Raw genomic sequence first — 123,690 nt, 5'->3', positions numbered from 1 at the left:
GATGCAGCTTCACTTCCCCTGTCTGAAAAATGTGTGGCGCCACCCAACATGTGGCAGACATGAAGCGTGTTCAAAGATAAAATAACGGGACTGGCATTTATTTATAACGCTTTTCAGATTTATGTTTATACAGTAAAAAAGTAAATTTAGTCAGCCACCACCAGTGGAAGCCCACTTAAAAAGATGAGCGAGGCCTGCAATTTACATCATAGGTACATGTCAACTATGACAGACAATTGAGGAAAAAATCCAAAAATAACATTGTAGGATTTTTAATGACCTATTTTGCAAATTAGTGGTGGAAATAAGTATTTGGTCACCTACAAACAAGCACGATTTCTGGCTCACAGACCTGTAACTTCTTTTCTTTAAGAGGCTCTCTGTCCTCCACTCGTCACCTGTATTAATGGCACTCTGTTTGAACTTGTTATCAGCATAAAAGAACACCTGTCCACAACCTCAAACAGTCACACTCCAAACTCCACTATGGCTAAGACTAAAGAGCTGTCAAAGGACACCATAAACACACCAAAAGACCTGCACCAGGCTGGGAAAGACTGAATCTGCAATAGGTAAAGCAGCTTGGTTTGGAAGAAATCAACTGTGGGAGCAATTAATAGGAAATGGAAGACATACAAGACCACTGATAATCTCCCCCGATCTGGGGCTCCACGAAGATCTCACCCTGTGGTCAAAATGATCACAAGAACGGAGCAAAAATCCCAGAACCACACGGGGACCTAGTGAATGACCTGCAGAGAGCTGGGACCAAAGTAACAAAGCCTACCATCAGTAACACACTACGCCAGCCAGGGACCCAAATCCTACAGTGCCAGACGTGTCCCCTGCCTAAGCTTGGGCACATGTCCAGGCCCGTCTGAAGTTTGCTAGAGTGCATTTGGATGATCCAGAAGAGGATTGGGAGAATGTCATATGGCCAGATGAAACCAAAATATAACTTTTTGGTAAAACTTAAACTCGTCAGGTGTTTGGAGGACAAAGAATGCTGAGTTGCATCCAAAGAACACCATACCTACTGTGAAACATGGGGGTGGAAACATCATGCTTTGGGGCTGTTTTTTCTGCAAAGTGAACCAGGACGACTGATCCGCAGGTAAAGGAAAGAATGATAGGGGGCCAGTGTATCGTGAGATTTTGAGTGAAAACCTCCTTCCATCAGCAAGGGCATTGAAGATGCAAATCGTGGCTGGGTCTTTCAGCATGACAATGATCCCAAACACACCACCCGGGCAACGAAGGATGTTGTAATAGCGCATTTTCTAAAGGTCCTGGAGTGGCTCTAGCTAGGCTCTCCAGGATCTCTAACCCCATAGAACATCTTTGGAGGGGAGTTGGAAAGTCCGTGTTGCTCAGCGATGCCCCAGATCACTGCTCTAGAGGAGATCTGCATGGAGTGAATGGTGCTCAAAGGACAGCAACAGTGTGAGAAACCTTGTGAAGACTTTTACAGAAAACGTTTGACCTTGTGTCATTGCTAACAAAGGGTATATAACAAAGTATTGAGAAACTTTGTTATTGACCAAATACTTATTTTCCACCATACTTTGCTAATAACTTCATAAAAATACTACAATGTGGATTTTCTGAAATTTTTTTTCATTTTGTCTGTTGGTAGCTGACGAGTACCTATGATGAAAATTACAGGCCTCTTCATCTTTTAATGGGAGAATCCTGCACACCAGGCTGACTAAATACTTTTTTTTCCTACTGTATGTTTTTATGTTGATGTGCTATTGTTTTTAATTGTTTTTATTTTTTGTTTGTATATTTAACCCATTCTGGACTTGTGGTTCTTGCATCTTGTTTGGGGAACAGGATTTCTTATTGTTTTTATCTACATTTCTGCCTGAGAAAATGACACCCTCTGATATATTCTGTGATTTGTAAATAAAGTTCTGTTACATCACTGAGGCATTGTGTGTTTGTGTGTTCTTTTTCTTTAGAATTTTCAAATAAACTTCTGACGTGTTTTATGATTAATAGTGATGTTGTGCTTGTACTATTTTGGACACACTGTCCTCAGGCTCCAGCTTTTATGTTTGTATGTTGATCATTAAACAAAGAAAACAATCTGAAGTTGTTGTTTTTAAGTTATATATACTATGATTTTTCCGGTCCGGCCCACTTGGGAATAACAGATTTTCCTCATGTGGCTCCTGAGCTAAAAATGGAGTTTGACACCTGGAGTCTAGAGGGTATGAGTGGGCGCAGGAGCTGATGTAGGGCTGGAAAGTCAAGGTGCCCCCTCAGGCTTCAGTGGTCTAGGGCCCTAGCTCTGACCCCAAGCTGTGCCCCTGCGTTCCCCAGCTGGCTAGCTGCCCCCAAGCTGTGCTCCCAAGCTCTGCCCTAAGCTGTTCCCGCTGTGCCAGGCCCTATGTTTGTTTTAGTGAGTGGGTGTTTCCCTCACTCCACCAAGAGAAAGCTTCTCCTCTCCCTCCTCTTCCTATTTCCCTATTTTTTTAAATGGAGCAGAAGTACACCCTATTATCTTCCAACCCACAAACAGGGGTTTTCTTTCTTCAGGCCGAGGTCACACTGTTTGACACCGCCATTTAAAGATGAAAAGCTGTTGTTTATTTTGGTGGCAGTTCAAAACTATTGTATTTGGGTAATTATCATGACATTTCATCCCGGCCGGAGCTTGAGTCCTTAAAATTCTAAATTCCTACGCCGCTCTAGTCACCGGGAGGCATCCCCAAGCCACACTGAAGCCAAATACCTATGGTTAGGCCTAACAATCATACCCTGTGCCTTCCTTTCTTCAGTTCACCATGGGAAAATGTAAGCCTTCACATCTTTTTGTTTCAAGGCCAATTAGTCATGGGGACACCAATTAAAAATGTTGATTTGATTTTATCTCACTCATGTTCAAAAACAATAGGCTACTGAAAATATAATACACAGTTACATTTAGAAAATACATTAAATTCAATTCACAAATCCTAGCTTACGAGAAAATTACGTCGCATACTGTGGCCCGGAGGAGAGGAAGCTCACCTCATCACCAGGCCAGAGGGACTGGAGGTTATTTATACACCCACATCCCTCTCTTCTCTTTATACACCCACATCCCTCTCTTTATACACCCACATCCCTCTCTTCTCTTTATACACCCACATCCCTCTCTTCTCTTTATACACCCACATCCCTCTCTTCTCTTTATACACCCACATCCCTCTCTTCTCTTTATACACCCACATCCCTTCTTTATACATCCACATCCTCTCTTCTCTTTATACACCCACATCTTCTCTTCTCTTTATACACCCACATCCCTCTCACTTCTCTTTATACACCCACATCCTCTCTTTCTTTTTATACACCCACATCCCTCTCTTCTCTTTATACACCACATCCCTCTCTTCTCTTTATACACCCACATCCCTCTCTTCTCTTTATACACCCACATCCCTCTCTTCTCTTTACTACACGTCCCACATCCCTCTCTCTCTCTTTATACACCCACATCCCTCTCTTCTCTTTATACACCCACATCCCTCTCTTCTCTTTATACACCCACATCACTCTCTTTATACACCCACATCCCTCTCTTCTCTTTATACACCCACATCCCTCTCTTCTCTTTATACACCCACATCCCTCTCTTTATACACCCACATCCCTCTCTTCTCTTTATACACCCACATCCCTCTTCTCTTTATACACCCACATCCCTCTTTATACACCCACATCCCTCTCTTCTCTTTCTTTTAACACCCACATCCCTCTCTTCTCTTTATACACCCACATCCCTCTCTCTCTCTTTATACACACCATCCCTCTCTTTTCTCTTTATACACCCACATCCCTCTTCTCTTTATACACCCACATGCCCTCTCCTCTTTTATACACCCACATCCCTCTCTTCTTTTTAAACACCCACATCCCTCTCTTCTCTTTATACACCCACATCCCTCTCTCTTCTCTTTATACACCCACATCCCTCTCTTCTCTCTTTATACACCCACATCCCTCTCTTTTTATACACCCACATGCCTCTCTTTCTCTTTATACACCCACATCCTCTCTTCTCTTTAAACACCCACATCCCCTCTCTTCCTTTTATACACCCACATCCCTCTTCTCTTTATACACCCACATCCCTCTCTTTCTCTTTATACACCCACATCCTCTCTTCTCTTTATACACCCACATCCCTCTCTTTTCTTTATACACCCACATCCCTCTCTTCTCTTTATACACCCACATGCCCTTCTTCTCTTTATACACCCACATCCCTCTCTTTATACACCCACATCCCCTCTTCTCTTTATACACCCACATCCCTCTCTTTCTTTATACACCCACATCCCTCTTCTCTTTAAACACCCACATCCTCTCTCTTTATACACCCACATCCTCTCTTCTCTTTATACACCCTTATATCCCTCTCTTCTCTTTATACACCCACATCTCTCTTCTCTCTTTATACACCCACATCACTCTCTTCTCTTTATACACCCACATCCTCTTCTCTCTTTATACACCACATCCCTCTTCTTCTTTATACACCCACATCCCTCTCTCTTTCTCTTTATACACCCACATCCCTCTCTTCTTTATACACCCACATCCCTCTCTTTCTTTATACACCCACATCCCCTCTCTTTATACCCATCCCTCTCTTCTCTTTATACACCCACATCCCTCTCTTCTCTTTATACACCCACATCCCCTCTTCTCTTTATACACCCACATCCCTCTCTTTATACACCCACTCCCTCTCTTCTCTTTATATACCCACATGCCTCTCTTCTCTTTATACACCCACATCCCTCTCTCTTCTTCTTTTATACACCCACATCCTTCTCTTTTCTCTTTATACACCCCACATCCCTCTCTTTCTCTTTATACACCCACATCCTCTCTCTTCTCTTTTTTATACACCAACATCCCTCTCTTTATACACCACATCTCTCTTCTCTTTATACACCCACATCCCTCTCTTCTCTTTATACACCCACATCCCTCTCTTTTCACTTTATACACCCACATCCTCTCTTTTATACACCCACATCCCTCTCTTTCTCTTTATACACCCACATCCCTCTCTTCTCTTTATACACCCACATCCCTCTCTTATCTTTATACACCCACATCCCTTTCTCTTTAGTCACCCACATCCCTCTCTTCTCTTTATACACCCACATCCCTCTCTTCTCTTTATACACCCACATCCCCTCTCTTCTCTTTATACACCCACATCACTCTTCTCTTCTCTTTTATACACCCACATCCCTCTCTTTCTCTTTATACACCCACATCCTCTTCTCTTTATACACCCACATCCCTGCTCTTTCTCTTTATACACCACACATCCTCTCTCTCTCTCTTTATACACCCACATCACTCTCTTCTCTTTATACACCCACATCCCTCTCTTCTCTTTATGCACCCACATCCCTCTCTTCTCTTTATACACCCACATCTCCTCTCTTCTCTTTATACACATCCTTCTTTATACACCACATCCCTCTCTTCTCTTTATACACCCACATCCCCTCTCTCTTTATATACCCACATCCCTCTCATTCTCTTTATACACCCACATCCCATCTCTCTCTCTCTTTCTTCACCCACATCCTCTCTCTTTATACACCCACATCCCTTCTTCTCTTTATACACCCACATCCCTCTCTCTTCTCTTTATACACCCACATCCTCTCTTTTTCTTTATACACCCACATCCCTCTCTTCTTTTTCTCCTTCTTTACACACACCACATCCCTCTCTTCTCTTTATACACCCACATCCCTCTCAGTCTTTATACACCCACATCCCTCTCTTCTCTTTATACACCCCACACCTCTCTTCTTCTTCTTTATACACCCACATCCCTCTCTTCTCTTTATACACCCACATCACTCTCTTCTCTTTATACACCCACATCCCTCTCTTCTCTTTATACACCCGCATCCCTCTTCTCTTTATACACCCACATCCCTCTCTTCTCTTTATACACCCACATCCCTCTCTTCTCTTTATACACCCACATCACTCTCTTCTCTTTATACACCCACATCCCTCTCTTCTCTTTATACACCCACATCCCTCTCTTCTCTTTATACACCCACATCCCTCTCTTCTCTTTATACACACACATCCTCTCTCTCTCTTTATACACCCACATCCCTCTCTTCTCTTTATTCACCCACATCCCTCTCTTCTCTTTATACACCCACATCCCTCTCTCTCTTTATACACCCACATCCCTCTCTTCTCTTTATACACCCACATCACTACCTCTTCTCTTTATACACCCACATCCCTCTCTTCTCTTTATACACCCACATCCCTCTCTTCTCTTTATACACCCACATCCCTCTCTCTTTATATACCCACATCCCTCTCTTCTCTTTATACACCCACACCCTCTCTCTCTTTATACACCCACATCCTCTCTCTTTATACACCACATCCCTCTCTTCTCTTTATACACCCACATCCCTTCTTTATACACCCCACATCCCTCTCTTCTCTTTATACACCCACATCCTCTCTTCTCTTTATACACCCACATCCTCTCTCTTTTCTCTTTATACATCCCACATCCCTCTCTTTGTATACACCCACATCCTTTCATCTCTCTTCTTTATACACCCACATCCCTCTCTTCTCTTTATACACCCACATCCCTATCTTCTCTTTATACACCCACATCCTCTTCATGTTTCTCTTTATACACCCACATCACTCTCCTCTCTTCTCTTTATACACCCACATCCCTTCTCTTCTCTTTATACACCCACATCCCTCTTCTCATTTATACACCCACATGCCTCTCTTCTCTTTATACACCCACATCCCTCTCTTCTCTTTATACACCCACATCCCTCTCTTCTCTGTATACACCCACATCCCTCTCTTCTCTTTATACACCCACATCCTCACTTCTCTTTATACACCCACATCCCTCTCTTTCTCTTTATACACCCACATCCTCCTCTTCTCTTTATACACCCACATCCCTCCTTCTCTTTATACACCCACATCCCTCTCTCTTCTCTTTATACACCCACATCCCTTCTTCTCTTTATACACCCACATCCCTCTCTTTCTCTTTATACACCCACATTCCTCTCAATATACACCCACATCCTCTTTCTCTTCCAAATACAACAGGTGTAGTCTTTACCGTGAAAGGCTTACTTACGAGCCCTTTCCCAACAATGCAGAGTTAAAAAGTAAGAACAAATATTTGCTAAATAAAAAAGGAAATAGTAACACAATAAAATAACAATATTAAGGCTATACTGTATATACTGAACAAAAATATAAACATGCAACAATTTCAAAGAAATTAAATCAGTCAATTGAAATGAATTCATTAGACCCTAATCTATGGATTTCACATGACTGGGAGTACAGATATGCATCTATTGGTCACAGATACCTTTTAAAAAAGGAAGGGGCGTAGATCAGAGAACCAGTCGTATCTGGTGTGACCACCATTTGCCTCATGCAGCGACACATCTCCTTCGCATAGAGTTGATCAGGCTGTTGATTGTGGCCTGTGGAATGTTGTCCCACTCCTCTTCAATGGCTGTGCGAAGTTGCTAGATATTGGCGGGAACTGGAACATGCTGTCCTACACGTCGATCCAGAGCATCCCAAACATGCTCAATTGGTGACATGTCTGGTGATTATGCAGGCCATGGAACAACTGGGACATTTTCAGCTTCCAGGAATTGTGTACAGATCCTTGCGACATGGGGCTGTGCATTATCATGCTGAAACATGAGGTGATGCCAGCGGATGAATGGCACGACATTGGGCCTCGTCACGGTATCTCTGTGCATTCAAATTACCATCGATATAATTAAATTGTGTTCGTTGTCCGTAGCTTATGCCTCCCCATACCATAACCCCACCACCATGGGGCACTCTGTTCACAACATTGACATCAGCAAACCGCTCGCCCACACAACGCCATACACGTGGTCTGTGGTTGTGAGGTCGGTTGGACGTACTTCTAAATTCTCTAAAACTATGTTATGGTGGAGAAATGTAGAGAAAGATAGAGAAAGATTAAAATTCTCTGGCAACAGCTCTGGTGGACATTCTTGCAGTCAGCATGCCAATTGCACGCTCCCTCAAAACTTGAGACATCTGTGGCATTGTGTTGTGTGACAAAACTGCACATTTTAGAGTGCCTTTTATTGTCCCCAGCACAAGGTGCACCTGTGTAATGATCATGCTGTTTAATCATCTTATTGATATGCCATACCTGTCAGGTGGATGGATTATCTTGGCAAAGTAGAAATGCTCACTAACAGGGATGTAAACAAATTTCTGCATAAAAGTTTTGAGAAATACGCTTTTTGTGCTTATGGAACATTTCCTGAGATCTTTTATTTCAGCTCATGAAACATGGGACCTACACTTTACATGTTACATTTATATTTTTGTTCAGTATAATAAGGAGTACCAGTACTGAGTCAATGTGCAGGGGTACGAGGTACTTGAGGTAATTGAGGCAGGGGTAAAAGTGACCAGGCAATCAGGATAGATAATAAAGAGAGTAGCAGCAGCGTATGTGAAGAGTGTCTGTGTGAGTGGGTGAGTGTGTGTGGCGTTAATATGCATTCTTTTTTTTTTTACAATAATAAATAATCCAGGGTCTTTAAAAAAGAGGTCTGTCTGTAAGGGTTGCCAGGGTCCGAACTGTAAAGATGATGGATGAGATATGTGTACAAACAGGACTCAGTCACAAATAATTATTAATTACCAGATAATTTAATTGCACATTCCATAGAGTGTCTTCCCATTAGAAGCCTAATGCAGCACTGTGATTGGTCAGTGTGTTTTTGTCCCCTTATGCCATTTGATCACCATAACAAATAATAAGGTGACCGACTGTCTTCTGGGGTGTGTGTGTGTGTGTGTGTGTGTGTGTGTGTGTGTGTGTGTGTGTGTGTGTGTGTGTGTGTGTGTGTGTGTGTGTGTGTGTGTGTGTGTGTGTGTATGTCTTTTTTCTCAGTTCGTGTTGGGATTTGCTGGTCGGTGACATGCCTCCCTCCGCCTGGCTCCTTCTAGTGCCGGTCCGGGGAAGTGGGAATTCTAGCCCGAGTGGTACGGACATCGCCGACAGAGACCGCAAACACGGAGCACTCAATTAAACACAGTCTTATGACTGAGAACCCGCTCAATCAGCTGGCTACCCAAGGCGCAGACACTACAAACACCGGGACAGGACGTGAGAGGGACATACATGCAAACAAACTCTCCAGTGACAGTGATAGGATATCTGGAGATAACTGTCAGGAATTGGGACGGATAACCAACATAATTGTAACCTTCCTATGTACCTGTCTTCCAGGTAAGTTTCTGGCAGGTGCATTTGCCATGTTTAGGGCCATGCGCAATTATACCAGACCTATAACTGTGATGAGTTTTAACTTTTAAATTATTTCTGATCATTTAAGTTCCCTATTTGTTGGCTTCTATGGTTTCCATTAGCTTTAGCTCTTTAAAATATGTATGGAATGTATAGCATTTATAAAAGTTATGTCCACTGGGGAAGGAACATTTGCTTAGACTAATACAGTATGTCAGTCATGATAATTATAGGCATAGGCTACATGTATTTGCAACCTGGAATCATGGGTAGACATAACATATATATATATAGTAAATGTAAATACGTGACACTCCAAAGATATGCTACATTTTGTATGGTATGTATTCATTTGTGGATGTCCACGAATTGCAATTCGTACAATATGTTATTAATAGCAATTCGTACAATATGTTACGAATTTGCGAAACGCATGATACGTTATAAATTCCAATTTGTTGTGGTTAACGTTAGCTACGTGGCTAACGCTAATGTTAGCTAGGTGGATAACATTAGCTAGCCTAGGGGTTAGGGGTTAAGGTTGGGTTAAGGTTAGGGGAAGGGTTAGCTAACACGCTAAGTAGATGCAAAGTAGATAAAAAGTAGTAAGTAGTTGCAAAGATGCTAATTTGCTAAAATGCTAAATCTGTCAGTGATGAGATTTGAACACGCAACCTTTGGGTTGCTAGACGTTTGCATTATATGCCTACCAATCTACCTACTTGTTTTTGCCTTAAAGGGATACTTCAAGATTATGTCAATGAAGCCCTTTATCTACTTCCCAGAGTCAGATGAACTCTAGGATACAATTTGTATGTGCAGTTTGAAGGAAGTTGGTAACTAATGTTAGCGCAATTGCTAACTAGCAGTAGCACAATGACTGGAAGTCTATGGTAACTGCAAGCATCCCGAAGTATCCCTTTAAGTAACCTTCTGTCTTATGTAACCAAACCAAACGTAACATATCATACTATCTAATTTTACATTTATATTTACAATTTAGTCATTTAGCAGACGCTCTTATCCAGAGCGACTTACAGTTAGTGAATACATATTTTTTTTATACTGGCCCCCCGTGGGAATCGAACCCACAACCCTGGCGTTGCAAACGCCATGCTCTATCAACTGAGCTACATCCCTGTAGTGTCCCTGATTCACGTTTACTATGCTACGTGTTTTCTATGAGACCAGGCTGGTTTTTGTAGATTTATAGCTAACAAACATAAATGTATTATGATTTTGTGTCTTTAACTAAATTATATGTGTTGCCCTTAAGAAGAAATTTGCAGTTACAGTGTAGTATAGCTGCAGTATGCTGCAAATACTGTGTCCAAAATAACACCGTTTTTTTTTTTTACTGCAGTAATTTTGCAGTGTAAATGGAGTAACAGTGCAGTATAACTGCAGTTAAAGTGCAGTATAAATACAGTTCAACTGCAGTACACTGGAGTTATTCTGCAATTACTGAGTCCAAAATACCACAGTCGACTGCAGTTACTGTACTTTTACTGCAGTTTCAAAACTGCAATTATTTTTTTGTAAGGATTTGTTTGCAATTTCCAGATTTCACATGAACTCTGAATGTGGTGTAATTTCTTGGCTAGAAAAATGAGACTGATTCGTTCTTGTTTCAAGAGGCTTATATTTGCTACAACTCGACATTGCTCTATACAGTGGGGGGAAAAAAGTATTTAGTCAGCCACCAATTGTGCAAGTTCTCCCACTTAAAAAGATGAGAGAGGCCCGTAATTTTCATCATAGGTACACGTCAACTATGACAGACAAGTTGAGAATTTTTTTTCCAGAAAATCACATTGTAGGATTTTTAATGAATTTATTTGCAAATTATGGTGGAAAATAAGTATTTGGTCACCTACAAACAAGCAAGATTTCTGGCTCTCACAGACCTGTAACTTCTTCTTTAAGAGGCTCCTCTGTCCTCCACTCGTTACCTGTATTAATGGCACCTGTTTGAACTTGTTATCAGTATAAAAGACACCTGTCCACAACCTCAAACAGTCACACTCCAAACTCCACTATGGCCAAGACCAAAGAGCTGTCAAAGGACACCAGAAACAAAATTGTAGACCTGCACCAGGCTGGGAAGACTGAATCTGCAATAGGTAAGCAGCTTGGTTTGAAGAAATCAACTGTGGGAGCAATTATTAGGAAATGGAAGACATACAAGACCACTGATAATCTCCCTCGATCTGGGGCTCCACGCAAGATCTTACCCCGTGGGGTCAAAATGATCACAAGAACGGTGAGCAAAAATCCCAGAACCACACGGGGGGACCTAGTGAATGACCTGCAGTGAGCTGGGACCAAAGTAACAAAGCCTACCATCAGTAACACACTACGCCGCTAGGGACTCAAATCCTGCAGTGCCAGACGTGTCCCCCTGCTTAAGCCAGTACATGTCCAGGCCCGTCTGAAGTTTGCTAGAGTGCATTTGGATGATCCAGAAGAGGATTGGGAGAATCTCATATGGTCAGATGAAACCAAAATAGAACTTTTTGGTAAAAACTCAACTCGTCGTGTTTGGAGGACAAAGAATGCTGAGTTGCATCCAAAGAACACCATACCTACTGTGAAGCATGGGGGTGGAAACATCATGCTTTGGGGCTGTTTTTCTGCAAAGGGACCAGGACAATTGATCCGTGTAAAGGAAAGAATGAATGGGGCCATGTATCGTGAGATTTTGAGTGAAAACCTCCTTCCATCAGCAAGGGCATTGAAGATGAAACGTGGCTGGGTCTCTCAGCATGACAATGATCCCAAACACACCGCCCGGCCAACGAAGGAGTGGCTTCGTAAGAAGCATTTCAAGGTCCTGGAGTGGCCTAGCCAGTCTCCAGATCTCAACCCCATAGAAAATCTTTGGAGGGAGTTGAAAGTCCGTGTTGCCCAGCGACAGCCCCAAAACATCACTGCTCTAGAGGAGATCTGCATGGAGGAATGGGCCAAAATACCAGCAACAGTGTGTGAAAACCTTGTGAAGACTTACAGAAAACGTTTGACCTGTGTCATTGCCAACAAAGGGTATATAACAAAGTATTGAGAAACTTTTGTTATTGACCAAATACTTATTTTCCACCATAATTTGCAAATAAATTCATAAAAAATCCTACAATGTGATTTTCTGGATTTTTTTTCTCAATTTGTCTGTCATAGTTGACGTGTACCTATGATGAAAATTACAGGCCTCTCTCATATTTTTAAGTGGGAGAACTTGCACAATTGGTGGCTGACTAAATACTTTTTTTCCCCACTGTACTTGATTTAATTTAAGGGGATGAAAGTGCACCACAATTGCACTTGGTCGTCTATATGGAAAGAGCAATGTGGTTGGGGTTAGGATAAAGCCTGTCGTATGCTTCCCAGTCAAAACAGTTTGCATTATGACAACATTTTGTGACGTTTTTGTTCGTTTTGGTGTTCGGCAGGAGTTTTTCGGCTGTTCCCGCACACAACCATTTTTCTTGAGGCAAGTCGAAGTTTACACCCCTTCATTTGTGATTGGTCAACAGTACTACTCCTAGTAGGAGTGGGAACTATGGACGGGATTCTTCAATGAAGTGTTTGGGCGCATTCGAGCGGATCACTTGTGTCAAGTAGTTGACCATCGCTGGTCACCACCTTTCAAAGTGTGTTGCATTATGGGGATAAAAGTGTCCGACTTGCGCCTACATGACGACTGCATGAACTTGACAAAAAAACATGTGCTCAAACGTCATGAAGTTTTGACTGCAGTCGACTGCAAGTTTCTGCAGTTTATCTTCATCAACTTCATGCTGCAGCCATCCACTGCATTGTGGGAGGCTCTATTGTCAACCAATCATTTTAGTGTTTTTGTTTGACACGCGAACGTGACCAAAGACGCGATTGAAACAGGAACCAACTTTTCCTGTGATCCATGTATAGAGTGGATATGTACAAATGAATGTGATATTTGAGGCTCTCTCACCAATTTATAGTACAATGTGCACACATATATATTTACAGTTTGTGAGTGTGTGATATGCGGGGTTGGAGATGTTAATATTCAACATTACAAAGAAAAACGTGTACAAACAATGGCAACAGCATGTTGCACTGAGCCTTGCTGTTGGAAAACCACATCAGTGTCCAACTTTCACCTGTCGCAGATGCACCTCCCCCGACTTCAGTCCTCGACTTTCGTCTGCAGCCGGATGATTCAGCTTTAGTGCTCAACTGAGCCCTTTGTTGTGTCATTCAAAGAGAGACAAGTAGTTTCCATGCACATTTTTTTCACTTGACTGCACTAAACATCTTAGTTAGATGTCAAATTCATGCAAATTTTTTCACTTGACTGCACCAAACATCATAGTTAGACGTACGATTGCGCGACTAAGACCTCCTCTGCAAAAAAAAACGTCCAAATGAATTACAGATTTCTTGATTTATCTTAGAATAATTCAGACTATTTTAAGGAAGTGTTACTGGCTATATTTTTATTGCTACGGTGACACAATCCACCACATCTACGGTGGAAGGTGGCCGAGCTACAGCGGTGTTTGTCAGACTATGAGACATCACGTCTGTATCATGATACAGTTGAAGTCAGAGGTTTACATACACCTTAGCCAAATACATTTAAACTCAGTTTTTTCACAATTCCTGACATTTAATCCTAGTAAAAATTCCCTGTCTTAGGTCAGTTAGGATCACCACTTTATTTTAAGAATGTGAAATGTCAGAATAATAGTAGAGAGAATTATTTATTTAAGCTTTTATTTCTTTCGTCACATTCCCAGTGGGTCAGAAGTTTACATACACTCAATTAGTATTTGGTAGCATTGCCTTTAAATTGTTTAACTTGGGTCAAACGTTTCAGGTAGCCTTCCACAAGCTTCCCACAATAAGTTGGGTGAATTTTGGCCCATTCCTCCTGACAGAGCTGGTGTAACTGAGTCAGGTTTGTAGGCCTCCTTGCTCGCACACGCTTTTTCAGTTCTGCCCACAAATGTTCTATAGGATTGAGGTCAGGGCTTTGTGATGGCCACTCCAATACCTTGACTTTGTTGTCCTTAAGCCATTTTGCCACAACTTTGGAAGTATGCTTGGGGTCATTGTATATTATTATTATTATTATTGTCCATTTGGAAGACCCATTTGAGACCAAGCTTTAACTTCCTGACTGATGTCTTGAGATGTTGCTTCAATATATCCACCTAATTTTCCTTCCTCATGATGCCATCTATTTTGTGAAGTGCACCAGTCCCTCCTGCAGCAAAGCACCCCCACAGCATGATGCTGCCACCCCCGTGCTTCACGGTTGTGACGGTGTTCTCCGGCTTGCAAGCATTCCCCTTTTTCCTCCAAACATAACGATGGTCATTATGGCCAAACAGTTCTATTTTTGTTTCATCAGACCAGAGGACATTTCTCAAAAAAGTACAATCTTTGTCCCCATGTGCAGTTGCAAACCGTAGTCTGGCTTTTTGATGGCGGTTTTGGAGCAGTGGCTTCTTCCTTGCTGAGCGGCCTTTCAGGTTATGTCAATATAGGACTCGTTTTACTGTGGATATAGATACTTTTGTACCTGTTTCCTCCAGCATCTTCACAAGGTCCTTTGCTGTTGTTCTGGGATTGATTTGCACTTTTCGCACCAAAGTACGTTCATCTCTAGGTGACAGAACGCGTCTACTTCCTGCGTGGTCCCATGGTGTTTATACTTGCGTACTATTGTTTGTACAGATGAACGTGGTACCTTCAGGCGTTTGGAAATTGCTCCCAACGATGAACCAGACTTGTGGAGGTCTACAATTTTTTTTCTGAGGTCTTGGCTGATTTATTTTGTCAAGCAAAGAGGCACTGAGTTTGAAGGTTGGCCTTGAAATACATCCACAGGTACACCTCCAATTGACTCAAATGAGTTCAATTAGCCTATCAGAAGCTTCTAAAGCATGACATAATTTTCTGGAATTTTCCTATCTGTTTAAAGGCACAGTCAACTTAGTGTATGTAAACTTCTGACCCACTGGAATTGTGATACAGTGAATTATAAGTGAAATAATCTGTCTGTAAACAATTGTTGGAAAATGACTTGTGTCATGCACAAAGTAGATGTCCTAACCAACTTGCCAAAACTATAGTTTGTTAACAAGACATTTGTGGAGTGGCTGAAAAACTAGTTTTAATGACTCCAACCTAAGTGTATGTAAACTTCCGACTTCAACTGTGTCTCTAGTTTAAACTGACGGATTTGACAGGGATTTTTTATTATGTTACTTTGATTGACACACGGGTTATCTAGTGATCTCATGATCACTACATAACAAAAGCTGTTTTGTCGAGATCACAAGATAATCAAAAGTACCACGCATCATCCATTCATTTGTTCAGATAACCACCTCATCAAGGAGCCCTCTGGCTGCGTTGATCTCAATTCGGTCGTAAGGGCATTTAAGCCCTGAACAATGCCTGACAGGCAGCCCTGTCTCCCAGGTTGTGTGCCGCCCCCAAGACCACAGTCAATCGCATGCAAGGTACAATGCAGCTAATTTGGCTAGTTAAGCTAGGTAGTGTTGTTAGCTAGCTAGCTAGCTAGCAAACTAGCAGGTTATCTATGCTGGTTGTTAGCTTGCATTACTGATGTGTATAATTATAAGGGACCCTTCATGTTTTGTGGATAATATTACAATTTAAAGTGGGTGAGCTCCATTCCCGACAGGCTGATCAGATTCAATTTCAGTCTCAGAGGCTGATAATCAAGATGCTGCCTTGTAGGCTGTTTTATAGGTAAGGCTCCTTGCAAACAACCTTCAAGGCAGCGTCCTGACTTATCAGCCTCTGAGTCTGCTGTTGAATCTGATCAGCCTGTCAGGAATGGAGCTCACCCACTCTGTAAATTGTAATATTATCCATAAAACATTGTGTTCCTTACAATTATACACATATCAGTTGTGCAAGGTAACAACCAGCATAGATAACAAGCCAGCTAGCTAGCTATCTATCTAGCTAACAAGAATACCTAGGTAACTAGCTCACAAAACTAGCCAAGTTAGCTGCGTTGTTGCTTGCATGCGATTGGCTGTGGTCTTGGGGGTGGCACACAACCTGGGAGACAGGGCTGCCTGTCAGGCATTGTTCAGGGCTTAAATGCCCCACGAGGGCTTAGCTCCCCGACAAGCTCTTAGCTCAAGGTAAGGGACATTTAGCGTGCTAACATTCTAACTTATAAACTGATAATGAGCTCCAAACACAAATAATGCTATGACGTTAGCATGAACTGTACCGTCCCTTAGTGTAGCAAGCAATAAAAACATATGCGCTGGTCCACCGTGGCTCTGCCGCCTCAGCCATACTGGCAATCTACCATCAAATACGTCCACTCATATTTATACAGTTTATCTCGTGATCTTGACAAAACAACTTTTCATATGTCGTGATCATGAGAAAATGATCTTGTGCTCTCAACAAAACAACTTTTCTTATGTCGTGATCATGAGATAAATAAGTTGTGATCTTGACATAACGATGGAATTATGTTTTATTCATATGTCCTCTCTGGGCTTCCGTATGTAACAAAGTCTGGTGTTACAATGAAAAGCTATTCCATCAAGACCTATTCATGAATGTATCTAAGGCAACACTTGATATCATCAGGGATCACAATGGAAATAAGTCATTGACTTTGTGTTTTCCTTGTCAAGTTTTACAGTGCATTTGGAAAGTATTCAGACCCCTTGACTTTTTCCACATTTTGTTACCTTACAGCCTTGTTCTAAAATGGATTAAATTGTTGTTTTTCCTCATCAATCTACACACAATACCACATATTGACGAAGCAAAAACAGGTTTTGAGAAAATGTTGCAAATGTATAAAAAAAAAAAGAACTGAAATATCACATTTACATAAGTATTCAGACCCTTTACTCTGTACTTTGTTGAAGCACCTTTGGCAGCGATTACAGCCTCGAGTCTTCTTGGGTATGACGCTACAAGCTTGGCAAACCTGTATTTGGGGAGTTTCTCCCATTCTTCTCTGGAGATCCACTCAAGCTCTGTCAGGTTGGATGGGGAGCGTCGATGCACAGCTATTTTCAGGTCTCTCCAGAGATGTCCGATCGGGTTCAAGTCCTGCCTCTGGCTGGGCCCCTCAAGGACATTCAGAGACTTGTCCCGAAGCCACTCCTGCATTGTCTTGGCTGTTTGCTTAGGGTTTTTGTCCTGTTGGAAGGTGAACCTTCGCCCCAGTCTGAAGTCCTGAGCGCTCTGGAGCAGGTTTTCATCAAGGATCTCTGTACTTTTCTCCGTTCATCCTTCCCTCGATCCTGACTAGTCTCCAAGTCCCTGCCACTGAAAAGGTCCCCACAGCATGATGCTGCCCCTACCATGCTTCACCGTAGGGATGGTGCCAGGTTTCCTCCAGATGTGACGCTTGGCATTCAGGCCAATTAGTTAAATCTTGGTTTCATCTGACCAGAGAATCTTGTTTCTCATGGTCTGAGAGTCCTTTATGTGCCTTTTGACAAACTCCAAGTGGGCTGTCATGAGCCTTTTACTGAGGAGTGGCTTCCGTCTGGCCACTCCACCATAAAGGCCTGATTGGTGGAGTGCTGCAGAGATGATTGTCCTTCTGGAAGGTTCTCCCATCTCCACAGAGGAACTCTGGAGCTCATTCAGAGTGACCATCGGGTTCTTGGTCACCTCCCTGACCAAGGCCCTTCTCCCCGATTGCTCAGTTTGGCCGGGCGGCCAGCTCTAGGAAGAGTCTTGGTGGTTCCAAACTTCTTCCATTTAAGAATGATGGAGGCCACTGTGTTCTTGGGGACCTTCAATGCTGCATACATTTTTTGGTACCCTTCCTCAGACCTGTGCCTCGACACAATCCTGTCTCGAAGCTCTACGGACAATTCATTCGACCTCATGGCTTGGTTTCTGCTCTGACATGCACTGTCAACTGTGGGACCTTATATAGACATATATGTGCCTTTCCAAATCATGTCCAATCAATAGAATTTACCACAGGTGGACTCCAATCCAGTTGTAGAAACATCTCAAGGATGATCAATGGAAACAGGATGCACCTGAGCTCAATTTCTAGTCTCATAGCAAAGGGTCTGAATACTTATGTAAATAAGGTATTTCCGTTTTAAAAATGTTATACATTTGCAAGAATTTCTAAAAGCCTGTTTTTCGCTTCATCATTATGGGGTATTGTGTGTAGATTGATGAGGATTTTTCTGTATTTAATCCATTTTAGAATAAGGCTGTAATGTAACAAAATGTGGAAAAAGTCAAGGGCTTTGAATACTTTCCGAATGCACTGTATGTATATGTTTGTTTTCTTAAACTGGCAAATAAAATCAATCAATGACACACACAATAAGCCTATGTCTTATAAAGACATTATAACCAACCCTCCTGTTCTTTGCAGTGACCCCATCTCTGTGGGCCCCATCTGACATCAACATCTTCATTTGACCTTTGACCCTTCACCTCCAAGGCCATGTGTCGCCTGTTGATGACCTCGCTATTCGTCTACTTCTGGTTGGTGGAGAGGGGTCAGTGTGACGCCTTCAGCCTTCAGGACACCATGGAAGAGCTGCACACAGAGTTCGCCATCAGCCTCTACCAAACGCTCACCAAGACAGAGAACAACTCCAACCTGATCGTGTCGCCAGCGAGCGTCTCGCTGTCCTTGGGTCTTCTGCAGCTGGGTGCCCGCGGCAACACGCTGGCGCAACTGGTGGGGGCACTGGGATATGACATCAATGGTAAGAATCCACCACCAAGCAGAGCCCCATGGGCTAAGGGATCCTGTGGGTCGGTTGGCATGGGGTCCTGTGGGCCAGTTGGTATGGGGTCCTGTGGGCCAGTTGGTACAGGGTCCTGTGGGCCAGTTGGTATGGGGTGCTGTGGGCCGGTTGGCATGGGGTCCTGTGGGCCAGTTGGTATGGGGTCCTGTGGGCCAGTTGGTATGGGGTCCTGTGGGCCAGTTGGTACAGGGTCCTGTGGGCCAGTTGGTATGGGGTCCTGTGGGCCAGTTGGTATGGGGTCCTGTGGGCCAGTTGGTATGGGGTCCTGTGGGCCAGTTGGTATGGGGTGCTGTGGGCCAGTTGGTACAGGGTCCTGTGGGCCAGTTGGTACATGGTCCTGTGGGCCAGTTATAACGGGGTCCTGTGGGCCAGTTGGTACATGGTCCTGTGGGCCAGTTGGTACATGGTCCTGTGGGCCAGTTGGTATGGGGTCCTGTGGGCCAGGTGATACAGGGTCCTGTGGGCCGGTTGGTACGGGGTCCTGTGGGCCAGGTGATACGGGGTCCTGTGGGCCGGTTGGTACGGGGTCCTGTGGGCCGGTTGGCCAGGCAGGGCAGGGCAGGGTAGAGTGGTGTCTGGATCCCTAATACCTGCCCCTGCTCTATAATCTGATTATTCAGAGGGTAATACTTAGACTCTGGGGTCGAAAGGCCACTGTGTTACACTGCATGGTGAAAGCAGACACTAAACCAGTAGAGTTCAAAAGGTACTCAAGACCTGTAGAGAAGGACTTACTTCAGGCAGAGAGAAAAGGAACATATTTTCTTGATTTGGTGCCAAAGTGAAGAAAACATTTTTGACTCTAAGCCAAGGGTCGCTGTGTATACGTTTGGTATGGACCTGGGCCCGACGTCACATGCCTTTCCCCAAACACCACGCAGAGAGAACGGTCGCTAAGTGCATCGTTGAGGCATGTGTCGATACTGATAGGATTGAAAGAAAGTCAGCGCTGCTCTCGGATCAGCTTTCTCCATTCCAAATCTTACCTTTTACAATAGTCCACAACACTGATGACGGATCAGCTCCTAGAGAGATATGGTCGCCTATGACTGCAAATATTGAGGCTTATTCTAATGCCCCTTTAATAACGCAGTAAATCACAGATGTGGCACATTATTGTGCACATGTTGTTACAAAGCTCATCTAGTGGGAACCTAGCCACTGATCCCACTTCCGGTCTCTCCAGATATGCAGGTGCAGGACTTCCTGTTGCGGTCACAGGGGGACGTGGGTAACTCCAGTCACGGGGTGCGGCTCCGGCAGGCCTGCGCCCTATTCGTCCAGAGCGGCGTCCAGCTACTTCCTGTTTTTACCCAGCATGCAGCAGCCTTGGGCAACAACAGTCTGGTGCGAGCCAACTTCAGCCAGCCCAACCACAGCCGAAGACAGCTGCAACAGTGGGGACGAAACCATGGCACCGGCGAGCCGCTCCAATCCGGTGGCAGCGGGGAGCTGTTTGGGTCTGGCGAGGCCCAGGAAGAGACCTCGGGGTGGGGCCAGCGGCTGCAGATGGCCCTGGTCAACACTGTGAACTTCCAGGGAGTGTGGCAGAAGCAGTTCCTTTTCACGGACACCCAGAACCTTCCCTTCACCCTGTCGGACGGCAGCACCATCAAGGTGCCCATGATGTACCAGGCCACAGAGGTCAACTTTGGTAAGTGAGAAGAGACAACGGCAATATTTTTCTGTCTGTCTCTCCTTTTGGCCGTGGTTGAACTTCTCGGTTCATCACTCACAGGCAAACCATCAAGGCACCACACCACATTTAGCCTAATGTTACAGTTGGAGTTTTGATTCGTACTTATAGTAATCTAGATCATTTTACAAGACATTGTAAAGTATACGTGTTTAGTGCCTCTGCATCGCTTGCTCTCTGGGGGGGTTCTAGGCTGGGTATCTGTAAAACACTTGTGTTACACCTGCTGATGTTAAAAGGGTGATTGATTATTTAAGCCGTCCCTCCCTCTGTTCCCCTTCTATGTGCAGGTCAGTTCCGCACCGTGTCAGACCAGCGCTACACGGTCTTGGAGCTGCCATACCTGGGCCGCTCCCTCAGTCTTCTGGTGGCTCTGCCCAGTGACAGGAAGACACCTCTGTCCTCGCTGGAAACCCAGCTAACCCCCCGCGCTGTGGCCACCTGGGACACTGGCCTACGCAGAACCAAGATGGATGTTTTTCTCCCCAGGTAGCCTACACATCTCAATGTGTATTTATTTTAAACATTTATTATACCAGGTTAGTCTGACTGACCTATAACGTTTCCTAGCCCAAAGTGGCTTCCTTTCCCTGTATCCTAACGGTTTCTGCTAAGAGGGATGCTTGGGACGACCCAACTCTGACATCACCCCATTGAAGTTTACATTTAAAATGGTTAGGGTTAGGTAAGTGTTATGGTTTAGGGTAGGGTCATCCCAAGGATCCCAAAAGCATTTACCGTGTCCTAATCTCCATGACGACTGATCTAGCATGGCCAAACAGGTGAATTGGTAATGCACTTGCACTCATTTACATGGCTTTTACTAACAGGTTTAAAATGCAGAACAGGTTCAACCTGAGGTTGGTTCTGCCGTCAATGGGGGTCAGTGACGCCTTCAACCCAATGGCAGCAGACTTCACTGGCATCTCAGGTAAAGAACACTCACTCAACTGCTATATCCAGGTTTAATATGAGATCAGGGTTGGGGTCAATTCCATTTCAATTCCAGTCAAGTACACTGAAATCCCAATTCTATTCAATGAGGAACATTTGGAATTTGGTTTACTTTCTGAATTTACCCCAAACCCTGTATGAGATCCATGTCATCCTCAGTACTCTGCATACGACTGTCCAGTACTCAAGCATTGCGTTGTTCTCTCTCCACAGCGGAGGAGGGCCTGTACGTGTCCGATGCCTTTCATGAGGCCAGGATAGAGGTAACAGAGGATGGGACCAAGGCCGCTGCGGCCACAGCTATGGTGCTACTCAAACGCTCCCGCGCTCCCGTCTTCAAAGCAGACCGACCTTTCTTCTTCCTCTTGAGACAAGTCAGCACAGGTAGGCCTACAATGCAAACATTAACAGATGGCTTACATATGCAGTAAGGCACGAGGGGGTGTGGTATATTGGCCATATACCACAAACCCCCGAGGTGCCTTATCACTATTATAAACTGGTTACCAACGTAATTAAAAAACAGTAAAAAAAATAATAATGTTGGTCATACCTGTGGTATACGGTCTGATATTCCACAGCTTTCAGCCAATCGGCATTCAGGACTCAAAACAACCCAGTTTAACACACTGTGGCTGCGTTTACACAGGCAGCCCAATTCTGATCTTTTGCCACCAATTTTTTGTTGTTGTCGTTGACCAAATCAGATCAGCGGCAGAAGATCAGAATTGGGCTGCCCGTGTAAACGCAGCCTCAGTTGGTGCGTTGTATTGCCGGTACAGCATCACCTTGTTAGTTTGGGCTTCTATTCATCATTCTATTCGTCATCCCTCTCTCTCTCTCTCTCAGGATCTGTTCTATTCATGGGGCGTGTGGTGAATCCAGCTGAACAGGCACCCTAGGACCCACACCCCTTACCCTTACCCCAGCTCATATTCAACCCCAACGCATTACCCATATTTATTGGGGACCAACAGGAGGGTCCAGACATCAGGAAGAGGGACAATATCTGTTGTACATATCTGTAAATAAAATGTAAATACATCTGTGTTTTGCACCCAAAGTGTTTTGGTCATTTACATCTGTAGCGTAGGACCACTACTTCCTAGTCGCAGAGAGGGATGCAGAAACTCTCACATCCACCAAATTATTCAAACTTATGTGAACACGCGGTCATTTCCCCATAGGTGGTGTGACACAACAAATAAAATAAAATAAATCACCCTCTGGAACTTTTCACCCTCCTCAATATCAAAGCCTCAAATTCTCTTGAAAGGAAGTGACGTACAACAATAACGATTGTGTTTTGTTGACTTTATTTACATAGCCAGTCACAGGTTAAAATAGAAACTTTATTCATGGAAATACAAAAAGGCCTTCCTCTGAACATTCTCTTTAAATAATTCTCTAAAGTTATTTACATCTATACAGCGTATTCAAAATACTCTCTTTTGGTAGCGTCCTCTTTTTAAACAAAGACAAGTTTGGCAACTGTTTGGTCCCTGTATGGGAGGGGGTATTGGAAAAGAGTCAGGAGAGATAAAGGGGGGGATAGGCGGGGAGGATTGCAAATGTTTTGCAGTAAACGGCACACGACAGCCAGCCAGACATCTAGGGCCTCAATCCTACCTCGAACGTCCAACAACACTTCAGGGGATCACTTAACGGTTACACGACAGAGAGATTTAGTTTAGGATCGCAGTAAGGTAACCAAAGTGGATGTATTATTTTAAAAACGGGGCCTCCTGTAGCTCAGTTGGTAGAGCATGGCGCTCGCAACGCCAGGGTTGTGGGTTCGATTCCCACGGGGGGGTATGAAAAATGTATGCACTCACTAAAACTGTAAGTCTCTCTGGATAAGAGCGTCTGCTAAATGACTAAAATGTATTACTGGTATTGCTAACCATTGTGTTATTTCCTGAGGCCTGTCTACTACCCATCATAGACGGTTCTTGTCTTTGTAACAGTATTCAGAGAGTCCACTACTACTACTATTATTATTGGAGTTTGGTTTATCCTTCTAGCTAAAATCCAGTACTGCTAAAATGACTTGACTTGTGACTTTCCTCCTGCCTCTTCAGGCCAACATACAAATCTAGAACAGTTTTTTTTTTTTTTTTTTTCAAACTGGCAACTAAAACTGTGAAGCAAAAGCATAAAAACTATTGCCTACAAATATGGAGTCGCATCAGAGTGAAATGTGGACTTCAGTTTGGTTACAGCCTAGTTTAGACGAACCTTTCCATGGCAAGATTAGGAAGTCATGAGGGAGGGAGGGAGGTGGCCAACCCTTTCTATTGGTGAATACAGTAAAGGAGTGTTTCTATTGGTGGAGTGGAGTGCCTATCAGGATTAAGTGCATAACCAAACAAGGACAATCCCACAACAAAAATACCTCAAAGAAAGAGAGATGACTAGAAAGAGAGAGATAACTAGAAAGAGAAAGAGATAACTAGAAAGAGAGAGAGATAACTAGAAAGAGAAAGAGATAACTAGAAAGAGAGAGAGATAACTAGAAAGAGAGAGATAACTAGAGAGAGTGATAACTAGAAAGAGAGAGAGATAACTAGAAAGAGAGATAACTAGAAAGAGAAAATTGAAAAAAACATGAAGCCACCTAAAGATTAAAATGAGACCCAAAACATCACAGTTCCTCTTTTGGCCCCGAGGATGTTGGAAACTTCTTACAATCTAATTTGAAGCCCCTCCCTTAGCGATATCAGTTCACCATACCATCACTGATGAGACGAGACACGCATCATACAGCATACACTGACACAGAGACAGACAGGCCAACAGCACTCACTTCATTAATACACTGTATATCCCCCTTCTCTATAGGAATCTTTCAGCCTTGGTAAGGGCTGCAGGTTGAGGGCTGAGGGGGTAAAGGGGTGAGGGCTGAGGGGGTGGAGGTGAGGCTGAGGGGTGGAGGGGTGAGGGCTGAGGGGGTGGAGGGGTGAGGGCTGAGGTGTGAGGGCTGAGGGGGTAAAGGGGTGAGGGCTGAGGGGGTGGAGGGGTGAGGGCTGAGGGGGTGGAGGGGTGAGGGCTGAGGTGTGAGGGCTGAGGGGGGTGGAGGTGAGGGCTGAGGTGTGAGGGCTGAGGGGGGTGGAGGTGTGAGGGCTGAGGGGGGTGGAGGGGGGTGAAGGGTCGGGGGGTGAAGGGGTAGACGTGTCCATTAGAACCCGTCCAGGTGGTTCATATTGTTGGCCCTGTTGTGGATCTCTTCTAGAAAGTTCTCCAGCTGTTCTATCAGCACCCGCTTCTTAAACCTGTACAGAACAGAAAAGAAAACAGTCACTGATACAGAAATAGAACATGGTCACTGGTATATTTTCATTTACATTTCAGTCATTTTAGCAGACGCGACTTACAGGAGCAATTAGGGTTAAGTGCCTTGCTCAAGGGCACATCGACAGATTTTTCACCTAGTCGGCTTGGGGATTAGAACCAGCGACCTTTCGGTTACTGGCACAACGCTCTTAACCACTAAGCTACCTGTCGCCCCATCTAGACACAGAACAGAACATGGTCTCTGGTATAGACATAGAACACAGATATACAGAACGAAGCGTCTAGTTGAACATCAAGAGAGAGAAACTAAACAGAGCCTACAGAGGAGGTTTAAATAATGTAGTGGAGTTCAGGATATTTCAGCAAATGTGTCATTTAAAGTGAGACATCTAGCTAGGTAAAGTTTGTTGAATATTAAATACATGTAAAAAAATAAAAATAAATAATAATAATAATAATGTTTCCTGATCTTTCTTATCTCTCTCAGATATAGGAGAGACACTTCAGAACAAACTTCCTTTTGATATGGTTTTGGGAATATCTGTTGATCCATGTAGTGAATCTGTTATTCAATGCGTTTATATGGGCTAATAGCAGTAACGGCAAAAATGATTTTAATCAAATATTTACATTTACATTTTTACAAAAAAAAATCAAATACCCTTTAAATATATATTTTTGATACTTCAAGGGGTCTTAAAATTAAAAATAAAATAGCAAAATGATCATTGGTATGACCTTCGTAAAACAATTCCATATAGCTTAGTAGACGACCCCCCGGTTTAGACAGGGCTTAGACTGATGGGTTAAAAACAGCCAGACAGGAATACAAAGAGTTCCAAGCTGATCATGTTTCAGTTTGACTCAGTCTGTTTAGAAGCTGGTACTGGAGGGGGTTGTGTTCCTCACCTTTCAGCCTCTTTTATAAATGTTCTGGAGGAATATCAACCGTGTTCCTCACCTTTCAGCCTCTTTTATAAATGTTCTGGAGGAATATCAACCGTGTTCCTCACCTTTCAGCCTCTTTTATAAATGTTCTGGAGGAATATCAACCGTGTTCCTCACCTTTCAGCCTCTTTTATAAATGTTCTGGAGGAATATCAACCGTGTTCCTCACCTTGCAGCCTCTTTTATAAATGTTCTTATAAATGTCTGGAGGAATATCAACCGTGTTCCTCACCTTTCAGCCTCTTTTATAAATGTTCTGGAGGAATATCAACCGTGTTCCTCACCTTGCAGCCTCTTTTATAAATGTTCTGGAGGAATATCAACCGTGTTCCTCACCTTTCAGCCTCTTTTATAAATGTTCTGGAGGAATATAAACCGTGTTCCTCACCTTTCAGCCTCTTTTATAAATGTTCTGGAGGAATATCAACCGTGTTCCTCACCTTTCAGCCTCTTTTATAAATGTTCTGGAGGAATATCAACCGTGTTCCTCACCTTTCAGCCTCTTTTTATAAATGTTCTGGAGGAATATCAACCGTGTTCCTCACCTTTCAGCCTCTTTTATAAATGTTCTGGAGGAATATCAACCGTGTTCCTCACCTTTCAGCCTCTTTTATAAATGTTCTGGAGGAATATCAACCGTGTTCCTCACCTTGCAGCCTCTTTTATAAATGTTCTGGAGGAATATCAACCGTGTTCCTCACCTTTCAGCCTCTTTTATAAATGTTCTGGAGGAATATCAACCGTGTTCCTCACCTTGCAGCCTCTTTTATAAATGTTCTGGAGGAATATCAACCGTGTTCCTCACCTTTCAGCCTCTTTTATAAATGTTCTGGAGGAATATCAACCGTGTTCCTCACCTTGCAGCCTCTTTTATAAATGTTCTGGAGGAATATAAACCGTGTTCCTCACCTTGCAGCCTCTTTTATAAATGTTCTGGAGGAATATCAACCGTGTTCCTCACCTTGCAGCCTCTTTTATAAATGTTCTGGAGGAATATAAACCGTGTTCCTCACCTTGCAGCCTCTTTTATAATGTTCTGGAGGAATATCAACCGTGTTCCTCACCTTGCAGCCTCTTTTATAATGTTCTGGAGGAATATCAACCGTGTTCCTCACCTTGCAGCCTCTTTTATAATGTTCTGGAGGAATATCAACCGTGTTCCTCACCTTGCAGCCTCTTTTATAATGTTCTGGAGGAATATTTATAAATGTTCTGGAGGAATATAAACCGTGTTCCTCACCTTGCAGCCTCTTTTATAATGTTCTGGAGGAATATCAACCGTGTTCCTCACCTTGCAGCCTCTTTTATAATGTTCTGGAGGAATATCAACCGTGTGTCAAAGCTTCCTTGGATCTGCTTCAGGAAATGGAAGATTTTTTCATAGTCTATAAAAACAAGAGAGAAAAGGGAAGCGTGAAGCAGAGTGAGAGCTGCTGATGAAACTAGACAACTTTCCATTCGGGAATTTCAGACGAGACATCAACAGTAGGCTATGAGACTAGGTCTAAGGAGAAAGTTAGTGAAGTGAATGACTACGATCAAACAGCCAGTCTCTATACATACAGGCCACAGATTAATGACTACTATCACACAGTCTTCTAGAGCAGTGTTGGGGGTACTGAGGTCCAGGGTTGGGGGGTACTGGAGGACCAGGGTTGGGGGGTACTGAGGTCCAGGGTTGGGGGTACTGGAGGACCAGGGTTGGGGGGTACTGGAGGACCAGGGTTGGGGGGTACTGAGGTCCAGGGTTGGGGGTACTGGAGGACCAGGGTTGGGGGGTACTGGAGGACCAGGGTTGGGGGTACTGAGGACCAGGGTTGGGGGGTACTGGAGGACCAGGGTTGGGGGTACTGGAGGACCAGGGTTGGGGGTACTGGAGGACCAGGGTTGGGGGGTACTGGAGGACCAGGGTTGGGGGTACTGGAGGACCAGGGTTGGGGGTACTGGAGGACCAGGGTTGGGGGTACTGGAGGACCAGGGTTGGGGGGTACTGAGGACCAGGGTTGGGGGGTACTGGAGGACCAGGGTTGGGGGGTACTGGAGGACCAGGGTTGGGGGTACTGGAGGACCAGGGTTGGGGGTACTGGAGGACCAGGGTTGGGGGGTACTGGAGGACCAGGGTTGGGGGGTACTGGAGGACCAGGGTTGGGGGTACTGGAGGACCAGGGTTGGGGGTACTGGAGGACCAGGGTTAGGAAGCACTGCTCTAGACATACAGGCCACAGATTACACAGCCAGTCTCTATAAATATCTGGATCTAGACCAGTACAAACAGTTTCACCATAAAATAACAATTCAATTTAAGTTATAAGAGCGTCTGCTAAATGACTCAAATGTAAATGTAAGTTAGGCGACTTTCTCTGGTTGCCGTGGCAGAGTGTGGGCGTGGCGGCCCCTGGTTACGTACGTCTCCCTGGTTTCCGTATCTCCTTGGTGATGAGGGCTCGTAGTTCGGTGTTGACCTCCAGACTCTCGCTGTTCATCACCTTCTTCAGTTCCCCGGGGGAGGGGTACCGGGGCAGACGCTCCTCCTCCACACCCCCAGTCTCTCCTCCGTCCTCACTGCCCTCGGAGAGCTCCACCTCTCTGGGAAGCCCGTTCTCCTCCTCAGTGTCCCCATCACCATCATCCTCCATGTGGTTCCCTGGTCCGGGGCCGTCTAGAAGGGGTCCAGAGAGGATCTCTCCTGGTCCTGGTTGGGCTGCTGTCCCGGTCTCGCACCCCTCAGGGCTGTAGAGGTTCCCAAACACAGCCTCTGAGTCTGACTCAGTGTGGTCGCTCTCTGTGAGGGGGTCAGGGACAGTCATTCATAACTAACATCTATGGAACTAAAATACTGTCACTTTCTTTTACAGGCTCAGCGCTTCACACATTTGTGTTAACACACAGGTGCACTGACAACAATGTGTGTGTCTCACCAGTGAGGGGGGATCTGGAGGGGCTGGCTGCAGGGCTGACAGGGGGTGTATAGGTCCTGCCGGGGCGCAGTAGGGGGGACATGCACCTCCGTCTCTTAGGGCCCCCGCCTCCGACCCCGTGCATGTTGGTGTCACTCCCCGGGCGCTTGCCCTTGTTCTGGGGACCCGTCACAAACTCATCCGCCTCGTCAATCATCATCCCCTAGAGAAAAACAGCAAGAGAAGACAGGATGAACAAACGCACTATGCAACTTTACTGTCCATTGTCACAGCGAACAACTGACATTTGTCCAGAAATGTGTCGATTCATAACATGGTGCAACCAATTACGTCTGTTATCAAAACAAATAGGACTTTGTGAGGTTTCTGACCGGCTGATTTCAGACACTAACACTCCTACGTGGAGGAGAATTGGTAGTGAGAGGTACACGGGGAGAGGCAGGTCCTACCTTCTTGTCCAGTTTGAAGGGGTTTCCGAAGGTGTGCAGGCGTTTGGGTTGCTCAGGGTCTGCGTCTCTGAGGGGTTGGGGAAGGGCCTTGAGGAAGTCCTGGTAGTTGCCCATCTGGGCGATGGGCACGCTGTGGAGCTGGTCTGGACAGACGGGGGTAGAGAGGAAGGCTTGGGCTCAAATTCAGTCTTAGTCTCTTCCTTAACAAAACTGGTAGCGAGACTAATTCAATGCAAATTACAGTTCATTCAGGAACTAAATCGCACACACACACACACCTGTGTCCTGTCCTCGGAGCAGACAGCTGGTGCTGAGCAGGTTCCTCCTCATGCGGCTCAGCTGATCCAGCAGATGCATTCTGGGTATGTCGTAGGCGTTCCTGAAACCCTGAGGTTTCAGACTCTACACAGGGAACAGCGAGGGAGAGCTAGTATTGTCACAGCAGATCAGTAAGGCAACACATTGGGGTAGTATCATATGAAACGGTATTTACGGTTTTCTAAAATGTTGGTATCATAACGTTTTGGTACTGCCGTATTACCTTGGTACCGGTATACTGTGCAACATTATTACACACATATACATATAAATATATAATAGTAATGTATACATCTGATCCACTTTATACTACAAGACAGAGAATCATGGCTGTTCTCTATGTGAACATCTCTAGAGATAACATGACGTCTTCATCCTCAAGCATTACAGGCAAGGGCTGTTGATCAGTGCTGCTGACCTTGTTGAGCGGCGCCAGCTGAAAGCCAGAGAACTCTTTAGGGTTGAGCTCCAGGGGAAGGGCGGGCGTCTCTCCTGTGATGCTGGCCAGAAGCTGAGTGAAGTCTCTGCGCTGGGCCAGGGAGATGTCCCCACCTCGGGCACGCACCTTGATGCCACCCTCCGCTACCACCTTCTTAGCTACAGACGCTATCAGCCGCTCGTATTCGATCTTGGTCTGAGGAGAAAATACATGATGGTTATGGAAGGAGTGAAAGGAAACCAAGAGAGTATGCACTCACCAACCATAAAACACACACACACACACACACACAACCATAGACAGACAGTGTACCTGCTGGCTGAGCTTCTTGAGGTAGGACACTACACTGTAACTCAGACCATACTCCATGTTGTCAGCCAGGAGGTTGGGAGCTCCCATGATCCTTAGCGCCTTCCGGAGGGACTGCAGAAGAGGAGAGAAGGCATCATCAAGACCACACATTGCAACCAAAATACATAACGATGTCACCTAACTCCACGGCAGCCATGTTAGTACCTAACGGTGGATATGACTCCACGGCAGCCATGTTAGTACCTAACGGTGGATATGACTCCACGGCAGCCATGTTAGTACCTAACGGTGGATATGACTCCACCGGCAGCCATGTTAGTACCTAACGGTGGATATGACTCCACGGCAGCCATGTTAGTACCTAACGGTGGATATGACTCCACGGCAGCCATGTTAGTACCTAACGGTGGATATGACTCCACGGCAGCCATGTTAGTACCTAACGGTGGATATGACTCCACGGCAGCCATGTTAGTACCTAACGGTGGATATGACTCCACGGCAGCCATGTTAGTACCTAACGGTGGATATGACTCCACGGCAGCCATGTTAGTACCTAACGGTGGATATGACTCCACGGCAGCCATGTTAGTACCTAACGGTGGATATGACTCCACGGCAGCCATGTTAGTACCTAACGGTGGATATGACTCCACGGCAGCCATGTTAGTACCTAACGGTGGATATGACTCCACGGCAGCCATGTTAGTACCTAACGGTGGATATGACTCCACGGCAGCCATGTTAGTACCTAACGGTGGATATGACTCCACAGCAGCCATGTTAGTACCTAACGGTGGATATGACTCCACGGCAGCCATGTTGTGTTGCTACCATGCTGTGTTGTCATGTGTTGTTTACATTTACATTTTAGTCATTTAGCAGACGCTCTTATCCAGAGCGACTTACAGTTAGTGAGCGCATACATAATTTTTTTATTTTTCATACTGGCCCCCCGTGGGAATCGAACCCACAACCCTGGCGTTGCAAACGCCATGCTCTATCAACTGAGCTACATCCCTGCCGGCCATTCCCTCCCCTTCCCTGGACGACGCTGGGCCAATTGTGCGCCGCCCATGAGTCTCCCGGTCGCGGCCGGCTGCGACAGAGCCTGGATTCGAACCAGGATCTCTAGTGGCACAGTTAGCACTGCGATGCAGTGCCTTAGACCACTGCGCCACTCAGGAGTTGTGCTGAGCCTTTCACCAAATTGAATTCTTGAGGTGGAGTAACTCTGCCAGATCAAGGTCGAACCAGGGGCTGAACCTGTTTTTAATTATAATTTTCTTTATGGGGGCGTTTGTTAACAATACCACTAAAAATATCAAAAAAAGAAGGTCCAAGTGTCTTCGACAGAGGGGATCAAGCTGATTCTATACCAATTTACAGAGGCCAGGTCATGAAGGAAGGCCTGCTCATTCAAGTTTTTTAGCAAGCGTCTTTGACAAATCAGGACAGGTCGTTTCACTGAGCAGCCATTACGAACACAGGCTGTAAAACAGTGATCACTAAGGTCATTACAGAAAACACCAGACTGATACCCATCAGGATTATGTGTGAGGATAACATCAAGGATAGTAGCCTTTTCTGGGTGTTTGGAGTCATACCTTGTGGGACTGGTAATAATCTGAGAAAGATTTAGGGAGTCCCATTGCTTTAGGACTTGGTAAGGTGGTTTAAGCATGTCCCAGTTTAGGTCACCTAGCAGGACAAATTCAGACTTAGTGTAAGGGGCCAGGAGAAGGCTTAGGGCATTTAGGGTACAGGCCCGGTGCTGATGGTGGACGATAACACCCAGCAACAGTCAACAAAGAGCTATTTGAAAGTTTTATGCTTAAAAACAGCAAATCAGATTGTTTGGGGACAGACTTGGTGGAGATAACCGAGCACTGAAGGTGTTCCTTCGTAAAGATTGCCACTCCACCACCTTTGGAATATCTGTCTTCCCGTGATCAGTGTTCAAAACACTCTTTCTTAACCACGTCTCAGTAATGACCAACACATCTGGATTAGAGCTGTGAACCCACACTTTCAATTGATCAATTTGAGGTAATAAGCTTCTAGTGTTAACGTGCAGAAAACCCAGGCTTTTACGAGAGCAGAAATCAGTGAAGCAGATATCAGAGCACAAGTCAGAAATGGGGCTAGAAACAGTAGATGGGCCAGGGTGTACATACACATTTCCAGATATCATCAGCAGTAATACAAATCAGGGCAGAGGACAGGGAGAGCTCTGCAGTGTTGATTTTTTATGACATTTGAATGTGCATCAAATGGCAACAAGATCATATTGTACAGCAAATTCATCAGGTAACATGAATACAAAGCCAGCGAGAGGTGGTTAGAATAGGATGGGAGGCCAAGAGTCTGTAACTAATAGAGAGTCAGAGTCCCAAGTGTGGGAACAAACAGTCTGTCCCACGGTCAAGGTAAACAAGCAAGTTCATAGTCAACAAAGCACGCAGGAGTCATGAGGCTTCAAAGGCCTCTGCATTGATGGGCTCATGGGCTTTGACACCTCTCTGTTTTCAGGTTTCTTGTGCTTATTTTGTTGGACCTTGGAAATAAGAATATTTGGCTGTAGGAATCCTTCCAGGTAATTTTGTCCAACATCAGGTTGTAGGGACTAGTCTCCCAGTCCCTGCCACTGAAAAACATCCCCACAGCATGATGCTGCCACCACCATGATTCACCGTAAGGATGGTGCCTGGTTTCCTCCAGACGTGATGCTTGGCATTCAGGCCAAAGAGTTCAATCTTGGTTTCATCAGACCAGAGAATCTTGTTTCTCATGGTCCGACAGTCCTTTAGGTGCCTTTTGGCAAACTCCAAGCGGGCTGTCATGTGCCTTTTACTGAGGAGTGGCTTCCGTCTGGCCACTCCACCATAAAGGCCTGATTGGTGGAGTGCTGCAGAGATGGTTGTCCTTCTGGAAGGTTCTCCCATCTCCACAGAGGAACTCTGGAACTCTGTCAGAGTGACCATCGGGTTCTTGGTCACATCCCTGACCAAGGCCCTTCTCCCCCGATTGCTCAGTTTGGCCGGGCAGCCAGCTCTAGGAAGAGTCTTGGTGGTTCCAAACTTCTTCCATTTAAGAATGATGGAGGCCACTGTGCATTCAATGCTGCAGAAATGTTTTAGTACCTTTCCCCAGATCTGTGCCTCGACACAATCCTGTCTCGGAGCTCTACGGACAATTATTTCGACCTCATGGCTTGGTTTTTGCTCTGACATGCGCTATCAACTGTGTGACCTTATATAAACAGGTGTGTGCCTTTCCAAATCATGTCCAATCAATTGAATTTACCACAGGTGGACCCCAATCAAGTTCTAGAAACATCTTAAGGATGATCAATGGAAACAGGATGCACCTGAGCTCAATTTCGAGTCTCATAGCAAAGGGTCTGAATACTTATGTAAATAAGGTATCTTTTTTTTAAAAATTATTTTATATACATTTGCAAAAATGTCTAAAAACCTGTTTGTCATTCTGGGGTATTGTGTGTAGATTGATGAGAGAAAACATTAATTTAATAAATTTTAGAACAAGGCTGTAACGTAACAAAATGTGGAAAAAGTCAAGGGGTCTGAATACTTTCCAAATGTATATATATATATATATTTTTTCTTCAGGATTTTGGAAATTCTCCCATGACCCCATTTTCATATCAGGAGACCTTGTTTGGGAACCTCTGAATTAGCCCCTACACCATCCATAATTTTCACTCCCTCAGCTTTGGGAGACTTGTGCAAATGGCGCAGGCGAGCGTGAACACGTAACTGGAGGGCCAAAGGGGCTGATTTGGGATTGAGTGGTTTACTTACCCCAATGTAATACGGAGGCATGGTCTTCAGGTAGTTCTCAAAGGACTGACGCCATTTAATGGTGGGCTTGAACTTGTGCACCCGGATCAAGTCATCTGCAACAACAAACAGCAGGCTTTAGAGGGTTAGAGAGTGACCACCTGGGCCAGAGACAATAATTATACTTGCATTAATGATCATATTACCAGTGTTTTCCATATTGAGTGTATTATAATGTATTATTTTGGGGTATTTGTATGCCGGCGTCACAAAATGAATTTCCATGTAAATGTACAATAAAGTATATGGTATCATAACCACCACTGCCCTCTGCTGGCTTGGTGGGGCAACGTGGTGCACTACATTAGGGGACAGGGATGTATTTCTAGACCCTAGGACAGGGCCCAGTTTCCCTAAAGCATCTAAAGGCTTTCATCATTAGAACCTTAGTAGGAGCATCGTTAAATCTCCGAGCTGTTTCCCAAAACCATCGTTTTTTCTAAAGTTGCACTTGAAAACGCTCGTTATTTACTGATTGCCTCAGATCGTAGAACAGCCAAGTGCGTCGTTAGATGCTTTTTTTTGCCGCGTCACTTTATATAAATAAGATCTGCGCTAAACACACAAAGACGTTCATCGGTCTCTCTGTGACCAACGATAACTTCAGAACGAAGTTCAATACAAATACAAAGTTACGTTTTTGCAATTGTTACAAACAAGCGAACGATTAAAATATTATTATAATGAAAAGCGAGATGACTGCATGCAATAGAGCCAACATATATATTTAAATAACATTGAAATCAATTTCATGTGCATAACATTTAGTTTTATTTAGCCAATTGTAGACTGTCAGAAATGTTTGCCTCAATATATTTCATGATGTGTAACAACATGTGCACAATAATGTGCCACATCTGTGATTTACTGCGTTATTAATGGGCATTAGAATAAGCCTCAATATTTGCAGTCATAGGCGACCATATCTCTCTAGGAGCTAATCCGTCATCAGTGTTGTGGACTATTGTAAAAGGTAAGATTTGGAATGGAGAAAGCTGATCCGAGAGCAGCGCTGTCTTTCTTTCAATCCTATGAGTATCGACGCACGCCTCAACGATGCACTTAGCGACCGTTCTCTCTGCGTGGTGTTTGGGGAAACGCATGTTACGTCTTAAGACTGCTGTAGGAACGATGCATCGTTAAAAAAAACGGTCGTAACCCTTAGTTCCATCGCTATCGGGGAAACTGGGCCCCGGGCTCTCCAACCCTGTTGTAACTAACCTGATTCAGCCTATAAAAACAAGCAAATTATTACCCAGTAGAGGCAGTACAACAGGGTAGTTGTAGGGCATGACGAACAGGTTGACACAGTTGAGAGCCGTGCTGGCCTTCAGGTAGCCAAAGGGCTGGCCCAGATCACTGTACTTGGCACTGTTACTTACATACACCTAGAGGATGCAAGGGAGGGAGGGAGGGAGGGAGGGAGGGAGAGAGGGAGCGGGAGAGAGGGAGAGGGAGGGAGGGAGGAGGGAGAGAGGAGAGAGAGAGAGAGAGAGAGAGAGAGAGAGAGAGAGAGAGAGAGAGAGAGAGGGAGAGAGAGAGAGAGAGAGAGAGAGAGAGAGAGAGAGAGAGGGAGGGAGGAGGAGGGAGGGAGGGAGGAGGGAGAGAGGGAGGGAGGGAGGAGGGAGAGAGGGAAACGGAGGAGAGAGGGAGGGAGAGAGGGAGAGAGGGAGAGAGGGAGGGAGGGAGGGAGAGAGGAGGGAGGGGGGAGGGAGGGAGAGAGGAGGGAGGGGGAGGGAGGAGGAGGGAGGGAGGGGGAGAGAGGGAGGAGGGAGGAGGGAGGGAGAGAGGGAGAGAGGAAAAGTGAGAGAGGGAGGGAGGAGGGAGAGAGGGAGGGAGGGAGGGAGGGAGAGAGGGAGGAGGGAGAGAGGGAGAGAGGGAGAGAGGGAGAGAGGGAGGAGGGAGAGAGGGAGAGAGGGAGAGGGAGGGAGGGAGGGAGGGAGGGAGAGAGGGAGGGAGGGAGGGAGAGAGGGAGAGAGGGAGGGAGAGAGGAAACGGAGGGAGAGAGGAAACGGAGTGAGAGAGGGAGGGAGAGAGGGAGAGAGGGAGGGAGGGAGGGAGGGAGAGGGAGAGGAGGGAGGGAGGGAGGGAGAGAGGGAGGGAGGGAGGAGGGAGAGAGGGAGGGAGAGAGGGAGGGAGGGAGGAGGGAGAGAGGGAGGGAGGAGGGAGAGAGGAAACGGAGTGAGAGAGTAGACAAACAACTCCACCTTGTGTTGTGTGTCGTGTGTAGTACTGTGTGTAGTGTTGTGTGTAGTGTAGTGCTGTGTGTAGTGTTGTGTGTAGTACTGTGTGTAGTGCTGTGTGTAGTGTAGTGCTGTGTGTAGTGTTGTGTGTAGTGTCGTGTGTAGTACTGTGTGTAGTGCTGTGTGTAGTGTAGTGCTGTGTGTAGTGTAGTGCTGTGTGTAGTGTCGTGTGTAGTACTGTGTGTAGTGTTGTGTGTAGTGTAGTGTTGTGTGTAGTGTAGTGTGTAGTGTACAGTCGTGGTCAAAAGTTTTGGTCTCCACAAAGTTTGCTGCCTCAGTGTTGATGATGGCAATTTGCATATACTCCAGAATGTTATGAAGAGTGATCTGATGAATTGCAATTAATTGCAAAGTCCCTCTTTGCCATGAAAATGAACTTAATCCCAAATAAACAATTCGTCTGCATTTCAGCCCTGCCACAAAAGGACCAGCTGACATCATTTCAGTGATTGTCTCTTTAACACAGGTGAGAGTGTTGATGAGGACAAGGCTGGAGAGCACTCTGTCATGCTGATTGAGTTAGAATAACAGACTGGAAGCTTTAAAAGGAGGGTGGTGCTTGAAATCATGGGTTCCTCTGTTAACCATGGTTACCTGCAAGGAAACATGTGCCGTCATCATTGCTTTGCACAAAAAGGGCTTCACAGGCAAGGATATTGCACCTAAATCAACCATTTATCGGATCATCAAGAACTTCAAGGAGAGAGGTTCAATTGTTGTGAAGAAGGCTTTTGGGTCCATGGCCAGGAAACTCCCCAGACCTTAATCCCATTGGGAACTTGTGGTCAATCCTCAAGAGGCGGGTGGACAAACAAAAATCCACAAATTCTGACAAACTCCAAGCATTGATAATGCCAGAATGGGCTGCCATCAGTCAGGATGTGGCCCAGAAGTTAATTGACAGCATGCCGGGGCGGATTGCAGAGGTCTTGAAAAAGAAGGGTCAACACTGCAAATATTGACTCTCTGCATAAATGTAATGTAATTGTCAATAAAAGCCTTTGACACTTATGGAATGCTTGTAATTATACTTCAGTATACCATAGTAACATCTGACAAAAATATCTAAAAACACTGAAGCAGCAAACTTTGTGAAGACAAATACTTGTGTCATTCTCAAAACGTTTGACCACGACTGTAGTGCTGTGTGTAGCATAGTACTGTGTAGTATTGTGTGTAGTGTAGTACTGTGTGTAGTGTAGTATTGTGTGTAGTGTAGTACTGTATGTAGTACTGTACTGTGTGTAGTGTAGTACTGTGTGTAGTGTAGTGTGTAGTACTGTCTGTAGCGTAGTACTGTCTGTAGCGTAGTACTGTCTGTAGCGTAGTACTGTCTGTAGCGTAGTACTGTGTGTAGCGTAGTACTGTGTGTAGCGTAGTACTGTGTGTAGTGTAGTACTGTGTGTAGTGTAGTACTGTGTGTAGTACTGTGTGTAGTGCTGTGTGTAGTGTAGTACTGCGTGTAGTGTAGTACTGTCTGTAGCGTAGTACTGTGTGTAGTACTGTGTGTAGTGTAGTACTGTGTGTAGTGTAGTACTGTGTAGTACTGTGTGTAGTGTAGTACTGTGTGTAGTGTAGTACTGTGTGTAGTGTAGTACTGTGTGTAGTGTAGTACTGTGTGTAGTGTAGTATTGTGTGTAGTGTAGTACTGTGTGTAGCGTAGTACTGTGTGTAGTGTAGTACTGTGTGTAGTGTAGTACTGTCTGTAGCGTAGTACTGTGTGTAGTGTAGTACTGTGTGTAGTGTAGTACTGTCTGTAGCGTAGTACTGTGTGTAGTGTAGTACTGTGTGTAGTGTAGTACTGTCTGTAGCGTAGTACTGTGTGTAGTGTAGTACTGTGTGTAGTGTAGTACTGTGTGTAGTGTAGCACTGTGTAGTGTAGTACTGTGCTGTAGTGTAGTACTGTGTGTAGTACTGTCTGTAGCGTAGTACTGTGTGTAGTGTAGTACTGTGTGTAGTGTAGTACTGTGTAGTGTAGTACTGTCTGTAGCGTAGTACTGTGTGTAGTGTAGTACTGTGTGTAGTGTAGTACTGTCTGTAGCGTAGTACTGTGTGTAGTGTAGTACTGTGTGTAGTGTAGTACTGTGTGTAGTGTAGTACTGTCTGTAGCTGTAGTACTGTGTGTAGTGTAGTATTGTGTGGAGTGTAGTACTGTGTGTAGTGTAGTACTGTGTGTAGTGTAGTACTGTGTGTAGTGTAGTACTGTGTGTAGTGTAGTACGTGTAGTGTGTAGTGTAGTACTGTGTAGTACTGTGTGTAGTGTAGTACTGTGTAGTACTGTGTATGTAGTGTAGTACTGTGTGTAGTACTGTGTAGTTACTGTGTGTAGTGTAGTACTGTGTGTAGTACTGTGTGTAGTGTAGTACTGTGTGTAGTACTGTGTGTAGTGTAGTACTGCGTGGAGTGTAGTACTGTGTGTAGTACTGTGTGTAGTGTAGTACTGTTTGTAGTACTGTGTATTATTGTGTGTAGTGTAGTACTGTGTGTAGTGTAGTACTGTGTGTAGTACTGTGTAGTACTGTGTGTAGTGTAGTACTGTGTGTAGTGTAGTACTGTGTGTAGTGTAGTACTGTGTGTAGTGTAGTACTGTGTGTAGTGTAGTACTGTGTGTAGTGTAGTACTGTGTGTAGTACTGTGTGTAGTGTAGTACTGCGTGGAGTGTAGTACTGTGTGTAGTGTAGTACTGTGTGTAGTGTAGTACTGTGTGTAGTACTGTGTGTAGTGTAGTACTGCGTGGAGTGTAGTACTGTGTGTAGTGTAGTACTGTGTGTAGTGTAGTACTGCGTGGAGTGTAGTACTGCGTGTAGTGTAGTACTGCGTGTGTAGTGTAGTACTGTGTGTGTAGTACTGTGTGTAGTGTAGTCATGTGCAGTGTAGTACTGTGTGTAGTGTAGTACTGTGTGTAGTACTGTGTGTAGTGTAGTACTGTGTGTAGTGTAGTACTGTGTGTAGTGTAGTACTGTGTGTAGTGTAGTACTGTGTGTAGTGTAGTACTGTGTGTAGTGTAGTACTGCGTGTAGTGTAGTACTGTGTGTAGTGTAGTACTGTGTGTAGTGTAGTACTGTGTGTAGTGTAGTACTGTGTGTAGTGTAGTACTGTGTGTAGTGTAGTACTGTGTGTAGTATGTGTGTAGTGTAGTACTGTGTGTAGTACTGTGTGTAGTGTAGTACTGTGTGTAGTGTAGTACTGTGTGTAGTGTAGTACTGTGTGTATGTAGTAGTGTGCTGTGTAGTGTAGTACTGTGTGTAGTGTAGTACTGTGTATTATTGTGTGTAGTGTAGTACTGTGTGTAGTGTAGTACTGTGTGTAGTGTAGTACTGTGTGGAGTGTAGTACTGTGTGTAGTGTAGTACTGTGTGTAGTGTAGTACTGTGTGTAGTGTAGTACTGTGTGTAGTGTAGTACTGTGTGTAGTGTAGTACTGTGTGTAGTACTGTGTGTAGTGTAGTACTGTGTGTAGTGTGTCACGTTGTGTACCTGCCAGCAGGTGTGAGGGGACTTCCTCTCCAGGATGTATTGTGTGAGGGGTGAAGGCTCCAGCTCGTACTTGTCAAAGGGAACCTTGTCTATCACCATGGGCTCTGCATCCAGGCAGGAGAAACGCACGTGGGGGTGGGCTGAGCGGGGGGGCTGGGAGACGGGGACAGGAACAAGACATCAGAGAAAACAAAGAAACACACCAGCATGCACAGACATGAGCCACGAGTGAGACAGAGACACGAGCCACGAGTGAGACAGAGACACGAGCCACGAGTGAGACAGAGACACACACAAAGAAACAGTCTGGCTCTCTTACCAGTGTGGGGGAGTTAGTGTCGGGCCAGAAGGCTTCAGGAATGGGCCAGTGTCCGATGGGCACACCAGTCTTGGGGTTGGGTCGTACGTAGATCAGCTTGTGGCAGCAGTGCCAGGACTGGAGGCCGGGCTTCAGGATCTCATCTGGAAACAGATAGAAAGAGGGAAGACAAAAATAATGTGTGAAATAGAGGGAGGGGCTAGAGGCTAGGGGAAGGTTCATAGGGAGGGGCTAGAGGCTAGGGGAAGGTTCATAGGGAGGGGCTAGAGGCTAGGGGAAGGTTCATAGGGAGGGGCTAGAGGAAGGTTCATAGGGAGGGGCTAGAGGCTAGGGGAAGGTTCATAGGGAGGGGCTAGAGGCTAGGGGAAGGTTCATAGGGAGGGGCTAGAGGAAGGTTCATAGGGAGAGGCTAGGGGAAGGTTCATAGGGAGGGGCTAGACGATAGGGGGAGGTTCATAGGGAGGGGCTAGAGGCTAGGGGAAGGTTCATAGGGAGGGGCTAGAGGCTAGGGAAGGTTCATAGGGAGGGGCTAGAGGAAGGTTCATAGGGGAGGGGCTAGGGGAAGGTTCATGGAGGGGGCTAGACGCTAGGGGGAGGTTCATAGGGAGGGGCTAGAGGCTAGGGGAAGGTTCATAGGGAGGGGCTAGAGGAAGGTTCATAGGGAGGGGCTAATGGCTAGGGGAAGGTTCATAGGGAGGGGCTAATGGCTAGGGGAAGGTTCATAGGGAGGGGCTAATGGCTAGGGGAAGTTCATAGGGAGGGGCTAGAGGCTAGGGGGAGGTTCATAGGGAGGGGCTAGAGGCTAGGGGAAGGTTCATAGGGAGGGCTAGAGGCTAGGGGAAGGTTCATAGGGGAGGGGCTAGAGGCTAGGGGAAGGTTCATAGGAGGGGCTAGGGAAGGTTCATAGGGAGGGGCTAGAGGCTAGGGGAAGGTTCATAGGAGGGGCTAGAGGCTAGGGGGAGGTCTATAGGGAGGGGCTAGAGGCTAGGGGGAGGTTCATAGGGAGGGGCTAGAGGCTAGGGGAAGGTTCATAGGGAGGGGGCTAGAGGCTAGGGGAAAGTTCATAGGGAGGGGCTAGAGGCTAGGGGGAGGTTCATAGGGAGGGGCTAGAGGCTAGGGGAAGGTTCATAGGGAGGGGCTAGAGGCTAGGGGGAGGTTCATAGGGAGGGGCTAGAGGCTAGGGGAAGGTTCATAGGGAGGGGCTAGAGGCTAAGGGAAGGTTCATAGGGAGGGGCTAGAGGCTAGGGGGAGGTTCATAGGGAGGGGCTAGAGGAAGGTTCGTAGGGAGGGGCTAGAGGCTAGGGGAAGGTTCATAGGGAGGGGCTAGAGGCTAGGGGGAGGTTCATAGGGGAGGGCTAGAGGAAGGTTCGTAGGGGGGGGGCTAGAGGCTAGGGGAAGGTTCATAGGGAGGGGCTAGAGGCTAGGGGAAGGTTCGTAGGGAGGGGCTAGAGGCTAGGGGAAGGTTCATAGAGAGGGCTAGGGGAAGGTTCATAGGGGAGGGCTAGGGGAAGGTTCATAGGGAGGGAGGCTAGGGAAGGTTCATAGGGAGGGGCTAGGAGGCTAGGGAAGGTTCATAGGGAGGGCTAGAGGCTAGGGAAGGTTCATAGGGAGGGGCTAGAGGCTAGAGGAAGGTTCATAGGGAGGGGCTAGAGGCTAGGGGAAGGTTCATAGGGAGGGGCTAGAGGCTAGGGGGAAGGTTCATAGGGAGGGGCTAGAGGCTAGGGGGAGGTTCATAGGGAGGGGCTAGAGGCTAGGGAAGGTCCATAGGAGGGGCTAGAGGCTAGAGGGAGGTTCATAGGGAGGGGCTAGAGGCTAGGGGAGCTCCATAGGGGAGGGGCTAGAGGGAGGTTCATAGGGAGGGGCTAGAGGCTAGGGGGAGGTTCATAGGGAGGGGCTAGGGGAAGGTTCATAGGGAGGGGCTAGAGGCTAGGGGAAGGTTCATAGGGAGGGGCTAGGGGAAGGTTCATAGGGAGGGGCTAGAGGCTAGGGGAAGGTTCATAGGGAGGGGCTAGAGGCTAGGGGAAGGTTCATAGGGAGGGGCTAGAGGCTAGGGGGAGGTTCATAGGGAGGGGCTAGAGGCTAGGGGAGGTTCATAGGGAGGGGCTAGAGGCTAGGGGAAGGTTCATAGGGAGGGGCTAGAGGCTAGGGGGAGGTTCATAGGAAGGGGCTAGAGGCTAGGGGGAGGTTCATAGGAGGGGCTAGAGGCTAGGGGGGAGGTTCATAGGGAGGGCTAGGGGAAGGTTCATAGGGAGGGGCTAGAGGCTAAGGGAAGGTTCATAGGGAGGGGCTAGAGGCTAGGGGAAGGTTCATAGGAGGCTAGAGGCTAGGGATGAGGGGCTAGAGGCTAGGGGGAGGTTCATAGGGGAGGGGCTAGAGGCTAGGGGGAGGTTCATAGGGAGGGGCTAGAGGCTAGGGGGAGGTTCATAGGGAGGGGCTAGAGGCTAGGGGGAGGTTCATAGGGAGGGGCTAGGGGAAGGTTCATAGGGAGGGGCTAGAGGCTAGGGGAAGGTTCATAGGGAGGGGCTAGAGGCTAGGGGAAGGTTCATAGGGAGGGGGCTAGAGGCTAGGGGGAGGTTCATAGGGGAGGGGCTAGAGGCTAGGGGGAGGTTCATAGGGAGGGGCTAGAGGCTAGGGGAAGGTTCATAGGGAGGGGCTAGAGGCTAGGGGGAGGTTCATAGGGAGGGGCTAGAGGCTAGGGGGAGGTTCATAGGGAGGGGCTAGAGGCTAGGGGGAGGTTCATAGGGAGGGGCTAGGGGGATCATTAAAAGAGTGGGTGTCTCTCTCACCCTCTCCAGGAGGGGGGTCAGGGCCTGTCTTCTCAAAGTTGATGACCACTCCACTCTGGATCTTCTGCAGTAGAGACTCCAGACACTGGTTCAACATGCGCTGGGAGAACACACTGTAGGAGCGACCTGAGACAAAGACACACACACATTAGATCAATAGCCAATCTAATCAGCAGTAATGGGCAGTATGTAGAGTCCCCCAGTAGTAACAGTATGTAGAGTCCCCCAGTAGTAACAGTATGTAGAGTCCCCCAGTAGTAACAGTATGTAGAGTCCCAGTAGTAACAGTATGTAGAGTCCCAGTAGTAACAGTATGTAGAGTCCCCCAGTAGTAACAGTATGTAGAGTCCCCCAGTAGTAACAGTATGTAGAGTCCCCCAGTAGTAACAGTATGTAGAGTCCCAGTAGTAACAGTATGTAGAGTCCCCCAGTAGTAACAGTATGTAGAGTCCCCAGTAGTAACAGTATGTAGAGTCCCCGCAGTAGTAGAGCCAGCAGTAATGTAGGAGTCCCAGTAGTAACAGTATGTAGAGTCCCCAGTAGTAACAGTATGTAGAGTCCCCAGTAGTAACAGTATGTAGAGTCCCCAGTAGTAACAGTATGTAGAGTCCCAGTAGTAACAGTATGTAGAGTCCCCAGTAGTAACAGTATGTAGAGTCCCAGTAGTAACAGTATGTAGAGTCCCAGTAGTAACAGTATGTAGAGTCCCCAGTAGTAACAGTATGTAGAGTCCCCAGTAGTAACAGTATGTAGAGTCCCCAGTAGTAACAGTATGTAGAGTCCCCAGTAGTAACAGTATGTAGAGTCCCAGTAGTAACAGTATGTAGAGTCCCAGTAGTAACAGTATGTAGAGTCCCAGTAGTAACAGTATGTAGAGTCCCCCAGTAGTAACAGTATGTAGAGTCCCAGTAGTAACAGTATGTAGAGTCCCCCAGTAGTAACAGTATGTAGAGTCCCAGTAGTAACAGTATGTAGAGTCCCCAGTAGTAACAGTATGTAGAGTCCCCAGTAGTAACAGTATGTAGAGTCCCCAGTAGTAACAGTATGTAGAGTCCCCAGTAGTAACAGTATGTAGAGTCCCCCAGTAGTAACAGTATGTAGAGTCCCCAGTAGTAACAGTATGTAGAGTCCCCCAGTAGTAACAGTATGTAGAGTCCCCAGTAGTAACAGTATGTAGAGTCCCCAGTAGTAACAGTATGTAGAGTCCCCCAGTAGTAACAGTATGTAGAGTCCCCAGTAGTAACAGTATGTAGAGTCCCCAGTAGTAACAGTATGTAGAGTCCCCAGTAGTAACAGTATGTAGAGTCCCCCAGTAGTAACAGTATGTAGAGTCCCAGTAGTAACAGTATGTAGAGTCCCCAGTAGTAACAGTATGTAGAGTCCCCAGTAGTAACAGTATGTAGAGTCCCCAGTAGTAACAGTATGTAGAGTCCCCAGTAGTAACAGTATGTAGAGTCCCCAGTAGTAACAGTATGTAGAGTCCCCCAGTAGTAACAGTATGTAGAGTCCCCCAGTAGTAACAGTATGTAGAGTCCCCCAGTAGTAACAGTATGTAGAGTCCCCAGTAGTAACAGTATGTAGAGTCCCCAGTAGTAACAGTATGTAGAGTCCCCCAGTAGTAACAGTATGTAGAGTCCCCCAGTAGTAACAGTATGTAGAGTCCCAGTACTAACAGTATGTAGAGTCCCCAGTAGTAACAGTATGTAGAGTCCCCAGTAGTAACAGTATGTAGAGTCCCCAGTAGTAACAGTATGTAGAGTCCCCCAGTAGTAACAGTATGTAGAGTCCCCCAGTAGTAACAGTATGTAGAGTCCCCAGTAGTAACAGTATGTAGAGTCCCCAGTAGTAACAGTATGTAGAGTCCCCCAGTAGTAACAGTATGTAGAGTCCCCCAGTAGTAACAGTATGTAGAGTCCCCAGTAGTAACAGTATGTAGAGTCCCCCAGTAGTAACAGTATGTAGAGTCCCCCAGTAGTAACAGTATGTAGAGTCCCCAGTAGTAACAGTATGTAGAGTCCCCCAGTAGTAACAGTATGTAGAGTCCCAGTAGTAACAGTATGTAGAGTCCCCCAGTAGTAACAGTATGTAGAGTCCCCCAGTAGTAACAGTATGTAGAGTCCCCAGTAGTAACAGTATGTAGAGTCCCACCAGTAGCTAACAGTATGTAGAGTCCCCCAGTAGTAACAGTATGTAGAGTCCCCAGTAGTAACAGTATGTAGAGTCCCCAGTACTAACAGTATGTAGAGTCCCCAGTAGTAACAGTATGTAGAGTCCCCCAGTAGAACAGTATGTAGAGTCCCCCAGTAGTAACAGTATGTAGAGTCCCCCAGTAGTAACAGTATGTAGAGTCCCCCAGTAGTAACAGTATGTAGAGTCCCAGTAGTAACAGTATGTAGAGTCCCCCAGTAGTAACAGTATGTAGAGTCCCCCAGTAGTAACAGTATGTAGAGTCCCCCAGTAGTAACAGTATGTAGAGTCCCCCAGTAGTAACAGTATGTAGAGTCCCCCAGTAGTAACAGTATGTAGAGTCCCAGTAGTAACAGTATGTAGAGTCCCCCAGTAGTAACAGTATGTAGAGTCCCCCAGTAGTAACAGTATGTAGAGTCCCCCAGTAGTAACAGTATGTAGAGTCCCCAGTAGTAACAGTAATGTAGAGTCCCCCAGTAGTAACAGTATGTAGAGTCCCAGTAGTAACAGTATGTAGAGTCCCCCAGTAGTAACAGTATGTAGAGTCCCCCAGTAGTAACAGTATGTAGAGTCCCCCAGTAGTAACAGTATGTAGAGTCCCCCAGTAGTAACAGTATGTAGAGTCCCAGTAGTAACAGTATGTAGAGTCCCCCAGTAGTAACAGTATGTAGAGTCCCCCAGTAGTAACAGTATGTAGAGTCCCCCAGTAGTAACAGTATGTAGAGTCCCCCAGTAGTAACAGTATGTAGAGTCCCAGTAGTAACAGTATGTAGAGTCCCCCAGTAGTAACAGTATGTAGAGTCCCAGTAGTAACAGTATGTAGAGTCCCCCAGTAGTAACAGTATGTAGAGTCCCAGTAGTAACAGTATGTAGAGTCCCCAGTAGTAACAGTATGTAGAGTCCCCAGTAGTAACAGTATGTAGAGTCCCCAGTAGTAACAGTATGTAGAGTCCCCAGTAGTAACAGTATGTAGAGTCCCCAGTAGTAACAGTATGTAGAGTCCCCAGTAGTAACAGTATGTAGAGTCCCCAGTAGTAACAGTATGTAGAGTCCCAGTAGTAACAGTATGTAGAGTCCCCCAGTAGTAACAGTTGTAGAGATCCCCAGTAGTAACAGTATGTAGAGTCCCCCAGTAGTAACAGTATGTGAGTCCCCCAGTAGTAACAGTATGTAGAGTCCCCCAGTAGTAACAGTACGTAGAGTCCCCCCAGTAGTAACAGTATGTAGAGTCCCCAGTAGTAACAGTATGTAGAGTCCCAGTAGTAACAGTATGTAGAGTCCCAGTAGTAACAGTATGTAGAGTCCCCCAGTAGTAACAGTATGTAGAGTCCCAGTAGTAACAGTATGTAGAGTCCCAGTAGTAACAGTATGTAGAGTCCCAGTAGTAACAGTATGTAGAGTCCCAGTAGTAACAGTATGTAGAGTCCCAGTAGTAACAGTATGTAGAGTCCCCCAGTAGTAACAGTATGTAGAGTCCCCCAGTAGTAACAGTATGTAGAGTCCCCCAGTAGTAACAGTATGTAGAGTCCCAGTAGTAACAGTATGTAGAGTCCCAGTAGTAACAGTATGTAGAGTCCCCCAGTAGTAACAGTATGTAGAGTCCCCCAGTAGTAACAGTATGTAGAGTCCCCCAGTAGTAACAGTATGTAGAGTCCCCCAGTAGTAACAGTATGTAGAGTCCCCCAGTAGTAACAGTATGTAGAGTCCCAGTAGTAACAGTATGTAGAGTCCCAGTAGTAACAGTATGTAGAGTCCCAGTAGTAACAGTATGTAGAGTCCCCCAGTACTAACAGTATGTAGAGTCCCCCAGTAGTAACAGTATGTAGAGTCCCAGTAGTAACAGTATGTAGAGTCCCAGTAGTAACAGTATGTAGAGTCCCCCAGTAGTAACAGTATGTAGAGTCCCAGTAGTAACAGTATGTAGAATCCCAGTAGTAACAGTATGTAGAGTCCCCCAGTAGTAACAGTATGTAGAGTCCCCCAGTAGTAACAGTATGTAGAGTCCCCCAGTAGTAACAGTATGTAGAATCCCAGTAGTAACAGTATGTAGAGTCCCCCAGTAGTAACAGTAGCAGAAGCCATTGTACTCTGTAATCTTAACCTCCATCTGCACTATCACCAGGACTCACATGCCAACAGCACACCTTGGCTATTGGCCAATCACCGCTCCACTGTAGGTCAAAGTAGGCTTAGGCTAGGAGGTGCTGGCTCATTCTAGAAAATGAAGTCAGCTGGCTTAATTCTATTATTATGCTTAGGTTGAGGCTTAAACACATACTGTACGCTCATACTGTACGTGTGTGTTGTGTTGGACACATGCTGATGTTCTCTACTCCTGATGTTCTCTACTCAGCTCCTCCTGATGTTCTCTACTCCTGATGTTCTCTACTCAGCTCCTCCTGATGTTCTCTACTCAGCTCCTCCTGATGTTCTCTACTCAGCTCCTCCTGATGTTCTCTACTCAGCTCCTCCTGATGTTCTCTACTCTGCTCCTCCTGATGTTCTCTACTCAGCTCCTCCTGATGTTCTCTACTCAGCTCCTCCTGATGTTCTCTACTCAGCTCCTCCTGATGTTCTCTACTCTGCTACTCCTGATGTTCTCTACTCTGCTCCTCCTGATGTTCTCTACTCTGCTCCTCCTGATGTTCTCTACTCTGCTCCTCCTGATGTTCTCTACTCAGCTCCTCCTGATGTTCTCTACTCAGCTCCTCCTGATGTTCTCTACTCTGCTCCCCTGATGTTCTCACTCTCACTCCTGATGTTCTCTACTCTGCTCCTCCTGATGTTCTCTACTCTGCTACTCCTGATGTTCTCTACTCTGCTCCTCCTGATGTTCTCTACTCAGCTCCTCCTGATGTTCTCTACTCAGCTCCTCCTGATGTTCTCTACTCTGCTCCTCCTGATGTTCTCTACTCTGCTCCTCCTGATGCCCCTCCTCTGATGTTCTCTACTCAGCTCCTCCTGATGTTCCCTACCCAGCCCTCCTGATGTTCTCTACCCTGCTCCTCCTGATGTCCTCTACTCTGCTCCTCCGATGTTCTCTACTCTGCTCCTCCTGATGTTCTCACGCAGCCTCTGATGTTCTCACTCAGCTCCTCCTGATGTTCTCTACTCTGCTACTCCTGATGTTCTCTACTCAGCTCCTCCTGATGTTCTCTACTCAGCTCCTCCTGATGTTCTCTACTCAGCTCCTCCTGATGTTCTCTACTCAGCTCCTCCTGATGTTCTCTACTCTGCTACTCCTGATGTTCTCTACTCAGCTCCTCCTGATGTTCTCTACTCTGCTACTCCTGATGTTCTCTACTCAGCTACTCCTGATTGAACACTTATTGATGTATATTGACACTGCACTGTTGAGGAAAGAGCTTGCAAGTAAGCATTTCACTGTGCCATTTCCACCCGCTGGATCCTGTGCATGTGACAGATAAACGTTGATACTCTACCCTCATAAAGGCAGGTGGCTCATAGACACTGAGGCAGTAACACACACAAACACAGCGCCTCACCTCCGGTGACCTCACACATGGGGGTGATGGCCGAGTCGTCGGGGGGGACCCCCCCCAGTGGTTCAGGCTCTACAGTGGCGTGCCCAGGGATCCTCAGCACCAGGGAGAACAGACGCTGGTCCCAGCGGAACGGCTCCTTGGTCAGCTCACTGCCCGGCAGAGGAGTGGTCAGGGGAAGGTGGAGCTGGAGGGAGAAACCGTTTGAATTACATAAAAAGAGCATCAAGAGCGAGAGACGCTTACATGCCAACCTCACCGGACACGTTGCATGACAAATACATTTACACATGCCTGTACATGTTATTCAATCATGTCACCTAAAAACGCTCGCGAGCGTCTGCAAAGCCAAGCGCTAAAATCGAACTTGGTCCTATTTGACGTGCCTGACTTGCTGCAAGTCCAGCCTCTCCCATCTACTCATTGGTTTTCAGGAGCATACAACCCCACGTGGGTAGTTGAAAGATGAACGAGGGGATATTAATCATATATAACTAACTAACAACTCAGAGAGCATCATTTGAGGTCATATGAATTTAACGTTAATTACAATTTTCAAAGTCATGCCCCCCCATCCTTGACTTTTCCTAAATAAGTCTATTCAACACACTGTCGTTGTTAGAATTCCGATATCATAAACAGCGTGTGTTATAAGCAGTTTTAGGAGGACATGTCATTTCCCCCCCCTGCCCTTCCTTCACCAGTTGGCTGCCATCTGACAATGGCCCATAGAAACTAGCAATAGCCAGCTAGCGAAATGTCCATGATTTTAAATTTTACCTTTATTTAACTAGGCAAGTCAGTTAAGAACAAATTCTTATTTACAATGACGGCCTACACCGGCCAAACCCGGACTACGCTGGGCCAATTGTGCGCCGCCCTATGGGACTCCCAATCACGTCCGGTTGTGATACAGCCTGGAATCAAACCAGGGGGTCTGTAGTGACGCCTCAAGCACTGAGATGCAGTGCCTTAGACCGCTGCGCCACTCGGGAGCCCAAATGTTTCATGTGTGTTTGACATGCCCCCAATTTAATAGTTGGTTTTCATATTTTAACCTGCGTGTCATGATCGCATCTGGTGTGGATGGACAAAACCAACATGCGTGATGGCGGGGGGGTAGTCAGCATATTACACTACTTTTTGTCGCGCAACACACGTCAGCGAGGGTCCAACGCTGCCGCCGCGTCCATAGCCTCGAGTTTCCCTGTATTATGGTGGGAAACAGCTGTAGCCTATAGAGTCCCACCGTAATACCCATAAAACCTAGGGGTCAAACACGGAAATGTTTTTTCCACCATTCATTTTTCCCATCGTTTTTTTATATAGAAACACTTCAAATAAAGGGCTGTGTTTCGTGTAGGCTTACCCTGGTGTGACGTTTTGATAACCGTGTAAATCTCTCTCGGACAAGGTGACTTTTATCAATATATTGGCCTGTATTTACCCAGTAGTAGCAGTATTTACCTCCCCAGAGGAGTGGTCAGGGTCCAAAATGGAAATGTTAACTAGCTGCTAAAGTGGCTATCACACAGAACTAGAAATGCCTGTCTGAAGCTTCACGTCACTCACCAGGGCCATGATGATCTGGACGACACTGACGAAGAGGTAAAGGTAAGAATCTATGGATTAACTATCTAATGTTTGCTAAATTTAGTAATTAATAAAATTGGCTACATTTGTTTAAATTGACAATTCTGCTCGGGCAAGTTTTAAATGTATACGATAACTGTTAGCTAGCTAGCTAGCAACATTAGCCTGGCTAGATGGCTACATTAGCCGTCTATTTGTCTAGCCATTTAAATGCATGAGAAATTAGTAAAAACAAGTTTAGCTTTCTTTGGCTTTTATAAACCAACAGTTTAACTTGCTAGTTAACTAACTTAAGATGGTGAAGCTAGGTGTTCTTGATAATGTTTGTGTCTGTGGGTGAGCGGTGGGGGGGGTAGCCTACTTCAAGCACCCCCATTTTATGTTTATTCCATGGCCAACCACCCCTGTAGCAGTCTAGCTACCCCTTACGCCACACTGCCTTTTATGCCCCACGGTCCCTCAACTTCGGACACTTTGGAACTCTCCATCTTATCTCTATAAACCCACCCTACCGTCACCCATTTTCCTTACGCTGCTTCCTCCACATGTTCTTCTCTTGCAAGACTCAGTATCACATTTTAAAAGTGTTGTGGTGTACAACACGGACCTATTAAATTGACAAGAAGGGTGACGATCTAGATGCGTTTCGGCATGGCTTCCTTGTTTTGAGACTTAAGTGTGTCTCTCGTTCTACTGGAGTTGACCTAGTATATTATTTGAAACCTACTTGCTAACTGGTTGTCGTTATACCAGGTGCCGCATTCAACCAGTTAGCAAGTCGGGAATTTCTGTTTCTTAGTTCCGACTAGCACGTGAACTTGGTTTTACATTGTGTTATTTTTGCTGGTCTAATTCTTACAAATGGAAAAGCTCTCGGATAGTAATAATAGTTAATATGGTGCTCTTCGATGTCCCAGGTTTGTGGCATTGATTAATAGAACATGTCATCTTTACTTCAAGTCAGATGTTTATATGTTATGCATCGTTTAGTATTTTGATTTCTTTAAAACAATGTAATTGTTGGAGTTCAGGTGTTTGATGTGATTGATGGGTGACTAGGTGCATTCTTGTCAAATAAATATGCTTATTCCTTCATGATTATGGATACATTCTGCAATGAGTTAAATCGGTCTCTATGAATCTGCAACAGAACATGTCAACAAGTTAGTTCTGAATTGCTTTAATACAGCAGTGCATTCTGACACCGTGAATTGAAATAGATTTCACCTCGTTCATATAGTCGGCAGAAATAAGGGATTAAATATAGACCACCGGCTGAAGGAGAAGAGGATCTGGTAAAATAAGGGTATGTTGCTAATATCATCTAGGTAGGTAGCTAGCTAGCTAGCTAGCTAGCTATATAGCTTCTTTGCTAAAAACTAGCCTAGTATTCATTGCACATAGTAAATATCTGACTGCTTCTAGGATAGTATTCTGTACAAGACAAGAACAAATGCATAAATAAGACAAAATATTAGTTAAATAAAATATGGAACAGTAAAGGAAGATGTTCAATATATCTTTCACTTTGGATCAAGGTAGCTAGTAGCTAGCTAGCTGACCGCAAACGTGTCAGCTAGAGATGACGTGCATGAGCTTGCAGGGATTTGTAGTCTTGTCTACTTGGTGCTAATTAGCATTTTAGAATCTGAGAGTAAATATAACCTAATATATTGATTTAAAAAAAAAAAAGTCACCTTGTCAGAGGGATTTACACGGTTATCAAAACGTCACGCCAGGGAAAGCCAACATGAAACAGACCTTGTTTGAAGTGGTTCTAAAATCCCCTATGGGAAAAATGTATGGGGGATAAAATGATTGGAACCATTCCAGTGTTTGACAGCTAGGTTTTATGGGTATTATGTCCACTGTGGGGCTCGATTGCATGTTTGTGTTTATGAGGCAGTTATTAAAGAATGTGAAACAATGTGTATGTTTGCTGCTTTTCATTATATCATGTATGGTCCTCTGTAGCTCAGCTGGTAGAGCATGGCGCTTGTAACGCCAAGGTAGTGGGTTCGATCCCCGGGACCACCCATACACAAAAGAAAAAAAATGTATGCACGCATGACTGTAAGTCGCTTTGGATAAAAGCGTCTGCTAAATGGCATATTATTATATTGTATGGCTGTTTTTTTGGGGGGGCCTAAAATAAATGCATTCATATGGGCAGAAAATGGTATATACACAGAGCCTTCAGAAAGTATTCATACCCCTTGTCTTATACACATTGTTGTGTTACAGCCTGAATTCAAAATGGATTACATATATTAATTTTCTCAGCATCTACACACAATACCCCATAATGGAAAAGTGATTTTTTTTTTTAAAAATTTGGAAAATGAAATACAGAAATCTCATTTACATAAGTATTCACAGCCCTGAGTCAATACATGTTCGAATCACCTTTGGCAAGTTTTACAGCGATGAGTATTTCTTTATCACTCCTGGATTGTACAATACGTGATTGTTAAAAAAAATTATTCAAGCTGTCAATTTGGTTGTTGATCATTGCTAGACAACCATTTTCTGGTCTTGCCATAGATTTTCAAGCAGATTTAAATCAAAACTGTAACTCGGCCACTCAGGAATATTCACTGTCTTCTTGGTGAACAACTCCAGTGTAGATTTGGCCTTGTGTTTTAGGTTATTGTCCTGCTGAAAGGTGAATTCATCTCCCAGTGTCTGGTGGAAAGCAAATTGAACCAGGTTTTCCTCTAAGATTTTGCCTGTGCTTAGCTCAATTCCGTTAATTTTTTATCCTGAAAAACTCCCTAGTCCTTAATGATTACAAGCATAACATGACGCAGCCACCACTATGCTTGAAAATATGGAGAGTGGTACTCAGTAATGTGTTGTATTGGATTTGTCCCTAACATAACGCTTTGTATTCAGGACAAAAAATGTATTGCTTTGCCACATTTTTTGCAGTTTTACTTTAGTGCCTTGTTGCAAACAGGAAGCATGTTTTGGAATATTTGTATTCTCTACAGACTTCCTTCTTTTCACTCTGTCATTTAGGTTAGTATTGTGGAGTAACTACAATGTTGTTGATCCAACCTCAGCCATTAAACTCTGTTTTTTTTTAAGTCACCATTGGCCTCATGGTGAAATCCCTGAGCGGTTTCCTTCCTCTCTGGCAACTGAGTTAGGAAGGACGCCTGTATCTTTGTAGTGACTGGGTGTATTGATACACCATCCAAAGTGTAATTAATAACTTCACCATGCTCAAAGGGATATTCCACGTCAGTTATTTTTATTTTACCCATCTACCAATAGGTCCCGTTCTTTACGAGGCTTTGAAAAACCTCCCTGGTCTTTGTGGTTGAATCGGTTTGAAATTAACTGCTCGACTGAGGGACCTTACAGATAATTGTATGTGTTGGGTACAGAGATGAGGTAGTCATTCAAAAATCAAGTTAAACACTACTATTGCACACAGAGCGAGTCCATGCAAGTTATTCATGTGACTTGCTAAGCACATTTCTATTCCTGAACTTATTTTAGGCCTGCCATAACAAAGGCGTTGAATACTTATTGACTTAAGACATTTCAGATTAAAAAATAATAATAATAGTTAAATTTTTGTACATAATACCACTGATATCATGGGGTAGTGTGTAGACCAGTGACAAAACATCTCAATTGAATCCATTTTAAATTCAGGCTGTAACAATACTTTCTGAAGGCCTACAGAAATCTGATCAGTTATACTGTTCATGTGAAAACATTGTGATTTTAGAGACAAAGCATCTTATTAAAAGGGACTGCATGTCAAGCTATTACTCGGCTCCCACCAAGTCACACGCACAATTAATCAGCTTTCTTATTACTTCGATTATTATTAAATCAATTAATTATTATTGACATTTATTAATTGACATCAGTGCTGCGGGACAGTAACAATTCCAGCCAGAATAACCGTGTTTTACCAAACTCCAAGTCCTCTGATAACTCTGACGAGTCTTGTGGGCAATGACAGCGTTTTCCGAGACAGAGTTTGACAGGTGCTGCTCGCAGCTAGAGCAAGAAAACAAGACCTGATTTGATAAATTGAGGCTTAAAAACTCCCCCATATTTCATATGAATGGCCTACATTGAAAACTTTTTTGGGGAAATTGCAAGTTCACTTTCTCATCCCATAAATGCATTTCAAGTGCAAATGTGCTGTTCAGCAGCTCACGTCAGCCTTTTCATTAGGGCTCTCCACAGTGATTTCACAGTCTACACAAAGCTACGGTGTTCAGTAAAAAAAAAATCTGCTGAACAAAAGGTACACTAGTGTGTGGACACCCCTTCAAATTAGTGGATTCGGCTATTTCAGCCACACCCGTTGCTGACAGGTGTATAAAATCGAGCACACAGCCATGCAATCTCCATAGACAAACACTGGCAGTAGAATTGCACGTACTGAAGAGCTCAGTGACTTTCAACGTAGCACAGTCCTAGGATGCCACCTTTCCAACAAGTCAGTTCGTAAAATTTCTGCCCTGCTAGAGCTGCCCCGGTCAACTGTAAGTGCTGTTATTGTGAAGTGGAAACGTCTCGAGCAACAACAGCTCAGCCATTTTTTACATTTTTACATTTTAAGTCATTTAGCAGACGCTCTTATCCAGAGCGACTTACAGGAGCAATTAGGGTTAAGTGCCTTGCTCAAGGGCACATCGACAGATTTTTCACCTAGTCGGCTCGGGGATTAGAACCAGCGACCTTTCGGTTACTGGCACAATGCTCTTAACCACTAAGCCACCTGCCACCCCGCGAAGTGGTAGGCCACACAAGCTCACAGAACGGGACACCCGAGTGCTGAAGCGCGTAGCGTGTAAAAACCCATCCGTCCTCGGTTGCAACACTCACTACCGAGTTCCAAACTGCCTGTGGAAGCAAAGTCAGCACAATAACTGTTTGTCGGGAGCTTCATGAAATAAATGGGTTTCCATGGCCAAGCAGGTCAGTCACATTCAGTGTTCTTTTCATATCGAAAAAATGCTACTGGTAGCCTATTAATAAGCTATAGTCAGGCATCACATATTAGTGCCAATCTCTAGTAGCCTAATACTCCTCCAATCAATGGAGAGATTTACTGTGTTGCTGACAAGTAGGAGGGGATCGGCCAGAACAAGCCGCTGTGCAGAATCTCTAATATATAGTCTATTCCTATCCAACAAATGCTTTTTTGGAGTCTAATTTAAAATATATATCTTAGGCTTAGTTGTATTATTGATAATTACATTCTAAAGCAAATTCAAAGAAAATGAATTACCTGGTTAAAATAAAGGAACCGAAATAAGTTGTTACCTATAGGCTATTGACAATTTAAATGTATTAATAAAAACATTAGTAGGCTTACGGATCAGGCTAGTAAATGTTTCAAGTAATCCACCCAACCCTGTTTTATTCTGTCTTCTAGGAAGGCAACGAAAGCTTCCTGTGACTTGTTCAATCTCATGCAGCTCAGATCATTTTTTTATAGACAAAGATAGTATAGGGTGTTTTCAGACAGGTTTAACGAGCCAGCCGGGGTGCACCAGCCAGCCGTGTGTGAACCAGCCAGCCGGGGGCGCACCAGCCAGCAGGGGCGCACCAGCCAGCCGTGTGCGCACCAGCCAGCCGTGTGTGCACCAGCCAGCCGGGGCGCACCAGCCAGCCGTGTGTGAACCAGCCAGCCGGGGGCGCACCAGCCAGCCGTGTGTGAACCAGCCAGCCGGGGGCGCACCAGCCAGCCGTGTGTGAACCAGCCAGCCGGGGGCGCACCAGCCAGCCGGGTGTGCACCAGCCAGCCGGGGGCGCACCAGCCAGCCGTGTGTGAACCAGCCAGCCGGGGGCGCACCAGCCAGCCGTGTGTGAACCAGCCAGCCGGGGGCGCACCAGCCAGCAGGGGGCGCACCAGCCAGCAGGGGGCGCACCAGCCAGCCGTGTGTGAACCAGCCAGCCGGGGGCGCACCAGCCAGCCGTGTGTGAACCAGCCAGCAGGGGGCGCACCAGCCAGCCGTGTGTGAACCAGCCAGCCGTGGGCGCACCAGCCAGCCGGGTGTGCGCGTGCAGACTGAAGAGTCGTTTACGAAGGAGTTTGCTTCTTCTGCAGCATTCGCTGTAAAATATAACACTTTGCGGTGGTGCTTCACAGACAAACAGAGACACACAGAGAGAGAGAGAGAGAGAGAGTTGTCTGTTCAGCTGACCAACAGGAAGTACTCCTGATTGGCTGTGACCCCGGTCTCCATGGAAACCATGATGACTGACCTCATCCTGGACTCCGCCACTGCTGGTCAGCTTGTTGCCGTCGGTGATGGCCACTATGATGGACGGCTCCAGGAAAAAGGGATTCCTGCCCTGTGAAAGGAGAGCGAAAGGAAGAAGAGGTTAAAAATGACAGACAGTACAGATAGATGCAATTACATCCAACTCAAAGGAAACGTGAGCGTAGCCAAAATGTAAAGTTGAAATGAAGCTTTGTGAGCCGAGCGGTGATGAGGGGTACTTGAGGCCTGGCGCTGTAACACCAACAGGAGCAAATGGAGCACGGCCACATCTGAAATGGCACCCTGTTCCCTTTATAGTGTACTACTATTAACCAGAACCCTATGGCGCCCAGGTCAAAAGTAGTGCACTATATAGAAAATAGGGTGCTAATTCAGATGTAGCTTATCATTATAGTTAACCTAATGGAGATATGGGTTAGGAGGGTCAAGGAACAGAATGGGGGGTGAGTGAGAAAGACTGACAGAGAACAACATCTACTCCTTGGGGTAACAGTGGATAGGGGTGGGGGGGTAATGAGCATCAGGGGAGGGAGAGAACACAGTATGAAGACGGTCTGCAGGGACAGTGCAGCAGAGACTGCACCAACACTTGACAAAAACAAAAAGACTCATATCTGTGTCTGTACTCTCCAGTCAAACCTACACATTACATAAAACCACTCTACCTTGCACACACACATAACACTGACTTTGCAACATTGGTTGACGCATGTAGAGAATCCCTCTCCTTCATCGTAGCAAACTTCACAGGCATATAGCCTATAGCATAGGTACTGTATAATCATTCTGGCTCTAGAGATCAGAGGGAGACATCAGTTATATCCTCCCTCCTCTTAGTGAACATTACGGTAAACACTAGCCTGAGGACAACACAGCCGACTATCCTATAGCCAACTATCCTGTGGTAAAGATGGTCTACCAAGCTATAACAGCTCACTGCTGTCCTGACACTCTCGCTCTCTCTCAAAAGAGCTACATATGTCCAGGAATTTACCTCTCCTCAAGGTTTACAGTACTTTCCCCACTGGTGACCGTTCCTATCAACGGACACAGATCGGTTCCCTTCCAACTTTTCATTGTGACCAGAGTGGTTTTTGCTGAGTAATAAAATTGGGAGTTCCGTAAACAGAATAAAGAAAACGTACCCACATATACAGACTGACTAGGGTATCCATGACAACCTGGAGTTGTCTTTCAGAATGGTACTAATGATATCCTATTCTAGTCAACACCCACTTAGCATGCTAATCTTTCTCAATATGAACTACCAGCCAGAGAAAACCCTGCAGGGGGGACATAGGCTTATATCGATTAGAAACATTAGAAAACAACAAACATTAACAGAACGAGAATGATAGCGAAGCTACATATTTACTCAGATCCTCATTTGAGTCACTGTGTCATTATTGCTTTACACAACATAGAAACGGCTTCAGCGTGACACATCTACACTTCAGTATGACTAATCTGATCCACTGGCCTGAGAGGGCAGGTGTGGATGGTATAGTGTATCCCTGTGATCAGTAGGCTGGGAGTGAGTCTGTGGCACGTTGCCAAGTCTGCTAAAATATAGACAGACAAGAGGTAATTAGATCTCTATTAGCTGGGTTGCCATGTTGTGCGGTCGGCCGAACCAGTCAGTCAGTCAAACCAGCCCTATGGGCTCTGGTCAATGGTAGTGCACTAAATAGTGCATAGGGTGCCATTTGGGATTCAGCCAAAGTGTTCACACACCTAATTCAGCATCGTTAACTACTAGTGACTAACTGGCTACTAGTGACATTCCACCCGGCTCTATTATGGAGCACTATGAGGCATTACATAAAAACCTCACTGGCTAAAAGAGCTTTAAAAGACTTCAAGCTGCAGACATGTAGGTAACCTGGCAGATATGTTTTATTCTCCCTGCAGCAGGGCTCTCCAACCCTGTTCCTGGAGAGCTGCCGTCCTGAAGGTTAACTCCAACCCTGTTCCTGGAGAGCTGCCGTCCTGAAGGTTAACTCCAACCCTGTTCCTGGAGAGCTGCCGTCCTGAAGGTTAACTCCAACCCTGTTCCTGGAGAGCTGCCGTCCTGTAGGTTAACTCCAACCCTGTTCCTGGAGAGCTGCCGTCCTGTAGGTTAACTCCAACCCTGTTCCTGGAGAGCTACCCTCCTGTAGGTTTTCGCTCCAACCCTAATGTAGCGCACCAGATTCAAAAACTTTGCTGGTGGATATGCTGTGTCAGGTAATGCTGTGTTTATAACCAAATGGGAAGGTGGTAATTACCAGTTGTGAAGGCATGAATAGCAGTTGGATACATTCACATGCTTTGAACTCGTTGAGAAACGCCAGTTTGCTAATGGCCAACAAGCTGCTTTAAACAAACTAAAAGTACAACTATCATGATTGTAAACAAATGTGTTTAAAAACCATATTAATACATACATAAATAACATTGTTGTTACATTTAACTTCCAAAAATGCTGTTAGAGGTAATTTCCTTAGTAGATGATGTCAGAGGACAGCATGTGGGAGAAGTCGGAGCTAAGGGAATGATAGAGGAGTTTCCCACTAGTAATTACAAGTTTATTTTTCACAGTTGTATGTGATAAATAACACCTTCCCACTTGGTTATGAACACAGCATTAGTTACAATTGGGATTGGAGCAAAAACCTACAGGAGGGTAGCTCTACAGGAACAGGGTAGGAGTGAAAACCTACAGGAGGGTAGCTCTCCAGGAACAGGGTTAGAGTGAAAACCTACAGGAGGGTAGCTCTCCAGGAACAGGGTTGGAGTGAAAACCTACAGGAGGGTAGCTCTCCAGGAACAGGGTTGGAGTGAAAACCTACAGGAGGGTAGCTCTCCAGGAACAGGGTTGGAGTGAAAACCTACAGGAGGGTAGCTCTCCAGGAACAGGGTTGGAGTGAAAACCTACAGGAGGATAGCTCTCCAGGAACAGGGTTGGAGTGAAAACCTACAGGAGGGTAGCTCTCCAGGAACAGGGTTGGAGTGAAAACCTACAGGACGGTAGCTCTCCAGGAACAGGGTTGGAGTGAAAACCTACAGGAGGGTAGCTCTCCAGGAACAGGGTTCTTCCTCCAGGCAAAAAAAACAAAACATGAGGTCTTGGTTATAGCAGCCCATGTGGTCATACCAGATACCAGGGATGCATCTCAATAGTCTAAAACTGACATCCTCTCCTCTACCTCATTTACACTCATTTGAATTGACAGGATAGGTGAAAGCAATGTGGTGGATCCCTACCAGGAAAGTGATTTCACCAGTCCAGCTCTACTATATCAGTGCAGATGAAGGAAAGGAGATGAGCACGAGACCCAAACCAAGGTCTGAGGATTCTATCAAAGGCATGGGGAGAGGGCGGAGACCAAGCAGGGTGCGGCCACACCTAAACACTGGAACTAAAAGGTGTGGCTGTGACGCATTCTCAAATGGAACCCTACGTCAACTGATCAAGAGGAAAGATTGGATCACCAAAATAGGATTGCCCTCATGTGTTTGTATGTTTCTGTGTGCGTGTGTGTGGATGATGTGTGTGTGTGTGTGTGCGTGCATGTACAGGCTGTACCTACATTTGCCTGTCTGCTGGGGCGATAGAGGTCTTTGAACACAGAGAGAGCGTTCTACATGCATTATGTATGTAGTATGTATGCATTACTCTTGAAGGTACAGGCGGACGTCTTCCCTGTCTCAGGAGACGCTGGTTAAACATTTATACAGTCAATCAGCCTCCTGACAACTTACCTGAAGACCATTATCTCTTAACTGGCAAATAATGATCCTGATCCTGTACGCTATAGTATAGCACTGTAATATTAGGGAGATTATGTTTTTTTTTTTTTAAGTATACATTTGTTGACCATAGATACAGTATGTCACAATAGTCGACATTGCCCTACAATGTCATGTACGTGAAAGCAGAGACTATTGACTGCTGTTTACTATGCATATAGCAGGTAGACAGCCAGCGGAAATCACAGAGGACGAAACAAATAGTCCCACCCAGTAGGTGGGTATCCTCATCTCCATCACTAACAAGGTTATCAGAGAGAGGAAGAAAAGACGAGCGGCTAACATGGCAGAAACCGCTCTCTAGAGGCCGGATCAGGAGAGGACTACTGGACTATTTCCTCAGTGCTGTTCTGTTGAGCTGATCACTGATACTCGTCTAGGTCCAGGATGATAGTCTAGGGCAGGGTTCTTCAATTACGGTCCTGGAGGGCCGAAACACCTCTGTTTTTCATCCTCTCCTTCTAATCAGGGGCTAATTCAGACCTGGGACACCAGGTGAGTGCAATTAACTACCAGGTAGAAATAAAAAACAGAAGTGTTTCGGCCCTCCAGGACCGGAATTGAAGAACCCTGGTCTAGGGCCAGGATACTAGTCTAGGGCCAGAATACTAGTCTATGGCCTAGGGCCAGAATACTAGTCTAGGGCCAGAATACTAGTCTAGGGCCAGGATACAAGTCTAGGGCCAGAATACTAGTCTAGGGCCTAGGGCCAGAATACTAGTCTAGGGCCAGAATACTAGTCTAGGGCCTAGGGCCAGAATACTAGTTTAGGGCCTAGGGCCAGAATACTAGTCTAGGGCCAGAATACTAGTCTAGGGCCTAGGGCCAGAATACTAGTCTAGGGCCAGGATACAAGTCTAGGGCCTAGGGCCAGAATACTAGTCTAGGGCCTAGGGCCAGAATACTAGTCTAGGGCCAGAATACTAGTCTAGGGCCTAGGGCCAGGATACTAGTCTAGGGCCTAGGGCCAGAATACTAGTCTAGGGCCAGAATACTAGTCTAGGGCCTAGGGCCAGAATACTAGTCTAGGGCCAGGATACTAGTCTAGGGCCTAGGGCCAGAATACTAGTCTAGGGCCAGAATACTAGTCTAGGGCCTAGGGCCAGAATACTAGTCTAGGGCCAGGATACAAGTCTAGGGCCTAGGGCCAGAATACTAGTCTAGGGCCTAGGGCCAGAATACTAGTCTAGGGCCAGAATACTAGTCTAGGGCCTAGGGCCAGGATACTAGTCTAGGGCCTAGGGCCAGAATACTAGTCTAGGGCCAGGATACAAGTCTAGGGCCTAGGGCCAGAATACTAGTCTAGGGCCAGAATACTAGTCTAGGGCCTTGGGCCAGGATACTAGTCTAGGGCCAGGATACTAGTCTAGGGCCTAGGGCCAGAATACTAGTTTAGGGCCTAGGGCCAGAATACTAGTCTAGGGCCAGAATACTAGTCTAGGGCCTAGGGCCAGGATACTAGTCTAGGGCCAGGATACTAGTCTAGGGCCACATATATCAAAGTCTTACTCCATCTCCTCTGCCTGTATACTGCACCTGACGTATTCTAGATCCCTCAAATTCAAATATGGACCTCAAAGCCAGTTCCACTGCTCCCCCCTCCTCCTCTCATTCTTCCACTAATCAGGGTGATTTAAATCTGGGATAACATGTGGGTGCAATTAATCATCAGATAGAGAAGAAAACCAGCAGTAGTCCGGACCTCATAGGGTAGGATTTGAATACCCCTGTTCTAGATTCTCTCTCCTCCCCCCTCATGTTTCAGTTTAGAGAGAACCCATTTCTAATTAACACGCCAACTTTAAAAGGATTGCCTATCCATTTCTCTTTTATACAAACAGGAGAGATAAAGGAAGTTCATTGTGACGTGTTACTTTGGATGAAATGCCTTACCATTGGGTACAGGAGCAAAACAGCAGTCCCGTCAAAAAAAAAAAAAAAAACACGGTACATTAATACTAGTAAAAAAATAAGTTGTTGAAACTCCTACCACACTGTTGGTTCATCACTTGTCACTCAAGGGGAGTGTGTGGGGACAATGTACAGGAGTGTGATGCTTGTAAGACTGTGAGATTGGCGGGGTGGGGACAAAAGATGGGGGACCCTAGAGGGGTAAAAAAGTTAACCAATTCTCTCCTATCTCGGAGTACAACATACCTGTCCATAGTTGTCTATCCCAGACACTAATCTATTGAGATTGAGCAAATCAAAAGCGGTCCTCAAAGACTGGCCAATAGTTGTGAGTCCTGCTGCTTGAAGGTTCCTCAACTCCGTCATGAATGTGGCATGGCTCTCTTTCCATCCAGCCTTTTGAAATAGGGTAAGAGGTATACAAGTTGTCATCAACAACACGCATGGAACAATAATAATAATAATAAGCCATTTAGCAGACGCTTTTATCCAAAGTGACTTACAGTCATGTGTGCATACATTTTTACGTATGGGTGGTCCCGGGGATCGAACCCACTACCCTGGCGTTACAAGCACCATGCTCTACCAATTGAGCTACAAAGTGGGTTTATATTTTTGTCTGACAACGTCGATGATTTCTAAGATCAGATCAATTAATACACTTTTACAATGTAATTAACTTGATAAACATCTCAAAGTATGTGAATTCTTTTTTTTTTTTTTGCCTTTGAAATATTGTCAACAAATAAGACAGCTTATTCCCTACTACTGTATCAGCTGAACCACAAAACTATCCATAGAAACAAAAATGGTAAACTAATAACGATTTAAAGTAGAGACAAAAGTGACAGTTGGTCAAAGTGGTGAGTTAGCAACCCTGACACCACCTCCCCACTATCTAGTTGTGAAGCCTAAAAATCACCCAGAGTTCCATGTTGCCAGAGATCTGTATATAATGACGAGATGGTCATGTCTCCACCCTAACAATCGGAGTCGTTGTCCCAAAGGCGGGAACGCAAGCGACAAGTTTATGTCCAAAATAAGCCCATGTAAACGCATTGGGCTTATTTTGGACAGATTTTTTGGCGAGAGTGAAACCTCTCGCTTCGCCTATTCCTCTCTGATGCTGCTCCGTGCTCACATTGTAACAAAATGTCGGCCATGTTTTAAAGGGGGTATGAACGCTCCGTCTGAAGATTTTTCACACAATTGATATGGTGATCGAAATGTGAGAAGACAATCAGACTAGCTGCGTAATGTAAAGTAGGACATGACCGAAAACAAACTCTACCTTGATTCCGAGGGGAACGTCCTCAAAATTTATCAACATATACCGGTCCCCTCGGCTCGCCGGATCTCTGCCTCTAAGCTGTGGAAAGAATAAACGATAAACGGTTATCGAGCGATTATTTTTGTCAGGGTTAGTTAGCAACTTTAAACACACGATGATCAAAACGGCGATCCCGCGTGGGGGTCTTCCAGGGCTGCTCGTCTCGGGGTTACAGTACCTTCATGAAAGTCTCAACAGCGCCTTTTGCAATGTCCAGATAGGTAGTGCCCAGATGGGTGCGCTGGTTCATTGACGCGGACGTGTCTATCAGAAAAAGTAACACGGGCATTGTGTTGGTGATGACACGTTCTGCATGGACTTGGTGTCAGTGCAACCGGTCAAAACTGAAAAAATCTTTTGTTCTCCTCCTGCCGCCTTAGCTAGCTAGCTTGCTAACTAACTGCCTCACACATCTTTACAAAAGTGTCAGAATAGTGAGTGTAGATGCCCTTCAATAAACTGAAATAAATCTAAAAATCCTTGGGGCAGACTCTTAACTTAAGAGGGATTGTGAAGTTTCTTTATGTTATTTTGTAAATATTACTAAATTTCATAGAAACCAAGTTTCCTACTACATCTCGTCCCTGTTTCTCCCTACACTGAGAGCGCTGTGTCTTGCCCACTGGTTTTAAAGTCAGCTCCACACTTGACACCGCCTCCCAAGCGATCTTTGAGCATCACGTGCCAACATATTCGGTTACTGATAGGCTGTTTGAAGTTGCAAATTACCATATCCAAATAAGGTAATGGGAATAAGAGCCGTCTGCGCATGCTTGACAAGATAGGAACGCAAAGAAAAAGCAAGTCGGGAAGCGCATGCGGATCTCACTGAGAAGCATATTACAACATATAGATTTACGGTACTCAAAATAAATGTAATTGAGGTTTGGCACTGTAATTTTTTTTCTAAGAATTGAATATTGGTTGTAGCGTTGGCATTTTCAAGCAAAGGAGGAGGATGTATTTATTCAGGGACGCAATGTCGAGTTGTCCGCCCTACTGGTCGAGTTGTCCGCCCAACAGCCGGGAATCTAAGAAAAATATCCTCGCATTATGTAATAATTTTATTTCCACCGTGTGCATTTGCGTTAGTTCTCAATTTGTATGCTTTTTTCAAAACTATTTCGAGTAGACAACACTGGACATAGCCTTTATTTTGAGTAGTATGAACTGCAGTGTATAGGCCCACACTACACTAGACCTACAGTACACACAAAAGAAAAAGCATGTTCATGAAGGCAGGTTCTCTCTGGCAGCTTTGATAACTGTCTGATTTAGATCTAATCAATCCTAGTAAACTGCGTGTTATTCTCAATAGTATTAGCTATAGTCACTGTGTTATTCTCTCCCATTATCAGGAAGGCTACACAGCAACCGACAAACACAGATATTAACAAATATATACGCCTATAATGTAGGCCTAAATCAAATCAAGCATCAATTTCCTCGATTGCCCTACTTTCTTTGTCACAATAAGGCCTGCAGTTATTCTCGTTCACTAGACATGAATCACATGATTTGCCTTATTTGTCATTATCAGAATTATGACTGTACTTCCACATAAAAAGCAGACAAAATATTATAATTTTAGCTAGAGGGATAGATGGATCCAAGGCACAGCACAGTACAATACACGTTTATGTTGTTTATGGCATAAGTCCTGCTATTCATGTAGACCTGCCTATAGATTTTACAGTATCAGACTCCTTTTAAAGATGTCCCAACTTGTGTTAATAGTATACTGACATACCAATCAAGTAGTCAGCTGACGTCAGGGGAGAGAGCCAGAGAAGACTGGCCTATGTAAACTGTATTGAGTTACTATCAAACTTCCTGACTGTAATAATTTAACATACTATGTGTAATGCTCAATAGTGTCACAGAGAGACAAAAGCCTGTGCTCTGTGTAAACTGCATAGTCCTACAGTATAGGAGCTCCTCTCCTTAACATAAAGGTATACATTTGTTTGATTCTCATAATTTGCAAACGCTGTATTGTGTGTTGGATGTTATGCAATGAGCTGCAGCGGATGTAGCCTAATTGATGTAGAAATGTTGTATTCAAGCCAATAAATTCAGCATGTTTTGCAGAACTGCTTACATAAGTAAGATGCTGAATATCACATAACTGTGGTAATTTCCTCAGTATGTGCTAATTTCTATACATTTAGCATTTACAGAATCAATCAATCAATGTAGTGAAGTGTGGAAATCACAACAAAGTTGCTTATTTATCATAACTTCCGCAATAATTTTGCAACTTCCGACAGCCTCGCCATTCTAGTTTTTTTTCGGCGCTGACTAGCAGCACGCCACGTTTTTGCAGTAAGATATCATTACACTTTTTCAAAATGGCTAGCTTCTAGCTAATAAATCAATGTTGTTTTCCCCCTGCCTTCAATGAAACATTCCACCACATTTGCCTGAACACAGAAGCCATTACACAGCCTAGCGCGCCAGCTACGTGAATACTTGTGCCGAACTAACGCGCGATTTCCGACAGTATTTGAAAAGTTGAGGTGCATTTTCAACCTCGCCAGCGTCTCTAGCTACCTATCCCTTTTTGTTTCATTCGCGTGTTCCAAGGTTTGGTACAACCAGTGGTCATTAGGATGGAATTCCAAGGTGGGTAACTAGCTATCATTTTTCTTAGTCTCGCTAGCTAACTAAACAGAGACAATACTGCTAGTGCTAGCTAGCAATAAACTAGCTAGCTAACTAAGCCAACACATTGTCACACGAGTTAGCTTACTTAGCTAGTTAGTTTTATGTACTGCTAGCGGCTTGCTATGAAACTCGACTAGAAACCTCAATTAACCAGTGTTTTATTTTTTAGCTCCGTTTTGAGCTTCTTACAAGCTGCTTGTGAAGCGAACCAACAAACTAACTTAGCTAGTTACTGTAACGTTAGCTAGCAAGCTTGGCATTGTGGGTTCGTTTCCCACCGGGGGCCAGTATGAAAAAAATAAAATAATGTATGCACTCACTAACTGTAAGTCGCTCTGGATAAGAGCGTCCGCTAAATGACTAAAATGTAATTGTGACTGGTCAGTTAGCTAGCTAATTTAGTTATGTCAGTGTGTTGGAATGTTTATAGCTAACGTTAGCTACCTAGTTACTAGCCAGTTAGGAGTTGTGATGAGTAACTAAAAGCAGTTTTGAAATCAGCAACTAAGTAAGTTGTGGAGGAGGCTAGGCTATAGACTAACGTTAGCTAATAACATAGATCCAAAGCTAGGTATCTCTGTGTTAACAACTAACTATACTGAACGAAAATATAAACGCAACATGTAAAGTGTTGGTCCCATGTTTCATGAGCTGAAATAAAAGATCCCAGAAATTGTGGCATATCAAGGAGCTGATGAAACAGCATGAACATTACACATGTGCACCTTGACTGGGAACAATAAAAGGCCATTCTAAAATGTGCAATTTCTTCACAACACAATGCCACAGATGTCTTAAGTTTTGCAGGAGCATGCAATTGGCATGCTGACTGTAGGAATGTCCACCAGAGCTGTTGCCAGATAATTGAATATTAATTTCTCTACCATAAGCTGCCTCAACGTCATTTTAGAGAATTTGGTAGTATGTCCAACGGCCTCACAACTGCAGACCACGTGTAACCACACCAGCCCAGGACCTACACATTCGACTTCTTCACCTGCAGGATCGTCTGAGAGGAGCGAGCCAGACAGCTGATGAAACTGTGGGTTTGCACAACCAAATAATTCATGCCCAGGTGCATAGGAGTCAAAATAAGAATACTGGAAGAGATGGCGACCCTCACACTATCGAAAAAAAATAATAAATCCTAAACTGAGGCTTGAATGCAAAATAAAGATGTTTATTAAAACATCATGGTGCCCCAAAAATAATAGTGCAAGAAAGTGCATAAGTGAAAAGGTGTTTTGTTTCCACTTTTTTGGGGCACCATGATGTGCATACTCATCAGACATGTCACCCGTTGAACATGTTTGGGATGCTCTGGAACAACAGCACGTTTCAGTTCCCGCCAATATCCAGCAACTTCGCAAAGCCATTGAAGAAAAGGGGGATACCTAGTCAGTTGTACAACTGAATACATTCAACTGAAATGTGTCTTCCGCATTTAACCCAACCCCTCTGAATCAGAGAGGTGCGGGGGGGCTGCCTTAATCGACGTCCACGTCATCAGCGCCCGGGGGAACAGTGGGTTAACGGCCTTGCTCAGGAGCAGAACGACGCTGCTACCTGCCACGGGAAAACATTCCACAGGCCGCAATCAACAGCCTGATCAACTCTTATGAGAAAGAGATGTCGTGCTGCATGAGCCAAATGTTAGTCACACTCACACCAGATACTGACTGGTTTTCTGATCCACGCCCTACTTTTTTTTTTAAGGTATCTGTGACCAACAGATGCATATCTGTATTCCCTGTCATATGAAATCTGTAGATTAGGGCCTAATTTATTTATTTCAATTGACTGATTTCCTTATGAACTGTAACTCGAAATTGTTGCATCTTGCGTTTTTATTTTTGTTCAGCGTAGGTAGCTTACTTACTCATTAGCTTCGCTAACTAACGTTATCTGCCATGTGTGTCCCTAGGCACGGAACCTATGACTCTGGGTTCCCCAACATCGCCTAAACCCGGCCCGGGTGCCCAGTTTCTCCCCGGGTTTTTAATGGGGGATCTGCCGGCACCTGTCACACCCCAGCCTCGGTCATTTGGGGTCATGGAAATGAGGTCACCACTTCAAGCAGGTGAGGGAGAGTTTACTTTTTGGGGGTCATTGGTCATTCACCAGCTAAAACAAGTAGTTAGCTAGCTGACTTTCCAATCTGTCATATGTCATTATCTAACATCCCTTTTGTAGTCAAATTAGGCTAGCTAAATCCTACAGCGTGACTTTAAAACACCTCCTTATTTGTTACTATCAGATCTGTTACTTTCACTTTCAGTGTTGTGATATGACGAAGGCAGTCTTGTCATCTCTGCCGTATTTCCGATTGATCCCTGACTGTTTCTGTAACCCTCTCTCTGTTAGGTGGCTCTCCCCCCCAACCCGTGGTTCCTACACCCAAAGACAAGAGTGGGGCCCCTCCAGTCAGAAGTATCTACGATGACCTCTCCAGTCCTGCCGTAGGGATGTCCCCTATGGGCGCACATAAACAGGTACATCTTTAACAGAGTAGGGTCCATCCCTCTCCTGACCTGGGCGTGAACCCGGGACCTTTACGCGCTACAACACTTTGGACTCACAGAGCAGTGTTCTAATAGCCTGACTAACGCACAGACTTACGTGGTAGAACGGTGAGCAGGAACGCTGTGGACCCACTGGTCTGGTAACCCTACTTTCGGCTTTGAAGCGGGCGCAATTGATTGGTTCTGACTTATTTCCCTGGGGGATTTGAGACCTCTCGCTATTTGGATTTGAAAAACAAACCGTTGTAAAAGCAAAGGGGGTGGCGCTCAGGTGCTGTGTGTGTTTGGTGTTTTGAGCGACACGAGAACCAACAGTGTAAAAGCTCCCCTTTTTTATTATCGATGCATCATGCAGATAACATCAAAGAGCCCCCAGACTCTTCAGCCACTCTGGTATCTGTCTCTTTAGCCCGGGAAGTGTTCTAACCAATCCTTAATGATTCTACACCTGCTACATTAGCATCTCACCAGAAGCTTTTGATTTTGAGTAGTGTATCTGCATCAAGACGACGTGTAATCATTTTGATGTTGTTATCTTCTCTCAGCCCTTCTCAATGATGCACACCCCACTGTCTGGTTATATGGCGGTCACACCAGGAACCGGTGAGCTATTGAATAACATTTTTTAAAATTCTAATTCTAACTTGTTTGTTCCACCTTTTTACTAAGAGAGGGATTTCATAGGTATGTCCTAATTTTCTCTGACAGCGTCCAGTATATTTAGTCCTGCTACCACCGGACAGCAGGCGAAGTCAACAATGTCTCCAGCCCAAGTAGACCCTTTCTTCACTCAGGGAGATGCACTGTCTTCTGAAGACCGTCTAGATGATACTTGGATCACTGTGTTTGGGTACGTTCCTGGTATTGCACCCCCTAATATCTAACTTTAACTGTTTGAAATAGTGGGTACATTCTTTTTAGCTCACCTGGTTCCGCAGGTGTTCAGAGTTTTCACTCTAGGACCAATCAAATCATCTCAAGTGTGCAAACTCCGCTCACTTGGTGCCCAGGGAGACCTTAAACAGATGCACCGAATTTGTCTGATCTGTGGAACACAATGCAGTACCCCTAGAATGGGTTTGTTGAGGTGAAAAAATTAACTGCTTCCTGACTGAATAATACTATTTGTTAAACAGGTTCCCTCCAGCCTCTGCATCTTATATTCTGCTGCAGTTTGCCCAGTATGGAAACATAATGAAACACGTGGTAAGAATATTGACATCCTTTTGAAAATGAAGTGCAACTGCGTATTTCTGTGTCTGTCTGCGTTTCGTCCCGTTACGACATTATGTTCTCTTGTGCTAATAGATGTCCAACACTGGTAACTGGATGCACATTCAATATCAGTCTAAACTCCAAGCAAGAAAAGCACTAAGTAAAGATGGGAAGATTTTTGGCGAGGCTATAATGGTTGGTGTTAAACCATGCATCGATAAGGTAAGTCGCTCTGGGTAGATTTAATTAGGAACACTTTCATTAGTGATAATTTGATATTTTTTTTTTACGCTGTGAGAATAATTCAACTGAAAAGTCAACACATTTAGAAATGAGTGAGTGGATGTCTTTTATTACTTTGTGTACAACACATCTGATCATTTTAATTAATATGATTTCTTAATTGGTTTCGCTTTCTCTTGTTCTCTCTGTCTCTCAGAATGTGATGGAGAGCTCAGACCGAGGCGCTACCTCCTCCGGCTCAGTATTTACTCCTCCGGTCGGAAACGGAACCCCAGGCCACCATGTCTCTACACCTCGCTCCTCTATGAGGCCCCTCAGTGCAGCCTACAAGGCCTCCAGCAGTGATTACCAGGTAGGATCAGGGGGGGTTTCACCAAACCAACAGAAAGTTGTTAGCACATGAAAAAGATGAGGACCAAGGCCCTCTTTATATAATTACAATGTTTTTATTATCACGGCATGTTCAATGGCGCCAACATAAAAAAAAACTGACGCGTTTCAGCAGCGTTTGACTTACTGCCCATTTACACTATACAAGTGGCACTCGCCTAGCCGTGCTAGCTCCGCCCTCATGTGGGTGCTAGCAAGCTAGCTAGGTAGTGCTACGTATCAGCAGCCATTGTCAGCCAATCCAGTAGGGGTTGGAAGCCAGCGCTACACTTATCCTTATTTTTTTTACTTGTCTGAAAAATCAAGTCACTTGTCTCCCCCAAAACAAGTCGAACACCACGGGCCAAAAAGGTGACTGAACGTTGTGTTGTAAAAGGTGACTGAACGTTGTGTTGTAAAAGGTGACTGAACGTTGTGTTGTAAAAGGTGACTGAACGTTGTGTTGTAAAAGGTGACTGAACGTTGTGTTGTAAAAGGTGACTGAACGTTGTGTTGTAAAAGGTGACTGAACGTTGTGTTGTAAAAGGTGACTGAACGTTGTGTTGTAAAAGGTGACTGAACGTTGTGTTGTAAAAGGTGACTGAACGTTGTGTTGTATGATGCAAGGACCAACTTCACAAAATTACCTGAATTAATATCACTGGTGTTGACAATGGAAGGCTGCTGCTCTCTGATCCCATGTATTATACACTGTCTCCTGCCGTTGTGGCCTTGAGCAAGGCACTTAACCCCCCACCAAGTAAAATACTGCACTGATAGGCTACTGGGTAAACACCATGCTACTGTGTAAAACACACACCATTTTGATCCAACCCTGCTCAAACACACCAGAGTCAGCCTATCCAGGTCCTGTTGAGAAGCTGATTTTTTTTTAATTTTTTTTATACAATGTGGTGTGTTCAAGCAGGGCTGGAGTAAAAGCCTGCACACCCAGTAGTTATCCTGGACTCTCCTGGAGGATGGTTTGCCACCCTGCAACAACCGAATGCGTGTGTCTTTTAAAAAAATAATTCCCTCATTCAATGAACCAGGGATCAAATGGCTAATGAGAGTGAGGTAGCTAACTACGATGTTGATCTATTTGTAAGGTAAATATATTCTGTGTTCAGGGGAGATCTTGACAGCGTAGGAGTTACTTGTCAATTAGGCTATTCTAAGAATATATTTGAACTTTGTCAGAATTACATGTTCAGTATTGAATAGAGGAGAATCCTAGCCAATTTTGAGCACCTGAGAGACTATTTTACAACCGGGGTATGCGGCATTGGGTTTCAACTGTGCACCCTGTATCAACTGGGTGCCTGCCATTTGCGGTTCTACAGGAGTGCCGGTGGAAAGTTATTTTAGGACATCGGACATGACAGTGACATTTAATACATGCTAATAACCAGCCAAACTACACTGTTTTGAATTGGGCTATCTAGTTTCTCTGTTGTATATCATTATTATACCTGCTGCGTAATGTCTCTCTCTCCTCTGGCAACAGCCCACTGGCCCACGCAGGTGATGCACACACCATTACTTACAAATAACTCACTAGCTAGCAATGAATATCAAGAAATGTGCACATTTTGTATTTATTATGGATCCCCATTAGTTCCTGCCAAGGCAGCAGCTACTCTTCCTGGGGTCCGGCAAAATTAAGGCAGTTATACAATTTAAAAAAACATTACAATACATTCATAACAGATTTCACAACACACCAAGTGTGTGCCCTCAGGCCTCTACTCTACTACCACATATCTACAACTCAAAATCCATGTGTACGTGTGTGCATATAGTGCGTATGTTATCATGTGTTTGTATGCATGTGTCTATGTTTGTGTTGCTTCACAGTCCCCGCTGTTCCATTAGGTGTATTTTTATCAGTAAAAAAAATAATAATCTGATTCTACTGCTTGCATCGTTACCTGATGTGGAATAGAGTTCCATGTAGTCATGGCTCTATGTAGTACTGTGCACCTCCCATAGTCTGTTCTGGACTTGGGGACTGTGAAGAGACCTCTGGTGGCATGTCTTGTTGGGGATGCATGGGTGTCCGAGCTGTGTGCTAGTCGTTTAAACACAGCTCGGTGCATTCAGCTTGTCAACACTTTTTACAAAACAAGTAGTGATGAAGTCAATCTCTCCTCCACTTTGAGCCAGGAGAGATTGACATGCATATTATTAATGTTAGCTCTCTGTGTACATCCAAGGGCCAGCCGTGCTGCCCTGTTCTGAGCCAATTGCAATTTTCCTGAGTCCCTCTTTGTGGCACCTGACCACACGACTGAACAGTAGTCCAGGTGTGACAAAACTAGGGCCTGTAGGACCTGCCTTGTTGATAGTGCTGTTAAGAAGGCAGAGCAGCGCTTTATTATGGACAGACTTCTCCCCATCCTAGCTACTGTTGTATCAATATGTTTTGACCATGACAGTTTACAATCCAGGGTTACTCCAAGCAGTTTAGACTATCAATCATGACTGGATGATTGAAAGACTGCTTGTGCCTGTCAATGCATGCCTACAATAATTATACTCCGATGCGCTCTGCAGCGATTGGGAGGACATTGTGAAACACATTGCAATTCTGATCAGAGTTGGCCAATTGTTTGTTTGCATGATTATTTTTTAATTTTTTTTAAAAACCTGTCCATTCGGACAACTTAAATCTATATTGTTATTGTCTGAAGAGGACAAGCGTTAATGTTGAGCTCTGGGAACCTACGGTGAGCTTCGATTGGTCACTCGCAGAGGATTTGAATAATGTTTAGCTTTCCCCAACTTCAGTCCCGCCCTGTTCAGATGCCATGCTCGTGTCGCTCGACGGTCCCCGCTCACTCCGCTTCTCTCTCTCTCTCTCTTTCCTTCCGTTGAAAGTGAATGGCTTCCGCGCAATGCTGCTTCCTAGTGTAAATAGCTCGTTAGTCAGGGAGTACAATAATCTTTTCTTTTTTTTGATACAAGCCCTTATTCCAATCAATCCTGATTTGAAGAGGGTGTGGTCCAGGCCTAATCGCCCAACATCAGCGCTCAACCTCACTAATGCTCTTGTGGCTGAATGGAAGCAAGTCCCCACAGCAATGTTCCAACATCTAGTGGAAAGCCTTCCCAGAAGAGTGGAGGCTGTTATAGCAGTAAAGGGGGGGGGACCAACTCTATATTAATGCCCATGATTTTGGAATGAGATGTTCGACGAACAGGTGTCCACATACTGTTGGTCATGTAGTGTACATCATAGACCACTAGAAGACAGCAAAGGGACAGCTCAGGATAAAAATGTACAGGAACCTCAATCAGTACAATACTCTCAAAATACATACTACATGATTGAAAAAGGGTAAAATGCATGTGAATGCACGGATCGGTTGCCTTTTTAATTGAACAATACATTTCAGTCTTATAAAATAATGTCAAGTGACACTTTGTGTTTCTAGGGACATGGACCATTTTGTAATTCACCAGCCATGTTATATGTTTGTGATTTCAGGTGGTAGCTGACAGACAGACCCCAAGGAAAGATGACAGTTTGGTTTCCAAAGCGATGGAGTACATGTTTGGCTGGTGAGATTGTCTCCTCCCAATGGCTGAACGCTTCATGTTAAAACTCAGACTGAATGACCAACAGCAGGCGTCTGTCATTACGGAGTCACTGGTTCTGTCCCAAATGGCACCATAATCCCTATAGTACAGTACTTTTGACCAGAGCCTTATGGGTCCTGGTCAAACGTAAAGCAGTACATAGTGAATAAGGTGCCATTTGGGACAGAACCAGTGTGTAACTGATTTAGAACCAAGCCATGTGGATATCTTCAACCCTGTGACTACTGTGCACTTTATGTGGTGGTTGAGTGAACAGGATTTTGTCTAGACCGGATATTGTACGTTAGCGTTGAATGAAGTGTTTTTGTGTAAAAATCACAACGCTAAATTGACAAACAACACAGACCCAAAGTAAATAAATATGTTCCTAGATATGTGCCACTTGTCTTGGCATGAATATGGAATGAATCACACAAAATGAAGACATGATTCTGTCCCAAATGATTCCCTATGTAGTGCACTACTTTTGACCTGGGCCCCATAGGGGTTTGGTCAAAAGAAGTGCACTTTGTAGGGAATAGGGTGCCGTTTGTGGTGAAGGGACACACGTTGCATATCTACACAGTACAGAGTCTGTTGTAAGCGACGCTTTGACAGTTAGAAATCAAGGTTGTACGTCAGGATCCTAAGCCGTGACGTCGAATTAGTGGAAATGGTGCAAGATTGGTTGGTTTTCTTTCTGTGTGGTTTTGCTAGAATACAACCTTAAATAGGACAGGCTCAGATTTTTTTTTTTTTTAGAATTTTGATTAAGAAATGCCTTTTGTATGTTGTCAAATTTTGTATTTAATTTTTAGATCTCACAAAGCTGTCTGTTCCGTTTTTATCTTGCTATTTAAAATGAGCTGTCTACTGTTTCTACTCTCTACTGTATCTCAGCTGACACTTACTGTTTCTTAAATAAATGTTGCATCATTTGAATACCAGTTGGAGTTTAGTAGTCCTGAATGACGAGCACTGTTTACTTGGTCATTTAGTTTTACCGTGAAGACTTCTGACTGTTCTACAATGTTTGCGTGTCGGTCAGTAAACACTCATGACATGTTCTAGTTTGTATTCCAGTCAGAGCATTAAATAAAAGATTGCTTTATACCGTATAAACCAGCTGGTGGCTATTGCTCACTTCCTTCCTTCCAACCCAACACATTCCTTAGACTTCATCTGAACTAAAAGTGCACAGCATCTGAAGTTATTGCAATGCCCACCACCCTAACTTTTTTACAACTTAGTTCCTTAGTTTGCTGCGATTTTATAGGTTGCATCCCAAATGGCACGGTATTCCCTATTTTAGTGCACTACTTTTGACCAGGATCTATAGGGCTCTGGTCAAAAGTAGTGCACTTCATGGGAGTAGGGTGCCGTTTGGAGTGAAGCCATAGTATGCGTGTAAAGCCTCTACTTGTTTTGGTTATGAAGCCTGTGTCTGCATCTGTTGGAAGGTCATGCAGGTGAATCCGGAGGCGTGTTGTGTTTCTCTGTTTCAATCTGAGACGTGTTGGAACAGACGTGGTGTTGAAGGTGACACTGATCTGTTGCTCTCTGGAGGCTCACCCTCCATCCCTGCTTTCCATCTCTCCCTCAGAGACTGATTCATCTTCCATTCCCCTCTCTCTCCATCCCTCCCTCCACTCCCCCCTCCCTCCATCCATCCCCCTCTCCATTGCCCCCTCTCCCTCCATTCCCCCTCTCTCCATCCCTCTATTTCCCCTCTCTCTCCATCCCTCTATTTCCCCCCTCTCTCCATCCCTCTATTTCCCCTCTCTCTCCATCCCTCTATTTCCCCCCTCTCTCATCCCTCTATTCCCCCTCTCTCATCCCTCTATTCCCCCTTTCATCCCTCTATTTCCCCCCTTTCATCCTCTGTTTCCTCTCTCCCCTCTATTCCCCTCTCTCAATCCTTCTATTCCCCCTCTCTCATCCCTCTATTCCCCCCTCTCTCATCCCTCTATTTCCCCCCTTTCATCCCTCTATTTCCTCTCGTCCTCTATTCCCCTCTTCGTCCCTCTATTCCCCTCTCTCATCCCTCTATTCCCCTCTCTCATCCTCTATTCCTCTCCCATCCCTTATTCCCCTCTCTGTCCCTCTTTCCCCTCTCTCATCCCTCTGTTTCCCCCTCCGTCCCTCCATCCCTCTATTTCCCCCATCCCCCCATCCCTCTATTTCCCCCTCCATCCCTCCCATCCATCTTTTCCTCTCTCTCGTCCCTCTATTCCCTCTCTCATCCCTCTATTCCCCTCTCTCCATCCCTCTATTTCCCCCTCTCTCGTCCCTCTGTTCTCCCCTCTCATCCCTCTATTCCCCTCTCTCCATCCCTCTATTTCCCCTCCATCCCCCATCCCTCTGTTTCCCCCTCCATCCCCCATCCTCTATTCCCCTCTCTCATCCCTCTATTTCCTCCATCCTCTCCCATCCCTCTCATTTCCCCCCTCCGTCCCCACTCCTCTATTTCCCCCTCCATCCTCCCATCCCTCTATTTCCCTCTCTCGTCCCTCTGTTCCCCCTCTCCGTCCATCTGTTTCCCCTCTCTCATCCCTCTATTCCCCTCTCTCGTCCTCTCTTTCCCCCTCCATCCTCTATTCCCCTTCCTCTTCACTACTCCTTTTCCCTCCATCCTCTCCGTCCTCTATTCCCTCTCTCATCTCCTCTATTCCTCTCTCATCCCTCTATTCCCCCTCTCTCGTCCTCTATTCCCCTCTCTCATCCCTCTATTCCCCCTCTCTCATCCTCTATTCCCCTCTCATCCCTCTATTCCCCTCTCTCATCCCTCTTCCCCTCTCTCTTTCCTCTTTTCTCTCCCTCCATCCCTCCCATCCTCTATTCCCCTCTCTCATCCCTCTATTCCCCCTCTCTCATCCCTCTATTCCCCCCCTCTCTCCATCCTCTCTTCCCCTCTCTCATCCCTCTATTCCCCCTCTCTCATCCCTCTATTTCCCCCCTCTCTCATCCCTCTATTCCCCCTCTCTCATCCCTCTATTCCCCCCCTCTCTCATCCCTCTATTCCCCCCTCTCTCATCCCTCTATTCCCCCTCTCTCATCCCTCTATTCCCCCTCTCTCTATCCCTCTATTCCCCCCCTCTCTCATCCCTCTATTCCCCCTCTCTCTATCCCTCTATTCCCCTCTCTCGTCCCTCTATTTCCCTCTTCTCTCTGTTCCCCTTCTTCTCTGTTCTCTCTCGTCCTCTATTTCCCCTCTCTCTCCTCTATTCCCCCTCTCTCATCCTCTGTTCCTCTCTCGTCCCCCTCTCTCGTCCCTCTATTCCCCCTCTCTCATCCCTCTATTCCCCCTCTCTCATCCTCTATTCCCCCTCTCTCATCCCTCTGTTCCTTCTTCTCTCCTCTTTCCCCCTCCTCTATTTTCCCCCTCTCATCCTCTGTTCCCCTCTCTCTCTTTCCCCCTCTCTTGTCCCTTTCCCCCCTCTCTATCCTTATTCCCCCTCTCTCGTCCTCTATTCCCCCTCTCTCTTTTTTCCCCCTCTCTCTGTCCCTTATTCCCCCTCTCTCCTTCCCTCTAGTTCCCTCTCTCTTATTTCTCTTCTTATCTCTATTCCCCCTCTTCTCCCCTCTGTTCCCCCTCTCTCTCATCCCTCTATTTCCCCCTCTCTCATCCCTCTGTTCCCCTCTCTCTCATCCCTCTATTCCCCCTCTCTTTCCCTCTGTTCCCTCTCTCGTCCCTCTATTTCCCCCTCTCGTCCCTCTATTTCTCTCCTCTATTCCCCCCTCTCTCATCCCTTTTTCTTTTGTCTTATTCCCTTCTCTCGTCCCTCTATTCCCCCCTCTCTCATCCCTCTATTCCCCCTCTCTCGTCCCTCTATTTCCCCCTCTCTCATCCCTCTATTTCCCCTCTTCATCCTCTTTTCCCTCTCCGTCCCTCTATTCCCTCTCTCTCCCTCTTTCCCCTCTCTCTCATCCCTCTATTCCCCTCTCTCATCCCTCTATTCCCCTCTCTCATCCCTCTATTCCCCCTCTCTCGTCCCTCTATTCCCCCCTCTCTCTCCCTCTGTTCCCCCCTCTCTCTGTCCCTCTATTCCCCCTCTCTCTCGTCCCTCTATTTCCCCCTCTCTCGTCCCTCTATTCCCCCTTCTCATCCCTCTATTCCCCCTCTCTCTCCTTATTCCCCCCTCTCTCGTCCCTCTATTCCTCTCTCATCCTCCTCTATTCCCCCTCTCTCTTCCTCTATTCCCCCTCTCTCGTCCCTCTATTTCCCCCTCTCTCTCCTCTATTCCCCCCTCTCTCTATCTCTATTTCCCCCTCTCTCATCCCTCTATTCCCCTCTCTCTCCCTCTATTCCCCCTCTCTCATCTCCCTCTTTCCCTCTTCTCCCTCTATTCCCCTCTCTCCTCTATTTCCCCTTCTCATCCCTCTTTCCCTCTCTCATCCTCTATTCCCCCTCCCCTCTGTTCCCCTCTCCTCCCTCTGTTTTCCCCTCTCTCATCCTCTATTTCCCCCTCTCTCGTCCCTCTATTCCCCCTCTCTCCTCCTCTGTTCCCCCTCCTCCTCAATCTTATTCCCCCTCTCTCCATCCCTCTAGTTTCACCCTCTCTCATCCCTCTATTTCCCCCTCTCTCATCCCTCTTTTCCCCTCTCTCGTCCCTCTAATTCCCCCTCTCTCATCCCTCTATTCCCCCTCTCTCTCCTCTGTTCCCCCTTCTCCTCCCTCTTTCCCCCTCTCTCTCTCTATTCCCTCTCTCATCCCTCTATTCCCCCCTCTCTCCCCCTGTTCCCCCTTTCACCTCTATTTTTCATCTATTCCCCTCTCTCATTTATTCCCCCTCTCCTCCCTCTGTTCCCCTCTCTCTCCTATTCCCTCTCTTCCCTCTATTCCCCCCTCTCTGTCCTCTTTCCTCCGTCCCTCTATTCCCCCTCTCTCCTTCCACTCTATTCCCTCTCTCTCCTTATTCCCTCTCTTCTGTTCTCTCTTCTCTTTTCTCTCTCGTCCCTCTTTCCCCCCTCTCCTTGTCTCTTCTCTCTCGTCCTTGTTCCCTCTCTCCTTCTATTCCTCTCTTCTCTATTCCCCTTCTCATCCTCTATTCCTTCCCTCTATTCCTCTTCTCCCTCTTTTCCTCTCTCGTCCTATTCCCTCTCTATCCCTTTTCCCCCTCTCTCATCCCTCTCCCCTCTCTATCCTCTATTCCCCTCTCTCGTCCTCTATTCCCTCTCTCTCCCTCTGTTTCCCCCCTCTCTCTCCCTCTATTTCCCCCTCTCTCTTATCTCTATTCCCCCCTCCCTCTATTCCCTCTCTTCCTTTTCCCCCTCTCTCGTCCCTCTGTTCCCCTCTCTCATCCCTCTATTCCCCTCTTCATCCCTCTTTTCCCTCTCTCATCCCTCTCTTCCCCCCTCTCTCATCCCTCTTTTCTCTCTCCATCCCTTATTCCCTCTCTCTCTTTCCCTCTTTTTTTTTCCCCTCTCTCCATCCTCTATTTCTCTCGTCCCTCTCCTTTTCCTCTATTCCCCCCTCTCTGTCCATTGTTCTCTCTCTCGTCCCTCTGTTCCCTCTCTCTCCCTCTTTCCCCCTCTCTCATCCTCTGTTTCCCCCTCTCTCCTCCCTCTCTTCCCCCTCTCTCGTCCCTCTATTCCCCCTCTCTCTTCCCTCTATTCCCCCCTCTCTCGTCCTCATTCCCCCCTCTCTTCCCTCTATTCCCCCTTCCCTCTTTCCCCCCTCTCCTCTATTCCCCCTCTCTCTCCTCTTTCCCTTTCCCTCTTTTCCCCTCTCTCTCCCCTATTCCCCCTCTCATCCTCATTCCCCTCTCTCCCTTTTCCCCCTCCATCTCTCCTTATTTCCCCCCTCTCTCTCCCTCTTCCTCTCTCCTTCCCTTATTTCCTCTCTTCCTCTTTCCCTCTCTCATCCTCTGTTCCCCCTCTCTCATCCTCTTTCCCCTCTCTCGTCCCTCTGTTCCCCCTCTCTCGTCCCTCTATTCCCCCCCTCTCTCCGTCCCTCTATTCCCCTCTCTCCTTATTCCCCCATTCTCTCATCCTTTTTTCTCTCTCTCCTTTTCCCCCTCTCTTCTCTATTCCTTCTCATCCCTCTATTTTCCTCCCTCTCCCATCCCTCTATTCCCCCCTCTCTCATCCCTCTATTCCCCTCTTCGTCCCTCTGTTTCCCCCTCTCTTCCTCTATTCCCCCTCTCTCTGTCCATCTGTTTCCCCCTCTCTCTCCCTCTGTTTCCCCTCTTCATCCCTCTATTCCCCTCTCTCATCCTCTATTCCCCCTCTCTCTGTCCCTCTGTTTCCCTCTCCGTCCTCTATTTCCTCCTCTCTCTGTCCTCTATTCCCCCTCTCATCTCTCTTTCCCCTCTCTCTCGTCCTCTATTTCCCCCCTCTTCCCTCTATTCCTTCTCTCTCTATTCCCCTCTCTCATCCTCTATTTCCTCTCTCGTCCTCTATTCCCCTCTCTCCTCTTTCCCCTTCTCCATCTATTCCCCCCCCCTTCCTCTCTCTCATCCCTCCCATCTTCCTCCTCTCCTCCCTCTATTCCCCTCTCTCGCCCTCTGTTTCTCTCTCTTCTGTTCCCCTCTCGTCCTCTATTCTCTCTCTCTTTCCATCTGTTCCCCCTCTCCCATCCTCTATTCCCCTCTCTCAATCTCTTTTCCCCTCTCTCGTCCTCTATTCCCCTCTCTTCTCTATTTCCCCTCTCTCATCGCCTCTATTCCCCTCTCCTCCCTCTATTCCCCCCTCTCATCCTCTGTTCCTCTCTCTCATTTTCCCCTCTCTTCTTGTTCCCTCTTCTCCCTTTTCCCTCTCTCATCTCTTTCCCCTCTCTCGTCTCTGTTCCCTCTCTCGTCCATTGTTCCCCTCTCTTGTCCTCTCTTTTCCCTCTCTCTCTCTTTCCCCCTCTCCGTCCCCTTTCCCCTCTCTCCGTCTCTGTTTCCCCCTCTCTCCCTCTGTTCCTCCTCTGTCCCTCTCTATTCCCCCTCTCTCGTCCCTCTATTCCCCTCTCTCATCCTCTGTTCTCTTCTTCCTCTCTCTTCTTTTCCCCCTTTCATCCCTCTTTCCCCCTCTTCGTCCCTCTATTCCCCCTCTCTCGTCCCTCTATTCCCCCTTTCGTCCCTCTGTTCCCCTCTCTCTATCCCTCATTCCTCTCTCATCCCTCTATTTCCCCTCTCTCCTCTGTCTCCTCTCTCTTTCCTTTTTTCTCTCCTCCTCTATTCCCCTTCTCGTCCACTTTCCTCCTTTTTTCTCCTGTTCCCCTTCTCCCTCTTTCCCCTCTCTCCTCCCTTTTCTCTCTCCTCTCCCTCTTTCCTCCCCTCTCTCCATCCACTTCTTCCCTTCTCTCCATTTCTCTCTTCTTTTCCTCTCTCCGTCCTCTGTTCCTCTCTCATCCCTCTATTCCCTCTCGTCCTCTATTCCTCTCTCATCTTTATTCCCTTTTTCTTTATTATTTTCTGTTCCCTATCTGTTCCCCCTTCCTCTTTTCTCTTTCCCCTCTCTCTATTCCCCTCTCTCTCCTTTTCCCCCCTCTCTCTCTCTCTATTTCCCCTCTCTCATCGTCTCTATTCCCTCTCTCAATCTATTTCCCTTCTTTTTTCCTCTCTCTCCTCCCTTATTTCCCATCCTCTATTTCCTCCGTCTTTTCCCCTTCTCCCTTTTCCCCTTCTCTTATTCCCCCTCTTTCTCTCCATCTCTTCCTTTTCTCCCTCTATCCCTTGTTCCCTCTCTCTCCCTTATTATCCCCTCTCTCGTCATCTTTCCCCTCTCCTCCTCCCTCTTTTCCCCTCTTCGTCCTTATTCCCCCTCTCTCATCCTCTATTCCCTCGTGTTCCCTCTCTCTCCTCTATTCCCCCTCTCTGTCCTCCTCTCCCATCCCTCTATTTCCCCCTCTCTCATCCTCTGTTCCCCTCTCTCCATCCCCTATTCCTTTCTCCCTATTCCCTTCTCTTCGTCTCTATTCCCCCTCTCTCCTCTATTCCCCTCTCCTCCTCCCTTATTCCTCATCTCTCTCCTCTATTCCCCCTCTCTCGTCCTCTATTCCCCCTCTCTCATCCATCTTTTCCCCCTCTCTCGTCCCTCTATTTCCCCTCTCTCGTCCCTCTATTCCCCTCTCTCGTCCCTCTATTCCCCCTCTTCTTCTATTCCCTCTCTCTCTCCTCTGTTTCCCCTCCCATCCTCTCTCTGTCCTCTGTTCCCCTCTCTCCTCCCTCTTTTCCCTCTTTTCCCGTCCTCTATTCCCCCTCTCTCTCTCTATTCCTCTCTCTCTCCTTATTCCCCTCTCTCTCCCTTATTCCCCCTCTCTCATCCCTCTATTCCCTCTCTCCATCTCTATTCCCCTCTCTCATCCCTCTATTCCCTCTCTCGTCCTCTATTCCCCCTCTCTCGTCCCTCTATTCCCCCTCTCTCATCCTCTATTTCCCTCTCTCTTCCTCTATTCCTCTCTCATCCTCTATTCCCCTCTCTCCGTCCCTCTATTTCCCCCTCTCTCATCCTCTATTTCCCCCCTCTCTCTTCCCTCTATTCCCCCTCTCTCTCCCTCTATTCCCCCTCTCTCATCCCTCTATTTCCCCCCTCTCTCTCATCCCTCTATTCCCCTCTCTCGTCCTTTTCCCCTCCTTCCTATTCCCCTCCTCCTCTCTGTCCCCCTCTCTCTCCTTTTCTTTCCTCTCCTTATTCCCCCCTCTCTCGTCCCTCTATTCCCCCCTCTCTCATCTCTATTCCCCTCTCTCATCTCTATTCCCCCTCTCTCATCCCTCTATTCCCCCCCTCTCTCCATCCCTCTATTCCCCCCTCTCTCTCTATCCTCTATTTCCTCTCTCTCTCTCGATCCCTCTATTCCCTCTCTCTCGTCCTCTATTCCCCCCTCTCTCATCCCTTATTCCCCCTCTCTCTTCTCTGTTCCTCTCCTCTTTCCTTCTCGTCCCTCTTCCCCTCTCTCGTTTTCTTTTCTCTCTGTTCTCTTTTCTTTTTTTTTCCCTCTCTCTTTTTTCTCTCCCTTATTCTTCTCCTCTTCTCTTCCCTCTCTCTCTTTCCCTCTCTCTCCCTCTGTTCCCCTCTCTCGTCCTTATTCCCCCTTCTCTATCCTCTTTTCCCCTCCTCTCCTTGTTCCCTTTCCTTCTCCCTTCTCTCCCTCTGTTCCCCCTCTCCGCCCTCTGTTCCCCTCTCTCTTCCCTCTTTCCCCTCTCTCGTCTTGTTCCCCCTCTCTCCTCTGTTCCCCTCTCGTTTTCCCCCTCTCTCTCTGTTCCCCTTTTTTCCCTCTCTCGTCCCTATTTCCCCTCTCTCTCCCTCTATTCACCTCTCTCATCCTCTATTCCCCCTCTCGTCCCTCTATTTCCCCTCTTTCCTCTATTCCCCTCCTCTCCCTTATTCCTCTCATCCTTGTTCCTCTCTCCCTTTCTCTCTTTTTCTCCATCTCTATTCCTCTCTCTTCTTTTCCCTCTCTTTCTATTTCCTCCTTCTCTCATCTCTATTTCCCCCTCTCTCCATCCTCTGTTCCCTCTCTCTCCCTCTTTTCTCATCCCTCTATTCCTCTCTCTCTCATTCTCTATTCCCTCTCTCTCTCCCTGTTTCCTTTCCTCTTTCTCCTCTCTCGTTATTATTTCCCCTCCTCTCTCACTCTGTTTCTCTCTCTCCCTCTATTTCCCCTCTCTTCCCTCTATCTCCCCCTTTGTTCTTCCCCCTCTCTTTCTTCTCTTTTCTTGTTCTGTTCCCCTCTTCTCCTCTGTTCCCTCTCGTCCTCTGTTTCCCCCACTCTTCTCCTCTGTTCCCCCTCTCTCTCCTCTTTTCCTTTCTTTCTCTATTCCCCTCTCTCGTCCTCTCTTCCCTCTCTCCATCCTCTATTTCCCCCTCTCTCATCCTCTATTCCCCCTCTCTCTCGTCCCTCTATTTCCCCCTCTCTCTCCCTCTATTTCCCCTCTCTCCGTCCTCTTTCCCCCCTCTCTCGTCCTCTGTTCCCCCTCTTCATCCTCTTCCCTCTTCTCCTCATTTCCCTTCTCGTCCTTTCTCATTTCCTCTCTTCCTTTTCCTTCTTCCTTGTTCCCCTTTTGTCCCTTTTTCTCTCTCTCCTCTTTCCCCTCTTCGTCACTCTCTTCCCTCTCTCTCTTTCTTTTTCTTTTCATCTTTCCTCTCTCTCTCCCTCTGTTCCCCTCTCTCTCCATCTGTTCCCCTCTCCTTTTTTCTCTCTTGCCCCCTCTTTCTCCTCTCTCTCTTATCTCTTCCCCTCCATTTGTTCCCTCTCCTCTGTTCTTCTTGTTTTTTCACCCCTCTCTATCCCTCTGTTCCCCCTCTCTCGTCCTCTCTATTTCCCCTCTCTCGTCCCTCTATTCCCCTCCTCTTTCATCTATCCATCTGTTCCCCCTCCTCCTCTCTATTCCTCTCTATCTATTCCCCCTCTTCCCTCTCTTCCATCTTTCCCCTCTGTCCCTCTATTTCCCCCTCTTTTCCTCTTTCCCCCTCTCTCTCCCTTTTCCCCTCTCTCTCTCTGTTCCCTCTCGTCCTCTGTTCCCCCTCTCTCTCTCCTTATTCCTCTATCTGTTCCCTCTCTCTTCCCTTGTTCCCCTCTCTCCATTTTCCCCTCTCATCCTCTTTCCCTCTCTCTCCATCTGTTCCCCCTCTTCGCCTCTTTTCCCCTCTTTCCTTTTCCCTCTCTTTCCTTATCTCCCCTCTCCGTCCTTGTTCCTCTCTCATCTATCTATTCCCTTCTCTCCATCTTTCCCCTCTCCGATCCACTCTTTCCCCTCTCTCGTCCCATCTTTCCCCCCTCTCTCATCCTCTGTTCCCCCTCTCTCATCCCTCTATTCCCCTCTCTTCCCTTATTCCCCTCTCTCTCCCTCTGTTCCTCTCCTCTCTTCTTCTCCCTATCCTCTTTCCCCTCTCTTTTTTCCTCTCTTCCTTTTTGTTTCCCTCTCTCTCCATCTCTCTCGTCCCTCTTTCCCCTCTCTCCGTCCCTCTATTCCTTCTCCTACTCTTTCTTCTCTTCCTCTGTTCCCTCTCTTCCCTCTGTTCCCCACTCTCATCCCTCTATTCCCCCTCTCTCCATCCCTTTCCCCCTCTCTTCTTTTTCTCCTCTTTTCCCCTCTCTCCCTCCCTCTTTCCCCTACATCATCTTCCCTCTATTTCCCCTCTCTCTATCCCTCATCCTCTATTCCTCTCTCATCTTCCCCTCTCTATTCCCCCATCTCTCTCACCCTCTGTTCCCCTTCACCTCTATTTCCCCCCTCTCCATCCCTTCTCCATTCCTCTGTTCCCCCCTCCTCCTCCTTATTCCCTCTCTCATCTCTCTATTCCTCTCTCTCATCTATTCCCCCTCTCTCCTCCTCTATTCCTCTCTCTCCTCTGTTCCCCTCTCTCGTCCCTCATTCCCCTCTCTCATCCATCTATTCCCCTCTCGTCGTCCTCTGTTTCCCCCTCTCTCTTTTTCCTTTTTCCCTCTCATCTTCTCTTTCCCCCTCTCTCGGTCCTCTGTTCCCCCTCTCTCTCTCTATTCCCCCTCTCCATCCTCTGTTCCCCCTCTCTCTCCCTCTGTTCCCCCTCTCTCGTCTTATTCCCTCTCTTCCGTCCCTCTATTCCCCTCTCTCCCTCTATTCCCCCTCTCCCATCCCTCTTTCCCCCCTCTCTCATCCACTCTATTCCCCCCTCTCTCATCATCTATTCCCCTCTCTATCCCTCTATTCCCCCTCTCTCTATCCTCTATTCCCCTCTCTCGTCCCTCTGTTTCCCCCCTCTCTCATCCCTCTATTCCCCCCCCTCTCTCGTCCCTCTGTTCCCTCTCTCGTCATCTATTCCCCTCTTCATCCTCTGTTTCCCCTCTCTCGTCCTCTGTTCCTCTTCCATCCCTCTTTACCCTCTCTCCCTTGTTTCCCTCGTCCTCTATTCCCCCTTTCTCCTCTGTTCCCCTCTCTCTATCCCTTTTTCCCCCCTCCTCGTCCCTCTATTCCCCTCGTCCTCTTCTCTGTTCCTCTCTCTAGTCCCCTTTCCATAATCCTCTTTCTTTCGTCCCTTATCCCTCTCCTTTTTCCCCCCTTCCTCCCATCTTCCCTCTCTCCATCCATTTCCTCCATCCTCTCTATTTCCCCCTCTCTCGTCCTCTATTTCCCCTCTTCATCCATTATTTTCTCTCTCTATTCCTTTTTCCCCTCTCTTCCCTCTCTTCCTCTATTTCCCCCTTTCATCCCTCTATTCCCTCTCTCATCCCTCTATTCCCCCCTCTCTCATCCCTCTATTCCCCCTCTCTCATCCTCTTTTCCCCTCTCCTCCCTATCCCTCTGTTCCCCCTCTCTCTCCTCTATTCCCCCCTCTTCGTCTTTTTCCCCTCTCTTTTTTTTCACTCCCTCTCCATCTGTTCCCCTCTCTCTCCTCTGTTCCTCCCTCTCTTTCCCTCTATTCCCCCTCTCTCATCCATCTATTCCCCCCTCTCTCATCCCTCTATTCCCCCTCTCTCATCCCTCTATTCCCCCCCTCTCTCATCCCTCTATTCCCCCTCTCTCCTCCTTTCTCTCATCCCTCTACCTTTCTCTCATCCCTCTATTCCCCTCTCTTCCCTCTGTTCCCCCTCTCTTTTCCCCTCTCTCCTTCCTTTTCCTCCTCTATTCCCCCTCTCTCTCGTCCCTCTGTTCCCCCCTCTCATCTCCCTCTATTTCCCCATCTCTCATCCTCCTTTTCCCCCTCTCTGTCTCCTATTCCCCCTCTCTCGTCCCTCTGTTTCCCCCTCTCGTCCCCTCTGTTCCCCCTCTCTTCCTCTATTTCCCCCTCTCTCTATCCCTCTATTTCATCTCTCGTCCTCTATTCCCCTCTCTCGTCCCTCTATTCCCTCTTCTCCCTCTATTCCTCTCTCTCCTCTATTCCCTCTCTCGTCCATCTTTTCCCTCTCTCCATCTGTTCCCCCTCTCCTCCATCTATTCCCCTCTCTCTCCTTTCCCGCCTCTCTCTCTTTCCCCTCTCTCTCTGTTCCCCTCCTTCCTTCTCATCCATCTATTCCCCTCTCTCTCATCCTCTGTTCCCCTCTCTCGTCCCTCTGTTCCCCTCTCTCTCTTTTCCCCCTTCTTCCTCTATTTTCCCCCTCTCTCGCTCTTTCTCTCTCTCCCTCTATTCCCTCTCATCTCATCTTTCCCCCTCTTCCTGTTTCCCCTCCTCTCCATTGTTCTTTCATCCCTCTTTCCCTTCGTCCACTCTGTTCCCCTCTCTCCTCCCTCTATTCCCCTCTCTCTCTCCATCTGTTCCCCCCTCTCTCGTCTCTATTCCCTTCTCCTCTATTCTTTTTTTCCCCTCTCTCGTCCTCTATTCCTTCTTCATCCTTATTTCCCCCTCTCTCTTATTCCCTCCTCTCTCATCCCTCATTTCCCCCTCTCTCATCCATTTTCCCCCTCTCTCGTCCCTCTATTTATCCCCCTCTCTCGTCCTCTGTTCTCTCTCGTCCCTCTGTTCCCCTCTCTCGTCCTTTTCTCTCGTCCATCTATTCCCCCTCTCTCCGTCCATCTATTTCTCCTCTCTCATCCCTCTATTCCCCTCTCTCCATCCCTCTATTTCCTCTCAATCCTCTATTCCCCCTCTCTCGTCCCCTCTATTTCCCCTCTCCATCCTCTCTATTCCCCCCTCTCTCATCCCTCTTTTTCCCCCCTCTCTCCATCCTCTATTCCCCCCTCTCTCTTCCACTCTTTCCCCCTCTCCTCCTCTTTCCATTCCTCCTCTCCTCTGTTCCCCCCTTATTTCTCCTCTTTTCCTTCATCCTTTCCCCCTCTCTATCCCTCTATTCCCCCTCTCTCCCTCTTTTCCCCCTCTCTCGTCCATCTGTTCCTCTCTCATCCTTTTTCCCCCCTCTCTCCGTCCCTCTGTTCTCCATCTCTCATCCATCTATTTCCCCTCTCTCATCTTATTCCCCTTTCCTCTGTTCTATCTCTTTCCTCTCTTTCCCACTATTCCCCCTCTCTCTCCTCTGTTTCCCCTCTCTCCTCCTCTTTCTCTTCTCTCCGTCCATCTATTCCCCTCTCTCTCCTTGTTCACTCTCTCTCCATCTCTTTCCCTTCCCATCTGTTCCCCCTCTCTCGTCCATCTATACCCCCTTCCGTCCTCTGTTCCCCTCTCTCTCCTCTGTTCCCCCTCTCTCGTCCCTCTGTTCCCCCTCTCTCACATCCATCTGTTCCCCCTCGTCCTCTTTCCCCCTCTTTTACTCTCTCCTCTATTCCCCCCTCTCTCCTGTTCCCCTCTCCGCTTTTCCCCTCTCCATCTTTCTCTCTTCGTCCCTCTATTCCCCCTCTCTCGTCCCTCTATTCCCCCCTCTCCATCCCTTGTTCCCCTCTCTCGTCGCCTCTATTCCCCCCTCTCTCGTCCCTCTGTTCCCCTCTCTCTCCCTCTTTTCCCCCTCTCTCCCTCTGTTCCCCTATCTCATCCTCTATTTCCCCTTCTCTCCTCTATTCCCTTCTCTCGATCCCCTCTATTCCCCTCATCTCTACTCTGTTCCCTCTCTCCGTCCACTCTATTCCCCCCCCTCTCTCCATCCCTCTTTTTCTCCTTTGTTCTTCTCCTTTTTCCTCCTTTTCCCTCTTCCACTTTTCCTTCTATCCTCTTTTCCTTCTCCATTATTATCCCCTTTTCCCTCTATTCCCTTCTCTCCCTCTATTCCTCTATCTTTCCCTGTATTAACTCTCTCGTCTTCCTCTCTCCATCTTTTCCTCCTCTTCCATTTTCCTTGTCCCTTTTCCTTCTCCTTTCCCTCTCCTCCTCTGTTCCCCTCTCTCTCCCTCTGTTCCCCCTCTCTCGTCCCTCTGTTCCCCCTCTCTCGTCCTCCTGTTCCCTCTCTCGTTCTGTTCCCCTCCACCTCATCCTGTTCCTTCCCCATCTTTCCTCCTCTGTCCTCTTTCTTATCTGTCTCCTCCATTTCTTTCTCTCCTCCTCATTCTGTTCCCCCTCCCCTCTTTCCTCTCTCTTCTCCTCTTTCCCATTTCTCATCTCCTCCTCTTTCCCTCTCCGTCCCTCTATTCCCCTCTCTCATCCTCTGTTCCCCCTCTCTCGTCCCTCTGTTTCCCCCTCTCTCATCCTCTATTCCCCTCTCTCATCCCTCTGTTCTCTCTCATCTCTTTCCCTCCATTATTCCCCCTCTCTCTGTTCTCTCCCCTCTCCCTCTGTTCCCCTTTACCCTCTCTCTCGTCCTCTTTCCCCTCTCTTCCTCTATTCCTCTCTTCCTTTGTTCTTCCGTCCATCTATTCCCTCTCTCGTCCATCTGTTCCTTCTGTTCCCTCTCTTTCCCCTCTCCCTTTCCTCTCTCTCCATCTATTTCCCCTTCTTTCCCCCTCTCTCGTCCTCTATTCCCCCTCTCGTCCCTCTGTTCCCTTCTCATCCATTTTTTCTTCTCTGTTTCTCTCTCATCCCTCTGTTCCCTCTCTCGTCCCTCTATTCCCCCTCTCTCCTTGTTTCCCCCTCTTCCGTCCTCTGTTCCCCCCTCTCTCCCCTTTCCTCTCGTCCCTCTGTTCCCCTCTCGTCTCTTTCCCTCCTCCCCTTTCCCACTCTTCTCTTTTCCCTTCTCCGTCCTCTTTCCCTCTTATCCCTCTCTTCCCCTCTCTTCGTCCATCTGTTCCCTCTCTCATCCTCTGTTCCCCACCTCTCCTCCCTTATTCCCCCTCTCTCATCCCTCTATTTCCTTCATCTCTTTTCTCTCTCTCCCTCTTTCCCCCTCTCTCCATCCTCTATTTCCTCTCTCGTCCTCTATTCCCCCTCTTCTCCCTCTGTTCCCCTCTCTTTCCTCTATTCCCTCTCTCTCCTCTTACCTCTCTTCCTCTCATTCTCCCTCTCTCTCTATCCTCTATTCTCACCTCTTCCTTTTCCCTCTCTCTCCCTCTATTCCCCTCTCCTCCCATCAATTCCCTCTCTGTCCCTCTATTTCTACTCTCTCCCTCTGTTTCCCCCTCTCTCATCCTCTCTTCCCCCCTCTCCCATTGTCCTTTCCTCTCGTCCCTCTTTTCCTCTCTCATCCCTCTGTTTCCCCCTCTCCTCATATTCCCCCATCTCGTCCCTCTGTTCCCCCATCTCTCGTCCCTCTGTTCCCCCTCTCGTCTCTTTCCCCTCATCATCCCCAGTTTCTCTGTCCTCTCTCGTCCTCTATTCCTCTCTCTCTTCTGTTTCCCCCTCTCCTCCGTCCCTCTATTCCCCCTCTCTCCATCCTCTATTCCCCCTCATCCATCTATTCCCCCCTCCCTCCGTCCTCTATTCCCCCCCTCTCATCCCTCTATTCCCTCTCTCTCTTATTTCCCCCTCTCTCCCCTCTATTTCCCCCTCTCACCATCCCTCTATTTCCCCCTCTCTCCATCCCTTTTCCCTCTCCTCCTCTATTCCCCCTCTCCTGTCCTCTTTCCTCCTCCTCTTCCCTTCTCCTCTATTCCTCTCTCCTCCCTCATTTCCCCCTCCTCTCGTCCTCTATTCCCCCTCTCGTCCCTCTATTCCCCCTCTCTTCCCTCTATTTCCCCTCTTCTCTTTCTCCTCTCGTCCCTCTATTCCCCTCTCCTTCCCCCCTCGTCCTCTTTCCCCCTTCTCCCTCCATTTTTCCCCTCTCTCATCCATCTGTTTCCCCCTCCCAAATCCACTCTATTCCCTCTCTCATCCCTCTATTCCCCCCTCTCTCATCCCTCTATTCTCTCTCGTCCCTCTAATTTCCCCTCTCTCTCTTCCTCCCTCTCTATTCCCCTCTCTCTCCTTTCCCCCTCCCTCTCCCTCTATTCCTTCTCTCATTCCCATCTATTTCCCTCCCTCTCATCCTCTTTTCCCCCTCTCTCTTCTATTCTCTCTCTATCCTCTATTCCCCCTTACTCTCATCCTCTATTTCCCTCTCTCTCGTCCTTCTATTCCCCACTTTCTCCTCTTTTCCCCCTCTCTCATCCCTCTATTCCCCATCTCTTCTCTATTATTCCCCTCTCTCATCCCTCTATTTCCCCCTCTCTCTCTCCCTCTATATTCCCCCTCTCTCCTCCCTCTATTCCCCTCTCCTCTATTCCCCTCTCCCTCTATTCTCCCTCCTCTCTATTCCTCTATTCCCTCTACTCTCCCTCTATTCCCCCTCTCTCTCCACTTTTCCCCCCTCCTTCTGTTCCCCCATCTCATCTCTATTCCCCCTCTCTCCTATCCTTCTGTTCCCTCTCCATCCACTCATCTTTCACATCTCCCCTCTGTTCCCCCTCTCTCGTCCATCTTCCCCTCTCTCCTCTATTCCCCCCCCCCTCTCTCCGTCCTCTATTTCCCCCTCTCTCGTCCCTCTGTTCCCCCCCCTCTCTCCGTCCACTCTGTTCCTCTCTCTCCTCTGTTTTCCCCCTCCATCATCGTCCTCTCTTCCCTTCCTCTCGTCCATCTATTCCCCCTCTCTCCGTCTCTCTATTTCCTTCTCGTCCCTCTATTTCCCCCTCTCTTCCTCTATTCCCTCTATTCCCCCTCTTATCTATTTCCCCTCTCTCTCCTCTGTTCCCTCTCTCTCTTCCATCTGTTCCTTTCCATCTATTCCCCCCTCCTCTCGTCCTCTGTTCCCCTTTCTCTCATCCTCTGTTCCCCTCTCCCGTCCACTCTGTTCCCTCTCTCGCCTATCTTCCCCCTCATCTCATCCCATCTGTTTCATCTTCCGTCCCCCCGTCCATCTGTTTCCCCTCTCTCTCCATCTATTCCCCTCCTCTCATCTATCCTATTCCCCCTCTCTCTCCCATCTATTTCCACCCCCCTCTCTCGTCCCTCTATTTCTCCCTCCAAAATCCCCTCCTCTGTTTTACATATATCGTCCATCTGTTCCCCTCTCTCCTCCTCTATTTCCCCCCATCTCTCATCCTCCTGTTCCCCCCTCTCTCCGTCCACTCTATTTCCCCCCCCTCTCATCCCTCTATTCCCCTCTCTCGTCCCTCTATTCCCCCTCTCTCCATCCTCTATTTCCCCTCTACCTCTCGTCCCTCCCTATTCCCTCTCTCTTCCACTCTGTTCCCCCCTATCTCTCTCCTCTGCTCTCTCGTCCTCTGTTTCCCCCACTCTCTCTTCCATCTATTTTCCCCAAATCCTATCCATCTGTTTCCCCCTCTCCTCGTCCATCTGTTTCCCCCCTCCATCTCTTCCATCTGTTCCCCCTCTCTCGTCCCTCTATTTCCCCCTCTCCTCTCCTCTGTTTCCTCTCCCTGTTCCCTTCTCCCTCTTTTCCCCTCTCCATCATCCATCTGTTCCCCTCCCCTCCTCTCCCATCATTCTGTCCCCCCTCTCTCTGTCCATCTGTTCCCCACTCTCCTCTGTCCACCTCTGTTCCCCTCTCTCGTCCTCTATTTCCCCCTCTCTCATCCCTCTATTCCCCCTCTCTCGTCCCTCTATTCCTCCCATCCTCAATCCTCTATTCCCCCTCTCTCCTCCTCTATTCCTTCTCGTATCATGTTTCCCTCTCTCATCCCTCTATTCCCCCTCTCTCCGTCCATATCTGTTCCCCAACCTTCTCCCTCTGTTCCCCCTCATATTCTCTATTTCCCCCTCTCTCGTCCCTCCTATTCCCCTCCTCTCGTCCCTCTGTTCCCCTCTCTCGTCCCTCTGTTCCCACATCCATCCGTCCATCTGTTCCACCCATCTCTCATCCACTCTGTTCCTCTCATCTCTGTTCCCCCTCTTCAAATTTTCCATTTCCTCTCTCGTCCCTCTGTTCACTCTCTCCGTCCTCTATTTCCCCCTCTACTATCTGTTCCCCCTCCTCCATCTATTTCCTCTCTCGTCCATCTGTTCCTTCCTCCTCCTGTTTCACATCCTCATCCTCCCATCTGTTCCTCTCTCCTCACATCTGTTCCCTCTGTCCATCTGTTCCTCTCCTCCATCTTTCTATCGTCCTCTATTCCTTTCCTTTTCCCTCGTCCTCTGTTCCCCTCTCTCGTCCCTATCTTCTAATTTTCTCCCTCCGTCCTCTGTTCCCCTCTCGTCCTCCTGTTCCCTATCCCTCTCGTCCTCTATTCCCTCTCTCTCATCTATCTTTTCCCCCTCTCTCTCCATCTATTTCCCCCTCTCATCCATCTTCCTTCCCTCCTCTTTCCTCTTTTTCCTCCCCCCCTCTATTTCTTCCATCTTTCCTCTCTTCTCCCTCATTCCCCCTCTCTCTCCTCTATTTCCCCTCTCTCCTCTGTTCCCTCTCGTCCTCTATTTCCCTCTCTACTCATTCTTTCCCACTCTCTCCTCCATCTGTTCCACCCCTTTCTCTCCCTCTATTTCCCCCTCTCTCTTCTCTGTTCCCCTCTCATCCTTTTTTCTCTCTCTCTCCTCTCTTTCCCCCATCTCGTCCATCTGTTCCCCCTCTCTCTCTCCATCTGTTCCCCTCTCTCGTCCTCTGTTCCCCTCTTCTCCATCGTTCTCCCTTCCATTTTCCCCACTCTCCCATCTGTTCCCCTCTCTTCCTCTATTCCCCTTCTCCTCTTTCCCTTTTCTTCTCTCCCTCTGATTTCCCTCTCTCGTCCTCTTTCCCCTTTCCCTCTCCCTCCCTCTATTCCCTCTCCTCCCTCTGTTCCCCCTCTCTCGTCCCTCTATTTCCCCTCTCTCATCCCTCTATTCCCCCCTCTCTCCCCTATACCTCTTCATCCTCTGTTCCCCCTCTCTCGTCCCTCTTTCCCCTCTCTCTCTCTATTCCCATTCTTCTCTCCTCTTCTCTCCTTATCCCTCTTTCTTTCTATCTTTCCCCGTCCTCTTTCTCTCTCTCGTCCTGTTCCCCTCTCCCTCCATCTGTTCCCCACTCTCTCTCTTTCCGCCCATCCTCTATTCCCCCTCTCCCTCCATCTTTCACCTCTCTCAGTCCTCTCCTCATCTCTATTTCCTCTCTCCTCTTCTCTTTCCTCTCTTTTCTCCATCTATTCTCTCTCCTCTCTTCTTCTCTCCCTTTCTCCTCTTATTCCCCTCTCTCTCTTATTCCCTCTTCTTTTTCTCTTCCTCTCCTTTTTCCCCCTCTCTCCATCCTCTATTCCCCTCTCTCCCATCCACTCTATTTCCCCCCTCTCTCGTCATCTATTCCCCTTCATCTCTATTTCCCCTCTCCGTCCCTCTGTTCCCCATCTCTCGTCCTCTATTCCCCCTCTCTCGTCCTCTGTTCCCCTCTCTCGTCCATCTCTTCCCCATTCTCCCGTCCCTCTATTCCCCCTCTCTCATCCATCTATTCCCCCTCTCGTCCCTCTATTCCCCTCTCTTCGTCCTCTATTTCCCCCTCTCGTCCTCATTATTCCCCCTCTCTCTCCTCTTTCCTCTCCTCTCCATCTTTCCCCCTCTCTCCTCCCCTCTATTCCCCCTCTCTCCGTCCCTTTCCCTTCCCACTTTCCCCCTCCTCTTTCCCTCCCATCTGTCCACTCTGTTCCCCTCTCTCGTCCTCTATTCCCCCCTCTCTCATCCTCTTTTCCCTCTCTCTCGTCCCTCTATTTCCCCTCTCCCTCACCTCTATTCCCCCTCTCTCGTCCCCTCTGTTCCCCCTCTCTCATCTATCTGTTTCCCCCACTCTCTCGTCCCTTCTTTCCTCTCTCGTCCCTCTATTCCCCCCTCTCCGATCCCTCTGTTCCCCTCTCGTCCCTCTGTTCCCCTCTCGTCCTCTGTTCCCCCTCTCTCCGTCCACTCTGTTCCCTCTCTCTCCATCTGTTCCCCCTCTCTCGTCCTCTATTCCCCCTCTCTCCCTCCACTCTTTCCCTCTCTCTTGTCCATCTGTTCCTCCTTTCTTTTTCTCTCTCCCTCCTCCCTCCCTCTTTTCTGTTCCCCCTCTCTCGTCCCTATTTCCCTCTCTCCCTCTGTTCCCCCTCTCTTCCCCTTCACTCTATTCCCCTCTCCACTTTCCCCTCTCATCTCCTTTTCCCTCTCTATTTGTTCCCCCTCTCTTTTCCTTTTTCCCATCCTCCCGTCCCTCTGTTCCCCCTCTCCCTCTTTCCTATTATCTTCCCTCTCTCAATCCTTTTCCCCCTCTCTCCTCCTCATTCCCCTCTCCTCCTCCCTCTTTTCTTCCGTCCCTCTGTTCCCCCTCTCTCGTCCTCTATTCTCCCCCCCTCTCTCCGTCCTCTATTCCCCCTCTCTCGTCCTCTTTTCCCTCTCTCCTCCTGTTCCCTCTCTTCCTCTATTTCCTCTTCCCCTGTTTCCCCTCTTCATCCCTCTATTTCCCCCTCACATCCCTCTATTTCCCCTCTCTCCTCTTTTCTCTCTCTATCCCTCTATTTCCCCCCTCTCTCCATCCTCTATTTCCCCCCTCTCCTCCATCTTTCCCTCTCCCCCTATCCCTCCTCTCTCTCCCTCTATTCCCCTCTCTCTCCCATCTTTCCCTCTTTCCTTTCCCCTCTCTCGTCCCTCTGTTTCCCCTCTTTCTCTTTCCTCTCTCGTCCTCTTTCCTCTCTCGTCCCTCTTTTCTCTTCCCTATTTACTCATCCTTATTTCCCCTCTCTCTCCTCTATTTTCCCCCCTCCTCTCATCCTCTGTTCCTCTCTTCTTTCCCCCTCTCTACGTCCATCTGTTCCCCTTCCATCTATCCTCTATTTCCCTCCTCTCGTCCGCTCTGTTCCCCACTCTCCAGTCCATCTGTTCCCCCTCTCTCGTCCTTATTTCTCCTCATTTCCATCCTCTTTCCCTCTCTCCATCTTTCCCCTCTCCTTTCCCTCTTCATCCCTCTATTCCTCTCTCTCTCCTCTGTTCCCCTCTCTCCATCTATTCCCCTTCTTCTATTCTTTCTTTTCCCCCTCTCTCCTCCTCTCCTTCCCTCTATTCCCTCTCTCGTCCCTCTATTTCCCCCTCTCTCCTCCCTCTATTTCCCCTCTCTCCTCCATCTATTTCCCCTCTCTCATCCTCTATTCCCTCTCTCTCCTCTATTTCCCCTCTATCTCTCCTTGTTTATACATTATATCCCCTCTCTTCCTCCTCGTCCCTCTTTCCCCCTCTCTCGTCCTTATTCCCCTCTTCTTTTTCCTCTCCCTCCCCCTCCATCCCTCGTCCTCTGTTCCCTCTCTCGTCCCTCTATTCCCTCTCTTCATCCCTCTTTCCCCCTCTCATCTCCATCTGTCCCTCTTCTCCTTTTCCCTCTTTTCACCTGTTCCCTTCTTCCTCTGTTCCCCTCATATTCTATCCTTTGTTCCCCTCTTCTTTCTCATCTATCCCCTCCTCCATCTTTCCCCTCTCTCTCCCTCTTCTCTGTTTCCCCCATCTCTCCGTCTTCTGTTTCCTTTCTCCGTCCTCTATTTCCCTGTCCTCTTTCCTTCTCAATAGTCCCTTTTCCCTCATTCCATCATCCCTATTATTCATCCCTATTTCTCCCTCTCTCATCCCTCTATTTCCCTCTCTCAATCTCCTGTTTCCCCTATCCATCCATCATCCATCATTTTCCCCTCTCTCGTCCCTCTATTCCCCCTCTCTCTCTCCCTCTATTCCCCCTCCCTCTCCCCCTCTCCTGCCACTCTCCTCACTTCCATCTGTTTCCTCCTCTCCGTCCCTCTGTTTCCCCTCTCTCCGTCCCTCTGTTTCCACTCTCTCATCGTCCCTCTATTCCTCTCTCTCGTCCTCTATTTCCCCCCCTCTCTCGTCCTCTGTTTCACCCTCCATCCATCTTCTGTTCCCCTCTCTCGTCCCTCTGTTCCTCTCTCTTTCTTTCCCCCTCCTATCTTCCCTTCCTTTTCTCCCTCTCCTCGTCCATCTGTTCCCCTCTCTCGTCCTCTGTTTCCCCTCCTTCTCTCTATCCTCTATTTCCCCTCATCCTCCTCATCCTCTGTTCTTCTCTCGTCTATCTATTTCCCCCTCTCTCGATCCTCTGTTCCTCCCTCTCTTCCGTCCCTCTGTTCCCTCCTCTCCTGTTTTCCCTCTTCTCATCCCTCTATTTCCCACACCTCTCCATCCTCCTATTTCCCCCTCTCTCATCCCTTCTTCCCCCTCTCTCATCCTCTATTCCCCCTCACCTCTCTTCCCTCCTGTCGTTCTATACCTTTCCCCCCCCTCTCTCGTCCCTCTATTCTCTCCCTCCCTATCCTCTCCATCCCTCTATTCCCCCTCTTTCCCTCTATTCCTCTCTTTTCCCTCTTTCCTCCTCCTCCAAATTCCCCTCTCTTTTCCCCCTCTCTCATCCCTCTATTTCCCCCTCTCTTCCTTCTGTTCCTCATCTCCCGTCCTCTATTTCCCCCTCCTCCCTTTCCCCCTCGTCCTCTATTCCCCCTTCTCGTCTCTTTCCTCTCCCTCTTACCCTGTCCCTCTGTTCCCCCTCTCTCTCCTCTATTCCCTTCTCGTCCCTCTATTCCCCCTCTCCCTCCTTATCTCCATCCTCATTCTTCATCTATCTCTCTTCTCCTCTGTTCCCCCTCTCTTCCTCTGCTCCTCCCTTTTCTCCTCTCTATTCTATCCTCCCCATCTCTCCTCTGTTCCCCTCTCGTCCATCTATTCCTCTCTCTCCCTCTTTTTCACCTCTCCTGTATGTCCCCTCTCTCCGTCCACCTCTGTTCCCCCTCTCTCCTCCCTCTTTTCCCCCTCTCCTCCCTCTATTTCCCTCTCTCCGTCCCTCATTCCCCACTCTCGTCCCTCTATTCCCCTCTCTCGTCCTCTTTCCCCCTCTCTCATCCATCTATTCCCCCTCTCTTGTCTATTCCCTCTTGTCCCTTTTCCCTCTCTATTTTTTCCATCCCTCATTATTTCCCCCTCTCTCGTCCCTCTATTCCCCCTCTCGTCCTCTATTTCCCCCTCTCTCGTCCCCTCTATTCCCCCCTCTCATCCTCTGTTCCCCCTTTTCTTTCCCCCTCTCTCGTCCACTCTCTTTCCCCCCTCTCCTCTTCCTCTCGTCCTCTGTTTCCCATCTCTCTGCCCTCTGTTCCCCCCTCTCTCTCCCTCTATTCCCCCTCTCTTCCCTCATTTCCCCCTCTTCCCTATTCCCCCTCTCTCGTCCATCTGTTCTCTCCATTCCATCTTCCCTCTTTGTCCCTCCTATTCCCCCTCTCTCGTCCTCTGTTTTCCCCTCTCCATCTTCCCTCCTCTTTCCCCTCTTCCTCCCTCTGTTCCCTCTCTCCCATCTGTTCCCCTCTCTCGTCCCTCTATTCCCTTCATCCTCTGTTTCTCTCCTTCCCCCATCCTCCTCATCTATTCCCCTCTCCGTCCCTCTATTCCCCCCTCTCTCATCCCTCTATTCCCCCCTCTCCGTCCCTCTGTTCCCCCCTCTCATCCTCGCATCCTCTATTTCCCCTCTCTCCTCCCTCTATTCCCCTCTCATCCTCTATTCCCCTCTCTCTCCCTCTATTCCCCTTCTCGTCCCTCTTCCTCTCTCGTCCTCTCTGTTCCCCCTCTCTCGTGTCCTCTATTCCTCTCTCGTCCTTATTATCTCCGTCCTCTATTCCCCTCTCTCGTCCATCTGTTCCCCTCTCTCGTCCTCTTTTCATTCTCCGTCCCTCCATCTATTCCCCCTCGTCCTCTCATTTCCCCCTCTCTCCATCCTCCTATTCCCCCTCTCTCCCATCCTCTATTCCCCTCTCTCGTCCCTCTATTTCCCCTCTCCTCGTCCCTCTTTCCTCTCCCATCCTCTGTTCCTCTCTCGTCCTCTATTCCCCCTCCTCCTTCTTTCCCCTCTCGTCCCTCTATTCCCCCTCCCTCTCTATCCCTCTATTCCCCCCTCTCATCCCTCTATTCCCCCTCTCTATCCCTCTATTCCCCCTCCTCTCGTCCCTCTATTCCCCTCTCTCACTCCCTCTATTCCCCCCTCTCTCATCCTCTTTCCCCTCTCTCGTCCCTCTTTCCCCTCTCGTCCATCTATTCCCCCTCTCATCCTCTATTCCCCTCTCCTCATCCACTTTCCTCTCATCCCTCTATTCCCCCTCTCTCATCCCTCTTTCCCCCTCTCTCATCCCTCTATTCCCCCTCTCCTCATCCCTCTATTCCCCTCTCTCATCTTATCCTCTATTCCCTCCTCTCTCATCCCTCTCTGTTCCCCTCTCTCCTCTCCCTCTCTTCCCTTTCCCTCTCTCGTCCCTCTATTCCCCCCCTCTCCTCCTTCCTCTTTCCCCTCTCCCTCTTTCACCCTCTCTCCATCTTCCCCTCTTCCCTCTTCCTCTATTTCCCCTCTCTCATCCCTCTTCCTCCTCATCTCTTTCCCCTCATCCCTCTTTCCCCCTCTCTCTCCCATCCTATTCCCCCCTCTCTCCGTCCCCTCTGTCTCCCCCCTCTCTCCTCCTCTATTCCCCCTCTCTCATCCTCTATTCCCCCTCTCTCATCCCTCTGTTCCCTCTCTCTCCCTCCTCCATCTCCTCATCCATCTATTCCCCATCTCTCCATCCTCTATTCCCCCTCTCCTCCCTCTATTCCCCCTCTCTCATCCCTCTATTTCCCCCTCTCTCGTCCCTCTATTTCTCCTCCATCCATCCTCCTCTATTCCCCCTCTCTCCATCCTCTATTCCCCTTCCATCTCTATTCCCCCTCTCCATCCCTCATTCCCCTCTCATCCCTCTATTTCCCCCTCTCTCCATCCTCTATTTCCCCCTCTCCCATCCCCCTATTCCCTCTCTCTCCTCATTCCCCCTATCCCTCCCTCTCTCATCCTCTATTCCCCCTCTCTCATCCCTCTATTCCTCTCTCATCCCTCTATTCCTCTCTCATCCCTCTATTCCCCCTCTCTCATCCCTCTATTCCCCCTCTCTCATCCCTCTATTCCCCCCCTCTCTCATCCCTCTTTCCCCCCCTCTCTCATCCCTCTTTCCCCTCTCTCATCCCTCTATTCCCCTCTCCCTCTATTCCCCCTCTCTCATCCCTCTTTCCCCTCCTCATCCCTCTATTCCCCCTCTCATCCCTACTCCCCTCTCTCATCCCTCTTTCCCCCTCTCTCTCTCTTTCCCCCTCTCTCATCCCTCTATTCCCCCTCTCATCCCTCTTTTCCCCCCTCTCTCATCCCTCTTCCCTCTCATCCCTCTATTCCCCTCTCTCATCCTCTATTCCCCCTCTCTCATCCCTCTATTCCCCCCCTCTCTCATCCCTCTATTCCCCCTCTCTCATCCCTCTATTCCCTCTCTCATCCCTCTATTCCCCCCTCTCCACTCCCTCTATTCCCCCCCTCTCTCATCCCTCTATTCCCCCCTCTCTCATCCCTCTATTCCCCCTCTCTCATCCCTCTATTCCCCTCTCCCTCCCTCTATTTCCCTCTCCCATCCCTCTTTCCCTCTCTCATCCCTCTATTCCCCCCCTCTCTCCATCCCTCTATTTCCCCCCTCTCTCCATCCCTCTATTCCCCTCTCTCCATCCCTATGCTTTCCCCCCTCTCCCATCCCCTATTCCCCTCTCTCGTCCTCTATTCCCCCTCTCCCATCCCTCTATTCCCCCCTCTCTCATCCTCTATTTCTCCCCTCTCCCTCCCATCTCCCTCTATTCCCCCTCTCTCCATCCTCTATTCCCCCCTCTCTCCATCCCTCTATTCCCCCCCTCTCTCATCCCTCTATTTCCCCCTCTCTCCATCCCTCTATTTCCCCCCTCTCCCATCCCTCTATTTCCCCCTCTCCCATCCCTCTATTCCCCTCTCCCATCCCTCTATTCCCCCTCTCTCATCCCTCTATTCCCCCTCTCTCCATCCCTCTATTCCCCCCCTCTCTCCATCCCTCTTTTCCCCCCCTCTCTCCATCCCTCTATTCCCCCCCTCTCATCCTCTATTTCCCCTCTCTCATCCCTCTATTCCCCTCTCATCTCCCCTCTATCCCCTATTCCTCTCTTATCCCTCTATTTCTCCCCCTCCATCCCTCCCATCCCTCTATTCCCCCTCTCTCATCCCTCTATTCCCCCCTCTCTCCATCCCTCTATTCCCCCTCTCTCATCCCTCTATTCCCCCCCTCTCTCATCCCTCTATTTCCCCCCTCCATCCCTCTCATCCCTCTATTCCCCCCCTCTCTCATCCCTCTATTTCCCCCCCTCCATCCCTCCATCCCTCTATTCCCCCCCTCTCTCATCCCTCTATTCCCCCTCTCTCATCCCTCTATTCCCCCCTCTCTCATCCCTCTATTTCCCCCCTCCATCCCTCCCATCCCTCTATTTCCCCCCCTCTCTCATCCCTCTATTCCCCTCTCTCATCCCTCTATCCCCCTCTCTCATCCCTCTATTCCCCCCCTCTCTCATCCCTCTATTTCCCCCCTCATCTCTATTCTCCCTCTCTATTCCCCTCTCGTCCCTCTATTCCCCCTCTCTCATCCCTCTATCCCCCTCTCTCATCCCTCTATTCCCCTCTCTCATCCCTCTATTCCCCCCTCTCTCCATCCCTCTATTCCCCCCTCTCTCCATCCCTCTATTTCCCCCCCTCTCTCATCCCTCTATTCCCCCTCTCTCATCCCTCTATTCCCCTCTCTCATCCCTCTATTTCCCCCCCTCCATCCCTCCCATCCCTCTATTCCCCCTCTCTCATCCCTCTATTCCCCCCTCTCTCATCCCTATATTTCCCCCCTCCATCCCTCCCATCCCTCTATTCCCCCTCTCATCCTCTATTCCCCCCTCTCTCATCCTCTATTCCCCCTCTCTCATCTCTATTTCCCCCCCCTCCATCCCTCCCATCCCTCTATTTCCCCCTCTCTCATCCCTCTATTCCCCCTCTCTCATCCCTCTATCCCCTCTCTCATCCCTCTATTTCCCCCTCTCTCCATCCCTCTATTCCCCCCTCTCTCATCCCTCTATTTCCCCATCTCTCTATCTCTATCTGGAGACAAATTCAGACTGTCAGGTCCATGTTTAGGGGTTCAAGGTACAGTACCTTGAAGTGATGGATGTTGTAGAGAGAATTCTTCCTGATCAACTGCCTATTAGTTTACCCTTGCTGCTGATAGGCTAGATGACATACCACCTGACTCATGATTCAAGGGAAAATAGCCACTAATACTTTCCATGGAGCCTGCAGGGATAATGTATTATGATGCAGATTTGTAAGAATCTTATATTGTACTGGTGACCTTGTGTTTTTTTGCATCGCACAATAGAATATCACAAATTATTCAAAAACCAAAAGGAGTGTAGGTGTGTTAATAGCCGAAAAAGGATTCAAAGAATGAAAGGGTGTTTTGAAACTTTATGATGTAGCAGGATCAATAAAGAACAGCATTAAGTGAACACCTCAGGGTTACTGTCTGTCACTCCTACGCATCACCTGTAGACCAGGTAGTCTCTGCTGACTTCAACTGTGATTGAATGTAATTCTGTTGGCTGACACATGGCCTCTGACATGCATGTGTGCAAATGGCAAGGTCAACCAACAACCCTGAGTGAAACGCTTCTAGGCGACTAGATGGTGCTCTCTGACAATAGATTTACCGTGATGTAATCTACCGGTGCCCACTAGATGGAGACGTTTCCATTTCTGAGCATGTGGTCTGTGGTCAGAGCGATACAATACAATTACCTCTGCACCTACAGCTTTACAGTAAATATCGAGTCAATTTCAACTTGCTATGGCCTTGTATTTAGCCTACACTTTCTATTTTCAGTGCACCCTCAATGTAAGGACATATTGGATTGATGAAGTAGCTGGGCTCCAAGCCTTCTAAGATTTGGAGTTAATACATTCATATCCATCCATATGGCATTCAAGATTAATTTTCAGCCTTGGCATGCTTGGACTTGCTGTCCTATGGGCGACCACAGATAAGGTTTTCCTGATATGTATTTAAAATAAAAAAAATAAAAAAGAGCTCAAGTCTAGAATGGTTATTTCACACAACTCAGTCTTAAATTATTTATAATATAGCTTACGTAATTACTTGTCAGTCTATCTACAGGCAACCCACTGCCCATTGTGGGTATTTCTAACTCCCGATGTCTGTCAACAAATTTCCAAGGGACAATGTATTACTTTGCTTATCAACAACACAATCAGCTTTGGACAAGACTACTGCATTTCAGTTTACTGGGTTTGCAAGATGGTTCTTGTAGCACATTTATTTTACACAAACAAACAAGAAAAGGAAAAATGAACGGATCAGGGGAGCACCAGGGAACCAAGGGAGAAAATGTAAGACTTTATACAAAGACAAGGCAGGCAAGATATTTGATATTTGTTTTCTACACTGATGTAGCCTACAATGTGTCACCGAAAACATCCCTTTACAAACAAATAAGAAAATCAGAGAATATCTCAGAATGGGAACCATTAATGGTAACCAGTGGAGAAAACGCATGACTATATACCAAAAGAATGCACACAAGGATGTTGTCATTTTAGCGTTGTGACCAGGCAGGAATATCAAGACGTCATCCATCTCCTTCCTGTGGGACCTAATTGACAGTAAGTGTGCTTTGGGGCCACTGTGGGGAAAAATATGAGCATTAATACGAAACAGTCAGGATGCAAGACGATGTTAGGACTAATCTTGTATGAGAGTCACAATGAAATGAAAGGAAGTTTATTCCTGCAATACGGGGCCTATTATGGCAGCTACTACTTTATGGACGTAATGGCATCTGGAAATGCATTAATTCAGAGAGGATGAAAAAAAATAGATTTGATTATCTCAGGGCTGGATGGGAGAAATCAGAAGAGGACGAAGTCAAACACTCACACACACACACAGATGCACACACACAGACGCAGGAAATGCCTTAGCAGCATGAACTCTGTAATGAGGAAATGTGAATTAAAGTCTGCCAGAGAGAAAGAGAGAGGACGAGAGAGAGAGTGAACGTGAGAGAGAGGAAGAGAGAGAGAACGTGAGAGAGAGAGGAGAGAGGGCCACTGTACCGTTCCTACTATGCAATGAAATTATCCTTTATTTAGAACACAATGGAATTAAGAGAGAAAATCAATAATAGTACCTCCCGATCACAATCATCAAGGTTTACGTTGGTACCTGTGTCAGGTTGGTGCCGTCTCCTGTCCACTGTGTCACACTGTCCACAATCATCAAGGTTTACTTCTCTGTTGAAATGATTCTCATCAATTCCCTAAAAAGACCACAGGCCTGTGTGAAAGATGAATAAAACTATGGGGATGTGGATTCTTAGCTTATTTCAATCTGCACTCATATTGCCGTGTCGTGAGGATCATATAATATTGACGAGAATCTTCATTTCAAGCATTTAAATGAAGGGGATAGAGAAGTAGTAAGGGTAGAGCTAGTGTACTAGCTGAAGGTTAGGAGGTAGAGCAGTAGAGTTAGTATACTAGCTGAAGGTTAGGAGGTAGAGCAGTAGAGTTAGTATACTAGCTGAAGGTTAGGAGGTAGAGCAGTAGTTAGTATACTAACTGAAGGTTAGGAGGTAGAGCAGTAGAGTTTGGCCCACTCCTCCATACAGACCTTCTCCAGATCCTTCAGGTTTCGGGGCTGTCGCTGGGCAATACGGACTTTCAGCTCCCTCCAAAGATTTTCTATTGGGTTCAGGTCTGGAGACTGGCTAGGCCACTCCAGGACCTTGAGATGCTTCTTACGGAGCCACTCCTTAGTTGCCCTGGCTGTGTGTTTTCGGGTCGTTGTCATGCTGGAAGACCCAGCCACGACCAGTCTTCAATGCTCTTACTGAGGGAAGGAGGTTGTTGGCCAAGATCTCGCGATACATAGCCCCATCCATCCTCCCCTCAATACGGTGCAGTCGTCCTGTCCCCTTTGCAGAAAAGCATCCCCAAAGAATGATGTTTCCACCTCCATGCTTCACGGTTGGGATGGTGTTCTTGGGGTTGTACTCATCCTTCTTCTTCCTCCAAACATGGCGAGTGGAGTTTAGACCAAAAAGCTCTATTTTTGTCTCATCAGACCACATGACCTTCTCCCATTCCTCCTCTGGATCATCCAGATGGTCATTGGCAAACTTCAGACGGGCCTGGACATGCGCTGGCTTGAGCATGGGGACCTTGCGTGCGCTGCAGGATTTTAATCCATGACGGCGTAGTGTGTTACTAATGGTTTTCTTTGAGACTGTGGTCCCAGCTCTCTTCCGGTCATTGACCAGGTCCTGCCATGTAGTTCTGGGCTGATCCTCACCTTCCTCATGATCATTGATGCCCCACGAAGTGAGATCTTGCATGGAGCCCCAGACCGAGGTGATTGACCGTCATCTTGAACTTCTTCCATTTTCTAATAATTGCGCCAACAGTTGTTGCCTTCTCACCAAGCTGCTTGCCTATTGTCCTGTAGCCCATCCCAGCCTTGTGCAGGTCTAAAATTGTATCCCTGATGTCCTTACACAGCTCTCTGGTCTTGGCCATTGTGGAGAGGTTGGAGTCTGTTTGATTGAGTGTGTGGACAGGTGTCTTTTATACAGGTAACGAGTTCAAACAGGTGCAGTTAATACAGGTAATGAGTGGAGAACAGGAGGGCTTCTTAAAGAAAACGAACAGGTCTGTGAGAGCCGGAATTCTTACTGGTTGGTAGGTGATCAAATACTTATGTCATGCAATAAAATGCAAATTAATTACTTAAAAATCATACAATGTGATTTTCTGGATTTTTGTTTTAGATTCCGTCTCTCACAGTTGAAGTGTACCTATGATAAACATTACAGACCTCTACATGCTTTGTAAGTAGGAAAACCTGCAAAATCGGCAGTGTATCAAATACTTGTTCTCCCCACTGTACTAGCTGTAGATAAGGGGGTAGAGCAGTAGAGTTAGTATACTAACTGAATGTAAGGAGGTAGAGAAGTAGTTAGTATACTAACTGAAGGTAAGGGGGTAGAGCAGAATATACTAACTAAGTGTTCCTCTCACCTTCATAGATGGCGGCTGGCGATTATATAGAATCCCTGTTAATTTCCCCCTGACCTACGAGAGAGAGGGAGAGAGATGGAGGCAGTGTGTGGTGTGTGTGTGTGTGTGTGTGTGTGTGTGGAGGGAAAATCCGAGTTGGCCTTCCTGGACATGAGAGGGGGGAGAGAGGGAAGAAAAGATGGAGGGATGAAGAAAGGTTGGTGACAGATCGGAGGTGAGAGTTTGTGATTCACAGCTCCATGAGTGATGGGGAGTGACTCCGTTAAGGGAGAGAGAGAGAGAGAGAGAGAGATCTGTAGGAGGCCTATGCAGGAGGGTTCAAGCAACTAGACACACACACACTCACAGTGACACACAGACGGTGGCCTCGGTTCATCGGCATGGCACAGGGGCCTTTGGGATTGCTTCTGAACTGGAGCCTGAGAGAGCCAGCAGATTGTGTACAGTGCCATGATACGGTGAGAACAGGCTGTGAGGCTGTGTCACTGGAAATCAAGAGCTGTGATACACACACACACACACACACGTACAGTCCCAGTCAAAAGTTTGGACACACCTACTCATTCCAGGGTTTTTCTTTATTTTTTAAAACTATTTTCTACATTGTAGAATAATAGCGAAGACATCAGAACTGTGAAATAACACACATGGAATCATGTAGTAACCAAACAAAGTGTTGAACAAATCGAAATATATTTTATATTTGAGATTCTTCAAAGTAGCCACTCTTTTCCTTGATGACGGCTTTGCGCACTCTTGGCATTCTCTCAACCAGCTTCATGAGGAATGCTTTTCCAACAGTCTTGAAGGAGTTTCCACATATGCTGAGCACTTGTTGGCTGCTTTTCCTTCACTCTGCCGTCCAACTCATCCCATACCATAACCGAGTCAATATGCAGGGGTACGAGGTAGTGATGAGGCAATATATAAGGAGTACCGGTACAGAGTAAATGTGCAGGGGTACGAGGTAGTGATGAGGCAAAATACAAGGAGTACCGGTACAGAGTAAATGTGCAGGGGTACGGGGTAGTAATGAGGCAATATACAAAGAGTACCGGTACAGAGTAAATGTACAGGGGTACGAGGTAATTGAGGTAATATGTACATATAATGTAGGTAGGGGTAAAAGTGACTAGACAATCAGGATAGATAATAAACAGAGTAGCAGCAGTATGTGTACAGTGTGTGATAGAGTGTGAAAGACTGTGTGTCTATGTGTGAGTACGTGTGAGTGTATGCAGTGTATGTTGGAGTGTCAGTGTAGTATGTGTGTGAGTGTGTGTGGGTAGAGTACAGGGAGTGTGCATAGAGCCGGTGCAATAAAAAGGGTGTCTATGCTAATAGTCAGGGTAGTCGTTTGATTGATTAACTGTTCAGCAGCCTTATGGCTTGGGGGGGTAGAAGCTGTTCAGGAGCCTTTTGGTTACAGACTTGGCCGTCCGGTATCGCTTGCCGTTTGGTAGCAGAGAGCACAGTTTATGATTTGGGATGGCTGGAGTCTTTGTACATTTTTAAGGCATTTACTCTGACACCGCCTGGTATAGAGGTCCTGGATGGCAGGAAGCTCGGCCCCAGTGATATACTGGGCTGTACACACTACCCTCTGTAGCGCCTTACGGTCGGATGCCGAGCAGTTGCAATACCAGGCAGTGATGCAACCGGTCAGGATGCTCTCGATGGTGCAGCTGTATAACTTTTTGAGGATCTGGGGACCCATGCCAAATCTTTTCAGTCTCCTGAGGGGGAAAAGCCATTGTCGTGCCCTCTTCACGACATTCTTGGTGTGGTTGGACCATGATAGTTTGTTGGTGATGTGGACACCAAGGAACTTGAAACTCTCGACCCGCTCCACTACAGCCCCGTCGATGTTGTTGCCTACCCTTGCCACATGGTATATAGCCAAGTTATCGTTACTCATTGTGTATTTATTCCTTGTGTTATTTTTATTTTTTTATGTTTCTCTCTCTGAATTGTTGAGAAGGGCCCGTAAGTAAGCATTTCACTGTTAGTCTACAGCTTTATTTTACGAAGCGTGACAATTAAAATTGTATTTGAATTTAACCCTGGTCATGACTAATAGTGATGGAAAAATGTACTTTCACATACTGTATAATCTTCACTGTGGGGGATCTTTTGATGTCATAAAAAACTGTATGAATCATTTTCACTTTGTCAATTGTGAAATCAGCAATTCCAGTGAGTCACGAGTCACACACACACACTTCATAAATTCTTCATAGTCTCTCTCTCTCCTCTCAAGTCTCCCTCCCTCTCGTCTCTCTCCATTCATCTCCCTCTCCTGTGGTCTTTTTTAAATTGTATTATTATTATTTTTAGCTTTAATATTGCAGATAAATTGTGGCTTCTATCAATGTAATTGTCTGCATAATTTCCAATCCCCCATATACAGTGGGGGAAAAAAGTATTTAGTCAGCCACCAATTGTGCAAGTTCTCCCACTTAAAAAGATGAGAGAGGCCTGTAATTTTCATCATAGGTACACGTCAACTATGACAGACAAAATGAGAAAGAAAAATCCAGAAAATCACATTGTAGGATTTTTAATGAATTTATTTGCAAATTATGGTGGAAAATAAGTATTTGGTCAATAACAAAAGTTTCTCAATACTTTGTTATATACCCTTTGTTGACAATGACACAGGTCAAACGTTTTCTGTAAGTCTTCACAAGGTTTTCACACACTGTTGCTGGTATTTTGGCCCATTCCTCCATGCAGATCTCCTCTAGAGCAGTGATGTTTTGGGGCTGTCACTGGGCAACACGGACTTTCAACTCCCTCCAAAGATTTTCTATGGGGTTGAGATCTGGAGACTGGCTAGGCCTTCCTTCGTCGCCCGGGCGGTGTATTTGGGATCATTGTCATGCTGAAAGACCCAGCCACGTTTAATCTTCAATGCCCTTGCTGATGGAAGGAGGTTTTCACTCAAAATCTCACGATATATGGCCCCATTCATTCTTTCCTTTACACGGATCAGTCGTCCTGGTCCCTTTGCAGAAAAACAGCCCCAAAGCATGATGTTTCCACCCCCATGCTTCACAGTAGGTATGGTGTTCTTTGGATGCAACTCAGCATTCTTTGTCCTCCAAACACGACGAGTTGAGTTTTTACCAAAAAGTTCTATTTTGGTTTCATCTGACCATATGACATTCTCCCAATCCTCTTCTGGATCATCTAAATGCACTCTAGCAAACTTCAGATGGGCCTGGACATGTACTGGCTTAAGCAGGGGGACACGTCTGGCACTGCAGGATTTGAGTCCCTGGCGGCGTAGTGTGTTACTGACGGTAGGCTTTGTTACTTCGGTCCCAGCTCTCTGCAGGTCATTCACTAGGTCCCCCCGTGTGGTTCTGGGGTTTTTGCTCACTGTTCTTGTGATCATTTTGACCCCACGGGGTGAGATCTTGCGTGGAGCCCCAGATCAAGGGAGATTATCAGTGGTCTTGTATGTCTTCCATTTCCTAATAATTGCTCCCACAGTTGATTTCTTCAAACCAAGCTGCTTACCTATTGCAGATTCAGTCTTCCCAGCCTGGTGCAGGTCTACAATTTTGTTTCTGGTGTCCTTTGACAGCTCTTTGGTCTTGGCCATAGTGGAGTTTGGAGTGTGACTGTTTGAGGTTGTGGACAGGTGTCTTTTTATTTCTCAATTTGTCTGTCATAGTTGACGTGTACCTATGATGAAAATTACAGGCCTCTCTAATCTTTTTAAGTGGGAGAACTTGCACAATTGGTGGCTGACTAAATACTTTTTTTCCCCACTGTATATATTTAATAATATATATTTATATTTGTTTCCTTCTTTTTTATTTTACCCTACCACCCCTCTCCTAATTGGAGTAAAATAATGGACAACACTTAGGCTTCTACTTCCAGCTTATACATATTATATACATTTTATATAATATATAATAATATACATATTATATCCACCTCAAGCTGAACCTCGGCAAGACGGAGCTGCTCTTCCTCCCGGGGAAGGACTGCCCGCTCCATGATCTCGCAATCACGGTTGACAACTCCATTGTGTCCTCCTCCCAGAGTGCAAAGAACCTTGGCGTGACCCTGGACAACACCCTGTCGTTCTCCGCTAACATCAAAGCGGTGACCCGATTCTGCAGGTTCATGCTATACAACATTCGCAGAGTACGACCCTACCTTACACAGAATGCGGCACAGGTCCTAATCCAGGCACTTGTCATCTCCCGTCTGGATTACTGCAACTCGCTGTTGGCTGGGCTCCCTGCCTGTGCCATTAAACCCCTACAACTTATCCAGAACGCCGCAGCCCGTCTGGTGTTCGACCTTCCCAAGTTCTCTCATGTCACCCCGCTCCTCCGCACACTCCACTGGCTTCCAGTTGAGGCTCGCATCTACTACAAGACCATGGTGCTTGCCTCACGGAGCTGTGAGGAACGGCACCTCCTTACCTTCAGGCTCTGATCAGACCCTACACCCAAACAAGGGCACTACGTTCATCCACCTCTGGCCTGCTAGCCCCCCTACCTCTACGGAAGCACAGTTCCCGCTCAGCCCAGTCAAAGCTATTCGCTGCTCTGGCCCCCCAATGGTGGAACAAGCTCCCCCACGACGCCAGGACAGCGGAGTCACTGACCACCTTCCGGAGATACTTGAAACCCTACCTCTTTAAGGAATACCTGGAATAGTATAAAGTAATCCTTCTACCCCCTCCCCCACCCCCCCATAAAAAAAGTGGTTGTCCCACTGGCTATCATAACTTGAATGCACCAATTTGTAAGTCGCTCTGGATAAGAGCGTCTGCTAAATGATGTAAATGTAAATGTACATTTTACGGACACATTATAAATTACATTAGTTATCTTTTTTTTGTTTTTAGTCCCACCCTTCAGCTATCCTCAACCCCTCCCATCTATCCTCTACCCCTCCCATCTATCTCTGAAAATCATCCAGTTTTGTTTTCTAATTGCCATATATTTTTCAATATGCGCTGTAATGTTTCACAAAAGTTCTGAACCTTCTCCTGTGGTCTAAGTGACTGTGAGGATTCAAAGCAGAAGGAACACACCCCTGAAGACAGAACCAGCAGCAGCAGAGCTCATAGCTCCAGGAGTCTCTGCATGAGTCCCAAATTGCACCCTACTCTCTATATAGTGCACTATTTCTGCCCAGAGCCCGATGGGGTCCATTTGGGACGCACCCTCTCTCTCTCTCTCTTCTCTGTCCCCGACTCCTTCGTGGACACGGTATAGAGCTCTAGATCTAGTTCTCTGGGCAGCTAGACCCACGTAACACTGTCGGAGTCTCAAATGGCACCCTATTCCCATATTGAACTACTTTTGACCAAGAGCCCTTATAATAGGGTGTAATTTGGGACACATCCACTGCTACAGCCCATAGATACTGTAGCTTGAGCTTGCGGAGACCAGGGAGAGAGAAACTACGTTCAGTGAATTATATGCAAACCTGTAGACGGCCCAAGAAAAGAGAGAAAATATAGAGTTAGATAGCAACACTGTTAATCAATACGGTAGCTACGGTATTTTTTTGAAAATGTTTAAGTCATGTTAAGTAAATACTCTGGATACAGCCTGAAGTCCATTTCCTGTATATTTAAAAGCTCAATATCCTCTATCTCTTTACAGATTATAATTATAATTCTCCAAAAAACGCAAACAGCTAAAGTATGTGGAAGTGTAATAGCAGGTAAACACTCTCTCCAAAATAAGGAAGTGTTTAGTCTGGCTTGCTGAGAGTCTTGCTACTATTGGAGCCTTATAAAGTTATAGCATTCAGTCGATCGCCCTGTGAACTTGGAGCAGAGCCCAGAGGACTTCTCTCTCTCTCTCTCTCTCTCTCTCTCTCTCTCTCTCTCTCTCTCTCTCTCTCTCATTTTTTTTGTTGTTGCTGCTGATCAATTGGATGTTTTTAAAGCTGGGGATATAACAGGCCGTCTTTGTGGAGGGAGAGAATGCATCCCAAATGGCACCCTATTCCCTATGGGCTCTGGTCAAAAGTAGTGCACTACAACAGGAATAGGGTGCTATTTGGGACTTAGCCAGGGAGAATGTGTGGGCTGTGGAGCCTGTTACCGAGACGAGGCAGGATGAACCAGGGATGGCTGAACATCTGACTGATTGGCTATACATAGTCTCCTGGCAGGCCGACTCACTATGTGGTGGGGGTCCACCATAACAAGTTCCCAGGAGCCAGTTATCATTTAGGTGATCAGATAGGGCTGGAGATAATGGCACCCTATTCCCTACATCCCCTACATAGTGCATTACTTTTGAGCAGGGCCCTATGCACTACGTAGGGAATAGACTGCCGTTTGGGACGCACGGCAGGGAAAGACAATGTTTTATCTATGACCCCAACATAAATCACAAGCGGAACTCTCTTCTTTTCTCCTCAACTCTTCTCTTCAGTGCTCCCGTCTCCCATCTTTTGACAACTGCCTCTGTCCATTACAGAATATTGAAGTTTGGAGCTTAATACATGTTGAACAGAAGTTAGATAAAGGAAATCTATAAGGAGAGATCTGACTTTCCTTTGGTTTAACCATCTGATCCTAGGTCTCTGAACAATGCCTCTGCTTGACATGGGCTAATTGAGTGACTGTCAGTGACTGACATAACAAGAGAAAAACTTCTGATGCACAGCCAAATAAAAAATGGCACCTTGTGTATTCTACTATTCTAACTCTCAACATTAAGTTGAGACTCCGACTGAGTTCCTAAAACTCAGTTGCCCATCCCTGCCCTATATAATAATATAATATTATATATATATTGGGCCCTGGTACAAATGAGTGCACTATATAGGGAATCGGGTGCCATTTCAGACAGTCTGTGTCCAGTAGGCATGTTGGGTCTGTGTTGAACTGATGTTTTACCGAGGTACACTTGTTCGACACAACTCTTTTCAACAAAAGGACTTACCAAGAAAAAATTCCAAAAAGGACTAATTCAAGGTAGAAAGGAGTTGGGGCGATCAACAAAAAAGGCAGATTCATGTTATATCAAGGCTTGAAACTCTACCTGATGGTTCAGAAACGATAAGGAAAAAATGGGATATGTCACAGATATGTGAAAATGTTCAAACCTGCTCCTACAACCTAAGACATAAACTACTGCGATTTATGATCATTCATAGGATTGACTACACTTCTTGGAGCGCTCAACAAAAAAAGTCAGAGATTAATTAATTTTTTTCCAGCTTGAATTAATTGTGAAGATGAGCAGGTTACAGGTGACTGACGATTCGATGTCAAGCTGACGTCTTCCTCAGACATCCTTTCATTTTGTAACCCTTGACATAACATGGCAATCAACTTCTTTGGCATAGCAGCTTCTTTCAGTATTTTTTATATGCTAGATGACTTAGGTTCATCCAGATTCTTTGAAGCGATTGAATAAGATTTCTGAGTTGTACGAACTTAAGGAATATGCCTTGGATCATCCAAATCTTTATTGTAATTGATTGAATGAGTAGAGATCCATCATAGTACACATTCAAAATTCATGATGCCACTTTGGAACCAGGACTTAAAGATGTTGTCAGTCCTTCCCTGCAGTCAATGACCAGAAGTTCCCTCTTTGGCCTCATGGGTGGAATGTTATTCATATTTTTAATAATTTAATAATTTAAAATCCAGTGTTTCTATGTCAAACAGTTTTGTTATATTTCAGTCTTCTGTGATGTACAGTGGGGAAAAAATATTTAGTCAGCCACCAATTGTGCAAGTTCTCCCACTTAAAAAGATGAGAGAGGCCTGTAGGTAGCCTGTAGGGGCGGCAGGTAGCTTAGTGGTTAAGAGCGTTGTGGCAGTAACCGAAAGGTCGCTGGTTCTAATCCCCGAGCCGACTAGGTGAAAAATCTGTCGATGTGCCCTTGAGCAAGGCACTTAACCCTCATGTAAGTCGCTCTGGATAAGAGCGTCTGCTAAATTACTAAAATGTAAATGTAAAAAATCATAGGTACACGTCAACTACGACAGACAAACAGAGAAAAAAATATCCAGAAAATCACATTGTAGGATTTTTAATGAATTTATTTGCAAATTATGGTGGAAAATAAGTATTTGGTCACCTACAAACAAGCAAGATTTCTGGCTCTCACTGACCTGTAACTTCTTCTTTAAGAGGCTCCTCTGTCCTCCACTCGTTACCTGTATTAATGGCACCTGTTTGAACTTGTTATCAGTATAAAAGACACCTGTCCACAACCTCAAACAGTCACACTCCAAACTCCACTATGGCCAAGACCAAAGAGCTGTCAAAGGACACCAGAAACAAAATTGAGAGCTGGGACCAAAGTAACAAAGCCTACCATCAGTAACACACTACCCCGCCAGGGACTAAAATCCTGCAGTGCCAGACGTGTCCCCCTGCTTAAGCCAGTACATGTCCAGGCCCGTCTGAAGTTTGCTAGAGTGCATTTGGATGATCCAGAAGAGGATTGGGAGAATGTCATATGGTCAGATGAAACCAAAATAGAACTTTTTGGTAAAAACTCAACTCGTCGTGTTTGGAGAACAAAGAATGCTGAGTTGCATCCAAAGAACACCATACCTACTGTGAAGCATGGGGGTGGAAACATCATGCTTTGGGGCTGTTTTTCTCTAAAGGGACCAGGACGACTGATCCGTATAAAGGAAAGAATGAATGGGGCCATGTATCGTGAGATTTTGAGTGAAAACCTCCTTCCATCAGCAAGGGCATTGAAGATGAAACGTGGCTGGGTCTTTCAGCATGACAATGATCCCAAACACACCGCCCGGGCAACGAAGGAGTGGCTTCGTAAGAAGCATTTCAAGGTCCTGGAGTGGCCTAGCCAGTCTCCAGATCTCAACCCCATAGAAAATCTTTGGAGGGAGTTGAAAGTCCGTGTTGCCCAGCGACAGCCCCAAAACATCACTGCTCTAGAGGAGATCTGCATGGAGGAATGGGCCAAAATACCAGCAACAGTGTGTGAAAACCTTGTGAAGACTTACAGAAAACGTTTGACCTGTGTCATTGCCAACAAAGGGTATATAACAAAGTATTGAGAAACTTTTGTTATTGACCAAATACTTATTTTCCACCATCATTTGCAAATCAATTCATTAAAAATCCTACAATGTGATTTTCTGGATTTCATTTTCTCATTTTGTCTGTCATAGTTGACGTGTACCTATGATGGAAATTACAGGCCTCTCTCATCTTTTTAAGTGGGAGAACTTGCACAATTGGTGGCTGACTAAATCCTTTTTTCCCCACTGTATATAAAGTGTAATATTGGGATTCAAACTCAAAATGGAATACATTTCAATTCTATATTGGACATGGTGCTGGTATCTTCTTCTTTTTAAAGCCCATAACCATGTGTGTGTGAGGTGTATACTTTTGTTTAGAAGTTGATTTGTTTAAGACTGCCAAGAATCACTGTGTGACCCTGATTCACCCCGTCGCAGTAAAAGGTTAAACACTGGAGGTTAGATTTATAACACTGCTGGATCCTTTTAGTAGCCTATTTGGCTAGCAAGCGAAATGGCTGAATTGAGTAAAGGGTTAAACAGCTTGGAAAAATTCCAGAAAATGATGTCATGGCTTTAGAAGCTTCTGATAGGCTAATTGACATAATTTGAGTCAATTGGAGGTGTGCCTGTGGATGTACTGTATTTCAAGTATAAACACCATGGGACCATGCAGCCGTCATACCGCTCAGGAAGGAGACGCGTTCTGTCTCCTAGAGATGAACGTACTTTGGTGCGAAAAGTGCAAATCAATCCCAGAACAACAGAAAAGGACCTTGTGAAGATGCTGATGAAAAAAGGTACAAAAGTATCTATATCCACAGTAAAACAAGTCCTATATCGACATATTCTGAAAGGCCGCTCAGCAAGGAAGAAGCCACTGCTCCAAAACCGCCATAAAAAAGCCAGACTACGGTTTGCAACTGCTCATGAGGACAAAGATCGTACTTTTTGGAGAAATGTCCTCTGGTCTGATGAAACAAAAATATAACTGTTTGGCCATAATGACCATCGTTATGTTTGGCGGAAAAAGGGGGTGGCTTGCAAGCCAAAGAACACCATCCAATTTACGGTTGCGGTCTCCTGACCCTGTTACGGTCTCCTGACCGTGTTATAGGGCATGGGGTAGGCATCAAACTTGGATATTTCCTTTACCTTCCGAAAATCATTGCAAAAGACCCATCGGGCTTGGAGACCATCACAATTGGGCTAGACCACTCACTATGTAACCCTTCGATCACTCCAGCTGCCAACATTTTCTCCACCTCTGCTCTGATCACGGCTCGGCGAGCCTCAGGTACCCTATATGGCCTCATGCTCACTTTTCTCCCTGGTAGGGAAACAATATCATGAACCGTAACCTCAGTTATTCCAGGGATCCCTGAAAATACATCTCTGTTTTTCTGGATCAGGGTCTTTACTTCCTGTACTTGTGCTGGGGACAGAGTAGGTGAAACATGCACTTCGGCTGCCTCCTGAGTGGGTGTGGGGTAAGTGACAATTAGTGTTTCTCTCTCTCTCTCCATGCTTTTAACAGGTTTATGTGAAAGATCTGTTCCGGGGGCCGACGACCTGGCTGTCAGATCCGATAATTAACTTCTCCTATTTTCTCCAGCACCTCATATGGTCCTTTCCATGTGGTTAGCAGTTTACACTCTACCGTGGGGACCAGCACCACACCTTATCTCCCGGTTGAAATTCCCTCAAGGTAGCCTGCCGGTTATGTGTGCCGCTGCTGCTCTTGTGCTTGCCTCATGTGCTCTCTTATGATGGGCATGACTGTGGCTATCCTGTCTTGCATGGCTGTGATGTGCTCTATAACACTAGTATAAGGGGAGGCCTGATGCTCCCAGGTTTCCCAGGCAATGTCTAAGATTCCCTGGGGGTGCCTCCCATATACCAGCTCAAAGGGTGAAAACCCCAGCGAGGCTTGGGGAACCTCTCTAATGGCAAACATCAGATACGGCAACATGAAATCCCAGTTTATCCCATCATTATCGATTACCTTCCTGAGCACTGACTTCAGGGTGCGGTTGAATCTCTCAACCAGCCCGTCTGTCTGAGGATGGTAAACCGATGTCCTCAACTGTTTCACCCGCCACAACTTACAAAAGGTCCGCCATAAAGCGGGACATAAAGGGGGTCCCCTGGTCAGTAAGGATCTCCTTTGGAATCCCTACCCTGGTGAAAAGGAGCCCTAATTCCTTGGCGATATTTTTGGAAGCCATTGGGAATGGCTTCTGGGTAGCGAGTGGCATAATCTAGGATGACCAGAATGTATTGGTGGCCTCTGGCGGATTTGGGTAGCGGGCCCACTATATCCATCGCTATCCTCTCAAATGGTGTTTTGATTATGGGGACTAACGGGCTCCTAACAGCTGGTCGGGGAGCTGTTAACTGGCACTCTGGGCACTCCCCAAAATGTCGAGCAACTTCAGCCTGAATTCCTGGCCAGTAAAACCTCCTCACAATCCGGTCTCGGGTTTTATCGATACCAAGGTCCCTCCCCCAGAATGTGCCCATGAGCTGGGTCCAGTACTGTTCTCCGGTACCGGGTGGGGACCAACAACTGTTCCACCGCATCAACCCCTAGTTTTGCCACTCTGTACACCAAAACCTTTTTTCATGATGAAGTGGGGGAAACTACATTTACATTTTACATTTTAGTCATTTAGCAGACAAAACTATTAGACATCGTACCATCTACGACCTGCACATCTGCTCTGGCTTGCTGCAGGGTTGGATCCTGGGTCTGGGCCGTCCCGAAGTTAGTCAGGGGACCCTGCCAGGTCTGTTGGTTCTAGATATTCGCCCTCTGAGCCCTCTGGCTCCAGATCGACCCCGGCCCCACTAGTACCGGCCTGCCCTCTGAGGCCTCTGGCTCCAGATCGACCCCGGCCCCACTAGTATTACATCATACGGCATCTTCGGGACCACGCCGACCTCATAATCCAGCAAGCCATCCTCAGTTTTGTATGCTCACCAAGGCTGTGGGGTACGGGGCGGGTATCACCATGAATGCGCGTAACACTGACATCCTGATTTTTATCCAGTTTATGAGTCGGCACTAAGTTTGCTACGACCAAGGTTAACATACTGCCAGAATCAAACAGGGCTGCCACCTTTCCCTTCAACCTTCACCATGCACATATGTTTGTTTTCTTGGTCTTTCAAGTATTTCACTTTTTTTTCTCACTTTTTGGTTAGCATAGTGACAGGACATGCATATAATATATCAGGTTCTTCTTTTTCACCGATGTTACATTGCATTGGCTCTTCTTTAATTGGGCAGTATGCCGCAATATGTCCCGGTCTATTGCCATTTGGAAGACCCATTTGCGACCAAGCTTTAACTTACTGACTGATGTCTTGAGATGTTGCTTCAATATATCCACATCATTTTCCTTCCTCATGATGCCATCTATTTATGTGAAGTGCACCAGTCCCTCCTGCAGCAAAGCACCCCCACAGCATGATGCTGCCACCCCGTGCTTCACGGTTGGGATGGTGTTCTTCGGCTTGCAAGCATGCCCCCTTTTTCCTCCAAACATAACAATGGTCATTTTGGCCAAACAGTTCTATTGTTGTTTCATCAGACCAGAGGACATTTCTCCAAAAAGTAAGATCTTTGTCCCCATGTGCAGTTGCAAACCGTAGTCTGGCTTTTTTATGGCTGTTTTGGAGTAGCAGCTTCTTCCTTGCTGAGCGGCCTTTCAGGTTATGTCGATATAGGACTTGTTTTACTGTGGATATAGATAATGTTGTACCTGTTTCCTCCAGCATCTGCACAAGGTCCTTTGCTGTTGTTCTGGGATTGATTTGCACTTTTCGCACCAAAGTACATTCATCTCCAGGAGACAGAACGCGTCTCCTTCCTGAGCGGTATGACGGCTGCGTGGTCCCATGGTGTTTATACTTGCATACTATTGTTTGTACAGATGAACGTGGTACCTTCAGGCGTTTGGAAATTGCTCCCAAGGATGAACCAGACTTGTGGAGGTCTACAATTTTATTTCTGAGATCTTGGCTGATTTCTTTTGATTTTCCCATGATGTCAAGCAAAGAGGCACTGAGTTTGAAGGTAGGCCTTGAAATACATCCACAGGTACACCTCCAATTGACTCAAATGATGTCAATTAGCCTATCAGAAGCTTCTAAAGCCATGACATCATTTTCTGGAATTTTCCAAGCTGTTTAAAGGCACAGTCAACTTAGTGTATGTAAACTTCTGACCCACTGGAATTGTGATACAGTGAATTGTAAGTGAAATAATCTGTCTGTAAACAATTGTTGGAAAAATTACTTGTGTCATGCACAAAGTAGATGTCCTAACCAAAACTACAGTTCGTTAACAAGAAATTTGTGAAGTGGTTGAAAAACAAGTTTTAATGACTCCAACCTAAGTGTATGTAAACTTCCGACTTCAACTGTAAGTCCAAACAGTCCAGGTGTTACATGATAAATCCAGCCGATATATTATCTCTTTCTCCGTGGTTCACAGATCCACAGCCCTTTGCTCTCTCTCTCTTCCTTCCTGGTGTGGTTTAACCCCTTATCTGTGGGTCGGCCATTTTGTGATCTGCAGTTGTTGTAGGGGTGGCCATTTTAGTGAGAGGGAAGAGCCCGTTTATTAGTACTGCCCTCACATACCTGCCATTTATCACTCTGCCCCCCTTCTCTGCCACAATACAATAAGCTGTAGATCGTACTGTTTACATACAATAAGCTGTACACCACACTATTTACCAAGAGAGTTTTCATCTATGTTTTTCGTTGCTGTCTATTTACCACCACAAACCGATGCTGGCAATAAGACTGCACTCAACCATCTGTATAGGGCCATAAGCAAACAAGAAAATGCTCATGCAGAGGCGGCGCTCCTAGATGGATTGAAATTTACATAATGGGTAGCTGGGGGGGTCGGGGGGTGTCATGCTTTTTGAATTTCAGTCAAAGGGAGGGTTTGATATTTTTTACATCTAGTCCAGGGGAGGGTCATGCAATTTGTAATTGGTGACATTTCAACATTTCTCAGTGTTTTAGAATGAGTTGCTTATGAGGCTGTATATCGATGTGAGGCCGATGCCGCCCCTCATCTCTGGGCGTGCAATATCAAGTGCACCCATAGGTTATTTAGTGTGGTCTCAATCAAATTATCCATAGCCTATAGGCTACTAAGTGCATTCTCAGAGAAGCACAGAGCAAAGTTATATTTCTTAAGATAGCTGCTAGGATGGGGCAGGGGACAAAAGACATGTCATCCCTAGAATAGCACTAGAATAGCAACGATTTCCTGCCGGTTCATTTTTCTTCAGGCTACACCGGTGATTTCACTCCAGGCATTAACCACCGTTTGAAGATTCTGCAGCCTCTGCGCTACAGCTGATATTCCGCCCAAACTCTCCGTTTACTCAGTGCTTAATTTGGGAAACCATAGTGAAATCGATAGTAAGATGTTTTCACAACGAAACATATTTCATTAAACTGTTGACAGCCCCTCTCTCTCTACGCGCTCGAGAAAGGAATGAAGGAGAGAGAGGAGGAGATGGAAACGCATGGCGGTGAGATATTCTGTAGCTAAATGGAATATGTCAGCCTATCAATTACAAATATATATTCAAAATCAAATACAAATTCACTATAATTATAGGCTAACTCCGCCCCTGCACAATCAATTAACCAACAGCATCGCCTAGGCCTATACGTTCTCTCCCCAGACTCGTGGATAGAACATTTGGAGCATAAGGTAACCAGTCCATCCAGTATGAATATTAATACAGTCCACACTCAAAGGAGATTACTATAATTTGTTTAATTTTGGAGTATAGGCTAGACCAATTATTTACCAAAGACATCTTAAATCAGTTTTTTAAATGTTTTTCTGCCATGCGTATTATATTATGCGGTAGGCTATATATTGTACAGCGGCTCAATCATTATTTTTTAATTAAGATTTGTTTTCAGGCTTGTGCTCATAGGCCTATGCATAAACTCTAATATGCGTATGAGTGTTTTGAATTAATCATCACCTTAGAATGCACTGTCCATTTCCTTGTTAGGCTTTTTAAACAACATCCACAACAACCGTGTTTTCCACTCAGTTTCAACCTGTTGTTGAACGTCTTTCTTCAAATTGATCAATCACAGTGAGGTGAGTTTTAACATACTGTTTTGATGATAAGTGTTTGATGTGATTTTCGATTGCGTTTGCATTGATGTTAGAGGGAAAATGGAGCCCTGAGTACCAGGCCATTAGCGACCCGATGGTCGTTAGCCAGTTGGCTACTACCAACGCTTGTCCAGAGTACATAAGAGGAGATTACCGTGACTTAACGGTCACATGAAAATTGAGTGCGGTCATGACTCATGACTTGCCGGTGTGGCGGTAATACGGTCACTGCAACAGCCCTAGTAACAACAGCCCTAGTAACAACAGCCCTAGTAACAACAGCCCTAGTAACAACAGCCCTAGTAACAACAGCCCTAGCCAGGGCCAAGAGGGGTTGTTTTGTTCTCCACACATTGTTTGGGGTGAGGTTCAGGTCACAGTTTGTTTTTGGATACCGAGTGCAAGCATCTGTTTGGGGGTCCGGTGGGAGTAGATGGAAGAGAGGACTGCGGTAATGACTCATGACTGCCGGTGTGGCGGTAACATGGTCTACTCTTGCTGCTCTGTGTACTCTCACTCACGACTGCAATGCTCAGTCTCAACACACTCACACCCATCTGGCCCTCCCCACCACTCAGCAACAGGCTGCCTCGTTGCCTGATAGTCAGCAGCAAGTCACAGTGAAATATACAACAATGAAAATAAATGTCTTCAAAAATAAAAGGCAGTCGGGAGGCAAGATCAGGCGGGACCTTTCTAGCCAATGAGAGGGCAGATACAGGCACAACTCCGATATAACGGGTTAGTTTTTTCCCCAAAGTTGCCTGGAAGTCACCTACTTATATCCGTACGCTTATAACTACCTAAGCATTACCAAACTTCTATTCGATTAAATAAGGCCACACGTAGCAAATGAGCCATTACATTTTTTGTTAACCAAATTCAAAATGTTAATTGAGCTCCATAAAAAAAAAAACTCCTCGCTTGGAGAGCGGAAAAAATAAATAATTCCACGTGCTGGAGATTTTAGACTTCTTCCTCTCTGCTTTTCATCCTTTCTGGCTCGGTTTCCACTAGATACCACAAATACAAAGTCGAAATTGGATATATTGTAAGAACCTTAATTTAAGGTTAGGGTTAGGTTTAAAATCACATTTTAAGAATATAAATTGTAGAAATAGGCGGAGTTTATGACTTTGTAGCTGTGGTAACGAGAGACAACCCTCCGGTTCCTGTGGGTAGCTACTGCCTGAGATTTGATTGATGGAACAATCCAACCAATGGTTGCAACAATTGCCGGCTGTGATTTTGAGTAAAAGGTTCTGCCCCCAGAGCCATCTTGTCTTTTCTCTTACAGACAAATTTACAAGCACAAACTCGTTACAGCTGTGCAACCCACGATTTACAACTAAAACCATTTTGGCATTACATTTGTGTAAAAACTCTGGGAGCGCAGATTCGACATGGGCAAATATATTTTTTAATTACAGAAGCAGATTCACCAGTTGCAAGTTTAGTAAATGAGTTGCATTCATCCTCAAATTGAGTTGCATGCTTGCTAATCATATTGAATGTATTCAAATGTCAAATTACAACTTTGCAACTGTTGTTAAATTTATTACACATCATGATACAAGCGTATGAAATTAAATGACACATTTCCCAATCATACTTTCAACCACGAATCTCAATATGTGACCACAAAATTAAAAATACAGTGCCTTGCAAAAGTATTCATCCCCCTTGGCATTTTTCCTATTTTGTCGCATTACAACCTGTAATTTAAATGGATTTTTATTTGGATTTCATGTAATGAACATACACAAAATAGTCCAAATTGGTGAAGTGAATTGAAAAAAATAACTTGTTTCAAATAATTCTAAAAAATTAATAACGGAAAAGTGGTGCGTGCATACAGTGGGGAGAACAAGTATTTGATACACTGCCGATTTTGCAGGTTTTCCTACTTACAAAGCATGTAGAGGTCTGTCATTTTTATCATAGGTACACTTCAACTGTGAGAGACGGAATCTAAAACAAAAATCCAGAAAATCACATTGTATGATTTTTAAGTAATTAATTTGCATTTTATTGCATGACATAAGTATTTGATACATCAGAAAAGCAGAACTTAATATTTGGTACAGAAACCTTTGTTTGCAATTACAGAGATCATACGTTTCCTGTAGGTCTTGACCAGGTTTGCACACACTGCAGCAGGGATTTTGGCCCACTCCTCCATACAAACCTTCTCCAGATCCTTCAGGTTTCGGGGCTGTCGCTGGGCAATACGGACTTTCAGCTCCCTCCAAAGAATTTCTATTGGGTTCAGGTCTGGAGACTGGCTAGGCCACTCCAGGACCTTGAGATGCGTCTTACGGAGCCACACCTTAGTTGCCCTGGCTGTGTGTTTCGGGTCGTTGTCATGATGGAAGACCCAGCCACGACCCATCTTCAATGCTCTTACTGAGGGAAGGAGGTTATTGGCCAAGATCTTGCGATACATGGCGCCATCCATCCTCCCCTCAATACGGTGCAGTCGTCCTGTCCCCTTTGCAGAAAAGCATCCCCAAAGAATGATGTTTCCACCTCCATGCTTCACGGTTGGGATGGTGTTCTTGGGGTTGTACCCATCCTTCTTCTTCCTCCAAACACGGTGAGTGGAGTTTA

The 123,690-nt window shown here is 46.4% G+C and overlaps 3 protein-coding genes, 1 long non-coding RNA gene and 1 other non-coding gene across 6 annotated transcripts; 3 read left to right on the top strand and 2 right to left on the bottom strand.

Moving 5' to 3' along the window:
- Window positions 1–9,251: 9,251 nt before the first annotated feature.
- LOC121555097 (probable serpin E3) lies at window positions 9,252–22,792 on the top strand. The gene is made up of 7 exons (XM_041868901.1): window positions 9,252–9,340; window positions 18,765–19,104; window positions 20,333–20,800; window positions 21,133–21,331; window positions 21,673–21,773; window positions 22,010–22,180; window positions 22,646–22,792. Exons 2-7 carry the CDS (start codon window positions 18,837–18,839, stop codon window positions 22,696–22,698), a joined length of 1,260 nt encoding a protein of 419 aa, XP_041724835.1. The 5' UTR covers window positions 9,252–9,340; window positions 18,765–18,836; the 3' UTR covers window positions 22,699–22,792.
- A 745-nt stretch (window positions 22,793–23,537) lies between these two features.
- trnaa-cgc lies at window positions 23,538–23,610 on the top strand. The gene has a single exon. It is a non-coding gene; the product is annotated as a tRNA-Ala (tRNA).
- A 1,283-nt stretch (window positions 23,611–24,893) lies between these two features.
- ints6 (integrator complex subunit 6) lies at window positions 24,894–64,324 on the bottom strand. Its single transcript, XM_041868725.2, has 18 exons — window positions 63,918–64,324; window positions 63,701–63,778; window positions 62,656–62,805; window positions 56,687–56,776; window positions 48,854–49,037; window positions 43,161–43,286; window positions 40,375–40,517; window positions 40,056–40,208; window positions 35,593–35,725; window positions 34,299–34,393; window positions 30,475–30,585; window positions 30,142–30,357; window positions 29,684–29,807; window positions 29,406–29,548; window positions 28,957–29,158; window positions 28,446–28,820; window positions 27,330–27,423; window positions 24,894–25,068 (listed from the first exon to the last, which is right to left on the bottom strand). Exons 1-18 carry the CDS (start codon window positions 64,026–64,028, stop codon window positions 24,975–24,977), a joined length of 2,622 nt encoding a protein of 873 aa, XP_041724659.1. The 5' UTR covers window positions 64,029–64,324; the 3' UTR covers window positions 24,894–24,974.
- On the bottom strand, window positions 25,838–26,538 carry LOC123482912. The gene is made up of 3 exons (XR_006658013.1): window positions 26,271–26,538; window positions 26,052–26,207; window positions 25,838–25,999 (listed from the first exon to the last, which is right to left on the bottom strand). It is a non-coding gene; the product is annotated as an uncharacterized LOC123482912 (long non-coding RNA).
- A 232-nt stretch (window positions 64,325–64,556) lies between the features above and the next one.
- LOC121555031 (nucleoporin NUP35) lies at window positions 64,557–75,462 on the top strand. 2 transcript variants are annotated; one of them, XM_041868805.2, is made up of 9 exons: window positions 64,557–64,614; window positions 68,331–68,486; window positions 68,771–68,898; window positions 69,474–69,531; window positions 69,637–69,778; window positions 70,065–70,134; window positions 70,237–70,365; window positions 70,583–70,738; window positions 74,246–75,462. In XM_041868805.2, exons 2-9 carry the CDS (start codon window positions 68,342–68,344, stop codon window positions 74,321–74,323), a joined length of 906 nt encoding a protein of 301 aa, XP_041724739.1. In that variant the 5' UTR covers window positions 64,557–64,614; window positions 68,331–68,341; the 3' UTR covers window positions 74,324–75,462. The 2 variants fall into 2 exon arrangements, with proteins under 2 accessions (XP_041724739.1, XP_041724738.1); XM_041868804.2 differs by lacking the exon at window positions 64,557–64,614 and adding an exon at window positions 66,016–66,364.
- Window positions 75,463–123,690: the final 48,228 nt, after the last annotated feature.

This window comes from Coregonus clupeaformis, chromosome 40 (genome assembly GCF_020615455.1).
Source record: "Coregonus clupeaformis isolate EN_2021a chromosome 40, ASM2061545v1, whole genome shotgun sequence".
NCBI classification, from domain to species: Eukaryota; Metazoa; Chordata; class Actinopteri; order Salmoniformes; family Salmonidae; genus Coregonus; species Coregonus clupeaformis.
This window is presented reverse-complemented; position numbering and strand designations above follow the sequence as displayed.

Bases quoted from the DNA above. Each gene is read 5' to 3' on its own strand.
- LOC121555097 (XM_041868901.1), top strand. From the start codon at position 18,837: ATGTGTCGCCTGTTGATGACCTCGCTATTCGTCTACTTCTGGTTGGTG. The intron at 21,332-21,672 runs GTAGCCTACACA...TTTTACTAACAG, and splicing joins ATGGATGTTTTTCTCCCCAG to GTTTAAAATGCAGAACAGGT. The intron at 22,181-22,645 runs GTAGGCCTACAA...TCTCTCTCTCAG, and splicing joins CTTGAGACAAGTCAGCACAG to GATCTGTTCTATTCATGGGG.
- ints6 (XM_041868725.2), bottom strand. From the start codon at position 64,028: ATGCCCGTGTTACTTTTTCTGATAGACACGTCCGCGTCAATGAACCAG. The intron at 43,287-48,853 runs GTGAGGCGCTGT...TCTTTGTCTCAG, and splicing joins CATGTGTGAGGTCACCGGAG to GTCGCTCCTACAGTGTGTTC. The intron at 29,159-29,405 runs GTAGGACCTGCC...GTTTTTCTCTAG, and splicing joins CCTTCAAACTGGACAAGAAG to GGGATGATGATTGACGAGGC.
- LOC121555031 (XM_041868804.2), top strand. The intron at 69,779-70,064 runs GTACGTTCCTGG...TTTGTTAAACAG, and splicing joins ACTTGGATCACTGTGTTTGG to GTTCCCTCCAGCCTCTGCAT. The intron at 70,366-70,582 runs GTAAGTCGCTCT...TCTGTCTCTCAG, and splicing joins TTAAACCATGCATCGATAAG to AATGTGATGGAGAGCTCAGA.